The following is a 124,420-nucleotide window of genomic DNA, read 5'->3' as shown; positions in this document are numbered from 1 at the left end:
AACATGGATTCATGAAGGGCAAGTCATGCCTGACCAACCTGATTGCCTTCTATAATGAGATGACTGGTTCTGTGGATGCAGGAGACCAGTGGATGTGGTGTACTTTGACTTTAGCAAGGCTTTTGATACAGTCTTCCACTGTATTCCCTCAGGCAAGCTAAGGAAGTCCAGGCTGGATGAATGGGCTGTAAGGTGGATAGAAAACTGGCTGGAGCACTGCACTCAGAGGGTAATAATCAATGGCTCGATGTCTAGTTGGCAGCCAGTATCAAGTGGAGTGCCCCAGGGGTTGGTCCTGGGGCTGGTTTTGTTCAATGTCTTCATCAACGACCTGGAAGATGGCAGAGTGCATCCTCAGCAAGTTTGCAGATGACACCACGCTAGGGGGAGTAGCAGATATGCTGGAGAGTAGGGCTAAGATTCAGAGTGACCCTGACAAAATGGAAGATTGGGCCAAAAGGAATCAGATGAGGTTCAACAAGGACACATGCAAGTCCTGCACTGAGGATGGAACAGTCCCATGCACAGGTGCAAGTTGGGGTGACAGGCTGGGCAGCAGCTCTGCAGAAAAGGACCCGGGGCTAACAGGGGACAAGAAGATGGATATGAGCCAGCGGTGTTCCCTTGTTGCCAGGAAGGCGACCGGTATATGGTGCTGCAGTGGTAGGAGCGTTGCCAATAGGTCAAGGGCAGTGATTATTCCCCTGTATTCAGGACTGGTGAAGCCACATCTGGAGTCCTGTGTCCAGTTTTGGGCCCTGCATTACAAAAAGGTTGGGGACACACTGGAGAGAGTCCAGTGGAGGGCAGCAAAAATGGTGAGGGGGCTGTGGGACATGTCCGTGTAGAGTGTATGGATTAAACTCATCTCTGCTGGGACAGGGACAGGCCCTTACTGTGGCTCTGTGCAGCCTCTGGCACAACAGATTCCCAATCGCACTTGGTTCTGAGTCTTAAAGTATCCCCCCTTTCTTCACCTGCCAGTGCTTTCAAGAATCCAAGGATCCTTGCCCCCCTGCAGGGGCTTCCAGCACTGTGATTTTAAGATAGCAAATAGGTCTGCAATCAGTGAGAGGTGGAGCAAAGCAAAGCAAAGCAATGGAGGGAATGGAAAGACAGGAGCCCCAGGCCAGCAATAATGGCTGCATGAGAGGGAACGCTGGGCAGAGCTCCAGAAAGATTGTGACTGCAGGTCAGGGAGGCAGGCTGGTCATTAGGCTAAGGAGAAGTCCCCATGCATGGGTGGGAACCCTGTGACTGGAAGGGGAGGTGCCAGGGGGACATAAGCCCAGCTCCTGAGCCAGGACAGCCAGCTTAGCTCCAATCTTAAAAGGAAAGGAGCTCCTCTCAGCACAGGTTGCTGGGGGAATCTGTGGGGCTAGGAAAGGCACTGTGAGGACCCACACTGCATTAACCTAAGTTGCACCCTCCCACTCTGCAAAATCACATACCAGGGAGTTTCTCCAAGGTGAAACTTCCCTTCCCCCCACACTTTATTAAGTCAACAGGTTAAAACTTCCACCACTTTTTTTTGCTTGAAACTGTCAGGATAAAAAATATATACATATAAAAATGCAAAAACCAGGTCCCTTCAGCCCTGCAGCTACGCACGGGATCCAGGGTGCTGTTGGCACCCTCCCAGCGTCTGCAGCTCTCAGCACATAATGCAGCTGCAAATGCAGGCAAACTCAAAACTTACGCAGCTCTGCTGCGAGGTGCCTGTGTTGCACCTTCAAGGCCTGGTAAAGCCAGTCCTTCACCCCCTGTCCCAGCTGGGCACCAGGTCATACAGCCTGTGCATTTTCTCCTGGCAGGTGGCTCCAGCCCTGATTCCCTGGTACTGCTCCTCATACAAAAGGAGCCTGTGCGGTTTGTCCAGGAGAGCATTCACCACCGTGATGCGTGGATCAGCTGCTCCTAGTGTTTGTCAATGACATGTGGGTCTGCAGAGGAATGGGGAGGCGGGGGCACATGTGGAAATGCAGAGGGTTTGTTACCAAAATGTATCTGCTTACATTTCCCTGGGGACAGGGCTTCTTTAGATCTCCCGGGAATAGCAAACCCCTCTTGACAACTGTACTCTGCTCCCTGCCCTATCTGCTGCTGTGCACTGTGTCCCCTCCCTCGTCTCCCACGTTCCAGGCCCAGAGGCTGACTGTGATTGTGGCATCCCTGAACTATGAGGTGGCGATGCCCCGTTAGCCCCTACTGACCTGCTTGTTCCTTGGGTGACAATCGGGTTTGCTGAATGTCCTCTGGAAACGAGCAGAGATGGCGGGAGGGTCAGAGCACAGGCAGGGGCTGTTCGATGCACATCGAGGCTTTCAAGGCCCATAAAAGGAGCACTTTCCCCCATCTGTGGCATCATTCTGATGCGGACTAAAGAGCCTCTTGCTGAAGGTATGAGAGCCCTGATTGGGCCACGTCCATTACCGTAACGTGGGGTAGACGAGAAGGCCATGTGTCCCAGGCACTGCCTGAGGAGAGCAGTCAAAAGTAGGGGCAAGAGTGACTCACCCCAGAAGGGGAGGGCCACTGCCTAGCTCACTGCTGTCTGCTTTCTGCTCCCTGCCCTATGACCCCTGCTCAGCTCTTTGCTTCCTGCCCTGTACCTCTGCTCCATCATCTGCTTTGCTTTCTGTTTCCTGTCCTGTGCTCCCTGCCCCATCTGTTGCACTGTCTGATCCCTGCCTCTTCTCTCTGCCTCATCAGCTGCTCTCCTTTCTGCTCCACAACCCATCTGCTATGGGGTGCCGACTCCTTCATTGATCTGCCTCGTGCCACACGTAGAAGTGGCCTGTGGCACTGGTGATGTGTGCGTCATGGGTTGGCCATCCCTGATTTAGATGATAGAAGATGGTTACAGGAGTATCATCCCTGGGACCTGGGAACAGCACAGAAACCTCTGGTTCGCTCCTCTCCTCATTGCTCACTGTGATGTTTGTAGGAGTAAATTTAGTCGGGCTTCTGGGCTACTTGACAAGAAAAACAGACAGAGACCAAAAGTGCTGATACTGCTTATTTCAGTTATATGTCTTGAGATAAAAAATCCTGCATGTCTTATTACTCTGTGCACAGATATCCAATTAAGTAAACTTGTTTTAGTTTCTCCAAGGTCTTTTTTTTTTCTCTCTTTATCTGTCTTAGGTATAAAAATGCTTGAAAACTTAGAGAGGAGGGGGATTCATTTGAAACAGACAAGTGGGTGATTCCCCTTGCTGTATGAAATCCTCCCTGTGATCACAGTATAGCCCTAAATAAAGAAAAGCTGGCTCTGTCAGTTCTGATTCAACCACAACACGAAGTTTGATTTCTTCCACATGTTAAAAGCCCAGCCTTGCCCAGTTGCTGGTGAAAGAAGAGCATCCCACAGTGTCTACCTACTCTTACCATGGCCTTCCAGAGAATTTTGGCAGAAGAAATGTCTGTGTTATGCAGCCTGATGCCCATCTCCATGTCCCTGTATAGATTTCAGTGAAGGGCTGCTGCTCTTGGCTTGGATAAGAGAACTTGAGTTTCTTAGGCAAAGACAAGAGCAGACTGAGAGAGAGCAGAAGCAGCCTGGGTGGTCTGGAAGCTCAATGAGGTCCTAAAAGCAGTGACTGCAATCTCTTGCCTACTGCACGCCTCCAAGAAAAAAAATTGCAAAAGTATTTACTCCTCTCTCTCTCTCTCTCTCTCTAGATATATATATATCACTCCAAGAAAAATACATGCCCAGTTTTAGAAGGCAGTACGTGGTAAAAAAGATAAATAAGGCCGCCTGTAGGACACAGAGTAAGACCTCCTGAAAACGTAAGGCTGTCCAGGAAGCATGGCATTCCAGGAAACACTTTGGGTGATGCAGAAGGAGCTTTCTGGAGGGAATTTTTGGTTTGATCACAGTGTTTCGGTCCCTGAAGGGTGATGAGACCCAATGGGGAGATGGGCTTTTCTTTTTGGCCACAGGGACAGGACTAGGAGCAACAGTCTCAAGCTGCAGCAGAGGGAGTTGAGGTTGGCAATGAGGAGGGCCTTTCTGCCCATGGGGCTGGTCCAACAGTTGAAATGGGCTACCCAGAGCAGCTATGGAGTCTCCATCCCTGGAAATTTCCAAGAGCAGACTGGACAGATGCTTGGCTGGGGTGGTTTAGCAGGGATAATCCTGCCTTGAACAGGGGACTGGAATGGATATGACCCTATGAGGTCTCTTCCAGCCTGACTTTCCTATGATCTTGCCATCCCAAATGGCACAAGGATCTCAGCCCCCTCCCTGGAGTCCACCTGCCCTTCCTCACCCTCCAAAGCCCTGCCCAAGGCAAGTGAAGGCTTAGCAACCTCTGTAGCAGTAAAGCGTGCTGCTCACCTCAGGTAGTAGCTCTGCATTTAGAGAGCTGGCTGGCCAAGGCGTAATTCCTGTCCATGTACAGGGGTTCGTCCATCTGAGGAGGCTTATGTAGGAGAAATGTGTCATGCTTCACCTCATGTTCTTCTGTGGCTGGTGAAGAGGTTTCCAGGTTCCACCACTTCTGTTAGATCAGTGGATCTGAACCTTTTCAGACTCCAGCTCCTCTCCAAAAATGTCAGCTCTTAGTTTTCGCTCATTTTTTCACTGCCGAAAAATACCGGAGCAATTCTGCTGTTGCAAAAAACTCAGAAAGACCCCAGAAGTGCAGGATACTTTTAATACTGTGGATTCCTCTTTGAAAACTCTGAGTTACTCTTGTGAATCATGTCTGCAGACCTAACCATGCTCATGTCGCGTGACACCTTGTATAGCCTTGAGAGGATTTCAAGGCACCCAAGCATGCTATGTCATCCTGGCTGAGACTCACTGTGTCAGACACGGTACCCATTCATCCTCATTTCTCTCCACTGTCCCTTCTCTTGCCCCACAAGGGTCTACCTTCTTTCCTTTGTTTTTACCTGCGTTGTTTGGAGTTTTGAGTTAGTGGAACATTTTCCACTATCACTTTATAACAAATGGAAAACTGGGTTTTCCTCCAGAAATGGAAGATTTAGTACAAAGTATTATCTTTCTTTAGGAGAAAAAATATCTATCTATTGATGGCCCCATGCCCAGAGGCCAGGCTTGTATGTCCCAAGCCTGGCCTATCTTCTGGTTATGTGACTCAGTGGTAGGGCCAAGGCTGCAGGATGCCTTTGATATTGGGCTTCCCTTTTGCAGTGCCTTACATTTGAGAGGAGGCTGATCACTATCAAGCAGGGGCCTTTTGCTGTTTCTGCCCTCAAGCCTGATGACTGGCAAGCCAAGGCTAGGAACCATATTTTCTAGTATAGACACAGAGCCCAATTTTGGAAGGCTAATTCTTTGGAGGAAACGTGTGCAGTGAGTGGATCAATATGGTAGCCCTTTTCTCAACCCCAGAGTGCACATCCCAACCGTGCAGGGTCCCCTCTGAACATGTCTGTCACCATTTGCCCTTTCCTGTGCTGGGGAGCTCGTCCTCCTGCTCAATGCAAATAATTATGATGTCATAGGGATAACGGAGACCTGGTGGGACTCCACCCATGACTGGACCTCGGGTATAGATGGCTGTACCCTGTACAGGAGAGATCTAGTGGACAAAAGGGGCAGGGGTGTAGGTCTTGATGTCAAGGAAAGCTACGCATCCCTGCAAGCTGATAATGGGGACCAGGGTGGATGACTGGAGACCCTCTGGGTTAAAATCCATGGGGAACATGGCACAGGGGACACGACGGTGGGAGTCTGCTACAGACCTCCCACCCAAAGTCCTGAGCTTGACCAGGAGTTCGCCCGGGAGCTGGCTGAGGCCGCATGCTCCAGGACCACGGTGGTCATGGGTGACTTCACTTACCTGGACATCTTGTGGGAGGATCTCTCAGCAAAATCCGATCGGTTGCAAAGCTTCCTCTCGTGCGTGGATGACCTCTACCTGACTCAAGAAGTCTATGGGCCAACGAGAGGCAAAGCGCTGTTTGACCTGGTTCTGGCTACAGGGGATGACCAAATCAGTGACCTAGTGATCAATGGGAAGCTGGGTGACAGTGACCACGAGCTCATCACCTTCACCAGCCGCCGTAAAGCTGGTAAGTCAGTCAGCAGCATGGAAGTCCTTGACTTCAGGAAAGCCGACTTTGACAAGATCAGGAGGCTGGTCAGTGAGGCCCTAAGGGACCATGACCCCAGGGAGAGGGGAGTTCAAGATGAGTGGTTGTTCCTCAAGGGAGCGATCCTCAATGCACAAGCTAAGTCTATTCTATCTCGGAGGAAAGGCAGCAAGAAGGCACAGCAGCCCCTCTGGCTCTCCAGGGACCTAGCGGATCTCCTGAGGCTAAAAAGAAAGGCCTACAAAGGATGGAGGACAGGATTCACCTCCAAGGAGGATTATTCTGCTCTGGTCTGGTCCTGCAGGGAGCAAACCAGGAAAGCCATGGCTGCAACTGAACTCCAACTAGCTTCGAGCATCAAGGACAATAAAAAGTCCTTATTCAGATATGTGGGGAGCCAGAGGAAAAGCAAGGGCAACATTGGACCCCTGCTGAACCAGATGGGGCAACTGACAACTGACGCCCAGGAAAAAGCCAACCTATTAAATGGGCACTTTGCGTTGGTCTTTCATCAGTCCCATGGGACGCCCATGCCCACTACGGGACAGGGAGGTCCGGGTGGGGGAGATCCCCTGCCCTCCATTGAAGCTGACCTCGTGAAGGAACAGCTTGAGAGGCTGGACACCTTCAAGTCAGCCGGCCCTGACACTCTGCACCCCAGGGTACTCAAGGAGCTGGCGAGCATCATAGCCCAGCCCCTGGCATGGATCTCTGAGAGCTCCTGGTGCTCTGGTGAAGTGCCCGAAAACTGGAAGAAGGCCAATGTGGTCCTGATCTTCAAGAAAGGGAGGAAAGTGGATCTGGCTAACTATAGGCCCATCAGCCTGACTTCTACCCCTGGGAAGATCATAGAGAAGTTTATTAAAGAGGCCATCCTTAATGGACTGGCTGACGCCAACATCCTGAGGGATACCCAGCATGGGTTTGTTGCGGGTAGGTCTTGCTTGACCAATCTCATTTCCTTCTACGACCAGGTGACCTATCACCTGGGCAAGGGGGAAGAGATTGATGTCATATATCTTGACTTCGGAAGAGCCTTCAATCTGGTATCCCATGATCACCTTTTGGCAAAATTGGCCAATTGTGGCCTTGGGTCCACCACGATCTGCTGGCTGGGAAATTGGCTCCGTGGTTGGACCCAGAGGGTTGAAATTGATGGTAGTCAATCATCATGGTGCCCTGTGACCAGTGGGGTCCCCCAAGGCTCTGTGCTTGGACCCATATTGTTCAACATCTTCATTAATTATGTGGACATTGGAGTCAGGAGTGGACTGGCCAAGTTTGCCAATGACACCAAACTTTGGAGCAAAGCATCCATGTCTGAGGACAGGAGGGTGATCCGGGCTGACCTGGACAGGTTCACCAGATGGGTGGATGAGAACCTGATGGTGTTTAACACCGAAAAATGCAAGGTTCTCCACCTTGGGAGGAAAAACCTGCAGCATCCTTATAGGCTTGGCAGTGCTACATTGGCTAGCGCTACGGAAGAAAGAGACTTGGGGTCATCATTGACCACAAGATGAACATGAGCCTGCAATGCGATGCTGCGGCTAGTAAAGCGACCAAAATGCTGGCGTGCATCCATAGATGCTTCTCAAGCAAGTCCCAGGACGTCATTCTCCCCTTGTACTTGGCCTTGGTGAGGCCGCAGCTGGAGTACTGCGTCCAGTTTTGGGCCCCACAATTCAAAAAGGATGTGGAGAAGCTTGAGAGAGTTCAGAGAAGAGCCACGTGCATGATCAGAGGTCAGGAAAACAGACCTTACGACTACAGGCTGAGAGCCATGGGGCTCTTTAGGCTGGAAATGCTGAGGCTCAGGGGTGGTCTGGTGGCCACCTATAAGATTATCAGGGGTGCTCAGCAGGACCTGGGGGAACGATTGTTCACCAGAGCGCCCCAAGGGATGATGAGGTCGAACAGTCACAAATTCCTGCAAGACCATTTCAGGCTGGACATAAGGAAGAATTTCTTTACTGTCCGAGCCCCCAAGGTTGGAACAGCCTGCCATCGGAGGTGGTTCAAGCACCTACAGTGAACACCTTCAAGAGCAAATTGGATGCTTATCTTGCTGGGATCCTATGACCCCGGCTGACTTCCTGCTCTTCAGGCGGGGGGCTGGACTCGATGATCTCCTGAAGTCCCTTCCAGCCCTAATGTCTATGAAATCTATGAAGTCTTTTCACCTTTCTCACTCTGAAATCTCCATCCCTATCTGCACCACAGTCACTGAAAGACCTGGTCTCCAGCTTCCCCCAGGCATGTGGTGCTTTGAATTCTTCTTTACCTTTTCTAGTGAATGATCAGGTAGATGTGGCAGGTTGTGGGCGCATACTTGGCAGCATGATACAGCAGCACTTTGGAGTGGACTGGAATATGCCTAAATAAATATCTGAAAATAGGGCCCAGGCAGGAAAAGCTGAATGGCTTCACTTTTGTTGGCTTCGCCAGGGTCACCTCCCCATTAACAATATGAACAATGTGCACGAGGGAATTGTCAACCTCTCCACCTGTCTGGATTCAGATAATGGTCAGAAGAACCTTTAGCCAGCATGACCGCTACCTGCAGTGCATGAGGACATGGGCAGGACAAACTGGATCATGGATTACCATACCTTCCAACATACAGCATACCCCAGAATGTAACATACACTTTATTTTTGAAACACAGAATAAAGAAAAAAATATGTCTCCAGGGTTATGACTGCATAGGGCAGGGAGAGAGCCCGATCTTCAATGCACTCACTCCCCTTTCCTGCTTAACTAAAGCTGGAAATGCTAGCTGCTGCTACTGCAGGGTCTCCAGGCGTGGAGCTATTTGTGTCTTTCACAAGAGTTAAAGAGTCATCTCATCAGGGCTCTGAAATATGAGAAGAAAGACCAGAAGCAGCTAGCAGTAAGCAACATTGCCCACGGAAAGGTTACCTTAACTATGATGACCATTATCCCAGGCAGAAAATCAGGTTCCTTACTTAACACATGCACCCCAATTTTGGGGAAAAGGTGTGTTTTGTATGTGAGAATATATGATAACACATAAAAGATCTTGTCTTACATATATACAATCCTGTATGTCGGGGGTTGGTTGGCAGGCCAGATCTGGGCACTGGATCTGGCCTGTGAATTCTGGCAGCATCCCATGGCCCTGCACAGAGATTTGACCGGCATGGGGGCCATGGCCAGTGGTGGGAGGCTGTGCCTATGGCTACACCAGGGCTGGGTCACATCTGTGCCAGGAGAGGAACAGAGCAAGGCCATCAGGTCAGAGCAGTGATCCTGCCTCAAACCCCAGCTGAGTGGTTCCAATCCATGGCTCATAAACCTTGCCAACCTCTGCCTTAAACCATGGCTGTAGCAAACAGTCTTTGTGGGAGGTATACAAGAACAGGACCCTTGTGCCCCACACGGCTCTGATGACTTCCCCTATCTTCCAACTGTACCTTTAAGGCATGTGACGTGCAGGAGGAGAATGGCTGCTATGGCCCCACATGGGTCCACCTGGACATTGAACAAGGGGCCGGCAACCATCCATCCCTGCAGCTGATGTGGCTTCAAGTGCTGGTCCTATTTGTACTAAAGGGTCACCAATGCCCTCACCTCGAAGCCAGAGCTGTTTCAGAGCACCAGGGCAAGCCTGCCCTGGAGAAATTAATCCTGAAGAGAAAGGGAGAAAGGGGAACTGGGTCAAGCAGTGCTGCTGGGAACCGTCTCAACTCCCACTGTTACCCAGGTGAGGAGACCTCATGCGGGTTCATCCTAGACCTCAAAAACACATGTCTACCGCACTGTCTGTCATACACCACATGCTGCTTCTCCTCAGGATCAGCCCTTGTGCTTTGGCCTGCTCTTTGAATCCCCAAGTAAGAAGTGTCTGGTGCCCTGGTGGCAAGGGCGCATCCGTGGGGGTGCGGTGGAGCCGTCGCAACCCCCTCTTTCCACAGTGCAGGGCACATGCTGGTGGATCCATCTTCTGTTGCCCCAAGGGCTGGGTTCCCTGTTATGTGAGGGGAGCAGGTGAGAAAGGGAGGACCCACCTTCTGCTTTCCCCAGACAGTGTGAAGGTGGGGAAAGCCTTAGGATGTCTCCTGCCCACCTCCAGCTCAGGGCTGCGGGCAGCGCTTCCAGAGGGCCCCAGGTCCCTCCTCCCCACCCACCTCTCCCATCCTGGCCAACTCTGTGGACATCCAGGGGTGGGACAGGAGGTAGGAGTGGCTGGTAGCGTGAGTATCACGCACTGAGTAAATATGGTTATACCACTTTTTATCTGTCTCTCTTCTGATTGTATCAGTCCTGTGTGGGGTTACACACTCAGTGCAGCAGGGACCCCAGTGTCACCTGTACATACACCGATACCTCTTTGGACCTGGAACAATCTCTGGCCTCACTTCTTCTAAAAGATCCTGAAAGACAGACAAGCATTAACTTGGCCCCACAGGAGTGTGGGAATTCGGCATGGGCAGAAGTCAGTGGAAAAACAGAGGAGGGGTTTTGGGAAGCATGGACAGATAGAATGGATGCAGAGAGATGAATGATGACCAGACAGAGAGGGGGCATGTGGAGACTGATGGGTAAAAAAATACAGTCCTCAACCTCCTCTGTCTGACAAAATTGGCACACATGTTTCCTCCTCTGGTCTGTAGTGGAAACTGCTCCAGCCCTATCCTTTTGTCTCACTGCAGAGAGAACAAGATATTGATATTGTGTAACATAGCCCAAGGGGAACTATTTCTTCTCCTGTGTCATTGCTCTTTGTGCTGGGGAAAAGGGATGGCTGTAGACTTGTGGGAAATGTGGGGTGTCTGAAACTTCAGATTACCATACGTCCTTGCATAAATCACACTTTTTCTCTCAAAGCCAGCGCCTGAAATTTTAGCGTGTAAGAAACATGTTACGACCACTTTCTGCCTGTGATGGGGAAATGTGAAAATCAAATCTGCACGGGACTCACAAGGGCCAAAACAATAAGCAGGCACAGCTCCCTCACTGCTCAGGTACTTATTGCAAGGAAATATATATTTTTTCATTCAGCATTTCAAAAACAAGGTCTGTATCATATTTCAGTTCATTCTGTACGTGAGAAAATATGGTACTCCCAACCTGGCTTTTCACAGCTCACCTGAATCTTCGTAGGAGCCGGGAGTGGAAATCAGCTCTCAGGCACTCAGACCTAGGGGAGGTGCAAAATAACGGCTGGAAGGAGAAGCAAAGAAAAGGGTGTGAAAAAGACAGGAATGCAGACTCCTTAGACTCCACAGTTCTCATTCAGGGAGGAACCACAGCACCATGGAGCACAGTGAGATCCCTGCAAGGGTGATGCAAGGTGCCACGCTATGGTAGTACTCTTATGAGTGCAAACATAATTCACGAAAAAACACCATGAGACTTTCAGATGACAAACCTCCATCTCTGGCCTCCTAGTCATCATCCACCAAGGGAGCCTGCACTGGCTGACTTGTGAAGGGGAGCCCTCGGTATTTCAGAAGCTGCCTGGTCCTGTAAAATAGCACATGTCCCTTCCCATGTGGAAGCCAGTGACGGGGCAGGGCCAGCAAATGCCAGGTTCCAGGACCATCCCTTTGAAAAGCAGGTCGGGACACCTTAATTACCCCTGCCCCCACCATCTGGTGGGTTACTAGTAACATTGGAGGGAGTTAGGGCCAGGTATGTCCATGTGGGACACCTGAGCCCAATGGGGCGCAAGGCCCAAAGTAGGTAGTGAGGCCAGGCATGTCCATGTGGAGCACCTAATCCCATTTGGGGTGCAAGGCCCCAGTAAGAAGGAGATGGGGGCCAGGCATGCCCATGGGTGGCACCTGAGCCCTTTAGGGTGTAAGACCCTGGGGACAGAAGGAGAGTTGTAGGCCAGGCACACCAACGAGGGGCACCTGAGCCCAAGAGGGTGTTCGGCCCCAGAGGAAGGGGGCAGAGTATGTGCCTCAGGCGAGGCGAAGGTGCAGAGTTGGGTACAGAGAGGCACCTGAAGGGCCGCAGCTGAGTAATTGAACAGTTGAGGCCCTGCGAGTAGGGGGCATGAGTTGAGGTCCTGTTAACTTGGGGGACTGAATTTGATCCAGCTAAGGCTTTGGATACCACAGGTGGGCCTCAGGATGACTGGAGGGTGCAGAGGAGATGTCATGGAGAAATGAGGGGGCGAGTCAACAGTCCTGCATGGAGAGCAGCTAGGAGAGTTACCCAGCTATGAGACAGGCAGAGTCTGCACAGTGTTTTGCGAACTGCCTAATGTTCACTCAGACGAGGGCAGTGGGAGATGCCCAAAAGGCCGCATGCTTGCTAGCTGGGGAGTAAAAGGAATCAAGCCCAAGGACCCTTTGGGATAGGGTAGGGTGAGTGTGGCCCTGGGGAAAAGGAGGGGCAGTATGAGTGAGACCGTGCGAGATGGTGGAGTGTGAGAGGGAGGCGGTATGAATGTGTCCTGTAACAGGGCAGGTTGTGAGAGGCCGAATACTGTAATGAGTTGGGCCTGGCCTCATGCTAGAGCTTTACACAGTGTCTAGAAACACCTGTGAGGCATGGGACATGGAAAGGGGAGGTAGGAGCGTGTACTCAAGGCCCTAGACATCAGGAGCCAGGAATGGCAACCTCCTGATGCAAAAATTGTGGTTCGTTTCTTTTGGAGGCTTGCAAATAATAATTTCTCAGGCACACACTATTAGCAGCACAAAAGGTGTATTTGCAAATAGGGTCAGAGCAGAGACAGAAAATCTCAGAGTACTCTGCCGCAGAGAAAACCCGCAGCCGGTACTATATACCCTCCCTCCTGGGCATGTGTGCAGAAACAGGAACTCTTACAGCTCATTTCCGGTTCATACAAACATACATGTAATTACGTCACATCATCTGTCGCATGTGCATTATAATTAACTACTTAAGTATGCGGGGCGGATAGGCATATATGCATCAGCTAATTACGCACGCTCAGAAAGCTCTCTAGGTCACCAAGAGTTGAAATCCCCCCCCCTTTCAAGGACACAGTCAGTTCAATTCCAGCTTCTGTAATCTGCATGTGAATTGTCAGTGGGAGAAGAAAAGAGAGTGATTTAGTATAAGAATAAGATAGTAAATTGGCCAAGGGGGGGAGAAATGTCCTTGGTGGTGTTTCTGCTTATCAGGTACGAGATGCAAACTGTGCAGTTCTAACAACACTCTATTCATTATGCGTTTCTAATAATATTTCTAACACTCCTGTGTCATTAAGATCATAATTACTTAACAGCAAGGCATGGCAGGAAAGATAAGCAGGCGGTGTGCCCAGAGGTAATGCGAAACCAGCACGGTGGCTGGTTGTGGAGCTCCCACTTCACCACAATGAGGTAGTGGTACCGCTGGTGTGGCACAGCCGCCCAGTGGACAGCACCACCATGGGCTAAATGATGCCACACAGGATCTCCAGGGCCTCCATGTTCACCGTTAGCTCCCTGCTGGCACCGTTCCCTACCAGGCACAGGGGCGGCTCCCTGGGCATCTTCAAGGCCATTGTTTCTCACCCAAATGCACCTGGCACAGCACGGAGGCAGAGCTGCTCTGGGTCTTCAGCGTTTCCATCCTGCCCTTTGCCCTGAGCAGCCCCCTGCCCATTACGGGTCCAGGCTCGGTGCTGACCTGGTGGGGCTCCCTGCACCTCCTGTGGCTGGGCCATGCCCGGGCTTTGCTCCCACCCAGGCTCCTGGGGACTTTGCGGCCAATTCTGGCCCAGTTGGGCACAAGCCATGCCAGAAGAAAAAATCCCAAGATTTGGGAGTTCTGTTACGAGATCATGAGTCAGACTTAATGTTACTTACAAATCACAACTCTTGTGATAAGCTCATGAGAGTTGGTGCATCTAACTCTTCCTAGCATACAGGATAGGAGCCCTAACTCCCAGCCACCTGCTCAAATTGCTTCACAACCCAGGCCGCCTCACTTCTCAGCACAGAAAAACAATCCCAGAGACACTGAATTTCCTTTCTCTGTGATGCGGGCAAAAGCATCCTACCTTCCTAGACAATGTAGAAGCAAGGGGTTAATTCTCCCTGCCCCTTCCCTTCTAGTTTCATCTAGGACAGTACACGGCAGCTCCTCCAAAACCAGCTGGCTACCTCCAGAGAGCAGCAACTTGCACCTCTCAGAGCTCCTGCTCCTCTCAGAGCCTGACTCACACCAAAGTTTCTCTCAGCAGAGAAACATGAAAGTCATTATGGTTTTGTTCCTCTTCCTCTCTCTGTTGCTTGCTTTCTGCAATCCAGTAAATAATACTCAAGGGGAAAGTGAAAGAAGATGGGGATCTTTTGCTTGGGAAAGGTTTACAGGAAGTTCCTGCCAGCTGTTTCCATCCCAGGTGCTGAACTAATGAGCCCTTCCCTGCATGTCTGTACCCCTGACATGGTTTGTCGTGCCAGAACTGGGCATTGCCTTAGGTTCTTGTCACTTTCTACCCAAGCGGCAGTTAGCCAATGCCGCATAGCTCAGACTATCAGCGGGTGCTTCCACGGGCAGAGAACAGAGAAAAATCGTCCTGTCCCCTGCTCATCTCAGTGCTGCAGCCAGAGGATACCAGCAGCAACTACCCTGTTGATGGTAAACACTGGGATGGAGGCACTTGGGTGCGTACAAGGCTGCTTATTGGCTCTGAGTGAAGCAAGATGCAGGCCACGTGCAGCACACAGGGGTACAAAGGCTGCCATGCACATTACTGAATGCTGGCAGGTCCCACTCCAGGTGCCACAGGTCCACACAGCTCCTCCTCAGGGCCACAGAGAGAAACCAGAGGTCCCCAAGGCCCTCCTTTGCCCCCTCCACTAAATCCACCAGATCCCACTCCCCTCCCAGAGCCAGAATATAGAGATCTTCTGGTTTCTTTCTTTCATCAGTACAGCATCCTGGGGAAGTAGCTCACTGCTTATCATTCATGCTTTCTTGAGGCTTGCACAGCTCAGCAAAATCTACAGTTATGCCTTGGCTGCCTCCATCTTACGGATTTCAGGGCGAACATATTCTCCAAGTACTGATCCTCCATCACTGGCTGCCCGTTGATTATCAGCTGCAGGGTGAAATCCCGCACAGCCCAGATGAAGCTGGAAAAGGAGCGGACAAAGTCTGTGTTGTCACACACACCACCTCCTTCCTGGGTCTTGACTTTGATGTGGTCCATCAGCTCGGACACGAAGCTGGTCAGCAGATGCAGTTAAGGAGTCTAATGCAACCGCTAGGAATGGACGAGGGGGGACCCAGCTTCATGCCCCCCAAAGCTCCCCTGCATGGAAAGGATACTGGAGCTGCTCCATGGTATAGTGGTCAATAGTACAGTGCCTTTGCTGTTGTAGACTAACAGGCTGCTGAGAAGCATGGCCAGTGTGAAGACCCGGTCCAGCTCCTCTCACCCACCTTCTCCACGTCGCCCAGCCCCCCCATGTCCAGCAGCACCAGAACGTGGTCAGACCAGCAGGGGTGGGGCACGCACCACATCCAGATGCCCTTGGTGTGTGACTGCACCGTGGAGCCCAGGGAGAAGCCTGGCAGGAGAGTGGATGACATGAGAGTCCTCACTGTTTTGTTCCTCTCTCTCTGCATCTCTCTGTTGCTTGCTTTCTTTCGTATAGTAAATACTGTTTCTACACATTCACACCCATACCGTGCAGTAAATATGGCAACTTATTCCGACTTTAGCATAAATTTGTTGCCTGCATCATACATAGTAATAGACATGTAGATGCCTTACTTCGCAGTAACAAGGCACACACAGCGTTTATGTGCTTTAATGCTTGCATGTGTAGATACCGGCCTATTCCCGCTTACTGCACAGTAAATTTAAGCCGGTGTTAATGCACGTATAGACATGCCCATTATGTCTATACCCCTGACACGGTCTGTCAGTGCTGAACCTAGCATTCCCTGCATCCCTCTCTCATCCAAGGGGACTGTGCCAGGCCCAAGGTCCCTCGCTTTGTGCCTACTTGGGGAGTGTCTGAGGGCTATCCACAGTGCACAGAGTGCTTCATCATGCAGCCAAGGAGTAACAGCCGCCATCTGCTCCTGCTTTACCCTCATCAACCCCAGAAATGAGGGTACCTGCCTTTACACTTCAGTCCTGAGCACACCAGAAACCCAGGCCTTGAGCATGGTGCCAGAAGCATCTCCCTTCACATCCTCATTTCCAGAGCTGATGCATTCCCACTTGGCCTCCAAAGGCTAACTTACATCTGCAGCCAGAGCAGCATCACATTTGGCCATTGAGCATATGCCCAATGTGTCAGCTGGGTATGCAGAGCTCGTGCTCATGCAGCTCCCCACTCTCGGTACCAGAGCTGGCTAGCGATACCTGCCAGTGGGCACAGTCTTGAGGTAGCTGGGAAGCAAGTAAGGGCTTCTCTGAACAAGGCTCATCCCTGCAGCAGCCTCTGCTGAGTCTTTCCTGGTGAAGAAGCATAAGAACCATCACAGCAGCAACCCGCTTTGCCCAGCTGTGGACCCAGAGGAAGGTCTAGCAGCTCATTAGGAACTAAGTGTAGATTCACAGCTTTCAGAGTAGGAAAAGTCACACAGTGGTATGCATTTCTCTCTCCTGTAATGGCTGATGTCAGTGTTGATCCTCAAGGGTGAATCTGTCTCAGCAAAATCATCTGTTTCTGAATAAAAGCCCCAGATGCTGGATGAATTCGTGCATGTGTATTTGGTTATGCAACTAACTTAGCAAAATGGTGATTTTTTCATAATGTTTCACAATGTGCATGTAGAAAAACACGTAATGTGTACAAGCACCCTTCTCCTTCAAAATGATACTGCCTTAAGCCCGAAGGAACTGCAGAGGAAGAGCCAGAGGATCTCAGCACCTTGTATAACTGGTCCCCAAGAGCAGACGTTAATGCTTAGAGCTGGAATCATGGCAGCCGCTAGATGTAAGGTTTGGCCTTTCTGTTTTAACACCTGCTCTTTCCCCATTCTCCATTACTGGCACTTTCACATGTTGGGCTGAAATAGTTTCATAGTAGCTAGGTCAGAAGGGACCTGAACAGATCATCTCGCCTGGCCCCCTGCCACAGGCAGGAATGAACGCTGGGTGCACAAGACCCCCGACAGGAAATCGTCCAACCTCCTCTTGAATTTGCCCCAGTAGGGGCGAGGACCTCAGTGTCGGGGACTCTAACCCAGACTTCCCAGGTCCATTGTCTGACCGCAAGAGACAGGCAACACCAGCAACGTCTTATCTCAAAGCTCTTTATTGAAGCGTGCACACAACACCAAAGAGCAGCCCGTCTCCTCCAAGAACCAGCCCCGCTTTTGGTGACAAGTAAGTAAGTTTATATAGACAGTTTCGTGTCACAGATTCTCCACTTAATTGACTCAACCCCCATGCTTTGAGCAGTTCTTATGCGTAAGCGTCTTCCTTATCATCAAGCACGCAACTTTTCTTTTCAGCACTGTTACTTATGCTAGTGAGTTCAAGGCAGGTTCAGTCTGTACCATCCCTGTTTATCAGCTCACATTCCAGTTGTCACACAGCATACAGAGAGCTCATGATTATCTTGTTTGTGGCCTCTCAGCAGTATTTTTCCATTTCAAATCTATATGGTGGTTTACCAGCACACAGGCAGAGAGCTCAGCCCATCTTGTGGGCCTTTGGACCCCCTCTCAAACATCCTATCTATCAATCCCCCCTTTGTCCCTAGAAGACCCGAAGAGGGGACTTTTGGGACACATATCCATTCATGTATCGAGGGTTCATTACATGATAGGGCCTTTTAACTTTGGGGGCCTTTTTACATAGTCAAGTGCCTACACAGCATCCACACCTGATGATTACATAAAGCAACAAAGGTTCACAAATAATAACAACAGCACTTTTAAGCAAAGTATGTAGCCACCCACCTATATTAGGCAACCAGCTGAATAAATCACTCCCCCAAGAGCTCCAGTTCGATCGCCTCCCTGCATGATCCTTTGCAATCTCTTTAAGGTGCTTTGCTCTTTCCCAAGTGGCATTATAAACATCAGGAATATATATGCAACATTTTTGTCCTATTATGGCACATGTTCCTCCTTGCGAGGCCAGCAAGATGTCTAGGGCCATTCTGTTTTGAAGAACCATTTGCCTTAGTTGCTTTTGCTCAGTAGCTAGATCTATGAGGCCTTCAGCAGTGGTATTAGCCATCAGTTCTAACACTCCCTGTATTCTCATCACACCCTCTCCTATGCGGTAAGTGGCCCCTCCGCAAGCAAAAAAGAGGGCGGCACAAGTTTTAGTCCAATCATTAAGCACTTTCCAAGTAAGGGATCGAGACCGGTCAACATCTTCTTTGGCGTCTCGCACGTTTCTTAAACGTCCAGAAAGAAGGTGGTCTCGATACAATACAGGAGGCTCTAACCAGGCTAAGTAGCAAGATCTACTTCACGAAACAGGCAAACTTAGGTATGCCTTCTCTCCACACACTCAATATACTCCAAACAAGGGAGGTTTAGTAGATGAATTTGCACGGTGGGACTCTTGTGACATGTTAGTCTCTGTGTACCAACCGGTCCAGGCAGGGAGTTTTTTAAAGCTAGGGAGGGTGGAATTGTCAGAGCAGAGGCAGACCGCATGCTGCCCTTCCGAACTGTTGGCTGTAGCAGAATGGATCTCTGTGCAGTGTATAGCCCGTGTCTCTACATTTCCGGGATCACTATTATTATGTAAATACTAAACTTTTCCATCAGTAGGGCAATGGTCTTTACCAGGATGGATATACAAATATGACTTGGACCTTTTTTGACTATCTTCTAAAGATATCCCTGTTTTCCTCGTGCTCCCAAACTGGGTCCCATTAAAGTAGGCTTTACACTCACTGATTTCCAATGACACATTTGTCTATCTCCAGAAAGCACCATTCACCAGGTCTTTTCCACACCATGAGGCACCTGCTAACCTGGATTCCAGCATCAGCCCAGGTTATATTATGGTTACCTGTGGGGTCCTTTCAGGATGGGGTCCAGGTCATGTTCATAGGGCTAAGGGGAATGGGAATCATGGGAAGACCGCTCTGGCTATCTACTGGCATTAAGGAACATACCCAACATGAAATGTTGTTTCAAGCTGGCATATGGGCTTTCATCTCATGAGCAAAGCGAATAAAGGCATTATATTTGTATCTCCTAATTATTCCAACCACTAAAAAAGTGAAGCAATAAGCAATACACAGATGAGTCCACTGACTCCCCAGGCAACTTTCTGTGGCCATCCTTTGGGGAGTGGGCACCAGTCTAGGTTTTCCTGAGTTTGAGCTTCAGGCCATTCAAAGGGGTAGCAGTCCATTTGCTCTGGACACAAAGGTCATCTGCTTCTGGCTCACCCGGTTTGTGGTGGGGTGAATATGCGTGGCTCCCTCGAAGTCCGATGCCATCTGCTTCTGGGGAACCCTTTACCAGGTCGGGTTCCCTAGCGAGGTTCCTTTTGACTCTGGTATGATGAACCCAAGTGGGAAGTTCCTTGACCCAAATAGCAGTGGGGCTCACCAGGATGGTCTCAAACAGTCCTAGCCACTGAGGTTGAAGTGGGGTCTTTTGGTAGGTTTTGATCCACACCGGGTCACCTGGCGAAATAGAATGAACAAGTTCCCACAATGGTAAAGATTGAGACTACGCTGAGTACTGTTGTAATGTTGCTAAATGCTGTTGCAAGGCTTTTACGTAAGCCTCTGTTTCACAAGTCAGATCAGTGTCACTAGGTATTGAAATCAAAGAAGTAAAGGAAGGGGGTACATGTCCAAAAAGTATTTCAGAGGGCACTAACCTAGTCCTGGAGTTCGGAGTGGTCCGAACAATATACAAAGCCAAAGGAAGAACTTGAGTCCATTTCATCCTGAGTTCCTTACACAGCTTAGTCAGGGTGGCTTTTAGAGGTCCGTTCATACGCTCCACCTGGCCTGAGCTCTGAGGGTGCCGGGGGCATGAAAAACCCATTTTGACCCAACTGCCTCAGTAAGTGCTTTACAAATTTTTGCTGTAAAATGCATTCCCTGGTCAGAATCAATTTTTTCGGGAGGGCCAAATCTTGGCATGATCTCATTAAGAAGCACTTTGCAAATTACTTTAGCAGTGGCTTGGGCAGTAGGAAAGGCTTCTACCCATCCCAAAAATTGATCTACAATTACCAACAAATGTTTTTTTCCTTCTGAGGGGAGTAAATCAGTGAAATCAATTTGATGTGCTGCATGCGCCTATGAGCCCATCTGCGCCCACCAGGTGGCGCCTGTTGGCTTGGCCCTTTAGGATTACACTGCTAACACAGAATACAACTTTTCACCACTCTCCTGGCCATTTCACTTAATCCAGGGGACACAAACTGCTTAAGAACGACTTGAACTATTTTATTTGCTCCCAGACGGGTGTTATTGTGAACCTTTTGTAGCACCTCACGCTGATTGCTTCTAGGTAGGATAGGACGACCATCACACTCCCAGATTCCGACAGGATTAGATTGTGCTCCCCACTTTTCCTATGTTGCCTTTTCAGTATCTAAAGTTTGTAGTTGCCACTGAGCTAGGGGGGAAATTAAGTCTAGCTGAGCTCCTTGCAGGGCTGCCGCCTTGGCTGCCCTGTCGGCCAAGCTATTTCCTATTGTGACAGGGTCAGTTTGCCTGGTATGAGCTTTGCGGTGTATCACTGCAATCTCCTTAGGAGCCTGAATAGCTTGAAGCAGCTCGGCAATTTCCTTTCCATGGGTGATCTGAGCTTCAGACGAGGTAATGAAACCCTGTTCCTTCCAAATTGCACCCATGGCGTGGCACACTCCAAAAGCATATTTTGAATCCGTATAAATATTGACTCTCTTTCCTTTAGCACAGAGGCAGGCTGCAGTCAGGGCTTTCAACTCTGCTGCTTGGGCACTCGCTCCGGGTGAGAGAGCCTCTCCTATTAATACTGTCTCGCTATTAGTAACTGCGTATCCAGAGTGTCTGATTCCTTCACGGACAAAGGCAGAGCCATCCACAAACAACTCCATTTCGGGGTTTTGGAGGGGAACATCAGTAAGATCAGGGCGAGGGGTGGAAATTAAGTCTAAAACCTGCAGACAATCATGCACATATCCACTACTTTCCTCCTGGAGCATCAAAGAGGCCGGGTGTGTTTTTGGTGTGCCTCCTAACCATGTTTCAAGAGGACCGGCTGGTGTTCTTAAAGGTGAGGGAACACTTTCTCCAGCTGCCCCCCTTCTCTTCTTTCCCTACTCTTTCCCTGTCCTGTTTCTCACTCTGCCAGACAGGTGGGAGCACGGGAACAAATTCGTCTTCCTCCCTGTGCGGCTCTCAGGCATAGGGCGGGGGATTTTTATATGAGTCTTCCATACAGACAGCTTCAAAAGCCACTCGTCCCTCCATTGGTTTATAATTATACTACACAAACAAATAATTCATTTGTCCTGGTCTGAGATAGACCAAAATATCTCGTAAGAAATTCATTCTCTCTGGGGAAAAGGCTCCACACTCCGGCCAGTCTCTAGTTGGGAACAAATGAGAAGTAAATGACGGCCATTGGATCCAACACAAATTTCTCATCTTAGCCTTGGACAATCCGGCCATCCCGGATATATCCTTTCAATCCCTTAGGATGAGAGACAACGGGGCGTCCCCCAGGCATTTACTGCCGCCTTGTCTCATTTCCTTGTACTGAGCACTCACTTACCTAGTTCCAACCAGGTCCTGCTCAAAGGGCAGGCTGATGTTGCTGGATTTCTACAGGCTTCGGCTGGTTCATGGGACAGCGCCTTATCGCCAACACAGGATCCAGCCGCCGGGCAAGGCTCCTCAAAGTCTGAGGATGCGCGCTGCATTGCTTCGGAGTCCAATCCCACACCGGAGAGTCAGATGTGCCAAAATTGTCGGGGACTCTAACCCAGACTTCCCAGGTCCGTTGTCTGACTGCAAGAGACAGGCAACACCAGCAACGTCTTATCTCAAAGCTCTTTATTGAAGCGTTGCACACAACAACAAAGAGCAGCCCGTCTCCTCCAAGAACCAGCCCCCCTTTTGGTGACAAGTAAGTAAGTTTATATAGACAGTTTCATGTCACAGATTCTCCACTTAATTGACTCAACCCCCATGGTTAGTTAGAAACTTCTAATGCGCACGCCAGCTACACAATAAGAGGCTTTGAGCAGTTCTTACGCGTAAGCGTCTTCCTTATCATCAAGCACGCAACTTTTCTTTTCAGCACTGTTACTTATGCTAGTGAGTTCAAGGTAGGTTCAGTTTGTACCATCCCTGTTTATCAGCTCACATTCCAGTTGTCACACAGCATACAGAGAGCTCATGATTATCTTGTTTGTGGCCTCTCAGCAGTATTTTTCCATTTCAAATCTATATGGTGGTTTACTAGCACACAGGCAGCGAGCTCAGCCCATCTTGTGGGCCTTTGGACCCCCTCTCAAACATCCTATCTATCATCAGGATCACGATTTCTGGGAAAGTTGGAGTAAAACTAGTTTTGGATAATTAAAACCAAAGCTGCTCTTTAAATAATAATAATAATAATAATAATAAAAGAAAAATCCTATTTTGTTATGCCATCATATTTTGTTCTGGCACCACAAAGAAAAGGTGGAAGAAGGAGAAGATACTACACTTTATGGAGGAGATCTTTCAGGGAAAGTGGGCTGCAGTCTCGCCAGATGGTAAGGATTTGAAAAAGCCCAGTTTGCAAACAAGCAGCAGCTTCCCTGACAGCATGTGCCCTGTGCAGAGACCCTTTTCTCACATTATGGCACTGCACTTGCAAACAAGAAGTTTCTTCCCATAAACTGTCTGTGAGGCTCATACCGGCTATTATTCCTCTTTCCAGAGGCTCCGTGTGGGGAAGGGACTTCCCCCCAGAATCCCACAGCTGTTCTGCAGACAACTTCCCTACAATTAGTCTGTTTCTACTCACAAATAAAACCAAGTTGTTCAGATTTCCCCATCTTGGATTTCCTCATTTTCTTGTGAGATGATGGCAACTGAGCTGTATTTTCCTGCAAAAACCGACCTCCAGCTCAGACGAGAGCCGGTGAAAATGGCATCACACTACTCCATAAATAAGGAACCAACCCAGCTCACATCTCTTCAGCTGACAGATAACAAATAGGCTATTCTGGATTTCTAGCCTGGCAAACTTGCCTTGAGATCAGAGCATCAAGCTGATTTTTATTTTTATTTTTTGGTGTTGCCCAATCACCTACAAAGAAACTGTCACTAGCCCCTATGTAACAGAACAATCCCAGCTGCTCTGCAATCACCAAGTTGTTTCTGCAGCTTTCAGAGGGTTAAAAAGCTGGGTTTCTTTTCTTAAAAGCCACCTGTGCATCAGCAAAATTGGTAGATGTGAGTTATAATTTCCACCCATGTGATTCTATCACTTCAGATAAGGGTCTTGCTTTGGTAAGCACTGTTAAATGGCAAAATAATTAAAATAAAAGTATATTATTTCTGAATAGAAATGCCTCACCACAAGCAAACTTCATACTTGCTGGACAGGAATGCCCAACTCTTGATCTCTCCCTACTGCAGCGCTACCACCGTGACTCAGTATTCCTAGGAAACCATTTCCTTTTGTCCAGCCGGAGACAGCAGGCATCTCATGCTCCTAACGGCGGAAAAGTCTGTCCCAGTGAGTACGTGAAGAAATGCAGGGGGCTTTGTCTTTCTGTTTGCAAAGAGGTTTTTTTTCCCTGAGAAACTGCTCCAACTCTGAAAATGCTAGTAACCACTGTGGTCACTCCAGTGCACCTCTACACACCTTCCCTCCTCATTGCCCATCAATCACAGAGTCCTAGCAGGGATATTATTAGTATGAATGAAATAACCTCCAGAGTATGTCAGGTGCTGCAAAACACAAATTAACACACAAACCCTGCCTTTTTTTACACTGGGGGAGGAAGAGGGAGGAGGAAGGCCATCTTGCCACAGCTTTCTTCGTTATGCAGCCCACATGGCTAGATTTATCTCTATGCCTTCTAAGTCCTCAGTCAGCCTTGCCTGCATCTCCCCCACACATCCCGTGTTCCTGTTTCTAGGCCCCTGCATTCTTGTGCCCTTCCCCTCTGTGGCAAAGTGGGAACTCCCTGACCAGCCACAGTGCTGGTTTCCCCACCTGCCTCTGGGCACCCCGCCCTCCTGTCTTTCCTGCCATGCCTTGTTATAATTAATCATGTTAATTAAGGTGGGAGGCTGCCCATTTCTTTCCCCAATGCCAGGGGGTGCTATATGCAGCTCCGTTCCTCCCCTACACTGCAGCCCAAGCCTCCCAGATGGCATCCAGATGACAATGCTCCCGGCTTACAGCCGGACCAAGCTTAGCCCTTGTTGTCAGGCCTCAGAAGCACACACATTCATATCGCTCACACACATTCATATCGCTCTCCTCTCACTAGGGCCTCTCACACTCCACCCTCTCTCACAGGGTCTCTTTTATGCCTCAACAACTTGTACTGCCTTGCTCCCTCTTGGGCAGGCCCCTTAGACCATAGGCTTTATGTAGCTTGCACCCTTGGGTGGCAGACATACCACCTTTTGGGCCCCTCCTGCAACCCTCACCAGGGTAGGGGCCAACCAATTAGACCGGGTCTAAGCTTGCCCTGGCCCCTTCCAGGGCAACTCTATATGTTCATACATACTGGGCTCCCAGCCCTCTGGGTTTCCCCTCACTGGGGCTCCTCATCTCCACCCCCTCACTGGGGTTACAGGGCTTCCCTCCCCGGTGGGGGTCAGGTGGCCATAGCCGTGCCTGGCCCCTTCTGGGTCTTGTACCCTCCCTGGGCTCAGGTGGCTTCAGCTGTGCCTGGCCCCCAGCTACCTGCAGTGATAAATGACCCACCCAAAGGTGAGGGCTGGGGTTAAGGTTCCCTGAAAGGTGTTTCACCAGGGTGATAACTGGCCTGGTATTTCCTGGGGGCTCCTGCACCACTGAGGGCCCCACCAGGCCACCCCTGCAGGGGGCAGTTTTAGGTCATGCCCAGGATCAAGAGCCTCCAAACCATCCCCTACAGCTCCTGCCCTTCCCTCCAGGACGTTGCATACAGGCTTGCAGGCAGGTGATGTTTTTGCCTCACCTGCCAGCAGTGAACTGCTTGTTTATATATGTGGCCAGAGATCTAAAATGGCCGCCGCAATCACGCACCTGCTGGCTGCTCAGCTCCGCTCTTAAAGTGGCAGCACCCACAATGCCCTGCCACACACCTCCCCTCTCAATATAGTTCCTGGGGGAGGTTTCCCCTACTGCTCCGCCAAAGCAGGCTCCCCTCAAAGCCTGTGAAAACCCTCGAGTGGCGAGCACCCCCAAAGGTGCTCCACCACACCCTCCCCATTGCTCATGCTTCCCACCCAGGTGCAGATCTGGTCCCCAAAAATAGAGCAGTAAATAGTGGTTGGGGGTGGAACTTGCAACTGGGAAAAAAAGAAGAGATCTGCTCGTGGACAGTCAAAGTATTCATGATTTTCTTGTCAACTTAAATGTACAAGTTGTGAGGAGTCCAGCAGATGGATTAGGTTTAGTACAACGTCTGTCCTCAGAAAAGTCTCTCTTGATGAATATCATCTCGGGAATTATCTTTCTGTCTGCAGCTCCCCATTTGTGGCGAAGTTTGCAGTGAACCAGCTCTAGCAGTACCTGAGATGAAGGAAATGTTTGTGGACACCTCTCCTGCCTCCATGCTAGATGGGGAAGTTGATAGCCAAGATAAGGGAAGGGATAGGTGGTAGTTGCTGGCGGCAGCTCAATCAGATAATAGAAAGCTTGTGCTCTATAAAATAGCGATCACGGTATAAACATGCCAGGTCATGACACTGATGCCCGAAGCTGACATTCAAGAATACAAAGCGTGGTTGCCTAGAACCAGTTGTGGCTGTTACACTCCTCTTGAGTGCAGCTCTTAGTACAGGTGATGCTGGTAAGTGGTGGGACAAGAGGAAAGTGCAGGGCACTGGCAGGTGGCCGACCCCTTGCTGGAGCGTTCCTGCCTTTCGATATTTGGTTAGCAACCCTGCCAGATCCTCAGCTGCTCCTGGGTTTCCAGAAAGCGGCAGAGGCCAAACCACTGATTTCCACCTTCAATGCGGCAGGTCTCCAGATTCTCTGTCAGCCCCAGGCCTCTGTCATCTCACATAACCTCTGATATTACACCCAAAACCCACTCAAACTTCAGGTGTCTGTCTCACCGCGCGGGCTGGTGAGAACCCAAGCCCTGAGGATGGGAATTCCTACCTGCTTCCCCTGGCTTTTCTGGGAGAACGGCTGCAGCGTGGCAGTGGAGCCCCGAAATGGTTGTGATGAGGATTTGCCACTGATTAGTACTTCTTCATCAGACTCTCTCTCCACTTTTGGATATGCCTTTAAAGGTGATCACGGGCCTATTTTATTTTGAGGGTTAGACACCTGGACAGAGAGTGCAACTTCCCAGAGCTTCTCTCACTGTTTTCAACCAGAGTTAAATGCGCTGGTGCTTTGGAAAACGCCCCCTCCGCCTCCCCCCGTCTTCCTAAGGACCATAAATCCGTTCAGAAACCCCTGTCCTGCCATTTGAAATATGACCACAGGCCGAGCATGCTTCTTGTGCCTCTCCTGTCCTGTGGTGTCACACGCTTCCCAGAAGTCAGGTCCCTGCAGCAAATTGGGCAATAGTCTAAGGTCCCCAGTGCCCCTATGCACCGCTGGAGGCAGCTGCTTCCCATGCCCTTCCTACCAGTCTGACACAAGCAGGGCACATTGGGGAGTCAGGGTTTATCGCTGGCTGAACTAAGGCAAAGTCTAAAATTCTGCCTTGTGTCCACAGCCCCTAGGCAGCAATGGTCAGGCCCGGGACACCGAGCAAACAGTGTTCTCCAGCTGGAGGGCACGCTAGGGATGTTAGGACAGGATAACGTGGCTGAAGAGGGGGGCTTAGTCTGGCACCTGGAGCAGACTTTTGTGGGGAGTGTGGGACATGTGTAAGAAGCACTGCATGCGACTCAGTTTACCCAATGGCTGGTAGAGGAGGATGCCAGCAGGGTGCTTCCACAGGCAGAGAAGAGAGAAAAGTTGTCCTGCCCCTTGCTCATCTCAGCACTGGGGCTGAAGGATACCAGCTGTGACTGCCTTATTGATAGCAAACACTGGGATGCGGGTGCTCGGGTGCATACAAGGCTGTTTAATGGCTCTGAGTGAAACAAGATGCGAGCCACGTGCAGCACATGGGGGTACAGGGCTGGAGCAGGTGCTGACATGCACGTCACCGAATGCAAGCAGGTGCTGCTTCAGGTGCCACAGGTCCACACAGCTCCTCCTTGCAGCCACTGAGGCAGGGCCACAGAGAGAAACCAGAGGTCCCCTCAGCCAAACCCACCAGATCCCACTGCCCTCCCAGAGCCAGAATCTAGGGATCTCGCATCACTGGGCTGGTATTTCACAGCTCGTGGATCACGCCGCCCTGGAGCTCGCATGGCTAAGCAGAAGCTTTGAGCTGCAGACACAGGCTGTTCCCTGAAGCGCCAGCAGGCAGGAAGCCGGCCTTCCCGAGCGGGGCGCAGCTACTTGTGTTTGGAGGTGCTCTTTGGCTGGGCCATCCGCCGGGATCTGGTAAGACTTGTGAGGCTATTGATGGCTCTCAGGCCTTCCCCGATGGTGGTGAAGATACCTGAGAGCAGGCCTGTCACATCTGTGGACTTCATCTCTTTCTTCAAGCTCTCAATCTCCTCCTGCATCAGCTCGGCTTGCTTAGTAAAGCCCTTATGCAGCATCGCCTCTTGCTCCTTCAGCTTGCACTCCAAGGCCTGTGCAGCCTCCTTCCTGGCTCTCTCTGCCTCGTCCTTCATCTTGGCTTCCAGCTGTTTCAGGTTCTCCTGGTAGCTGCGCTCTTGGTCTTTCATCAGCTGCTCCGTCTGCATCCTCTTCTCCTCCGCTGCCTTCCTCTGCTGCTCCAGCACCTCGGCTTTCTGCTTCTCATCTGGATAAAAGCAGTGGAGGGAGAGGAAATGCAGTCCCACTCCCTGCTCTGGAAAGAGGTGACCCAAGGGACCTGGCCCCTTCTACTCAATCAATTTATGTGATTGGGTCCCCAGATCCCAATAAAAGTTGGACTTTGGTGGTGTTTGGGAACTTCAGCCCTGGTCCAGGCTGGGAGTAGGGGTTGTATCTAGGTCAGTTCAGTCCGTGGCCTCACAGCACTGACCCACTGTAACACATTCAGGAGTTTTCCACCTGCTCACTTAAAACAGCCACATGGGAAATGAGCATCTGAGTGAGGTCAGGTGCTTCTCCACATCTTGTGCTGGTGGTGACCCAGGTCACGCTGTATCTAGGGATGCGGGTTAGAGGGGACACACAAAAGCCCTGGACCAGTGGGAGAGCCAGGAGCCTCCATCATGGGCCACAGACAGAGGTGTGAAAGACACCTTTGTGTTGCTCCCAACCTGCCAAAAGAAAGGGCAGAGGATGGCTCACGGGACGTACCTGCAATGTGCTTCTCTGCCTCAGTCAGCTTGGTGTCCGCCTTCAGCACTGCCGCCGCCTCTGGCTGCGTCTTTGTCAGGAACTGATCCAGGACCTCCTCCGCCTGGGGCGAGAAACCAGCCATCCCTGGTTATTCATGAGCTCTCACTAATATACTCACTAGATGTTGCTTCGTGCCACTTCGAACCATTCTCGGCGTGCTGTAACAGGACAGGGAATCTGACTCAGCCGCGGGGCTGCACGTGGCAGATCAGCTGGGATTCAAGAAGCCAGAGTAAATTCCAGCTCCCTCCTCCGGGTGCTGTGTTACCTCCTACGACAAGCCAGCCCCAGCGTGGAGCAGAACAGAGGGAGCGGGTCCCAAGCACCCACCTGGACCCCTTTGTTGGGTTTTCCCCGGTAACTCTCCACCACCTGGCTCAGGTCTGCCTTGTAGACCCCATAACCACCCGGTCGTGAGTAAACTCCATCACTGAGGTTCTTCTTCATGGGGGCTGAGAGCTCCTCCAGCAGGGCCAGGCAGGTCTCCTTGGAAACATCTTCATTTTGAGCCAGGATGTTTCCATACTGTTCGGCTATCCCGACCTGCACAACAAAAGGCTAGGGTTGGACTTCTGTCCCCTCTGGGCTCCTCTGCTTCAGGAACGGACCTGTGCACATCTGTGTGGCAAACTGGAAGGAGGGCACACCCGAATGGTCACTGGCCAACTGGAGGGACCGTGGATCCAGTAAACCACTGACAAGATAAAGGCTGTTGGCCAGAGCTCTTAAGGATGCAGCAGTTTCTATCAAACATCTGTGGTCAGCGAGGCCTCAAGACACCATCCCCCAGCAAATGAAGACTAGCCATGGTCTCCAAGGTTGGACCATGTACAGACAGGCTATAGGAGTGCAGACCCACACCAAGATGCCCCACCTACCATGAGCTGCTGCTGGTATTGCTGCTCACTGTCCTTGAAGGAGCGCTCCATGAAAAGCTTCAGGGCTCCCTCTTCGCATTTCCCATGGGCCTCCAACAGCTCTTCCAGCTCCACTGGCAACTGCAGCTCCCTCATCTCAGCCTCGTAATGAGCCAGGGCCGCCTTGATGGCAACCTCGTTCTCTATGGCAGCCAGGGCGATGACGGCATTGTCAATGCAGGGCACTTGCCCACTGCGGATGGTCTTCACGTAGTTTTGGACCAAGGAGCTGAACACTGGGAGTAGGAGGAAGAGTAAAGATCTTTCAGGGAGCAATACCACCCCATAACAAGCAGTTAGGATCTAGTGGGATGTTTCTAGGCCTCCTTGTAGCCACAGATGGCAAAACCCTCTGCCAGTGAGAGGGAGTCTCCTCCATCCTGTTGCTACAGGACAGAGGCCAGGGAGGCTGCACCTAAATCAGAGTAGCCCAGCGACCATCAGACTCGAAGCTCAAGGACAGAGCAGTCGAGAGCTTGAAGACTGGTTGCCCCTGGGGATCTCTCTGCAGAGTGGCTGTGGGGACCCCCCTGCACCTTCCACAACCCGCTCAAAACAATCCTCCCCTTGGAGGATGTGCTACAGCCCAGACAGCAAAACAGCATGCATGGACATCGGTGTCTTTCTGCAAGAGCGGCCGTGTGGTAGACGTACTTCGCCCATTGACACAGTGCCCTCCTTTGATTGTCTTGGCCTTGGCTTCTTGGAAGACGTAGTTGCAGAAGCAGCGGGTCTGCGCCAGGAACTGTGGGTCCAGGGAGCTCTCAGGCAGCAACTCGAGTTGGCTGATATCCTTTGAGGGGACCGGCTGGACAAAGATGAAGCACTTGCGGGTTGGGAAAAAGCTGCGGAGGCACTGGCGTGGCAAGTTGTACTCCATCACCCTCTTGCCACTGCCTGTGGGTCCAGGGAGAAGCAGAGTTACTGAAAGTCTGGTGGTACCTGCTGAGGATTGTTAGCACGGCCCTTCGGACATGCCAGTTGCAGGGCGTCACAAACCGGCCCAGCTCACACCAAGGTCTGGCTCGATGCTAACAGAGTTCAGTTTTGGAAACAGCCGATGAAGTTTCATAGGTGCTGCGGTTGTCAGAACAGCTCTGCTCACACCAGCCTCTCCACATCTTCCCCTTCCCTGTATCCATCTCTGCCCAACGAGGGCAGGTGAACAGGGCCCAGCGGACCCACCTACAGAGTTACCCATCAGCTGCCTCCCTCTTACCGGGCTTCAGGGCAAGCGCGTTCTCCAAGTACTGATCCTCTGTCACTGGCTGCCCATCGATTATCAGCTGCAGGGTGAAATCCCGCACAGCCCAGATGAATCCGGGAAAGAAGCGGACGAACTCTGTGTCATCACCCTCACCATCCCCTTCCTGGGCCTTGACCTTGATGTGGTCCGTCAGCTCGGACACAAAGCTGGTCGGCGGGTGCAGCTAAGGAGTCTAGCGCAACCGCTAGGGACAGGCTGAGGGGCCCAGCTCCACGCCCCTGCATGGAAAGGATACTAGAGCTGCTCCATGGCATACTGGTCGATGATGCCTTTGCTGTTGTAGACCAACAGGCTGCTGAGAAGCACGGCCAGCGCGAAGATCCAGCAGTCATTCTTCGTGTTACCCTGGGGAGGGAGGACAAGGCACTGGGGTGGCTCAGCCAAGTGGAGGGACAGCAAAAGTCACCAATGATTTTGTCTGCTGAGGACAACACAGGTTGGAGAGCCCACCCCCACCTCCAGCATGCCAGTGGGGCTCTAGCCCACACTGTTCCACCCCACCAAAGTGCTGGGAGGAGCAGTGTCACCCAAGGACACCCAAAGACCCGGTCCAGCTCCTCTCGCCCACCTTCTCCACGTCGCCCAGCCCCTCCGTGTCCAGCAGCACCAGGACTTGGTCAGACCGGCAGGGGTGGGGCAAGCACCACATCCAGATGCCCTTGGTGTGCGACTGCACCGTGGAGCCCAGGGAGAAGCCTGCAGGCAGAGGGATGCAGGAGCTGCACACACACAGCAGTGAACCCGGGAGTCCTGGCTCCCCTGCACCTGGCTCTAACCCGCTACCCCCACTCTCCTTCCTGGACTGGGGACACAACCCAGGCATCCAGGATGTCAGTCCTCTCTGCCCTGAGCGCTGGATTCAAGCCCTTCCCAGAGGTGTGGACACGAACCCACAGGACAGCTGGGAGGTGGATGACGGATGTACCAGGGGGCCAGACATCTCCCTGGGGGCTCCCTGGGGGGACAGGAGACCACGTCACAACCATCTTACCTATCCTCTTTCCGGCCAGCTGGTTCATGAGGTAGGACTTGCCGGTGCGGTACAGCCCAGCGATGGTCACCACCACCACGGGCTGGGTGATGCCACGCAGGATCTCCAGGGCCGCCGGGTTCACCGTTAGGTCCCCGCTGGTGTCGTTCCCCACCAAGCACAGGGGCTGCTCCATGGGCATGTTTGAGGCCATTGCTGGGAGCTGGATGACAGCAAAGCGACTGTCCTGTGCAGGTCCCACGGGCCTGTCCAGAGCCCCGGGTCCCTCAGTCGGTCCCCAAAATCCTCGGGGCACCCCTCCTTTATGAAACGAATGGACGTGGCTCAAGCAGATGGGGCTGGGAGCCAGGACTCCTGGGCTCCACCCCGGCTCTGAGAGGAGAGTGGCTGCGGGCCAGCAGTCCTCTTTTCTTTTAACCAGACTGTGGCAGGGCAGGCTTGTGCCCCCCCAGGACAGGCCCCCCATACCTGCCACCAGGGTCAAGGCTGAGGGCTTGGATGGGGAGAGTCACTCACCGGTGCCCAAAGCCCGCGCTGCAGCACAGGCCTCGAGTGTTGCTGCCTCTGGGAGGCAGGACCACAGCTCCCAAAAGTGAAAGGGAAAGAAGCAGAGGATGCTTTCTCCCCCTCACCCGGGACCCCCCCGGCAGCCCGTCCTGGCCTGGCAAGCTCTGCCTTGGGCTGGGACGTCTCAGTCAGTGTCTCAGGGCAGGCAGGTTGGAGGGGCTGGAAGGCAGCCAGGAGGCACAAGGTGGGGGCGAGCCACTGCCCTTCCTGCCAGGCAGCCGATTCTGGGAAATCAGCAGAGCCCAGCCTGCACTGAGTGTGCACGCATCAGCCCGGGGCAGGGCAGGCCGGGAAACTGCACGAGCATGAGCACGAGCACGAGCACGTTCACGGAACCACAAAAAAAAAAAAAAAAAAGTGTTCTGGCACAGGGACCTCGTACAAGCAGCTGTCGGGCGGGGGGGATGGGCTGAGCGAGTGCTCAGCATCACGTGGGACTAGTGCAATTTGGCAAAGCGTTGCTGTCTCAGCTGTGGCCAAAGCTCAGCCCCCGCCACCCACACTTGGTGCCACCTCACACGGTGCCTCTGCCCCCACGCGCCTTCCCCCTCCTTCTCCGTCCCTCAGTGCACAGGATGGCCTGGGCCGGCAAGTCCTGTATCTCCTCCGGCCGAGGCAGGTCCTGCCCGCGGGCCGGCTGCTTGAACACGAAGCACTTGCGGGTGGGGAAGAAGCGGCATACTGCCGCAGACCCCCCAGCCATCAGTGAGAGCCTCCCTGCCCCAGGCCAGCCCTAGGTACTTGGGAGGATGCCTTCACCCGGGTGCAGCCTCCCCTGGCACCCACCCCGCCTCAGCCTCAGCCTCAGCCTCAGCGCGTGCGCCACGTCCTGGTCTGCCGTGATGTCCCGCCTGTCCAGATGCAAGTGCAGCCTGAAGTCCCGCGCGGCCCACGCAAAGGCCAGGAAGAAGGGCACGAACTTGGCCCCATCCTCCCCAGCCACCGGACCCGCCCTGGGCACCGCCTTGGCCCGGATGTGCTCCGTCAGCTCCTAAGGAAACATGGACACTGGTGTCCCTGAGATGGGTATGGGCCCCACGGCCCAGGGACCCACCACTTCCCCCCAGCTGGCAGCAGCAGCGGGTTATTAACCAGCCCCGGGGCCAAGGATACTGAAGCTGGTCCAAGGCGCTGGTCAATGATGCCCAAGCTGTTTTAGACCAGGGTGCTGGGGAGCAGCATGGCCAGTGTGAAGATCCATGTGTCGCTCTTGGTGTTGCGCCGTGGGACCATTCCAGGCTCCCACCTGCCCAGCGCTGCTCCAGGAGGCCAGGAGTACGAGCCACACCATGGGGAAACCGAGGCACGGGGAGGGACTCTGCACATCTCAGCTGGCTGAGGCTTGAACCCAGGTGTCCTGCGCGCCGGCCCTCGCAGGAGTGAAAACCTGGAGATGGAGGAACCAGCCCCAACTTGCCTTGCCCGCCTGGCATCGGACACCTCTGGTCAGCCCCTGGAGCACTCCGCCCTTTCCCAGCATGCTTTGCCAAACCCCAGACCACACCGCTAGCCGGCCCCAGGGCCCGTTACTTTGCCCTGTGTCCGGCTGGCACAGCCGGGAGGGCAGCCTTGGATGGAAAACAAAGCAAAAGCCAGAGCCAGTGCAAAGCCCAGGGTGGGTGGGGCTCGAACGGGGGTGGTGAGGGAGGGAATCTCGCACACACACACGCACACGTGCATACACATGGGCAGGATTGTCACAGCCATCCACAATGCGACTCGCGTAGTCTCGCACATGCCTCACTACATTCAGCTGTCACCTGCAGTGTGGCTGGTTCCACGCCTGGAGATGCAGGTTTCACACACATGTGCACAGTTGTCACATGACTGGTGCCACTTCGGCGTGTTGACAACACACACGTGCAGACATGTGACACATGGAAGTCCAGTTCAGCTATGCCCATATATGCCATCACCTCAGCTCTCGTGTGCACACTCACATAGGGGTCTCACATGCCACCTCCCATACCTGTGTGTCACACCATGCATATGCCTGTGTCACACAGGTCCCCAAGGCCAGCCACCCGCCAAAGCCCCAGCCCCACAGACATTGCCCACAGGACCCCTCCCCACAGTGCCCTGGCAGTCCCTGGGCCCCACACAAGGCAGAGCAGACCGGGGCATCTTCAAAGCGTTCTTTATTGCAGCAGGGCAGCAGGATCCCGACAGCAGCATGGCCCCGCTCTGTCTCCGCAGGCCCGGATCTCGTCCTGCCGCAGCTTGACCTGGTGCTGGAAGCCCTGCTGCATCAGCAACTACAGAGTCAGCCAGACCCGGGCGCCTGGGAACCCAGCTTCCCGAGCCAGGAGAGAACCCAGGTGTCCGGGCTTCACCCAGCCCCCGGTACCCGCAGTTTGTGGTCCAGTGCCTGCCGGTGCTTGTCCAGCAGCTGCTGGTGCTCAGCCTTGACCTGGGCCTTCAGCTGCCGCATGTGCTGCTCATGGCTGTGCTCAGCCCTGGGCCGCTCTGCTTGGCCACCTCCTGTGCTGCCCGCTCCGCTGCCGCCTCGCACTCCGCTGCCTCCGCCCGTGCCCGCTACCTTGGGGGCACCGTGTGCTGTGTCGGGGCCAGGCTGGGGTGCGGAGCAGGTGGGGCGAGGGTGCCGGGGCGCGGTCTCATCTGAAAGCTCCTTGTCGCGCTTGCTGAGGCCCTGATCTGCCTGCAGGGTGGTGTTGGCCACAGCATCCTGGGACCGCAGGAACTTCTGCAGGATGCTCACCGCCTGCATGGCATGGCCCATGGTGAGCCACGGCCGTGCCCAGCCCCAACCGCCACACCAGGGATGTCATCAGCCCCAGCACAGAGCCAGAGCTGGAGACAACCTAGGTGTCCGGGCCCCCAGCTCCCAACCCCCTCCCAGGGCTGGACAGAATCCAGATGTCCAGGCCCCCAGCCTGCTCCGGCCATGAGTCATGAGCCCCTTGCTTGGCATCTTCTGGTACTGCTCCATGTCCTGCCGGCATTCATCCAGGTAGCCACCAACACCGTGTAGGTGCTGCTGTGGATGTGGGCATCCAGGTCCCTGGACAGCTCCTGCAACGTGGCCTGGCACTGGTTCTGGGACTCCAGCTCATTGGCGGCGCACAGCGCGCTCGGCTCCATGTCCCGCGGGTTCTGCAGGGACACAGTAGGTTGAAGCTGGTGGAGCTGCACTCCCACCCGCACCCAGGGTGCGACCCAAACTCGGGCTGCCCTGCACAGGACCTTGAGGTGGCCCTTGTCGCAGAAGGCATGCGCCATGAACACCCGCAAAGCCTCGCACTTGGCCTCTGCATGCAGCGCCAGCAGCTCCGGCAGCGCCTCTGTGGGCAGTGCTGACCGTGGCCTCAGCACCGCCCTGCACCAGGCCACAGCCTCTTCCACCGCTGCCGAGCTTTCCACCTGTGCCAGGGCTAGCATGGCGCTTTCCAAGCGGGGTATTGCCCTGCTGTGGATGCTGCCCACATCGGTCACTGCCAGGTCCCCCAGCACTGAGGACAGCACAGCTCAGAGGCAGGTTCCCAGACCCCCTCCAGAATAGATGCGGGGCCAGTACCAGGGCCTCTTTCCTCCACACGTGGGCACCCGAGTTGGCAGAGACGTTCTGCAGTTACACCTTTGCCCTGGGACAGTTGCAGCCACACAGGAGAGCTGTCCTGGGAGAAACTGCTCTGCTCTGGTGCTGCTTCCCTTCTGCAATGGACTGCATGAGCTCAGCCTGGTCTGCTCATGATGCCACCCTGAACCCCTCAGGGTTTCCGGGGCCTCTCAACCTGCTCACCCAGGACTGGGCACAGACCCGCCACTGTCCCTGGGGCGCTCGTGCTTTCCTGTTAGAAGGTGGGCTTTTAGCCTTTTAGAAAACCTCCAGGAAGACATCGAGCGCTGGACGCCAACAAGCTACCCTTATCCAGACTGTTTTTAGTTGATGTCTTCTGGGGCTGATCGTCCCTCGCCGCAGCGACACACCGACCGATGACGATGACCAGCGGGACCCTCCTGCCCTCATACCCTTTGGGGGTGGTTTTAACATCAGTTCCCTCCCTGCACCCCTGATAGGGTGCGGGGTGCATGTTCACTGCCGGCCGCCATCCGCAGGTGACCCATAGAGACTGGCGGTAAATGCCGCAACATTGTGAGGACATCAAATAGTCCTGTCAGAAGGTGGCCGCCTGGCAGAGCCTTGGCCTGAGCTGTGCCTCAGATGTGTGTGCAGAAGTGGGCCGCCTGCTCACAGCAGCCAGGCTCCAGCTGGTTGTCGTGCAGCTCCTCCAGCCGGTGCAGGTCGCACCAAGGGGTGCTCCAGCATGGGAAGCAGGACACCAAACGCTGGAGCCAGAGTGGGGTCTGGGGGGTAGAGCCAGGCACAGGGAGCCTGACACCTGGGTTCACACCCAGCCCCCAGAGCCATGCCCTGCAGCTCTCCTCGCTCGGAGCTGCGCTTCTGTGGGGCTGCAGGAACAGGAGGGGGCTGGAACTGGCAGCCAGCATCCCCAGACAGGATCCTGGCAGTGGGGCCCTGGGGCTGAGACTGAGCCAAGCACAGTACAATGAGCAGGCTGGGGGAGGTGGGGGCCACGCCACAACTCTTCCTGCCAAGCAGCTGATTCCAGGAAACTAGCAGGGTTTGCACAGTGATACGTGTGCACGCATCAGCCAAGGGCAGGGCAAGCTGGGGGACTGTATGTGCTCGCACAGGGACCTCGAGCAACTGACCCTCTCCCTGCGCAGGGCTGAGGCTCTGGGCATCTTGTTCCTCAGCTGTTCCCAGCAGGTGCTCAGCATCACACAGGACCAGCGGGATTCAGTAAAGGGTTTATTGGAAGCATTGCTGTTGCATTTATTGGAAGCATTGCTGTTGCAGCTGGTGCCAAGCTCAGCCCCCTCCACCCACACGTGTCCCGGGGCAGGCACTGCCCTGTGCTCTGCTGTGGGTGTGGAGCAGGGGGCCAAGGCTTGGCTTGGGGCAGACTCTCGTCTGGGCTGCCTGTTCCCCCTGCGCTCATTCCCCAGCCCTGACTCCCCTCCGGGAGCTGGGTACAAGCCCAGGGTCCCGGAGGAACCCCTTTGCCCCAGGCCCATCCAGCCTGGCATCCTGCCCCCTCCCGCACCCCAGCCCACACAGTGGCAGCAGGGACGAAGCAGCCCCCATGCCAGGCAGCGCGGCTTCCCGCTGCCCTTATAAGAACCGCCCAAGGAGCCGGGTGCCCAAGCCCACGACCTTGCCCATAAAGCATGGGAGCACGAGGGAGGCTACATCGCCCAGCAGGGTCAGCGCAGCACTGATCCAGGATGGCTGGCTTATGGCACTGCTCTCCTCCCTCAGCCGGCGCAGCTCTTCCCCCATGCGGGCAGACTCCTTCCGGAAGCCCTCACACAGCAGCGCCTCCTGCTCCTGCAGGGATATGCACGTCAGCCCCCATCCAGCCCTGGGGCACCGTGTGGATGCCCTCCTGCCCTCATACCTGCAGCTTCTGTGCCACCGTCCGGTCCAGCTCCTCCAGCAGCGCCTTCTGCTCCCACTGCAGTGTCTCCTCCAGCTGCCGCACATGCTCCTCGTGGCTGCGCCTCTGCTCCTCCAGCTTCTGCTGCAGCTCAGCCTGCTCCTGCTGCAGCAGCTCCTGCTCCCGCTCCGCGGCCTCTGCCCGGGTGCGCTGCGCTGGGGGTGGTGTGGAGGCTGCGTTATTGCACCTGCTGCCCCTGGCATTGCGTCCCATCCAGTCCCTGCCCCTTGGCATTGCCTCTGCCCCACGCACCTTCCACCTCCTTCTCTGTCTCCGTCAGGGCCCTGTCAACACGCAGGATGGCCTGGGCCATCGGTTCCCTGGAGGCGAGGAAGTCCTGAAGGGTTGCGTTGGCCTGGGTGAGAGGCAACGAGCCAGGGCATTATCCAGCGAGTGCTGGGCAGGCCAGGGGCCTTCCCCTCTGGATCCAGTCACTGCCCAGGTGCCCGCCCAGCTGCTCACATCATTCCCAGGCACGAGGGCAGTGGGTGCCCAGGACAGGTATAGGATCCCCAGGAAGGCCCTGGCAGAACAGGGGGCTCAGCTGGGTCCTACCTTTATCCCCTTGCCTGGCACCTGCTGGTAGCGCTCCACCACCTCCTGCCGGTCACCAAGGAAGCGCCGATAGCCGCCAGGCACTGCATAAAACCCGTCGCGGATGCAGGCATCCAGGTCTCGTGAAACCTCTGCAAGCACAGCCTGGCAGCGCTCCAAGGATACCCGCTCGTTGCGCTGGCAGAGCTCCTCCTTCTGCTGCTCCAGCCGGCGCTGTGGGACAGACGGACGTGCGGGACAGGCATGAAGGGAACATCCCAGCAGCGAGGCTGGGCCAGGGCACCTCCCGGGCCATGGGGCATACCATGAGCTCGGTCTGGAACTGGCGCGTGTCGTCCTTGAAGGCGCGTGCCATGAATGTCCGCAGGGCCTCGCGCTCAGCTTGCGCGTGCAGCGCCAGCAGCTCCAGCAGCGTCTCTGTGGGCAACGCCAGCTTCGGCCCCAGTGCCGCCGAGTACCGGGCCATGGCTGCCTCCACCGCCGCCGAGTTCTCCACCTGCGCCAGGGCCAGCACGGCGCTCTCCAGGCAGGGCACCACCCCGCTGCGGATGGCGTCCACGTAGGTCACCACCAGGTCCCCCAGCACTGCAGGTGGCATGTCTCAGAGGCGGCTTCCCAGATCTCGTCCGGGATGGACATTGGGGCCAGTACTGGGGCCTCTGCCCTCCCCCCGGAGTTGACAGAGATGTCCTGGAGGAACCTCTGTGCCCCAGGACTGCCACGGCCACGCGGCAGAGTTGTCCTGGGGGAGTCAGCCCTGCCCTGGTACTGCTTCTGGGGCAGGGGGACTCCATGGGGTTGGGTCCCTTCCTGTCTGCCCTGGGCCATGTATGCTCAGCCTTACCTGGTCTCATAATGTCTCCCTGAGTCCCTCAGTGCTTTCTGGGGCTGTTCCTCCACCCGCTCCCCCTGTGCTGGGCACACAGCCCCTCCCGCAGCTTGCCCAGGTTGGGCCGGGCTGGCCCCATCCTGCAAAGACACTCACTCTTTCCTGTCACTACGTGGCTGCCTGGCAGGGCCTTGGCCTGTGCCGTGGCCCAGATGTGTGCGCAGAAGCGGGCTGCCTGCTCGCGGAAGCCAAGGTTCAGCTGGTCGTCGTGCAGCTCCTCCAGCCGGTGCAGGTCCTGCCCGCGGGCTGGCTGCTCAAATACGAAGCACTTGCGAGTGGGGAAGAAGTGGCGCAGGCATTGCCGTGGCAGGTTGTAGGTCTGGGCCACCCGGCCACTTTCTGGGGTGACAGGTCAGCAAGAGCTGAAAGATGGCTGCTCTGGGGCTGTGGCAGGCCCCCGAAAACAGGTCCCCTGCCCCAGGCCAGCCCTAGGTATCAGGGGAGGATGCTTTCACCCCAGTGCAGCCTCCCCCAGGCACCCACCTGGCTTCAGCCTCAGCGTGTGCTCCAGGTACTCGTCTGCCGTGATGTCCCGCCCGTCCAGCCGCAGCTGCAGCGTAAAGTCCCGCACGGACCACACAAAGGCTGGGAAGAAGCGCACGAACTGGGCCCCGTCCTCCTCTGCCGCCGGGCTGGCCCCAGGCGCCGCCTTGGCCTGGATGTGCTCCGTCAGCTCCGTCACGTAGCTGGGGCCAGCTAAGGAAGCACAGATGCTGGCATGCCTAAAACGGAGACGAACCCACGGCCCATGGACCCGCCACTTCTCCCCCAGCTGGCAGCAGCACCAGGTTGTTACCCAGCCTTGGGGTCAAGGATACTGCAGCTGGTCCATGGCATGCTGATCAATCACGCCCAGGCTGTTGTAGATCAGGGTGCTGGAGAGCAGCACGGCCAGAGCAAAGATCCACGTGTCGTTCTTGGCATCACCCTGTGGGACCCACCCATGAACCCCATCAAATCCGGGCTGGGGAAAACTGAGGCAGTCCCGAACCCCCAGCACCCGGAGCCCTGTGAGCCTCCGCCCAGGGGGCTCCCTGGAGAAAGACCCCAGGTGACACCCCAGGCCCTGCATTACTGCTCCTTCATAGCCGCCCCATCCCAGCATCCCTTGCCAGACCACGCTCCCAGCAGCCCCACTGGGCCATGCCCCACTCACCTTCTCCACGTCGCCCAGCCCCTCAGTGTCCAGCAGCACCAGTGTGTGGCCGGGCTGGCGCGGGTGGGGCACGCACCACATCCAGATGCCTTTGGTGTGTGACTGGATGGTGGAGCCCAGGGAGAAGCCTGGCAGGAGAGTGGTGCCAGGGCTGTCAACAGCAACAGGACCCAGGCATCCGGAAACCCCAGCTCCACCCTGCTGCAATCCCCAGCCCCCACTCCCCTCCCCAGGCTGGGTGTGCAACCCGGGTGCCTGGGCACTCACCTGTCCTTTTGCTAGCTAGCCGGTTCATGAGATAGGATTTGCCAGTGCGGTACAGCCCCACGATGGCCACCACCACCACGGGCTGGCTCCCGGCCTGCAGCTGCGCCAGCGCCTCCCGGTTCACTTGCAGCCCCCCTGCAGGGCTGTTCTCGATCAGGCAGACGGGGGCTGGCATGGGGGTCTGCAATGCCATGGCTGTGGGGTAGACAGCCTGCAGAAGGGCTGCTGGAGCTGGGCAGGGGGGCTGGGGTGAGAAGGGAAGTGTTAGGCTCTGGGGTGCAGCCATGTGGGTTTGGGGGCCAGGCTGAGGGTCACAGGGGCTCCAGGCATACAGGAAAGGGCTCAAAGGATGTCCAGACTAAGAAGCCCAGGGGATTAGGACTCAGCCCCCACCCCATCTCCCAAACTAGCCCAGCCTGTGCCAGGACTGGGATCCACCAGTTTACAGGCACCAGAGTAGATGTGGGCATCTGGCTCTTACCTGCCCCTGGGGCACAGATGCATGGGCTACCTGTCCTGTTACTGTGCTGCGCATCCGTGCCTCTGCCCGGCAGCACTGCAGAGCAGAGCCAGGACGGAAGACTCAGTTGGAAAGCGAAAGCAAAAGCTGGAGCCAGGGCGGGTCAGAGGCAATCTGGCGCGCGCGCGCATGCACACGCACGCACGCACGCACACACACACAGAGTCAGGGTTATGTCACAAGTACCCGCAACCCAGCTCACAGAGTCTCACACATGCCCTGCTATGTGCAGTTGTCACCCACAGTGTGGCTTGTCCCCCTCCTGAACATGGTTTTACACACTCATGCATGGTTGTCACATGACTGCTGTTACTTTGGTGTGTAGACAACACACCCGTGCAGGCATGTGATACATGGAGGTCCAGTTCAACTCATCTCATAAATGCCATCACCCCAGCTCTCGCACAAGCGCCCACACAGGCGCACCAACACGTTCCAGATGCTTACACCAACGCCCACCCTGACCTGCCACCCATGCAAGGAGTCTCACATGCCTGCCTCCATATCTGTGTGACATGCAAGTCCCCAAGGCTGCCCACCCTGCAGAGCCCCAGTCCCACAGACATCACCTTGAGGATCCCCTCCCCACAGTGCCCCCAGCAGTTCCCAGCACCCCCAAGGCAGAGGAGACCAGGGTATTTCTAAACCATTCTTTATTGCAGCAGGGCAGAGGGACCCTAACAGTAGCACGGGGCCCCACTGAATCCAGCCCCCCCAGGCCTCTGGGTCCTCCAGGGGCAGGGGAAGCAAATCCAGGGGCAGAGGGAGTGAGTCCAGCTGGGGTATGTCCCCCTCTCCTAGGAGGGGCAGCGGGTCCAAAACATGTGTGCCTGGGCAGCCCCTCAGAAGAGCATGCAGGTTGGGCGTCGGGACTGGCTCATCTGGCTCTGCAAGCCCCGGATCTCGGCCTGCAGCTGCTCAGCCTTGTCCTGGAAACCCTGGTGCAACAGCCGCTCCTGCTCCTGGGTGGGGGCAGAGAGTCAGCAAGACTCAGGCATCTGGGTGCTCAGCTCCCTGAGCTGGGAGAAAACCCAGGTGTCTGGCCACTACCCAGCCCCTGGTACCTTCAGCTTGTGGTCCAGCGCCCGCTGGTACTCAGCCAGCAGCTGCTGGCGCTCAGTCTCAAGCCGGGCCTCCAGCTGCTGCATGTGCTCAGCATGGCTGCGCTTGGCCTCCTGCTGCCTCTGCTCGGCCGCCTTGTGCGCCATCCGCTGCACCGCTGCCTCGTGCTCCGCCGCCTCTGCCCGTGCCCGCTGCCCTGGGGGGGTACCATGTGCTGTGTCAGAGAGGGTGGGGGGGTGCGCCCTGGGGTGCTGGGGTGGGGTCTCACCTGCAAGCTCCCTGTCATGCTCACTGAGGCTCTGGTCTGCCTGCCGGATGGTGTCAGCCACAGCATCCTGGGACAGCAGGAACTCCTGCAGGGCACTCATGGCCTGCACGGCATGGTCCCTGGTAAGCCACTGCCATGGCCACACCTAGCCCCCAGCCACTGTGCCAGGGATGTCACCTGCCCTGGGAGGGCATGACAGAGCTGGAGTGAACCCAAACAACCGGGCCCCCAAGCCCCTGACCATACTCACCATGAGCCCCTTGCACGACACCTGCTGGTACTGGTCCACCACTCGCTGACGCTCATCCAGGTAGCGCTGGTAGCCACCTGGCACCGCATAGGTGCCACTGCTGATGTGGGCTTCCAGGTCCCCAGAAAGCTCCAGCAGCGCAGCCTGGCACCGGTCATGGGATGCCTGCTCGTTGGCGGCACACAGCTTGCTCAGCTCCACATCTAGCTGCTCCTGCAGGGACACGGCTCTTGGAGCTGCACTTCTCCCCGTCCCCCACCTGCCCCAACATTGGGCCAAACCAGGGCTGAACCCACACTCTACCTTGAGGCTGCGCTGGAAGAGATGATCCTCGTCTTTGAAGGCGCGTGCCATGAACACCTCCAGGGCATCGTGCTCAGCCTGTGCGTGCAGCGCTAGCAGCTCCTGCAACGTCTCTGTGGGCAGCACCGACCACGGCACACGCACTGTCTGGTACCGGGCCATGGCCTCCTCCACCGCCGCTGAGTTCTCCACCTGTGCCAGGGCCAGCACAGCATTCTCCAGGCAGGGCACCACCCCACTGCGGATGGCATCTACATAGGTCACCACCAGGTCCCCCAGCACTGTGGAGGGCACGGCTCAGAGGTGGGTCCCCGGACCTTCTCCAGGACAGCAGAGACATCCCGGAGGAACCCCTTTGCCCCAAAACTGGTGCAGGTACATGGGAGAGTTGTCCCAGAGGAGTCTGCTCCACCCTCGCTCTGCTTCCTGTCTGCCCTGGGCTGCATGCACTCAGCTCCATCTGCTCACGATGCCTCCCTGAGCCCCCTGGGTTTTCTACGGCCTTTCCTTGAACCCCTTCCCCAGCACTGGGCACAGACACCCCTGCTGCTTCCAACACCACCCGCAGGGCACTCACACTTTCCTGTCACTATGTGGCCACCCGGCAAGGCCTTGGCCTGCGCTGTGGCCCAGATGTGTGCGCAGAAGCGGGCCACCTGCTCGCGGAAGCCAAGGTTCAGCTGGTCATCGTGCAGCTCCTCTAGCTGGTGCAGGTCCTGCCCATGGGCTGGCTGCTCAAACACGAAGCACTTGCGAGTGGGGAAGAAGTGGCGCAGGCATTGCCGTGGCAGGTTGTAGGCCTGGGCGCACTGGTCATCACCTGGGGGTGAGGTGGGGAGAGGTGATGGCTGAAGACATGGACAGCTCTGGAGTCCCCAAGCCTCACTCCCTCACCACGGCCTCAGGCTTCACCTGGCTTCAGCCTCAGCGTGTGCTCAAGGTACTCATCTGCTGTGATGTCCCGCCCGTCCAGCCGCAGCTGCAGTGTGAAGTCCCGCACGGCCCACACGAAGGCTGGGAAGAAGCGCACGAAGTCGGCCCCGTCCCCTGTTGCTGCCAGGCCAGCCCCAGGTGCTGCCTTGGCCTGGATGTGCTCCGTCAGCTCTGTCACATAGCTGGGGCCAGCTAAGGAAATGTGGATGCCGGTGCCCCTGAAATGGAGACAACCCCCCCCACAACCCGTAGACCCACCACATCCCCCTCAGCTGGCAGCAGCAGCGAGTTATTAACCAGTTTTGGGGCCAAAGATACTGCAGCCGGTCCATGGCACCTTGGTCAATGATGCCCAGGCTGTTGTAGACCAGGGTGCTGGAGAGCAGGACGGCCAATGTGAAGATCCACGTGTCGTTCTTGGTGTTGCCCTGTGGGACCCACCCATGAGCTCTGTCTGACCTGGGCTGGGGGAAACTGAGGCAGCCCCAAATCCCCAGTGCCCAGAATCCTGTGATCCTCCGCCCAGGAGAGGGAGACCCCAAATAACACCCCAGCCCTTGCACTGTTCATAGTCACCCCCTCCCAGCATGCCTTGCTAGACCCCAAACCATGCTCCTGGCAACCCTGGGGGCCGCATCCTGCTCACCTTCTCCACATCGCCCAGCCCTTCCGTATCCAGCAGCACCAGCGTGTGGCTGGGCCGGCGCGGGTGGGGCACGCACCACATCCAGATGCCTTTGGTGTGTGATTGGATGGTGGAGCCCAGGGAGAAGCCTGGCAGGAGAGCGGTGCCAGGGGTTTCAACAGCAACAGGACCCAGGCTTCCAGGCTCAAAGCCCATGTTCCCCTCCCAGAGCAGGGAGAGAACTCAGGCGTCCGGGCACTCACCTGTCTTCTTGCCAGCCAGCCGGTTCATGAGATAGGATTTGCCAGTGCGGTACAGCCCAGCAATGGCCACCACCACCACAGGCTGGCTCCTGGCCTGCAGCTGCACCAGCGCCTCCCGGTTTACCTTCAGCCCGTGGCTTGGCACATTCTCCACCAGGCAGATGGGCCCTGTAGCAGAGGTGGCCTGGGCTGGGTCCCACAGTGACACCTGGGCACTGGCTCCCCCGGTGCCACCCTTGTCAGAAGCTGCAGATGCCTGCAGGATGACAACAGCCTCCACCTGTGGGGAGAGGGGTGGGCTGAGCTCTGGGTCCCCCCTGCCCTCAGCTCTCGCCTCAGGGCTGACACCTCTCCTCTACCTTGGGATCGGGCCTGAGGGGCTGCGTGGCACTGGCTGCTCCTCTGCTCTCCAGGACTGGCCCTGAGGGGCTGGGGGTCCTGCAGCCTTCAACCTCATGCTGGGGAGGAAGGAGAGAGATGGAGTCACCGGCTGCAACCCCTGCGCACCAGCAGTGCCCCCCCGCAGCCCTGCCTGTACCGGTATTGTCGCCTCCAGCAGCTCTTTGCACACTTCCTGCAACAGGATGGCCTCATCCCGGCCCAGCAGCTCCACGATGCGCTCCAGCATCCCAGCCAGGACTGGGGGGGAGGCTGGGGTGGGTATGGGGGCAGGTACCTGTCTGCCCTGCCCCTCACCAACTCTCTGACCACATTAGGGGCCACCTGAGCTCATCCTCTCAGCCCCTGCACTTACACGTCCCGTCTACAAGGTGCTTCCCCAGGGTACCCTTGGGCTCGCAGCTCAGAACGTACTGCTGGAAGTGCTCCAGCTGCCTCTGGAAGGTGGGGTGCAGCGGGCCAAGGGGAGCAGGAAGTGTCCCCCACTCCCCATCCAGGCCAGGGGGGCAGAAGCGGAAGAGTTTGCGGCAGGAGAAGGTGCTCTGGATGCAGCGAGTCGGGGAGTGGTCTGCGCCTGTGGGGAAACAGGGCCCGGCCCCAGAGTACCTTGTGGGCAGCTGGAACTGGGCTGGGTATACAAGCACTCCGAGATGCAGCTGGTTCTGGGGTGGGCGTTACCACTAGCCTCCCCAGCCCACCTGGTGCAGCACTGACAGTGGAGTCCAGGTTATGTTGCTCCTCTTCCAGCTCCCAGTCAAGCTGGGGGTCAGGCGCCACGTCCCGCAGGCACCACACAAAAGCAGGCAGTACGGTGCTTAGCAGCACGCCACTGTCCCAGGGCTCGCAGCACTCAGGCAGCACACGCACTCGCCGTGGCAGCTCCCGCACGTAGCTGTGGCACCAGTGAAGGAAAAGTGAAGCACGGGCAGGGTGTGGGGCAAGGAAGGGGCTAGGGGCTGGTGGTGCGAGGGCGTGCGGAGGATACGTGAGGCGCTCAAGCTGGGCCTGGGGGTCACCGTCGCCACAGCTGTTGTAGACAAAGACGCTGCTGAGCAGCACGTTCAGCACGAAGAGCCGGGAAAAGGCATCCTTGTCGTCCTGCGCACACTGCATGTCAGCTGGGCCCCGCAGTGAACCCAAGCATCCGGGCTCCCAGCCCCCTGCTGTCACCCCACTGCTCTTCCAGAGCTGTGGGGACCCAGGCATCTGGGCTCCCAGCTCCCCCTCCTCTCACCCCACAGACCTCACTGTGTCCCCTCCTGCCCAGGCACCTGCTCGTGGTCGGGGAAGCCCTCGGTGTCCAGCAGCACCAGGCTGTGCTGGGCCCGGGTGGGGTGAGACAGGCACCGCATCCAGATTCCGCGCTGGGGCCCAGAGCCTGGGGGGGGGCAGGGGTAAGTGTGGGGGTCATGGGGCCGGCAGGAGGGAGCGTACGGGGGGGGCACTCACCTGCCGCAGCCCCTGCCAGCTGGTCCAGCAGGAAGGACTTGCCAGTGCGGCGTGGCCCGAACACGGCCAGAACGTGCAGGGGCTGAGCGAGCATGCGGAGCTGGCGCAGGGCACTGGGGTTCACCCGCAGCATGCCTGATGTGGGCACCCGCTCCACCAGGCACACAGGCTCCATGGGTGCAGGAGCCTCAGCAGGGGGGAGGAAGCGGGGCCCCCTAGGCATCCCCAGCCTCCACTCTGAATCACTAGAGCCCACTCCTCTCCCACCTCCCTGGGCAGCAACGCGGACGTGTGCGCCGGGGCGGACGCATCACGGGCTGAGCTGACGGCTGTGCTTTCGCTTTCGTTAGCTGCCTGCTTGGCAGGTGCCACACTTCGTTGCTGCCACCTGCAGGAAGCAGGAAATTATGACGGCCCGTCCCCAGCCCTGGTGGCACTCAGCTCTAAGCTGCGTGGCATGCTGGGAGCCACGCTTGCTTTGGGTACACGACACGCTGGGAGCCACGCTGTCCTGGGCGCACGGCATGCTGGGAGCCACGCTTACTTTGGGTACACGACATGCTGGGAACCACGCTCCCCTGGGCGCACGGCATGCTGGGAGCCCTAAGAGAACGCCCCCTTGGCCGCGCTGGCGCAGGGCATGCTGGGAGAACATTCCCTCCACCGCTCTGCCGTTCAGAAGGCAGATCCCCCTCAGTTTACCATGGTTCATCCTAACGGCTCCACCTCTCCTGCTCCCGAATGGTTCAGCCCATGCCGCGCGCGCTCCGACCCGCCCCCGCCCTCCCGAGCGATTCTGAGGCACTGATTGGCTCATTCCCAGTTACCGCGTGAGGGGGAAAGGAGGAGCGGCTTCTCCCCCCCTCCCTGAGGGAAAGACAAAGCTGATTGGCTGCCCGACGGCGGGAAAAAGCCGGGCGCTTCGGATTGGGCGCCGCCCTGGTGTCACATGAAAACAGAGCCGCGATTGGTCCTTAATGTTAAGAGGCCGGTAAAAGGGGCGCTGTGATTGGCTCGGCGGCTGCAGGGCGGAGGCAGAGGGGGCTCGGGTCAGTTGGCGGGGCCAGCCCCGCCCCGCCCCGCCCCGCACGTGGCCCCGCCGCCCCGAGCCTTACCCCCACAGCGGCAGCCCCCGCCCCACCCCAGCAGATGCCTTGGGCCCCGCACATCCTGCGGCCTCCTGGGCGAGGGCTCCACAGTGTGGCCCCGGGAGGGCACCAGGCGCCATCTTGCATCCCCTGAGTGCAGGCCCCAGGCTTGGCCCCCATCACCAAGGCCGGGTGGGGGAAGGGGCCTTGCGGTTGCCAAGGAAGCTGGTGCTGCTCCCCTCAGGGACCATGGAGGATGGCGGGGATGCCCCAGGCCCAGCAACGCCCCGCACGCGGAGCTGCCCGTCGGACTCCACCACGGGCGAGACCAGCGCGCCAGACCTTACCCCGGCGGCCCTGACCCGCTCCCCGACATGCGCCCGCTGCCGCAACCACGGCGTCAAGGCCCTGCTCAAGGGCCACAAGAAATGCTGCCAGTTCCAGGGCTGCCAGTGCCACAAGTGCATCCTCATCCTGTATGGAGGCACGGGTGGGGGTGGGGGGTCATGTCCACACTGTGGGGAGCACTGGGGGAGGGGCGGGGGGTCAATATAGCGCTTGAGGGCAGGTCGGAGCCAGGGGTTTGGCACATCTTTTTTTTTCCTCCACGGTCTGTCTCTCCCTGCTCCCGGCAGGCAGCGGCGCCGCGTCATGGCAGCCCAGGTGGCCCTGCGCCGGCAGCAGGAGACGGAGCTGCGCCGGCAGCTGGCCGGGGGTCTGATGCAGCTCAGGGACGGCTCTGCCGCGAGAGGGGAGCCATGCGACGGGAGCCGGCGGCGGAAGGCCGCAGGTGGAGGTGTGTACGTGCCCCCACAGCCCTGTGGTGTGGGGTGACACCGGCCCCATGACCTGCCCAGCCCCTTCCTCCTTGTTGCAGAGGAGAAGGAGAACGTGGAGCCGGCCAACGGGGAAGCAGGGAGTGATGCCGCGGCACCTGCCGCCCTCCAGAGACATCCGCTTGCCAAGAAGGTGAGGAGGGAGAAAGGCATAGCTGGCGGCCACTGCCCTTGGGCAGTTCCTTGCTTGTCCTTCCAGCAGCCTCTCTTGTGTCCCCTTGTAGAACAGCTCCTGGGTGCCTCTCCCCCACTGGCCAAACGCGCCGGAGCTGCCCTGGGCCTTTGGGGAGTACCAGCCAGCCCCTGCCCCTTGGTTCATGCCACCTCTCCCCCGGCCACCGCCCCTCTGCTGCCAGGTGCTGCCTCACCTGCAAACTCACCCAGGTGCGTAGCCCCATCACCATCAAGCTGATTGTCCATTCCAGGATGGCCAGGCACTCTGCGGGCTGCTCCCCTCAGTGGGACGGGAATGTGTCACCCTTTCAAACAGCGCCACAGCCCAGCTTCTCACATCACCTCCTATTATCTGGCAGGGTGCGATGGCAGCAAGATGGCGTGCGCCCCACCTGGCCTCCTGGCAGTCCCTGGGCAGCTGTTCCCACCACCGCTGGGGCCCATGTGGTACCCAGCAGCGTGCTCTGACCTGCCTGGGTAGGTATCTGGGCTGGCTGGCAATGGGAAGGGCTTATTTTGGGTGTGCTCCACACATGGCATCTGCCAGAACTGAACCAGCGCCATGGCGGGCTTTCCCTTGCACCTGGGGAGGACGAGACGGGTTAGGCTGGAACAGCTCGGGCATCAAACCACCAGGGCTAGGAGGTAAGTGGGTTCCCAAACACTGTGCACCTCTGATGCCCACTCTGTGTTGTTGCAGCCGCCTGGTGCTAGGCCCCCGGGACAGGAACGCGGGCTCCAGCACCCTCCGGGAGCCGATGCCACTGGGCACCCAGGTACAGAGTGCTCAGATCCATCCTGCTCATAGCCAGATGCTGGCACGGGGCGAGGGGGTGCCTTAACTGCCCCCAACTGCTCTCTTGCAGGTGTCCTCCGCCTTGGCTCCTCTGCCTCTCTGGTCACCTCAGGGCCTCGTCTTCTCCCCCATCTCTGAAGAGCAGCTGCAGAAGGAGGCCGCTGAGGCCTTGATGGTGCTGAGAAATGCCCCCAAGCCAGCCCCTGCTGCTGCCATGCCCACATTCCTGCCCCCTTGCCCCACCTGGCCACCATTTCCCAGTTTCCCTGCCCCGCCCTGCGATGCCAGCCTCCTGATGGCATCAGACTCCACTCAGATGCGGGTCCTGATGGGCTCCAGAGACAGGGCAGCACCTGCAGGGCTGACACCGCTACGGGCAGCCCTGCACCGACACGCCCGTGCCCCTGCCCCGGAGCACCGGGGCTCCCACCTGGTCTCACCAGGATCACCCTGGCGTCCACCAGTGGTTTCCAGCGCCCAGGGCTCCAGAGCCAGCTCCAGCAGGGCTCCCCACAGCAGCCTCCGCTACCCCCCAGATCCACCCTCTGTGGCCCACATGCTGCTTCCTGCACATGCTACCCTTGACAGCCCCTACCCATTGCTGCCTCTGTGCCCCGAGATGCCTTTTTCCTCTCTGCCCCTGCCGAGCACCCCCATCATGATGGAAGTGCATGTACTCCCCATGCTCAGCCCTGAGCCTTATGGCAAGGCCCAGCCACCCCCCGCAGACCCCGTGCCCCCTGCAGGACCCACGTTGCAGCAGGGCAGCAGCAATCTGGTGCCAGGTGAGAGCAGCAGCAAGGCACCAGGAAGCCCAGGAGCAGCAGGTACCATGGAGCCCGCCCCACCGCCATACCCCTGCCCCAAGCCTCGTGGGCATGCCCCCACCCAGCCTGGCAAGCCATGTGGCGTCCAGGTGGGATGGGGCATGGCGGAAACACAGTGGGCATTGCAGGGGCGTGATGCCAGCCTGTGCGTTCATTCCCCTTAGATTCTGCCAGCGCAGTGCCTGATTGCCAGGGCCCACACTGCCCCGCGCCCAGCACTTCTCCCTCTGTCTCGCTCAACCTCCACCAGCTGGGTTCCATCTCCCTGCCCAGCTAGGGCTGCACTGTGCAGAGCCTACCCCTGCTTGTGCTGGTGGCTGGTTTGGAAGAGGCTGGGGACGCATTTTAATTGTTTTTTAATTGTCCATGTTGTCTACGGGCAGGCCGCGCCAATAAAATCTGGTTTGGACATGGTGCCTGTCCTGAGTGAAGTCATTGTGGGTCTATCCCCTGTCTTCTCCCATGGCTGTGCAGGACAGGGCAGGGTGTGATCAGCGAGGAAGGAAAGCATGACTTCTGCCTGCGGGGCAACCCTGTACCCTAGAGGGCTGGCAATCAACTGCCTTTGAGCTGCTGGGGCAGGAAGGAGCCCAAGGAGGGAGATATCTTAGCTCCCTGCAGTGGCTGCAACCCATGGGAGATAGGGTGCAAAGACTGAGGGGGGAATTTTGGTGCAGACACACCCCTGGGGAGGAAATGAGGGGGCAAGAGCAGGCCTATAACCCCCAAAAGGGCCAGAGGGCTGATGGAAGGGTCTAGAAGCATTCGGCCCCTCCCCACCACCTTGGGGGCCATATGCAGAGCACCAGGGCCACAGTCGCAAAGGGCCCGGGCCCATGAGGGGGAGCCCCCCACCATGGGGGCCGAGCCGCGCAGCAGAGCCCCAGGAGGGTTGTGCACTTCCCATGCAGCCCGCACGGGGCGCTGGCAGGGAGCGCCTGCCGGCACTGCGGGGGACAAGCCAGCCCCAGCTGGGGGACTCGATTAGGCCCTTCCACCTCACCCTGGACAACCTCCCAGGAGAGCCCAGCGCCCTGGCAGAGGCAGTGGCCACGAGGAGACTGTACTCATTACCCAGCCGCTGCGTCTCCGGACCTCACGTGCCCTTTCTGCTGGACAGGTGGGCCCGAAGATGGTGCTGATGGGCAGGCCCCCACCTCACCAAGCACGTAGGGAAGGTGGCCTGTGTACTGGGAGGGCACATGCTTGAACAGGTCACTCCAGCTGTTCCTGGGTTTTTGGGTGTCCTGGTCAGGCCTGATCCCACAGGGACATTGGGAACCCAGGGGCTGGGGGGCCGGCTTGCCAGACACCCAAGATGCAGCTGCTTTGGGGGGGCAGGACCAAGCTGGTTCAGGGGAACAAGGCTGGGTGGGGCAGTTGGGACAGGAAGTGCACAGGAAACATGCCAGGCCTGGCCTCTGGGCAGTAGCCCCCTCCCCCTGGCCAAACAGCTAAAACAGCTGCATGGGGGGGTGTGAAGGGAACAGCCAGCACCAGCGGGGGTGGGGGGGTATGAACCAGCCAGCACCAGCGGGGGGGAGGGGGCGGGTAAAGGGACCAGCCAGCACCAGCGGCGGGGGGGAGAGTAACGGGAACAGCCAGCACAGGCGGGGTGGGGGTGAAGGGAACAGCCAGCGCCAGGGGAAGCGGAGGTGAAGGGAACAGCCAATGCCAGCGCGGAGGGGGTTAAAAAGAGAACAGCCAGCACCAGCGGGGAAGGGCGAGCAGCGGCTGGAGCCGGAGGGGGGGGGGGCGAGGTGGAGGGAAGAGCCCCGCTGAACTGGGGGTGGCGGAGCAATGCCCGGAACAAGTCCCGCGCAGCAGCGGGAGGGGCATGGAACATCAGGACAGGCTACTGCGGCCCGCATCATCTCCACGCTGCGCGGGGGGCAACTACAGCTTCCCCCCGCTCAGGGCAGTGGAACCGCCCGCGCGCAGTGGGCCCGACCATTCTACCCCGGGAGGGGTGCAACCTATCTCCGTTCCCGCCCGATGGACCAAACTACTATCCCCGCTGGGTGGGGGCGGAACTTATCCCTCACGTTGCTCCTGGGCGCTACCCCAGCCAGGACAGCGAGGCGGGGGGCAGCGCAGCCACACGCAACTGCTTGGTAGCTCCCGCGGGCGGGGGGTTGGGAAACTGACCACTACCTCCTTTCTTCCCCTCTGCAATAGTTCCCCTCCTCCCGCGGGAATGGTATCCCCCACCCCTCCAAAGGAAGGGGAGGGGACGGGTCCAACCATTGCAAGGGGGGAGCTGAACTATTTCTCTATACAGGCACCCCCAGCAGTACCTCGAAGGCTGGGGTAGCTGCCATGGCCACAGGGCCCAGACCTCCCTCCACGCCGCCATTGCTGCAGAGCGGGGCAGCTCCTGTCCCCATCTAGGCAGCCACAGGACCTATGCGGCACTGACAACGTGGAGTCCCTGGGGGCAGGGGGCCACAGCAGGGGCAGATACACACGCAGGGCCTGGTGGCTTGTTCAAGAGCTTTAATAGCGAGGCAGGGAGTGGAGACCCCCCATGATCCACATGTGCTGGTGGTAGGGGGGCACCCCCCAAAAGGGGCTGCCTGCAGCACCCCACGCGGGCCACGCTGGAGCCCTCCACCCATGGGGTACAGCCACAGCCAATCAGAGCGGCCACAAAAGTTGAGCCAATCCTGCAGCCGGAGCATAAGTGCCGACTGGTCAAGACAGCTGAGCCCTGCCCCCTCCCGTGGCAGGGATGGGTGACACAGAGGCAACGAGCACGTCGGGTCTCAAAATATTTAACGTTATGAAAAGAGTCGGTCACTTTACAGGTGTCCGTGGCCCTCGCGCCCAGCCCCGCCCTCCCCACGGCGACAGGGGCAGGGCCTGCGTCCTGGAATGGTCGATGCAGCAGTGCCCCACAAGCCCATGGCAGGCGGGGGCGGAGGCGGGCAACACAGGCTTGAAGCTCCCACAGTGGTTTATGACCAGCAGACACAGGTGGGGTTCTTCATCTGCTGCTGCTGCCAGCGCCTCCTGGTGGCGAGGGCTGCGTGCTGTCCCAGGCAGCCCCGCTTGGCCCCTCTGCCCCAGAGCCTGAGTCCTGGCCCACGGCTGGCTCCGAGGGCTGGCCCTCAGGGCCACCAGCGCTGCTGCCTGCCGGGGCCACGGGGCCACCCGGCTCAGGCGTGGAGGGGGCCTGCTCAGCTGGCGTGGCTGCCTGCATGATCTTCTGGCGTACCTCACGGATCTTCAGCTGCAGGCACACTTTGGTGGGGAAGATGTCAGCATAGCGGGCCTGGAAGGCGGCTGTGGCCTGAGCTACGGAGGGACAAGACATGTCAACAGGACTGCGTGGCATGTTGGGGCTCGGCCCATAAGGATCCCCCTGGCAGGTGCCGACATGCTGACTGGGTGTCACAGGCTTGGGATGCAGCTGGGGTGGGCATCAGGGCTGGTATCACACCCTGGCATGCAGCAGGCTCTAGGGTGAGCATTGGGGCAGGTATCACACCCTGAGGTGCAGCTGGCTCTGGGGCAGGCAAGCCAGGAAGTTCCTGCCATGCTGCCTAGCCATTTGGGACAGGAAGTGGGGAAGAAGAGGAAGCTGGGCCAGAAGGGCCTGAGGAGCCCCTGCGCTGCACCCTGGGGAAAGCCCCCCACACTACCACCCCAGGCGCAGACCTGAGGGGAAGAAGCCATGATCCTGGAAGAGCTGCATGACGAGGGCGCGGCGCTGGTCCAGGGTGCGGCGCAGCGACGAGTATGGCACCTTCTCATACTCCAGCTCACCCAGCACGTCATCTGCCTCTGAGCCTGCACAGCACCGGCATGCATCAGCCCCGCCCTGCACCCCCACACCTCCCACACCCAGCCCGGCCCCACCTCACCCGTCTTCTCGAACGTGAAGATGTCCCCCTCGCACTTGGCGCTCTTGGGTGTGTTGGGCTCTGAACTGCAGCTTGAGCGACGCCGCATCTTCCGCTTGGGCGAGATGGGGTCCTCGGTGGATGAGTCCAGGTCTGGGGGGCAGTGGGGAGGGGGGTCAGAGGTGCTCGCTGGCCCCCCCAGAGTGCCCCCACTCCACCCGCCCTGCCCCCACTGACCGGTGGAATTCTTGCGCTTCTTGCGGTAGCTGCCCAGGATAGCGCGGGGTGAGGTGGCGAGCGACTGCAATGTGGGTGAGGGCAGCACCTCCTCAGGCTTGAACTCAGGCAGCTCCGCGAACCGCTCCTCAAAGTCCACCTCTGACAGGACCCTGCTGGGGGGCGGCAGTGCGGGGGGGCGAGGGAGGGGTCACAGGGAGGACCTCCCGGACACCTCGGTCCCGTGACAAGACCCCCCCACCCCAAGATCACTCACTTGTCCACTGAGTCGAAGGTTTTTTTTCAGGGGGGGCGGCCGCACCTTGGCCTTCTTGGTGCCGCCCTCCTTACGCTCCGGGCCCTCGGTGGGGGGTGGCGCGGGGGCCGGCACAGTGCCTCGGGGCCCCTCGCCAGAGCCAGGGCTGGCGGTGGCTGAGGAGGCTGAAGCTGAGGGGCCGGAAGGAGGAGCCGGAGCGTCGGGGCGGCTCTCGGGCGCTGGGATGCGCCAGTCGGAGGATGCAGGGAACTTGGCAGCCTGCAGGGGAGTGGGGGGCAGGGGTCAACTGGCATGGGTCAGAAGGGGGGAAATTGGGGTGGGGTGGGGGAGCACTCACCATCTCAGGGCCTTTGGCAGGTTGGAGGGCTGCTGGCGCCAGCCTGTCCTCGCAGGGTCCCGGTGCAGAGTCTCGCTGGCTCCAGCCCTCAGCGGCCAGCGTCTCGGGCAGTGGGTGCTGGGGGGGCACAGGTGAGGAGGAGGAGGGCGGAGGGGCGCCTCCATCCCAGACCTCGCGCTCTGGCTCAGGGCCAGGGCCAGCCTCAGCACCCCGGGGGGGCGGCGAGGGGGTGGGCGGCGAGGGGTCATGGTGGTGTCGGGGTGTGCCCCCAGGCTCAGGCGGCTGCGGCGTCCCTGGGTGGGTGCGGGTGGTGCCGGGCGAGGGGGCCGACTCATAGGAGCCCACAGGGATGCTGGCGATGGTGGCCTTCACCTTCTGGGGGGGCTTCGGCAGGGGCCGCGGGGGCCGGGCTGGTGCAGGTGCAGGTGGGAAGCCCAGAGGCCCTGTGGGAGGAGGTGCAGTCAGCCCTGTCTATGCTCCCTGGCTCCACCCACTCTGGACCTACTAGTCTGAATGCCTGCCACAGGCTTTTGGCTCTGTCTAAATAGTGCTATGCAAATAAGGTGGGCGGGGCTGCCAACAGCACTGTTGTGCCTTATATTTGCCTAGCCATGCCCCTTAAAGCCCCACTGTCATTTGCATGCCCCACCCCATTCTACATCCCTCCTTTGCATAGCCCCACCTCTCCCCCACATACCAGCGTGCCCGGGGGCGATGGGGCCCTGCCCAGCAGCCATGCTGCCCACCCCCTTGGGCAGGATGGCGGTGGGGACAGCGGGCGTGGAGCTGGCCACACTGTAGACCAGCCCAGGTGCAGGCGGTGGTGCGGGGCCAGGGTAGATGGCCGTGATCACCTGCCCACTGCAGGCTGGAGGCAATGATGGGCCGGGCAGCGCCGGTGCCCCCACCTGCCCTGGCGCCAGCAGGGAGCTCTGGCCTGCGGGAGAGATGCGCAGTTAGACGCTGCTGCTTGCCCCGCACCACCCCCCCACCCCTTGCCCAGGCCTTACCGGACAATAGGGGCTGGACGATGGCCTGGCCGTTAGGCCCGATGGCAGTAAAGCCCAGCGCCATGGGGGTGGCCCCCACAGGTGCCTGCACGTAGGCGGGGGCGGGCGCAGGGCTGGGCTGGGCTGGTGGGGCCGAGCTAACCAGGGGCAGGGGGTGTGCGGGTGCTGACTGCACGTAGGTGATCCTGTGGGGGGAGGTGGGGGGAGACAGGGAGGTCAGGGGTCGAGCCCAATATTCCTAGACCGACCGCCCTCCCAGGCTCGGCAGCCCTACCGGGTGGAGGAGGGCAGCAAGACCTTCTGAGGCTGGCTGGGTGCCCCCACCACTGCCGCAGGGCTGAGCGGGGGCACCAGTGCGGCACTGCTGGGCACTGCGGATGGCGGCTGTACCACAGGCACCGGCGTCAGCTGGATGATCTGCAGGGGTGAGAGAAGGATGTGAGGCACAGGCATGTGGAACCCAGGTGTCCAGGACAAGCAGACATGTCACATGGGGAACATGAGCATCTGGGATACAGCCCCAGGCACACACACGCAGAACACAAATATTGCGCGCGCGCACACACACACACACACACACACACACACGACCAAGACCTCTTGCACACATACAGAACCCAGGCACTGGGAACCTGCACACAGAATCCGATGTCTGACACAAATGCATATGGTACATATATGCATGCATGCACACACCCACATATACGCACACATACACGCAAGACCCAGGCACCCAGAACATACACACACGACTGCGGTATCTTGCACACACAGAATGTAGACATCCAGAATTTGCACACACGTGCACCCAGAATCCAGGCATCCAGGGCACACGTGCATGTGTAGCACCAAGGCATCTGGAACACACACACACACACACACACACACGCACGCACTGGGGCTGGTGCACTGACCTTGCTGGTGGGCTGGGCACCATTCTGCACAGGGAAGGGTGGGGCCACCTGGGACAGGGGGCCGGCAGTGCTGCTGGGCCGCACTGTCACCTGGGGGGCCGCCATGGGCACTAGCACCTTGCCCTGCACCAGGTGGGCTGCGGCCCCTGTGCCTGGTGCTTGCACCGGTGATGCCGCCTGAGCTGTGGAGACAGCGACAGCTCATGGGGAGTGAGCGTCACACCTCCCACCACCGAATCCCCACCCCTGGATTGGGGCCCCTTACCTTTGGGGGCAGTGGAGACAACAGTAACGGTGCTGCTGGGCACACCAGGCGTGGGTTGCAGCAGGGGCAGCCCTGGGGGAGCACCAGCAGGCGCGGCCAGGACCTTGCCGTTGGCAGGCGGCAGGGCGAAGTGGATGCTGGGAGCGCCCGGCCCAGCCCCCGGCCCCTTGCCTGGCCCAGCCACCTGCAGGGGCTGCGGCAGTGTGGGCAGGATGTACTGCACTTGAGTGATGCTGCCCGCCTTGCTCGGTGGCTGCAGGATGCCCAGTGGCACAGCCCCGTTGGGCCCCCCCGCACCTGCTGGGCCCTGCGTGATGAACTGCACGGCAGGTGGCTGCGCCAGGGCTGCGCTGGGCAGCACAGCCACCGGGGCGCCCCCAGTTGGGCCTGCTCCCGCCCCCCCAGGCTGCCCATAACCGGGTGCGCCCACCAGCAGGCTGGTGACCACAGTGCCAGCAGCTGGAGAGGCCTTACCCATGGACCCTGGGGGCTTTTTGTCAGTGCCGAGCAGCCCTGCACGCCCCAGCACTGCCGCCTCTGCTTTGGGGGGTCCTGGGCCCAGCAGGGCCAGTGAGGGATTGGGGGGCTCAGGGCTGCAGGGCGGCTTGCTGGCGATGGGCACCGGGGTGCTGCTCACAGGCCGCACCACGTTGGTCACCACAGTAGAGGCTGCCCGGGCACTCCCCCCATAGCGTGCTCCCCCCTCAGGCAGCACCAGCGCCTGCAACACCCCCCCGGCGCCCGGCGCCAGCACCGAGGGGGGGGCCGCCTCAGGGCCCCCTGCACTACGTCGACGGTACGGGGGGGCAGATGCTGGCTCAAAGCGGGCCTCGGGACGCTTGGCTGGGGGCAGTGCGAGGGGCCGGGCACCCACCCGCCCCTCCTGAGCCTTGAAGGGGCTAGGAAAGGTTGCTGTGGCAGGTGAGGAAGTAGGTGGTGGGGCAGTGGCAGGGGCTGCAGGGGCACCAAAGGTTTTGGCAAGGGTCTGGGGGTCGGGCGTCTCAGGCTCCAGGGAGGGAGGGGGCCGGCAGGGGGCGAAGGTGCCCGGCAGCGATGGCGACCGGATGACAGGTGAGAAGAGCTTCCGGGCAAAGCCCTGCGGGGGAGATGGGGGTCAGTGCCGTGCCAGGCACCACCCCGCCAGCATGCCCCCCACCCCCGACTCAGCGTGGCATGGCCCCACCTTGGCATCGGGCTCGTCGCCCGAGGATGCATCACTCTCGCTGTCCGTCACCCGCTCCTTGCATTTGAGGTCAATGTCGGCCAGGCTGAACCCATCATCTGCTGTGAGGAACAAGGGGTGGGGTGGGGTGAGTGACGTCCCTGAGGGGGCAGCTCAGGGGGGCGCAGAGGTTGGGGGGTCCCTCACCGATGACATCATCATCGCCCTCCTCTTCACAGATCACCATGCGCTCCTCATCGCTGGTCATCTCTTCGCTGGCTGGGCGGGGGGCACAGGGGCCACGGGCTGGTGGGGGCAGCAGCGGGGGCCGCGCCGCCTCACCCGGGGGGGCTGCAAACCCCCCGAAGGGTCCCTTGGTGGCCACTGCACCATAGGGCGCCTGCCCTGTGCACATCTGCAGCAGGGATGGGGCGGCGTGAGCAGGGGTGGCCATACCACGACCCGCCCCTGGAGCCCGCCCTGGTACCTGGGTGAGGTCCTGCAGTGCCTGGGCATCGCGGGGCCCCGCGTCTAGGCCATGCACCCCGCTGTGCGAGAAAGCACGGGGCCGCGGGTGCTGCACGCTGGCACCCCCTGCTGGCGCCAGGGGCAGTGCAGCCCCACCTCCTGCCCCCGCCTTGGTGTCCGGCAGCTCTGCTGAGGCTGTGGAGCGCAGAGCAGAGGATGAGCGGGCATGGGCAGGTAGGGGGCACCCTGGGGTGGGGAGGGCTCACCTGCAGCAGCTGCCGTCTCCGACATGCTACGCTCCCGCGGCTCCTTAAGGCCCCCCCCAGGACCTGGCCCTGGCGCCTTGGCCTCTGAGCTCGACTTCTTGCGATCCTTGTTGCACCACTTCCAGTCGGGGTGTGCCTTGAAGTGTGCCTCTTTGACCTACATGGTGGCACGGCACCAGGGGAGTAGGGTCAGGCCAGGGTGCCCCCCCCAGCCCTGCCCCCACACCACACCATCCCCACCCTGCGGCACCTGGAAGGCAAGGTCGTGGTATTTCTGTTTCTCCTTGGGGCCCAGCGCGTACCACCACTCGCCCAGGATCTTACTGACGGTGCGGTTGTCCTGGTTGGGGTGCCGTTGGTGCACCAGCGCCCGGTGTCGCTTGCTGAAGATCATGAAGGCATTCATGGGCCGCCGGATGTGGTCCTTCTCCCGCTGCCATGCACAGGGACAACATCAGTATGCAAATGAGCCATGCCCCACTCCTTCCCCTGTGGCTGGGGACCCTTGGGGGCCTCATGGAATGGGCTGTGTGGAGGGCAAGGGGACCCCAGCGAACTCCTGGTACATGCCATGCAGAGGGGCTGGAGACCCCCATGATCCTCATGGTACATGCCATGCAGAGAGGATGGGGGTCCTTGTGGTACGTGCCATGTGGGTAGATACACCTGCATGGGTCATACCACTTGTGAACAAGGCGTGGGGTGCACAGACCCACTTGGAATATACCAGGTCGGGGTGAAAGGGAGGGGTGTGCTAATTCCTATGGAATGTGCCACGTAGGGGAGAAAGGGGAACAGCCCATGGAACACGGATGGGCAAAATGCGGCTCACGGGCCAAATGCAGCCCACCAGGGCATTCTATCCAGCCCGTGGGGCCCTTAAAAAATTAATATTTATCTGCCCTGGCTGCCTGTCATGTGGCCCTCAATGGCTTGCCGAAACTCAGTAAGCGGCCTTGTGCCCAAAATAATTGCCTGCCTCTGCCATGGAATCTCCTAGTTCTGGAGGGGAATATGGAACATGCCATGTGGGATGTGGGGGCAGCATGCCCTCAAACCTTCTGATGGACTTCCACTGGGGGAAACTTGGGAGGAGGTTACATGAGGTCTTGGAGTGTTCCATGCAGGTGGGGCAGGTGTTTCCCTAGGAGCGGCCCACTGGAGGTGGGGGGCTTGTTGCTCCAGGGTGGTCTACTGCAGGGGGCCCTGGGGGGGTTGCTCACCTTGTTGGGGCTGCGCCCATCCTTGTCTGAGTCACGGTCCTTGGGCAGGGCACTCAGTGACTGCGTCCGACGCTTCCCTGGCGCCAGTGGCAGCTGCATCTCAGGGGACACGGTAGACAGGAACCTGGTGGGGGCAGGGCGTGAGCACGTCCCAAATACACCCTCCTCCTCCCTGAGACCCTGGCCCTGCACTCACGCGTCATCATGGTCACTCTCTGTCTCGCTGTCCAGGCGCAGGGGCCCCGGGGCCTCATCCTCATGTGGGGGGGCAGCGCCCGCAGGGGCCTGGGGGGCAGTGGGGGCAGGGTCGTCCGAGCATGATGCCCCCAGCCGCCCTGGCTCTGCCCCCAGCGCACCCGAGAGGTCAGGGGCCACGGCCGCCGACTCCGGGGGCTCTGGGTGGGGATATGCCATGCTGGTAGGTGGCGGGAAGCACCAGCCCCGCTCCCCTCCCCCATTTCTGTGGGTTCCACCAAAACCCAGGAAAGGCATTTCTGTGCACCCCACCAATCCCAAAAGGGCCTCTCTGTGCCCCTGGCTCCTCGCCACCCCCAACACCATGGGTACGTGGCTGCTATTTTGGGGGGCCCCGGGGCCTCTCACCTTTGCTGTGGGCGGTGATGGTGGGGTGGCCAACAGGCTGCTGTCCCTCGGTGGGCTGCACAGAGCAGTCGGGCTGGCTCGGCGCCAGGAAGGGCACAAGTGAGTGCCACGGGAACACAGCCACAGAGCGCGGCTCCACATTGGTCCACACTGAGGAGCCAAGGGCAGGCATCGGGTGAGGACACACAGCGCCTGAATGCCGGGGTTCTCTGGCAGGGGGAGCCTGGACGCCTGGGTTTCATGGGAAGGGCACGTGAAGCCCATGGATGCAGGCTGGCGGTGGGGGCAGAGTACCACCCCGGCATGGGACCTGCCTGCTACAGGCCCTGCCTGCTTCCTGCCTGTCCCTATCAGGGCAAGGAGGACTTCCGGGGGCGGGGGGAAGGCAGAAACAATGGTGCGCATGCGCACACGCGCGCACACACACACACACACACCCCACACTTTAACAATGGCCTGGATCCTGGCCAGCATCACTCTGTGCACACAGAGCAGAATACGCCTGCCCGTGCAAGGCAGCACACACAGCCCGTGCCCCCTGCCTGTGTGCAAGATGACAATGCAGACACTTGTGCAAAGCACGTGCATGCCAAGGACATGTACAGCCAGGCTGAGGCAACTCACAACCTACCCCTCATGCTCACGTGCGCATGTGCAAAGTAGTGACCTGCCACACGCACGCGCAGGGCACAGAGAGGCGCGATGCCGGGCACAGTCCATGCTGCACACGTGTCTGCACACACACAGCAGCAACTGACCATGACCCAGTGCTTGCCTTGCCTGTACATGTACACATGCCATGGTGTGATGCACCATTACAGCCCCATGCACAAGCCCTGCCCCAGGGAAAACATGCCTGTCGCATGCCACTGACACCACCACAGGCCTCTCCCTACTGCAGAGGGGTGGGCTGGAGCAGGGGGGGCTCTGGAGCCAAGATGCCTGGGTTCTGTCCTTGCTGGTGGGGTGGGGGGGGTTGTTAGATCAGGGGGCTCTGGGGCCCGGATGCCTGGGCTCCCTCCCTGCTCCGGAAGGGGTGGGAGAGGAGGCAGCCGCTGCGACTCCTCCGGCTCTAAGTGCCTGGCGGTCACTGCCGGGAAGCGCCGGCTCCACGGCTTCCTCTCCTCCGGCCGAGACCGCAGAGGGAGGGCACTGCAGCAGGACCCCTCTCCGCTCTCCAGTGTGTGTGGGGGGGGGCTGCCACGCCCCTGCCACTGGCTGGGATTTGGGGGAGTAGCTCTGCCCACCCCAGCCATCTGGGACCCACAGGGGAAACTGAGGCAGCCGGGGCATAGGAGGACTCGCCCAGCCCCTTCCCCCCAGGCCTCACTGCCCTACACGACCTGCAGAGCGTCCCGGCTCCTGGCCCCCCCACTCTCACCCCCGACATCCTCCCAGAGAACCCAGGTGTCTTGGCCCCCCCCAGTCACCCCCCAAATCCCACTGCCCTCCCCAAGCAGGAAGGGAACCCCAGGCATCCTGCAGATAGACAGACTTTGTTTTCACCCCCCACCCCACTGCCCAAGCTGCAGACCCCAGGCATCTGGGCCCCCAGCTCTCACCTCCCAGACCCAGTCCCTTCCAAAGAACCCAGGCCCCCCTTTATCACCCCTCACCCCCCCCCAGAGAACCCAGGCGTCTGGGCCCCGGCCCCCCCACACGCCCTGCACTGACCGAACATGCCGAGGCCGCGGCGGGGCGCCAGGGGGGGCAAGGCGGCTGGGGGCCCTCGCTCCGCTGAGAACATGGCGGGGGCTGGTTGTCACGGCGACGGTGCTGCCCCCCCCCCCGCCTGTCAGCGGGGCCCTGCCCCGGGAGGGGGCGCCCCCATGTGGCGGGGCGGGCGAGCGTGTGTGCGAGCGCACGTGCGTGGGGGTCCCAGGGGCCACGGGGTTGCCGGGGGTCCCCGGGGGTGTCGTCGCCGGGGTAACCCCGCACCATCCGGGGCCGCTGCCTCCTCCCGAACAAGGGCAGCCCCCCCAACCCCCCAACCCCACCCCCGCCCCGCCTCACGCATGCCCAATTAGGCCCTGCCGCCCCATTGGCTGCCACAGCCTCCAGGTCATTCACATGCAAATGAAGCCCGGTCACACACGCTGCCTTCCCATTGGCTGCCAGGGCAGAGGGGAGGGGAGGGTCGGGCCCTGATTGGCTGGCGGCAGGGAGCAGAGAGGGGGAAGCAGAGTGTGGGGGGGTTGCAGACAGCTGATTGGCTAGGCTGGATTCCCCCCTCCCCTGGCTCCGCATCACTGGGTGGGGGGGTGCAGGGCCACGCCCGGGGTGAGGGGGCTCAGCTTGCAGAGAGGGGCATGCTGGGCCCATGGACACACCCGCTGCATGCTAACGGGGCCCACGCACCGACACACCACCAGGGTCAGCTTGGGGTCACGCACACTCACTGCCACACCTGACTGACCTGCTACCAATACACTTGGCCAACACCACTGCCACGCAGAGCCGACATGCCAAGAAGGTCACCAGACTGCACGTGCCTGGCCAATGTGCCACCGACATGCTCACCATCATGCTTGGTCAACATGCTAACCTTCACACACTCAGCTACTGCCATGCTACCTGCATCACGCTCAGCCAACACGCTTCCTACATGGCTCACACATTTACTCATGTGCAAATGTGCTCAGCCAACATCTGTAGATAACATCCTAACATGCTTATGATGTGTGGACCTGGTCCCAAGCCCAGTGCCCACCTCGGCCAACATGCTCGGGCCATGCCTGTCCAGTTTCTGCACCTAAACACGTTGCACCTGGCATGTGGTGACACAGACACGTTCCATAAACGTGTGATGGCATCAATACGCCACAGCGCACCCACGTGTGACCTCAGCACGGGGCAATGCACATACACCGTGACCACACCAATGAGTGCTGCACCTGCACACTTGCACCCTACCATGCACACATGCATGAGGCACATACAGGAGCATCCACACATGTGTTTTTGCACTCACGCACACGCAGCACACTACAAGGGCAGGTGCTGAGGCACACAGGCAGGCACTGGGGTGCTTATGCACATGTGTGTGTTCACACACAGCATCACATGGACATGGCAGCACTCTGCTGTGCAGGTGCATGTCGGGCTGGCCTGCGCACACACCCGTACTCCCTCGCACGCGTGTGCCCCGCCCCACGCCAGCTCAGCCTGGCCCGCCTGGGGATTATGAGCTTGCAGTGCAGACGCATTCCTGAGATAATCCCATGCGGGGGAGGGGAGGGACTGCCTTCATGTGGCTCTGTGACTCATCCCCACCCCTGCACACACCAGGCTCCACAGCCTGACTCACCTGCCACCCGTGGCCTGGTGGGGTGCACCCGCCTCCCAAAAACAGCACGCACATGCCTGCAGCATGAAACTGCAAGCACAGCCCAGCCCTCGAGGGCCTCCAGGAGGTGCGCTGCACCTTGCACATGCATTGCAAGGAGCCGGAGGCATGCCAGGACATGCCTGGAGGTGTGCAATGTGGCTGACACACTACTGCACCTGTGCACAAGTGCCCACACACAGCCTCTCCCCCACTGGAAAGTCACATACAGCCACATGCGAGTGCAAAAAGGAGCCGCAGGCAAGCACGTTGCCATCTATGCAAGTGTGGGAGAGGGTGCCCCCACACATGTGTGAGGAGCTGGGTATGCATGTGGGCTTGCACGCGTGCCAGTATAAATAGCGTAGGGGCCGGGATTGTGGGGAGTCAGGGAGACGGTCGTCGTGGTGATGGGTTGCCGAGCAACAGCAGGCAGCATCCCCTAGGCTGCAGGGAGAGGAGGATCCTGGGGCAGACGCCTGGCGAACCCTGGGTTGGCTTCTACAACAGCCCAGCTGTGCGCCAATCATGCAAAAGCTGTGTGGAACACCAGTGTACACACAGCATGGGTCACAGGCAAAAGCCCCCTAGATGCCACCTGCACAAGCGTGCAAAGCAAAGCCTGAGCATGCAAGCCTGCAGGTTGTGTAAAGGAGGAAGGGAATCAATCCCTGGAGCCATCTGGCTCACACAGAGCAAGTGTGCAAGACTGTGCAAGCACCAGGACCCACACACGTGCAAGAGCAGCAGAGCAAGGGGCAGTGAGTGTGCAAGCAGTGTTGCACAGCCGCTCTGGTGTCAAGCTCGCGCAGGCGACAGGGTGGGAGTGAGGGTTGGCACGCAGAGGCGGGAGCCCAGCAGGAAGTGTGGGAACATGGAGATGCCCACGTGTTACACAAGCGCCTCGGTGCATGTATCACTGCCTGCACATATGTGTACATGGTCTCAGGTGCAGCTGTACACAGAAGTGCACAGGAAGTGATCCCCCAGCACACGCCACGTCTCACGCAGCCACGTGACCTGAGCACATGCCCGCCTGGGGCCTGCAGCCACCAGAGCCCCCAACTCCCAGATGGCTGGGGCCTCCTCCCTGAACACCAACACACAGAGCCATGGCCACGGACAGCCACACCCAGGCAACAACCATGCTACCACAAGTATGGTACAGCTGGCTCTGGGATGGGTGTCAGGATGGGTATCACAGGGTCCCCATTTAGTGCTCAGCTACATTCTGAGTGGCCTCCCCTCCTCCCCCCCTGTGCAGCAGGTACTTACCGGTACCAGGGCGGCCCATGATGATGTCCTTGCGGGGGGCCGGGGGGCCGACGTAGTCGCCTGGCACGATGACGGGCAGCAGGGCAGCAGGCGAGGGGTGGAAGGCAACGGGCTGGAAGGGTGAGGAGACGCCGAAGACGGGCACGGGTGGCTCGGGTGCAGGGGGGGCCCCACTGGGTGGGCAGGCTGGCAGCCCCCGCCCAGCGTTGATGGGCACAGGCGCCTGCAATGGGGCCTTGGGCGCATCATGAGGGCCAGGAGGGCCACGGCGGGGGCTGCCGGGGCGCTCGGGCAGCTTCTCGGCAAAGGCGGCTGGTAGTGGCACATCAGGGTTGCGCACGATGACAGGCGAGTCTCGCTGCACAGCTGGCACCCGCCGCACAGCAGGATGTGGCTCCGTCTGCAGCAGCAGTGGCGAGGCCTGGCGGGAGCGCCCAAAGGCGCCTGGCGCAGCCGGCGATACAACACGGAATCCACCGGTGCTGGACTCCTCAGGGCCCCCCACACCCTCTGGCTTGTGAGGCTCGGCCCCAGGCACCGGGGGCTCAGGCCGGCGCTTGCCGGGGCTGACGGGCACGGTGAAGGTGAGGCTGGTCTGGAAGGAGGGCAGTAGGCCTGAGGGGTGGCGCTCGCGGGCACCAGGTGGAAGCAGCTCGGGGCTTAGCACAGCACCCTTGGGCGTGCTAGCGCTGACGTGGCGGCTGCGGGCAGCTGCACGCTGGATGACAGGTGAGGCTGTGATAGGGCTGAAGCTGGCGGGGCGCAGGCCAAAGAGCGGTGAGGGCGAGGGTGAGGGCGCAGGCGAGAAGGGTGACTGGTTGGAGCCGGGTGAGAAGGAGGGGGTGCCTGAGCGTGAGCTGCCCAGTGACACCAGCATAACGGCTGCCTCACACTCGTCCAGCTCGAAGCGCGACAGGTCAGTGGGCGCCAGGCGAGGCCGTGAGTCGCCCCGTGCACTGCTGGCCTCACTGTCCCGCGACGTCTCATCCCAGTCGAACTCAGCGCTGCCCTCACGCACGCCACTGCCACGCCCACCACCCTCCAGCCCCTCCAGCTCCTTCGTGCGCATGGAGAGGTGGCGCGAACAGTATCCACGTCGCTGTGACTCCTTCATGCAGCCCTCACGTGAGCACAGACGCCGCCACTGCTTCCCATTGAACTTCTTGCGGATGCCGTTGGGCGTGCACACCACGTCGCCCTTTTTGTATTTCTGCTGCGCTGCTGTCAGTGGTGTGCGGCGCCCTGGGCCTGGCCCTGGTGGCCCTGGTGCGGCACCCTTCTCCCCAGACAGCCCGCTGCTGCTGCGGCTGCCACCTGCCTCAGTACCACTGGGTGGCGACGGCGCCTCAGGCAGGCGGGGCAGCCCTGGTGACTTGGGGGGCGAGAGCGGGCGCAGGACAGGGGCTGGTGGCTCACCTGCACCTGCGCTGATCTTGGAGACCTCGGCGTCCTCAGGCTGCTTGGCCTCGGGGCCGGGCGCCTCGTCTTCCTCCTCGCCCGCTGGCTTTTCAGGCTCAGCACAGGCCCAGGGTGGGTGCAGCAGGCGGAGACCAGAGCGTGGGACCCAGGCTGAGTCGCGGCGTGGGCCAGGGCCGGGGCCAGGCGATGACCCGAACCGCACCTTGTAGGAGGCTGGCTTGACGCTCACCTCCACCACAGTGCCCTCGCGATACGCTGTCTCACCTGGGTCCACACAAGCACACACAGGTGTGCCCACGACCACTGCACCTGGTGGGGGTGTGGCGTCCAGGACCACATCTGGGGCCCCGGCACTCAGTGCCCCCTCGTAGTAGGTAACAGCCCGGTCACCGCCAAACTGCACACCCAGGTCCTGCCCACGCCGGATCTGCTTGACCACAGCAGGCTGGAAGAGCCCATCGCGCCGGGCCAGCACCCGCTGGGAGCGTAGCTGGTGCAGATCATAGGGTGCAGGTGTGGGTGCTGGGCCCCAGGGCTGGGCCACTGGCCCCACCTTGGCCTCCTCGTCGGCTGAGTGCTCACTGGCCGTGTCCGTGCTGGACGAGGGGCACTGGCCCCCGGGCTCGTCCTCTGGGGGGGCAGCTGAGCCCTCGCTGCCACTCCAGTCCTCGCCAGGCCCCACCAACTTGCGCCGTGGTGTGCGGGCCTTGAATGCAGCCGTCTTGCGGTTGGGGGAGGGCTCCCCATCGGGCCCTGGTGCCCCCTCTGCCTCGGGGGCCTCTGTAGGCAGGGCAGGTTCCATGGTGCAGTGGGCTCCGGGGAAGATGGGTGGCTGGTCGGGAGTGTCCTCACTGCCCTCGCCCTCCTCTTCCTCCTTCAGCCTTGGGCCCCCCTCAGCCGGGCGGCGCCGCTGGGCCTTAGCGCGGGTGGAAGGGGGAGAGCGGCCACCACTGCCTGTGCTGGATGCAGGTGAGGAGCTGGCAGTCTTCCTTGCCGCGGGTTTCATCTTCCTCTCACCAGGCCAGGCAGAGACTGGGGACCTGTGGGGAGCAGGGATTAGATTTCCGGGCACCCCCTCCATCCCGCCAGTGCCCCTCACTCCCAGCCTGTAGCCGCCATCCGCTCAAGGCCCCCCCAGCCCAGCCCCAGCCCTTGTTCTCCATCCCCAAAGCCATCCACAGCCAAGGACCGGCCACCCACAGCCAAGCCATCCACAGTCCCCAAGGACTGACCCCCACCCCATCAACACCCTGGGACACAGCAATGCCCCCATCCCATAATACACTCCCCTTCCAGGCATCACCTCCCCACTGCATGCACTCCTGGTAGGGCCCAAGGCCTGCTCCACACCAAACACTTCACTTGGCACCTGCGTACCCCCACCCAACCCCACTCTGGGGTGGTTGCTACCGCCCACCTCTCACCCCATATCTGGCAGAGTGGACTCTCCTGGCCCGCCAACTTTGGGAGACAAGACCTCTCTGTTTCCCCCCGCCCTGGGAGCAGTGGCACCTCCCAGCATACCCACTGTGGGGGTGATGGTAGCTCCCACTCTTGTGGGGGGTGACAGGATTTCCCCCCCAACCTTTCCGGGCGAAATGGTAAGGCCGACCCCCGAGCTGTGGCACGACCCGGCGTGGGGGCGCCCCGCCGTTACCTGCCCCCCCGGCACAGGGGATGGTGCGGCCCAGCCCCCCCTGCCCGCGGGATGGTGCGGCCCAGCCCCGCTCGGCCGCCCCGAGCCCCTTTTACTCCAGCAGACAAAATGGTGAATGAATCCGGACCAGCTGGACTCACTGGCCAATGGGCGCCCACAACCGCCTAACGGGCGGCGGTGCTGCCCAATAGAAGCCGGGCCTGGCCGTGCAAGCCCCGCCTCCCGCAACTGACAGCCACGCAGGCCAATGGGCGCCGGGGAGGGGACGGACGCTGAGCGGGGCCGGTTCTCCCAGCCCCGACAGGCGCTTACAGTAGCCAGTGAACTCGTGGGGAGCCCGGCGCCGGGGCGGGGCCAGGCTTACAGTAGCCAATTGTGGCGCAGTGGAGGCGGGGCCCAGCGGGACCCGGCCTTGTTTACCTGGCGCTGCCCGAGGCGGAAGCGCGCGACCCGCGCGGGACCTGCCGGGAACTGAAGTCTGGTCAAGGGGGCTCCCGGCACGCCCCGCGCGCAAAGCCTCACGGGATTTGTATTTCCCCCCCCCCACGGCCGGGGCTGAAACTCTAAGTAGAAGCCGCTCGCCCCCGCGGCGCCCTCATTGGCATGCGATTTACATGTTATTAGCATATGTATGAGCTCACCCCCCCCGGCAGCCGCGGCCGGTCCCGCGTCGGCCCGCGCGGCCCCTCGCGCTTCCCCTCAGCAACAGCGGAGCCGCCACGGCCAATCAGCGCCCGGGCCCGCCCCCCCGGCGCGCGCCCCACGTGGGGGCCCTGGGCGTGGCCCGCCGCGGCCAATGGGGCCCCGGGGCGACCGAGGGATGAGGTCACCGCTCCGCGCGCCCATTGGCTGGAGCAGTCGGCCAATCAGGGCGGGACCGGAACGGGGTGGGGGGAGGGGGGACACGCTGGAGCCCCGCAGCACGCCCCCTGCCCTGGCCCCACCTCTGCCTTGGCCCCGCCCCCTGCCCCCATGCTGTGAGCTCCCCCAGCAGTGCCCTGTGGTGACCTCAATGCTGCGACGTTACCCATGCTGTGAACTTATGTCAGCTGTGGCCTGCGCTGTGTCCTGTACCTGGGGACCACCCCCACCCATGCCGGGAGTTTGCCTGCAGCAGTGCCTGGAGCCCAGGCAAGTGGGCAGCCTGCTGCCTGCTGTGAGGACCTGACTCTGGCCTGCCCCTCGCCAGGCCCAGGCCCTGGGTGCCTTCCTGCCCCCGAGCCTGCCCTGCCCTGTGACCAGGGATTGGCTGGTGCAAGAAGGCAGTGCCCGGGTGGGACCTGCGGAGATTTTGCAGCTGATTTTAGCACTGGTGGCTAATTTTGGTCAGGTCCGGGCCTCCCCTCCCACCTCCAAGTGGCTGTAGGGGGGCCCTGGACACCTGGTTCTCTCCTGCCTGGCAGGGAAGTGGGGTGAAGACACCTGGGTCCTCTCTGCTTCCTGGGAGAATGAGAGCAGGGGGTGCTGGGAGCCCAGATGCCTGGGTTCTCTAGGGCCTGGAGGGTGAGAGCAGGTGGTTTGGGAGCTGAGATGCTTGGGCTGTCGGGGGGGAGCCGGTCACCCGGGTTCTCTCCAGCTCTGGGAGAGGAATGAGAGTGGGGCCCAGACATTGTGGCTCTAGTCTGCAGCCCCCCCCCCCACCACCACCTCAGTTTCCCTGTGTGGAACCAGGACCCTGCAGCTTCCCTGTGGCTTTGCCCCCAGTGCGGCAAGCTTCCCCACAGTGGTGCCCTGCTGAGTCCAGGGCCCCCAGGGCCTGGGGCCCAGGGGGTGGGGGTCGCTAATGCATCCTACCCGCCACAAACTTCCCGCCGATAATTATAGCAGATCACGCTGCATTATTTATAAGGCTCCTATTTATAGCAGGGCCCAGAACTGGCGGCACCAGCCCTGCCCCCACCTCACCCCAGGCACAGGGAAGGGGGGAGCACCCCAGTGGGGGGGTGATGTCACCCCTTCACTCACCCCCCTTCTCCCCCCAGGTAGGATGTTCAGTCGGGACTTGTCCCCAGGGAGCTGGCATGTTGGGATGGCCTGGAGGCCACCAGGTGAGAGCCACGGGCATGCAAGGGCAGGCGCGGGTGCAAAGGGCCATGTGGGCATGCAGTGCCAGGACTGCACCTGGATCAGGGACCCATGCATCTGGGTCCTAGCCCCCCTCCCCCTCACTCCCAAACCTGGAGAGAACCCAGACATCCAAGCCCCCGGCACTCCTTGCTCTGCCCGGCCTGCTCTTGCATCAGATGGGTGCACATATGCACACACGCATGTGAGAAGCATTAGCAGTTTGTGGCTAAATGAGGCATCATAAACAAACACCTAATTACTACCCCAGGGCCCAGAGTGTGTGTGTGGGGGGGTCCCTAGGGCACGATGCGCAGCATGGTGGAGAGGGGCTCAGCCCCACATGCGTGCATGCATGTGCAGGAGATACAGGTCTGAAGATGTGTGGGGTGCCGTACTGTGTACATGCATATGTACCCAAGCCTGGAGACCGGGTGCGTGCACACGGGGGAGATGTGTACTGTGCTGTGCCCCCTGGGGCACACACAGGGCCTGGACACTGTCCCAGGGATGTGCAAAGAGGCACGGGATCGCAGGCATGACACATGCTCGCAGCACGTGCAGTGGATGGAGAGACCGACCTGGGTCTGGCAACATGCACATAGTGCCCAGAACAGGCAAATACATGTGAAGACCCAGGTGTGCACACACACATGCACAGAACCCAGGTCGCCGGGACAGACAGACACATGCACACGTGCAACCCATGTGTCTATGACATGCACAGAACCGAGGTATCTGGGCACAGATGCACACAAGAGCATTTCATAGGACTCAGGTATCTGGGGCACACCAGCATACACCCACACGTGCAGAACTCAGGTACCCAGGGCACATGTCCATATAGAACCCAGGAATCCAGGACATGCATGAAGACGTGAGCCAGGCATGCAGGATGCTCGCACGTGAGTGTTAGGGATGTGCTTGTGTGCTTGCACACACAGAACCCAGGCACCTAGGATGTCCCTCTGCAAATCTCCGAACACAGGGCTGTGTCTGTGTGCTTGCATTTGTGTGTTGGCACAACCATTCTGAGCATGCGGGTGCCCTTGCACATAGGCCATGGCAGCTCCACACATGACGACACAGGCATTTTGGTACAACACAATCACATGCATGGGGACATGGCACCAGGGTGCGGTCATGAAATGCTCATGCATGTTGCCTGCCCCCTCACACTTGGCATGTTGCACATGTCTGTGCCCTGGCCCCGTGAGCCCCCCCAGGCCTGGAAGGCCTCATGGTGGTGACACAGGCCTCGCACAGTCGTGGCTTCGCAGGCATGGCTGTGCATGCTTCCTGGAGCCCACCCCACTGGCCACGATCCTGGGCCTGGCTGAGGGCGGGAACCCGGACCTGCTCCCTGCCCCCTCTCCACAGGCCCCTGCACCATCCCAGCCTAGACCTGCCACATTCCTGCGGCCTGTCTGCACCTGCCTGCCCCCGGGCGCCTGCATGGTGCCCCTGCAGGAGCCTCTCGCTCCCGACCTGATGCCCCTGGTGCCCCCCACCCCGACCTGCATCCCTCTCTACTCCCTACCCCGCCCAGGGCCCCTCACTCCCGACCCACCCCCCCAGCGCAGCGCCCCCTGTCGGCTGCCCCCGCTCCCCGCGCGGGCCCTTTAAGCCGCCCTCCCCCCACAGCGCGGGCGGGGCCGGGGCGGGGCGGGGCCGGGGCGGGGCCGTGGGGGGCGGGCCCAGTGTCCATGGCGACGCGGCGGTGACGTGAGCGGGGGGGCGTGGGCGGCCCGGTGCATATGAGCGCGGGGCGGGGGGGTGGGGGGGGGGGCTGAGCCCGCGGCGGCGGCAGCGCAGGAGCTATGAAGACCCCTGCGGACGCAGGTGCGGACTGCCGGGGGGCACGTGGGGGCGGAAGTTTTTTTTGGGCGGGGGGGGAAGACTTGTTGCTTCCCTCCAAGTCCTTGCCGAGGGGGCTGCCACGTTGCCGGGGGGAGCTTCTCTCTCCCTCTCTTCCTTTGGGGGGGGTTCGCGGGGGGGCACTTGAGGGTCCAAGAGCAACTTTTTGTTCTCGACCCACGCGGCGCCTTTAAGGGGGGGACTCCGTACCCCCACCACGGGGCCACGTGACACGCGGGGGGGGGCTGGAGTGGGGAACCATTGTGTGCTGGGGGGGTGCACCCCCCCCCGGCGCCAGCGATTGTATGCGGGATCCGGGCGCTTGGGAGTGTCCCGCCCCCCCCCGCACAGCCCCCCCCAACAAACTTTTTTCCCAACTCCGGGACGGGGCAAGAAAATGGCAGGGGGGGGCCACGGCCCGCCGGGAGGGGGGGCGTGGGTGCACACATACAAAGGGGACTCAGGCATCCGGGGCATGCACACTCTTTAATGCCCCCCACCTCCCCCGCACTGTCCCTGGGGGTCTCGGCCCCCCCATCAACTCCTGTCTCTTTAAGAGGGGGTGTGTGCCCCCCACTCACTTGTGCCCCCCATTTCCCTGGGTGTTCTCCACCCCCAACTTCTGTGTGTTTAAGTGGCGGTGTGAGAAGCTGGGTGTGTGTGTGTGTGTCACTGTTTTTCATATGCAGTCTTTTAAGACTTGGGGGAAGGGGGGTGTGCACGTGCATGGGGCCACACACTCGCACACTCTTCAGTGCCCTCCCCTGCAGTTTCCCTAGGGGGTCTCATCCTCCCCTCCAGCTTCTGTTTCTAAGTGTGCATGAGGGGCATGGATACACTTTTGTGCCCCCAGCTTTACTTTTCCTGGGGTGTCCTTCCCCCAGCTCCTGTCTCTGTGTGTGTGTGTGGGGGGGGGGCACTGAAGGCACATGCCTACACACACACACACACACACACACACACACACACACACACACACAGTTGTGTGCCCCCCCCCGCCCACGCTTTCCTTGGAGTGTCTCAACCCCCCTCTATTGTGTCTGTGTGTCCTGGGGCCCACATGCTAACACACACACACACCTCTGTGAGCCCCCACATTTTCTCTAGTATGTCTTGGCTTTCCTTTTACAACTCTTGCTTCTTTTAAGAGCTTGTGTGTGTTTCTAGGGGGGGGCCACACGTGTGTGTGTGTGTGTGTGTGTGCATGCATGTGTGCACGCTCACACACGCGTGTGGCCCCCTACACTTTTCCTAGGATGTCCGAGCCCCCCCCGCTCTTGTCTTTAAGAGTGTGTATGGATACCTACGTACACACAGGCACAAGTGTGCAGTTCCCCCCCACAGTTTCCCTGGGGAGTCTCAACCCCCCCCAGCTTTTGTCTTTAAGAGCATGTGTGAGTGTCTAGGAGGGCCACATGCATGCACGCACACATACACTTATCCCCCCCACACTCTTTCCCTGGAGTGTCTCAACCCCACCCCCAACACCTCTTGTCTTTTAAGAGTGTGGGGGGGCCCTGTACCCCATGTCTTTTAAGAGCTGGGGGCCTGTGTGTGTGCACGCATGTGCAAGGGGAGCCCACACCCACACTGCTCCCCCACCCCCCAGTTGTGGTTTCCCGGGGTGGGGGCAATCACCTGTGTCTTTAAGGGGGGGGTGTATGCGCGTGTGCGCGCGCACTTGCCTGCTCACACACAAGGGGGGGATGATGTAATACCGTCCCCCCCAGGCTGGAATTCAATCCCAGGCCTTTTAGCTGCTGGCTCCAGGGATTAGTCACAGGCCCGTGCGGTTTGGGGGGGGCTGGAGGGGGCATTAAAGAGACACGGGCCCCTTTCCCACTCCCTCCCCCCCAAACTTTCCCCCCAGCCGGGGAGCTGGGGGGGGGGCGCCAGGCTGGGAGGGGGTGCCCAGACGGGGTGGGGGGGCTGGTGCAGAGTAGAGACGTTGGGAAGGAAACTTGGAAGGAGCCTGGCCAGGAACAGGCAGTGCATTGTGTGCATGCGTGAGTACATGTGCACACGTGTGTGTGTGTGAGGGGGTGAGGGGCTGGCTCCTGTCCCCCCCTTTCTCTCCCATGTGCTTGTGTGTGTGTGTGTGTGCTCCCCACGCCTGGCACACAGGAGTGGGAGGTGGGGGGGGTGAGTCACTGGCTGAGCTGTCCCTGTGTGTAACCCCCCTCCCCCCCATCAGGGCCTGCTGGGAGCTGGCGGGGGGGCTACCCCCATCCCCTCTTCAGGGTGGGAGATTGAATAGGGGTGGGTCATGAGGGTGCCCCCCCATGCACCAGGGAGGCCTCAATTGTGCGGTGTAGGGGGGTGTTCCCGCGTGTCTGGCAGCGCCAGGCCAGGAACAGTGGCCCATTCAAGGCCGGTGTTGGGCCCCTCCTCAGTAGTGAGAACAGGCCCCTGTGTGTGTGTGTGGGCCCCAGGCTGGGGCGGGGGGGAGAGCTGCAGCTGGATCTGGGGGGGCTCTGAGCTCCAGTCCGCCCCTCCAAGATTGCCTGGGGGGTCCCCACTGCTGGGATGTGCACCCACCTCTGGGACATTCCTGGGTGGGCATCCCCGGGTGGGCCTTGGCTTCCCACGACTGCAGAGTGGGTCCCTGGGTGGGTGTTCGGGACAGGAAGTGACCCATTACCTAGGGAGGTCTCTTCAGGAGTGGGGTGTACTAGACTTCCATGTCCTGGGGTGGGGGCCCAGCCCCCCCTCCCTTCCCAGCAGGTTATTTTTAGTGCGCTCTTGCGCTCTCTGTTCCCCGTTGCTTGGAGACTGGTACGCGGTGGCGGTGGGGGGGGGGTGGCAGCATGTGCACCCAGGCACTGCTTGTTGGGGGGGGTTCAGCAGGAAGCAGCACTGTCCTCCCCCCACGGCTTTCAGAGCCCCTGTATCCCAGCTTAGTTGCACCCCAGGCCCCCAGATCATGAGTCTCATGCCCCCTCCCGTCCCTCTCCCACAAATCACAGCCCTGTTGTGCCCCCCCCCCCCGTTCTGTGTCAAAGCCTGGTGTCCTCCGCAACCTCCTGGATCAGATCCTGCTCCCTGCTTTAGCAGGCCAGGCCCTGTCTTGGCCCCCCCTGTCTCTTTTCCACCCCCCCGCCCACTGGAGCTGGGCCAGGGAGGGGGGGGCAGCCCCCCAGGGGGCTGAGCTCATGCCGCCAGCTCCGTCTGCGGCCGCCGCGCTCCCGGCCTCCATTACCAGCCCTGAATTATTGATGGGCTGTGAGCGCCGGGGGTTCGGGAAATAGGAAACAGCCCCCACTCACCCCCCACCTTCCCAGCACCTGGGGCTGGTCTGGGGGTGCTCTGGAACTGATGGAGTTAAAGGGGGGGGGTCAGAGCTGCCTGGGGGTGATGGCACTTGTCCCCACTGTACCCTCCTGACATAGGGGGCATCAGGCTCCAAGGGGGGGGTCCAAGGGACTCCAAGGTGGGGCATGAAGATGGGTCAGGAGAGGCAAAGTTAGGTGGCTGATTGGCCTTTTGGAAAATGGTAGCTTCCTGGGGATGGGGGAGGGGGATGGGTGCCCCAAAACTTGGGGTGGCTGCAGAGACATGCCCATGGGGTGGGGGGGACTCCGACGGGGATCCCAGGGGTCTGTGAGCTTTGGTAGGGGGGTCCCAGCCTGCAGGCTGGGCCCAGCCCCTCTCCCCCCACCTCCCCCCACAGGAATGTGGCCGGGGTTGGGCGGGCGCCTGGCGCAGAGAAAAGGCTCCTTGTCTGGGAGGCAGTGACCTCAGCCGGCAACCATCCCGCCTGCTCCCCCTGCCTGCCCCCACCGCTAGCAGGGTTGGGGACCCATGGGGGGGTGCGCCTTGGGTCTGTGGGCACTGTGGGTCAGGAGGGGGGCACTGCGAGTTGGGAGTGAGGGGCACCAATGGGACTGTAGGGCAGGGACAAGAGGTACCAGCTCTTTTTGGGGGAGCTGTGGGTTAGGAGTGAGGGGCACCAGTTCAGTCTGGGGGGGCTGGGGGTCAGGAGTGAGGGACACCAGCTCTTCTGTGGGTGGGTGGGGGTGGCTTGGTCCTGGGCTTGGGCTCAGTTAAACCAGTTTCCTGATGCCCCCCAGGTAGGGGTGACTTGCGCACACCTTGTAGGGGTCTGGGGGTGGTTAACCCCTCAGTGCCCATGCAGAAGTCTGCCCCTGTGGGATGACTTCGACCTCTCCGGGAACAGCCCTTAAAGGGTTGGCAGCCTCCACCTGACCCCCACTGCCCCCCAGGCTTCGCCTTCCCAGACTGGGCCTACAAGCCGGAGTCGAGCCCGGGCTCGCGGCAGATCCAGCTGTGGCACTTCATCCTGGAGCTGCTGCGCAAGGAGGAGTACCACGATGTCATCGCCTGGCAGGGTGACTACGGAGAGTTCGTCATCAAGGACCCGGACGAGGTGGCACGGCTGTGGGGCGTGCGCAAGTGCAAGCCTCAGATGAACTACGACAAGCTCAGCCGGGCGCTGCGGTGAGTGGGGGGAGAGCCCAGGTGTCCTGGCTCCCTGGGATCCCTGTGCTGTAGCCCCCCAGCCCCCACAGCTGTCTCGGAGAACCCAGGCATCCCATGTGCCCCAACCCACGGAGCTGGCTGAGGTCCCTGGGGGTTGTGAGGGGTTGCGGTGCTGACCCCTGGCCTTCTCCCAGGTACTACTACAACAAGCGCATCCTGCACAAGACCAAGGGCAAACGCTTCACCTACAAGTTCAACTTCAACAAGCTGGTGCTGGTCAACTACCCCTTCATCGACATGGGCATGGCCGGTGAGTGGGGGGCCAAAGGGGTGCAGGGGGTCGGTGGGCTGGACAGAGCACGAGGGGTGGGAGCAGGGGGGTTGCAGGTCAGGAGTGAGGGGGGCAAAGGGCTGCAAGTGGGAAGTGCACTGGAGGGGAACGGGATGCTGGGTTGGGACTGAGGAGCACTAGGGCAGCAGGTCGGAACTGGGGGGCACTAGAGCTGTGGGGCAGGAGTGAAGGGCACTGAGCCGGGGAGCAGGCGGCAGCGGGGCAGGAGTGAGGGGTTGTGCCCTAGCTGACTGCAGCTGTGTATCCGCAGGTGGGCCTGTGCCACAGAGCGCGCCGCCGGTGCCATCAGGCGCCTCGCACTTCCGGTTCCCACCAGCCACGCCAGGCGAAGTGCTGTCGCCAGGTCCCGAAGCCCCGCGCTCACCGGGTGTCTTTGCGGCCGTGGCGCGGCGCCTGGCCCGTGGCTCAGTTAGTGATTGCAGTGATGCCGCCTCGGCTGCCTCGGAGCTGGAGGAGCCTCTGGGCGAGGACCCACGCCGCCCGCCTGGCCCCGACCCCTTCCGTGGGGGTCCCCCACTGCCTACCCACCCCCGGCTGGCGCCTGAGGGGCTGTTCCGTGTGTACCCCCGCCCCCCCCCACGTGCTCCCGAGCCCCTCAGCCCCTTCCCTGTGTCGCCATTGGCTGGGCCAGGCACCCTACTGCCCCCACAGCTCTCGCCTGCCCTGCCCCTGACGCCTGGGCACGTGCCGTTCACACCCTCGCCCACCCTCAGCCCCATGTTCCCCAGTGGGTCCCACTTCTCCTTCAGCCCTGAGGACATGAAGCGCTACCTGCAGGCGCACACGCAGAGCGTGTACAACTACCACCTCAGCCCCCGCGCCTTCCTGCACTACCCTGGCTTGGTGGTGCCCCAGCCCCAGCGCCCTGAAAAGCCCCCAGATGAGCCTCCCAGCGCTGCCCCCTTCAAGTTCAAGCTGCAGCCACCACCCCCTGGGCGCCGCAAGGCTTCTGCTGCTCCTTCCGAGCCTGTCCCGGCACCAGCGCAGCCACCGCCACGCATCAAGGTGGAGCCAGTGTCTGAGGGTGACTCGGAGGAGGAGACAGTGGAGGTGACGGACCTGAGTGAGGATGACGAAGAGGTGTTCAAGGCGCCGCCCGCCCCAGAGGCACCAGCCCCACCACCCCCCTCCACACCTGCCGCCGCTGCACCCCCCAAGCTACGCTTCAAGCGGCGCTGGAGCGAGGACCGGCGCCTCGAGGCCTCTGCACCCAACGCTGATGACAAGAAGGCCAAGGCTGAGCCAGGTCCCGAGCTGCAGCTTGCCACGGCCCAGCTCTCCCTGGAGAACCGGGACTGCTAGACCGCCTCCTCACTGCCTTATTGTGCCCCCCCTGTGCTGGGGGGGAGCCTTTATACCCCCCTCACCATTACTGGGGGGGGTTGCTGGGGGGGTGGGGGGGCACATCGGGGACCTCTATGCCTATACATATATAAATACCTATAGATATCTCCTATTTTTCAGCCCCCCCCTCGCATGGGGATTGCCCCCCCCTTGTTTATAGTGAACTTGCTGCCTTGTTTTGGGGGGGCCTGGGCCCCCCCCCAGGCCTTTTTTTGAAGCACAAGAAGCAGATTTCCTCCTCCTTCCTCCAGCCCCTTTTCTGCAGGGGGGGGCCATGTGCCCCTCTCAGGTCCACAAGGCCTGGGGGGTTGTGGGCTGGGCTCCACCCCCTTTTATATCCCCCCACTATTGATCTCGGGGTTCCCTGCTGGAAACCAAAAATCTGCCCCTGGGGCCGGGCTGTGGCCCCCCTACCCCCCGGGGCTTTCAGGGCTGTTGCAAGTGCCTGTGCTGTGCTGGGTCCAGGGGGCTGTGCCACCCCCCCCAGTGGGGGGGACCTGAAGTGACTTCTTCCCTTACCCCCCTCCCATCCTGCCCCCCTAGGAACAGAGAAGCCATTGACACCCCCCCGGGTTCTCCCGCCCGGCGTGGAGATCCCCCCCTCATCTGGGGGGCAGCGGGGACCCCCCACCTTAGTGACCTTGTTGTACAGAACCGGCCTAGGCTTCTTTTACGAATGTATAAAACCCGCGAAAAATAACCAATAAACTGATTTGGAGACTTCCCAGTCGGGTGGTGCTGGGGCGGGGGGTGCGCCCAGCCTGGGGCGGAGTCCAGCTGCATTAACCTCCTACTGCCTGGTGGGGCCCCAGCTCGGCAGCCCTCCAGGGAAGTGAGGCTGCAGTTGGGCCCGGGCTGTGGGGGCGGCTCTGACCACCAGTCCTTACTGCCCTGATGCCCTAAGGAGGAGCCAGGTGTGTCCCGCGCTAGTCGAACGGGCCCCAGGTGTGAGGGCCCCCCCGGCTCTGGCACCGCCCCCAGGCAGAGCATCCGCGGCCCGCCCTGCCCCACCACATCCTCCCTGCAGGGAAGTCGAGGACGGGCCCGGGGCAGGAAGCCGTGGTAGGTGTTCCCCCCGCCGGTGCCCCTCACTCCCACCCCACTTTGCGGGTGGGCACGGAGGCGGGAAGAAAAACGGCACGCCCGGGGAACGGGCCGGGCAAGGGAGGACGCCTAGCGTTGCTCCCTCCTCGCGCAAAGCCTCTTGGGAGCCGTAGTCAGCCCCCCCCAACAGCCAAAACTACATTTCCCTTGCTGCACGATGAGTGCTAGGAGCTGCAGCCCCCTTCGGACTCCCCTTCCCGCCACCCCTTGCAGCTCTCGCGCGGTGCATGCTAGGGGCCGCTCCATTTTGCCTCCTCGCTTTCCCGTCGGCCCCCGCGCCAGTGCGTGACGTCATTGGCAGCCCACGAGGGCTCACGCGCAGACACCCTCTTTCCCAGTCTCCATTTCCCGTCAGCCCTTGCGGACGTTTACATAACTCCCCACGCTCCCAGACTCCATTTACCGGCGTCCCTTGTGGCGTGCCCACCTCGGTTTCCGGTCACACCCCTTGAGCGCATGCACAGACCTCCAAAACTTCCGCAGCCCATTTTCCCGCCTCCTCAGAGGCGTGCATGCAATCTCCCCCTCCGACCTGCGGGACTCCATTTCCCAGCGTCCCCCGGCATCACTCCGCCATCACGCCCCTCTGACACATGTGCACGCCTCCTCCTTTTCCATCTGCCGAACTCCATTTCCCGTCATGCCTCCCACGCATGCACAGATGCTCCCTACTGCTATCTACGCGAGTCCATTTCCTGGAGCCCCCTGCCTCATTATCCCATCACTGCCCTCGCGAGCATGCGCAGATGCTGTCTTCCCCCGGGACTTCCATTTTCCGGCCGGCCCCGCGCGCCCCTGCGCATATTGTTGCCCCGCCTTTTCCCGCCGGCACTTCCGGGGCCGGGTGGACTCGCCTTCCCGGCGGCCCCCACGCGGGGCGGGGCGGGGCCGGGCCGGCGGCTGGAGGCGCCGCAGTCGCTCCGGCCTCGCCATGAGCAGCGGCAGCGCCGGCCCGTCCCGCCCGCGCGCCGGCTCCTTCGCCGATGCTGCCCCGGCCCCCGCGGCCCCGATCCCCGCCCCGATCCCGGCCGCCGCGGGGGGGGGCAAGGCCGGGCCCGGGCCGGGGGGGGGCGGGGGCGCCTTCCCCGCGGCGGTCAAGCTGGGCCGTGAGTGTTGGCGGGCTTCCATAGGGCTGGGGGGGTCCTTATGGAGCCGGGGTGGGTGGGGCAGGGTTGGGGGGGTCCTGGGACTTGGGGGGCGCGTGGGTTCCCCATGGATTTTGGGGACTGAGGGAGGGGGGTGATTCTCCTAGGCCCCGGGGAGGGCGCCAGGGGGTTGTTAGGGGCCTGGCTGGGGGGGTTCCCTAGATCATGGAGGCTCCGGGTGGGGGGCTGGGTCCGTAGACCTGGGGGAGGGGGTGGAACGGTTCCTATGGGTTTGGGGGGTTAGGGAGGCAGGAAGGTCAGGGCTGGGGGGTCCCCATGGGTTAGGGGTTTCGGGGCTGGGAGGGAGGGGTTCTTTGGGGGAGGAGCCCAGGGCCTTGGGTTGGGGGAATGCCCCCTGGGGGGGCTTCCAGAGCGATTTGAAAAGGGTGCTCCATGAGCAGCAGGTCCTGGGGGGGTCCCCCCCTGCACTGGATCAGGGTTAAGGGGCTCCGTGTTCCCAGGGTTTTGGGTTTCTGGTTTAAAGGTGCTCAGTTGCTTTGGAGGGTTCTCCAGTGTCCTTGTTGGGGCGGGGGGATGCGGCTGGCTGGGAAGACGGGATAGAGTTTTATGGGGGAGCAGCAGCATGTGCTCCCATTTGGGGTTCACACCCACCTGGGGGGGGGGGTCTCAGCCCTTGCACCCCTGACCCTGTGTCTGCCTGCACAGGGGACAGCGGGAAGCTGAGCACAGTAGTGGCAACGCCGGGGCAGGGCCCTGACCGTCCTCAGGAGGTCTCCTACTCTGACATCAAGGTGATCGGCAACGGGTCCTTCGGCGTCGTGTACCAGGCACGCCTAGCCGGCTCAGGAGAGCTTGTCGCCATCAAGAAAGTGCTGCAGGACAAGCGCTTCAAGGTTAGGCAGGGGGCATGGAGCAGGGGACTCCCCTCCCGGCACCCCAGGGATCCCCACTCACCTTGGCTCCCTGCCCCCCACCCCCAGAACCGGGAGCTGCAGATCATGCGGAAGCTGGACCACTGCAACATTGTGCGGCTGCGCTATTTCTTCTACTCCAGCGGGGAGAAGGTGGGGGTGTTTGGGGGAGGGCAGCCTGGGGAGGGAGGGGCGGGCAGGAGCAGCAATTTAGAGTAGGGTGGGTTGGGACTGTGGTAGGTCCTGGAGCAGTTTGGGGTGGGGCTGGGACTGTCATGGGCTGGGGAGGGCACATTTTGAGACTTGTTATCAGGTGGGGCAGTTTGGGCTACAGTGGGTCAGGACTGTTGGGGCAGGGTGAGCCATGACTGTCAGGGGAGTGGGGGGCTGTGGAGGAGACCTGGGGTCCTTGGAGGGCTCTGGGGAGCCATGTTCCTCTGCTAGGGATGCGCCTGGGGGGGGGCATCCCGGGAGTCTCACCCCCTGTCCTCCTAGAAGGATGAGGTTTACTTGAACCTGGTGCTGGATTTTGTGCCGGAGACGGTGTACCGCGTGGCCCGGCACTTCTCTAAGGCCAAGCAGACCATCCCGGTCATCTACGTCAAGGTAAGGGGGGTCAGGGGATGTGGTGGGGACACTCCCTGCACCCCCTTGCTCTGCTAACCCTCCCATCCCCTGGTGCCTACAGGTCTACATGTACCAGCTGTTCCGCAGTCTGGCCTACATTCACTCACAGGGTGTCTGCCACCGTGACATCAAGCCCCAGAACCTGCTGGTTGACCCTGACACAGCTGTGCTGAAGCTCTGCGACTTCGGCAGGTGACGCTGAGCCCCTTGTGCGAGGGTTCCTCCTCCTCCCCCCCCCCCCACCCAAGCACTTGTGCCCAGCCTCTTGTGCAAGGGTTCCTCACCTCTTATGTCAGAGGCAGCATGAGGGCCAGGCCAGTGGGTCACTGCCTGCTGCTCCCCATGGCTGGGCCCCTGTGCAACGCTGGCTGGGCCCTTGTGCTCTGGCTCATGGCCCTGATTCTCCTACAGTGCCAAGCAGTTGGTGCGGGGTGAGCCCAACGTCTCGTACATCTGCTCCCGCTACTACCGGGCCCCTGAGCTCATCTTTGGTGCCACTGACTATACATCCAACATAGGTTAGAGCACCCCCATCCTGCCCCCACCCACAGGGCTGGGAATCTGGGAATCCTGACACACTGCATTGCCCTGCCCACAGATATCTGGTCAGCAGGCTGCGTGCTGGCTGAGCTGCTGCTGGGGCAGCCCATCTTCCCTGGGGACAGCGGTGTGGACCAGCTGGTGGAGATCATCAAGGTAGGTGGAGAACTGAGGTATCCGGGTCCTGTTCCACTGCCGGAACGCAGGCGTCCAGGCTTCCAGGTGCTTGTCCTTCCAAGCCCATTTCTTTTCAAGAGCAGAAAGAAACCATGTGTCTTGCTCCCCATTCCCCTCCCAGAACCCAGGAATCCAGGCCCAGCTTCCCATTCTGGACCCTGTTCCTTTCCAAGAGCAAAAAGAGAACCCAGGTGTCTGGGTTGCTGTTCCCCTCCTGGATTCCAGAAGTCTGGGCTCCCAGCTGCCTGTTCTGGACCCCGCTTCTTTCAAAAAGCAAAGAAAAAATCCAAATGTCCGGGGTTTTAGTTGCCCATCCTTTCAAAAGAATAGGCTTCTTCTCCAAGAACAGAAAGAGAGCCCAGAAGTCCAGGTCCCCATTTCTCTCCCAGAACCCAGGTATCTGGGATGCCAACCTGGACCCTGTTCCTTTCCAAGAGCAGAGTGAGAACCCAGGCATCCAGATCCCTGGAACCCAGGCATTCAGGCTTCTAGCTGCCTGTTATCCTAGACCCTATTCCTTTCTACGAGCAGAAAGAGAACTCAGGTGTCCGGGTCCCCGTTCCCCTCCTGGAACCCAGGTGCCCGGGCTCCCAACTGCCCATACTGCTGAACCCCATTCCTTTCCAAGGGCAGAGAGAGAACCCAGGTGTCTGGATCCTTGGCATCTGGGCTTTTATCTGCCTATGTTCTTGTTTAAGAGCAGAGAGAGAACCCAGCTGCCCATCTTGCTGGGCCCTGTTCCTTTCAAAAAGCAGAAAGAACCCAGGTCCCTGTTCCCATCCTGGAACTCGGGCATCCAGGCTCTCAGCTGCCCGTCTCTTGGACCCCATTCATTTCCGAGAGCAGAGAGAGAACCCAGGCATCTGGGTGGAGGTGGGGGTTCGTGTGACAGGTCCCCCCTCTCTACACCAGGTGCTGGGGACGCCCACACGGGAGCAGATCCGGGAGATGAACCCCAACTACACAGAGTTCAAGTTCCCCCAGATTAAGGCCCACCCCTGGGCCAAGGTAGGTAGGGGGAAGGGTATGGGGGGGGGGTCCAGTGCCCCCACCCTGATCCCCCATGCTCCCCCAGGTGTTTAAGCCACGCACACCAGGTGAGGCGGTGGCACTGTGTGCCCGCCTGCTAGAGTACACACCAGCCACGCGCCTCTCGCCCCTGGCGGCCTGTGCTGATCCCTTCTTTGATGAGCTGCGTGAGCCAGGTGCCCGCCTGCCCAGCGGCCGTGACCTGCCCCCCCTCTTCAACTTCAGCCCTGTGGGTGAGTGTAAGGGGGGAGGAGGGGGCTGGCCTCCCAGAACCCCCCCACCCTGACCCCCACCATGTTTTTCTGTAGAGCTAGCCATCCAGCCTGTGCTCAATGCCACCCTGGTGCCCCCCCATGCCCGGGTGCTGGGGGGATGTGTGGCCCCCCAAGGTGAGTGGCCAGCTGTGTTGGGTATTTAGGGGGGCAAGAGTCCCTGAGTGCCCCCTGACCCTGCCTCCACCCCCAGGTGAGGGACGCCTGAGCGGCGACAGAAACCAGCTGGGTGACGGCGCGGGACCCATTGCCAGCACCTCCTGAGGGGCTCTGGGATCGCTCCCCCCCCCTCCGACTGAACTGTGAAGGGGGCGAGGGTCCCGCGTCCCTTCCAACGACCCCTCAGCCCAGCTGCTGCCTTGTTGGGGGGGGGGGGGGGGAAGGTCTCTGTCTCCCCCCATTTTAAAGTCCCTTTCAGTTTTAAGCCTCTCCCCCAGGTTGCCCCGGAGCTGATGGGGGGGTTGCTATGGCTGTGCCCCCGCCAACCCAGGGGGGCCCCTCATGCTCTGGACCCCAATGGGAGTTTTATGTCCCTGCCCCTTTTGTAAATATACCCCTGCCCCCCCTTTTATGGATCGCTGTGTAAATAGTTGATTTTTTTTCGTATTACGCCCCCTCCCCCCAGTGCCCCCAGATGAGCCGAAGGGGGGACGGCCTGTGGCCCCCCGTTAGACCTTTTCTTAGACTCGGCTGTGTACAGACCCCTTCAATAAATTATTGGCATGACCCGAGGCAGCCTGTGCTGGGAGACTTATAGGGGACAGCTGGTTTTTGAGGGGGAGTGAGAGGCAGTCTGGGCCCTGTCCAGCTGCAAAGAGAGAGGTTGGGTGAGGTGCAGCCCTGCCCTCGCTTCCTGGGGTAAGGAGAGAGCAACAGCATGCCCTGCCTTATTTTGCAGTAGCATAGGATGCTTGGGTCCTACTGGGTAGCAGAGGAGGGGCTGCAGGATAGGGTAGGACTTGTGGGGGATCCCTACCCCTTATGTCACGATGGGCTCTGGTGCCGCTACTCCTTGGTCCTTGGGAGCCCCTGCCACCCGTTCAAGGGGCACAGATACCCCGACCCCAGCACAAGGGGCTCAAACCAGAACCTTTATTTACAATGCAGGGCAAGGTGCAGGGGGAAAGGGAGAGCCCCCCCCCCGCCCGGCCCTATACAAAGGCATTGACCTGCAGAGCGTCCAGCTGGAGGTTGCCCTCGAAGGCGGCCTGGTAGATCTCGATGGTCTCAGCCAGTGGCAGTGGCTCGGCCGTCTCAATGATGGCGATGGCCTCCCCAAACTCAGTGCACATGATGGTCTGGGTGGGTGGTGCAGTGGCAGGTGCGGGGGTGGTGGGCACTGTGGTGTGGGTGCGGCGGTGGCTGCGCAGGTTGGATAGCGTCTTGAAGGCCTTGGGGCAGACTGGGCAGCGGTGTGGGCGCTCGCCTGTGTGTGTGCGCCGGTGCTCAGCGAGGTGCATGGCCTGCACAAAGGCCTTAGGGCAGACTGGGCAGCGGTAGGGGCGCTCACCCGTGTGCAGGCGCCGGTGCTCCTGCAGGTGTGTGGCCTGGCGGAAGGCCTTGGGGCAGTCAGGGCAGGGGAAGGGGCGCTCACCTGTGTGTGTGCGCTGGTGCAGCCGCAGCCCTGAGGCTGCCCCAAAGCTCTTGGTGCAGAGCGGGCACTGGTGTGGCCGGAGTCCCGCGTGGCAGCGCTGGTGCCGGCTCAACCCGCTCCAGTTGGCAAAGGCCTTGCTGCACAGCACACAGGCCAGGCGGCGCTGCCCCCCCCGTGCCCGCTGCACTGCTCCTGCTGCCGCATCCCGGCGGCACCGCTCGCGTGGGCCATGCAGGCGCCGGTGCTGCTGAAGGTTGGAGGACTGTGTGAATCGCTTGTGGCACACGTCACACTGGTAGGGCCGCTCGCCAGTGTGCGTCAGGTGGTGGCGTGCCAGATTGGCCTGTGAGGCAAAGGTCTTGCCGCACTCGCAGCACTGGAAAGGGCGCTCACCTGTGTGTGTGCGTAGGTGGTTGCGCACGTGTACCAGCTTCTTGAAGGGCTTCCCACATGTGGGGCAGGGGTGCTTGCGTTCCAGCATGTGCACTAGGCGCCGGTGCCGTACCAAGCGTGGATGGCTGGAGAAAGCCTTGCCACACTGCGGGCACGGGAAGGTGCCCAGTGTGGTGGCGGGCAGTGGTGCTGGTGTGGGGTCTGGCGGGTGTGGGCGGGCTGGCGGCGAGCCACTCTTGCCGGCGTGGGTGCGGCGGTGGTAGAGGAACTTGGTCATGTTACTGAAGGCCTTGCCGCAGGCACAGCGGTGCAGTGGGTTGGCTGTATGGCTGCGCCGGTGGCCCACTAGCGTCATTTCGGTGCCAAAGCCCAGGCCGCAGTCGACACAGAGATAGCGGGCCTCGCCCGTGTGCAGCCGCAGGTGCTGCTCCAGTGATGCTGCCTTCTTAAAGACCTTGCTGCAGCGGGGACACTCATGTGTGCCATCAATGTGGGCCCGCTGGTGTGCTACCAGCCGGTTGGCTGTACTGAAGACCCGTGGGCACTCAGCACAGGTGAACTCTTCCCCTGCTGCAGCCAGCACTAGTGCGTCTGGGGGTTCGGGTGGCGCTGGTGCTGGGCTGGCTGGCTCAGGCTTGGAGGCCTCGGGGGCGGCTGGCTCGCTGCTCTCCTTCTCAGTCTCAGCGAAGTGCTCGCCCTGGTGCTCCAGGAGCTCCTCAGGGGTGGGGAAGAGCCTGGCACACTCAGAGCACTCGTAGGGGTGCACAGGTGGCATGGGTGTGTGGCTCTGGCGGTGCGCAAGCCACAGCTCAGGTGAGGGGAAGAGCTCTTGGCACTCGCTGCACTGGTAGCGGATCTGGCTGGGGGCAGGGGTGGGCGTAGGCTGGTGGGCTGTCGCAGGGCGTGGGTGCTGGCTCTGGTGGGCCAGGAGCTCGTCCGGGGACAGCAGGACGTGGCCGCAGTCCAAGCACTGGTAGTGGGGGTCAGGTGGGGGGGCAGGGACGGGATCGCCCAGGTGGCTCTGCTGGTGCAGCACTACCTCCTCCAGCGTGTTGTAGAGCAGACCACACTCAGAGCACATGTACTGGTGCTGGAAGAATAGCCCCGGGGCCAGCTCCTCTGCCATGCTGCTGCCTGCAGGGCGGGAAGGCAGCCATCAGTAGAGGGTGAGGGTGGGGTACCCTCCCCTTAACCACAATTTGAAGGGAAAATGGGCACAGGGAGGACTAACTAGATCAGAGGCGTAACTGCAAGCAGGGGCCGGGGAGCCTCAGGGAGCTATTGCTGGCTGGCAGCTGAGTCATAACAGGGTGGGGGTAGAAAGCAGGTGGGGGGAGCTGGTTCATGAAGTGCATGGGGAGCTATTGCAAGCTGGGGCGAAAGGCTTATGCCCCGGGTACAGTATTACCGGGGGGGGGGATGGTTGAAGCCAGGCCTGGGGCGTGTGGTCTACGGCAGCCCAGGAGCTGGTTTATGGGATGGGGGGGCTCATCCTAGAAGAGGCTGTTACAAGCCCGGCGGGGGGGGGCGCCTGACCCGGGGGGGAGGGGTCAGGAGCTGGCTCATGCTCAGGGGACGGCGGGTGGTCCTGATCCTGGCAGGGGCCATTACTGCCCGGGGGGACTACTGCCCTGGGTGGTGATACAGGCTGGAGGTCACGACCCTGGCCATGGGGCCGCCACGCCACGCCACTCACCCCGGCCACCGTCGCCGCTGCAGCCCGCTCCGGTCTCCTCGCGCCCAGACCCCGCTACACGGCGCGCGGCGATTGGCCCCCACCGCGCCGCAGCCTACAGCCAATCCGCGCGCGCGGTGCTGAGGGGGCGGTTCGGGCGGCTAGGGGACGGGACTGGGCCCGCGCCCCGAGCCAATGACTAGCCGGGCGCCGCCCGCCCCCGCCCCTCGCTCCAGTACAGCCAATGGTGTAACTGAGCCTGGCCTGCCACCTAGCAACGTTATTGACGTTAGCCGGCGCGCTGAGCGCCAGCGCAGGGCGACATCGCCCTTCGTAGGTCACGAGGACAGGGACCGGGAATCCACGTGCCCGGGGGGGGGGGGGGGGGGGAAGATGAGGCCAGCGCAGGCGCAGAAGGGTGTTGTTTGTGCCTGGGCGGTGCAGGCGCTGGGGGCGGTGCATGCGTCCTGGGGCGGAGCCGGGCGCAGCGCGTGCGCGGTGGGCGGGGCCGGGGGCGGTCGTGCACGGCCACTGGGTTAGCTCATGCGCAGAAGCATCGAAGGTGCCAGAAGGAGTTGAGCAGCGGAGGCTGCTGCTGCGAGAGCTGGTGAGGGTGGGCGAGACTATGTCAGTCGGGGGGACAGCTACATCAACCCGTTGGTGATAGAGAAGAGAGCGTGTTGTCCAGTTCGGGGGGAGACCTCGGGGGGCTGGGGGCAGTAGAATGAGGCCCCTTGACTGGAGGATGGTGCTGGGGGGGGCGAGATCATTCTGGTCCGCGGGGGGCAGTTTGAGGGAAGAAAGCATGTTCCGGGGGGGTTGTTAGGGGCGACGGAGGAGACCATATTGCAGGGGGCAGGCTTAGGTGCTGGGGCCAGTGACACCCCAAGGGTCTGGGGAACGCTTCAAACAGGCTGGGGTAACAGGGCAGGGCGAAACCTTGCTCTCTCGGGATATGTGGGGCCTGGGCCACCTATCTGGACCAGGCCTGGGGCCCGGAGCGGGTGCGGGAAGGGGCTACAGGCAAACAACATGGCTTCCGGGGAGGGGGGGCAGATGTTGGAGAAGGAGGTGAGGCTGTATCCGGGGCGGGGCGAGAATATGGCGACCGTGAGCTGAGCTTCATGAGGGAATCCTGGCTGGGGGTGGGGGCGTCCTGGACAGGGGACATGAGAAGGTGGCTGGGGGGAGGGGGCTGAAAACATGGCTGCCAGGGGGGCTGGAAAGAACCACAGCTGCCAGGTGGGGGGGGCACAGGATGGAACTATGGGGGTGGGAAGCCAGGAGGGATGAGGTTGGGGGGGGAAGCACAGCCCCTGGCTGCTGGGTGGGGCAGTGCTGCTGGCTGGGTGTGGTCCGACTCCCCTCCCCACCTGTCATGTGCCTTGGAGGGGTGAGTCACACCCACTGCTGCCCCGTGTGGAGCCTGGTGCGCTCTGTCCGAGCTGCCATGAAGCAGCGCTGTGCTGCACTGGACCCCTGGCTTCTCGGGGGGGGGGGGGCACATTTGAGCAGGCAGGTAGGGCGGCAGAACACCTGGGTTCCATGCCTTTTGCAGGCCTGATGAGTTTGGGGACTCCCATCCACAGACTAGAGCCCCAGGACCCTGCGCTCAGAGCCGGCCTGTCCCTGCCACGGCACCTAGGCATCCTGATCCCACCCGTGCCAAGGCTTCTACGGCACTGAGTCTTGCCTGTGCTGAGGTCCTTGTAGCACTATGGCGGTACGGCGCCGGGCAGCACAGCCCTGGGAGGAGGAGGAATGCCTGGAGTATTATGGGATGCTGTCTCTGCACCGCCTCTTTGAGGTCGTGGGCTCGCAGCTGAGCGCAGCTGATGTGACTGTGCTGGCCTTCCTGCTGGATGAGACCAAGCCCCGCCCGCCCTCGTCACCTACCAGCCCCAAGACAGTTCCTCCAGAGGTGCTGGCACCACGTCGCACCCCCCGCAACGGCGTAGAGCTGCTGCTGGAGCTGGAGCACCGTGGGCTTTGCCATGAGGGCAACTTCCGGCACCTGCTGGAGCTGCTGCGGGTGCTCACGCGCCATGACTTGCTGCCCTATGTCGCCCTCAAGAGGCCGCGCACTGGTATGGGGCCAAGAGAAGGGATTGGGAAGGATCCTGGACTCCTGGGTTCTCTGGGAGGGGCTGGGCAATGGTAACGTGTGGTTACAGGGCCGGGAGGAAGGGTTGGGGGGGAGGGGGAGCCTGGGTTCGCTGGGGGGGACTGGGTGGTGATGACAGTGTTTTTCCCCCGTTCAGTGTCCCCAGAGCGGTACACGTATGGGCCAGCTGTGTCGCCTGCCGAGCACCCAGTGGGCAGCTGCCTCGATGCGGCCTCTGCTGACCCCCGGCAGGACCCTTGGGAGACAGGTGAGCCAGTGGGGCTGGGTGCGACAGGGTTGGGGGGACTGAAATCATCAGGTATTGATCTTCCTCGTCTCTTCCCTGCCAGGCTCTGTGTCTGGGAAGCGGAAACGTGCCAGCAGAGGCCGCACACTGGCACGGCGCCGGGCGGGGTCCAAGCAGCCAGCTACCCCCCTGCAGGATCCGCCAACCCCCACCAAGGTGACCTGTGGTAGGTGTCCTGGCCTGGCCCCCTCCCCGTCCACGCTGGCGGGGGGGGATGCCCCCTGGGACCCTGTGCCTTGCTCACTCCACGCAGCCAGGGCCACGCCGCCCCCTGTCCCGGCTTGCGCGCCGGTCTCTGAGCCCCTCATCCCACGGGGCGGCTCCCCCCGACCAGCGCACAACCCGCGCAGGCCCCAGTGCACAGGCGTCGCCACCACCGCAGCTGCTTCACAGATCTAAGCCTCTCCAGCATCACCCATGGGTCTGGTCTGTGCCCCCCTGTGTCCCCCTTGCTTCCCCGCGCTGGGGGGTGCGTGTTGCTGCTCCGCGGTTGCTGCCGTTGCTCTCTCAACCCCCCGTTTGACTTCCAGGTCATTAAGCAAAAGTTGCCTGCTCAAGAGACGCTGCGTCTCTTGTGTGCTCTGCCGGGCCCTGGCTCGCCAAGGTAACCGCCTCCCTGTGTTGCCATCACTTGTTTGGGGGCACCCGGGGCTCCATTCCCCCTTTGCGTGCAGACACACACACAAACACACGCATGCTCACACACATGCACGTCCGGCCGGAGAGCTCCAGTGGCCCCCAGCCGGGGCGGGGGGCTGGTGGGGAAAGATCAGGTCTTGGTGCGGGCCGACCCCTGCTGTGATGTCGTGCCCGTTTACAGTGTGCTGAAAGTTTGAACCGTGTTTCTCTCAGTCCGCAGTTCCTCTGACTTCTGGAAAAGCAAAAAGTATCGGCCCTGGCCAGCGGCCGGTACAGAGTGTGGTAAAAAAAAAGAAAGAAAAAAAAAAGCCCAAAAACTGTGCAAGGACCCACAGAGAGCCTTGAAACCTGGCCTGGCGCTGCCCCCTCAACTGCCCCCCCCACGCCCTGTCCAGTAGGGCTGGGGGGGTCCCCAGCGCCAGGCCCCCAGGGGGGTGGGGGTGTTGGGGGTCCCAGGAATATGGTGTGTGCGGACACACAGCCGTATGTCCATGGGGGGGGGGCGAGAGCAGTTCTGGGTCACCTGAATATGCCCCCATTGTGCCATGCCTTAACCGTGCTGGTTTGTCTCTCTCTGTTCCTCCCCTGTGTCTTTTCCCATGTCCCCTTGTCCCCTCTACCCCTCTCTGTCCGTGGGTGCGTGTGTGGGCCGGGCAGACATTCGGCTGCGGGTGCGTGCCGAGTACTGTGAACATGAGGCGGTGCTGCAGCAGAATGTGGCCTCAGCACGGCAGCACCAGCTGGAGCGGGCACTGGATGTCTTCAGCCAGGCCAGCACGGTGTTAAAGGCACGGGACCTGGGTTCCATCATCTGCGACATCAAGTTCTCGGAGCTGTCCTACCTGGACGCCTTCTGGAGCGATTACATGAGTGGAGCTCTGCTGGAGGCCCTCAAGGGCGTCTTCCTCACTGAGTCGCTGCGCGAGGCTGTGGGCCGCGAGGCCATCCGCCTGCTGGTCAGCGTGGATGAGGACGACTACGATGCCGGGCGGCGCCTGCTGCTGCAGGGCCTGGTGCCCCAGTGACCCTGGCCCCGGTACGTCCCTATGCCAGCCCTTCTGGGGACCCCAGGCCCGGTACAACAACCCCCCCCCCCACACACACACACACCTGACCCCTGCCCTAGTACGTGCTTCTGTTGGCCCCTGTGAGCACTCCTGCCTTGGTATGACCCTTCCTGCACTTAACCCCTAGTACAATTTCTTGCACATGTATACGAGTACCCTCTGGTGACCCCGATCCTGGTATGTGCCTCTACCAGCCCCTCTTGAGACCCCAGCTCCAGTATGATCCATTGCACACCTGACTTCTATCCCAGTGTGACCCCTTGCATGCCTGTACGAATCCTCTGTAGTGACACTGGCACATGCCCCTGCACCCCTCTGCTAGTCACTCTGAGGACCGTGGGCCCAGTATGACCCCCACCCCAGTACAACCTCTTGCATACTTTCACAAGTTCCCTTGAGTGACCTCAGCCCTGGTACCTCCCCTGTCTGCTTTTGCCAGCCGCTTCTGGTGATCCTGACCCCAGTATGACTCGCTGCACACCAATATGAGCTCTCTAGTGCCCTTAGTCCTGGTATGTGCCCCCTGCACACCTGTACAAGTTGCCTCTGGTGACCCTGGCCCTGGTATGACTCCTGTACACTTGTACCAGCCCCAGTATGTGCCCCTGCACCCCTCTGCCAGCCTCCTGTGGTGACCCTGGTAAGACTCCCTGCATACCTCCAGCCCATGTATGTGTCCCCTGCGTGCCTGTACAAGTCACGTCAAGTGACCTTGGTCCCAGTACATGCCCCCACATACCTGAATCTTTTCTGATGACCTTGGCTTCCGTACATCTCTCCCACACATCTGTATGAGTCCCCTCTAGTGACCCTCAGCCCTGGTATGTTCCCCTCCCAGCCTGTATGTTACCTTTTTAGTGTCCCCACATACCTGTAACAGCTCCCTCTAGTGACCCCATCTTCAGTGTTTACTACTGGAGGTCACTGTGCTGGGGGAGAGGGGGAGGAGTTGTGGGGGCAAGGCCTGTGCATAACCACCACCCTGTCCCCTTCTGTAGGTGCTCCCAGCTCTGCCATACCCTCCCGGAGCCCAGTGCCAGCTGGAGCCACGCAGGACTGGACCAGATGGGACCCAGCACCATCCCCCACCCCCCCAGGATTGCACTGGGCCCCTGGGGCCAACAGAATCCTTCCCTGCCCCCACACATGGAGCTAGGGCCCCAGTGCCTGTGGGGCAGTGGGGGCTTTTTATAAGATGATTCCCCTGTGGGATGATTCGCTATTTGTACATAGTATAAATATGGGGAGGGGTGGGAGAGTGTATTTTTCTACAAAACACAAAAGCCAAAAAAGAGAGACCCCAACCCCCTGATTTTTGGATGTCTTGTACGTGCCATGCGGCAGCCAATAAACACAAGGCTTTGGTAGAGGCGGCTCTGCAGTGTCACTGGGGGGGGCCAAGACGGACCCAGGCATCTGGCCTATCACTCCTTGAAGCTCAGTCCTTCCTCAGAACCCACTATCCCCTGAAGCAGGAGAGAACCCAGGTGTCTGGGCTCCTTCCCCCCCTCCCCTCCGGAGTTGGAAAACCCAGGTGTTCCCCTGGACCCCTTTAAGGTACGCTTGCCCCGCAGGGGGCCAGTCTACGTCCCCTGCTGGGCACAGGTGCAGTGCCTGGCCTGACTAACAAGGGGTGCAGGTGCTGTTCTCCCAGTGGTCACCAGGTGGCACTTGTGAGCCACCAAGAGACCCCAGGCGCAGCCCCCCCTGCTCATCTCCCCAGAATGCCCTGGACCCCAGGTGACTGGGCCCAGGTGTTCTAGACATGTGTGCACATGTGTGTGCATACCCACCCTGGCCCTTCCCCCACCCAACTGAACTGAGGTTTCTGAGCCAGGCCCTTAATCTAAATCAGACCCTGTGACCTTTGCCCTGGGGTAAATCTGGCCTGGCCTGGCTGGTCTATGCTCAGCTGGAGTTAACTCATACCGGGGGTAAGAGAGAAAGAATGGGAGGTTAATCTTCATTAACTACCATCCCATCCTGGGAGGTAGCAGTTGTGTGCGCAGAAGTTAATTTAGATTAAGTGTGTGCGTGTGTGTGTGTGATTGGGGTGGGTCTTCATCCGGATTAACTGATCGCATTCTGGGGCTAGCATAGGTGCGCGTGTGTGTATGTTGGACATCTGTGTTCTCTGTGAATGGGGTGGGGAATTGCATCCTGGGAGGTAGCAGGTGTGTGTGTCAGACACGTGTGTTCTGCATGTGTGTTGGGGGGTGCAGGCAAGAGGGCATTAATTTGGATTAGCTGCAATCCTTCCCTGCCTGTGTATGAATGGGGAGGGTGTTAACCTGGATTGCATCCTGGGGGTAGCAGAGGTGTGTGTGTCCAGAGGCCTGGGTTTTCTGTGTGAATGGGGGGGGTCACATCCAGGGAGGGGGGGTGTGCACGTGCATCTCTGGGGGGGCGTTCATTAGCATTCCAGCCCCCTCAGCACCCTGGATCTGCCAAGCCTATTTGCATAAAACCCCGGGGGCTTTTTTTTTTTTGCGGGGGTGGGGGGTTGCGGAGAACCCAGGCATCCATGCCCCCTCCCTTCCCCCCACGGGGGTCTCTGCCCCTCCCCCCTCCCTGCTCGGCTGCTGCCGCGGCTGCATCCCGCGTTGCCCGAGCAACCACGGCTGGGGCCGAAGGGATGGAGGAGGGTGTGGGGGGGCGATGATGATGATGGTGGAGCGGGGCCAGCCCCTCCCCCCGCCCCGCCCCGCCCGGCCGCATGGAGCCGCCGGCGGGCGCCGCCGATGGAAGCCGCGGTAGGTGCAAGCTCCGGGCCCCCCTCCCCCCTCATTTGCATTCACATTTGCATATTAATGGTACCCCCCTCCGCGTGCGCCGGGGCTTTTTTGCATCGCGGGATGAGATTGATTGGGGCGGGCACACGCGCGCACATACACGCACACACACAGAGAGCCCAGGCATCTGACACACACACACACACACACGGAATCCAGGCGTCCCAAGATACACATGCACAAACCCCCACACGCAACCCCCCATGTACACCCAGCCATATACACACACTCATGCACACACAGAGGGAACCCAGGCATCCGGGACACACACCCACGGGCACACAAAGCCCTGTGACAGCCCCTTCCATGCTGTGCACACATGCACAACACCCCCTGGCTGTCCCCACGCATGCATAGTCCTGCAGGCATGCACACACACACACTCCTACACACACATCCTCCCAGGCCCCCCCTGCTTATACACAACCCCTTATCCTCCCTCCCCAGGCACGCACCACCCCCTCCACACACACACCCACACCCCACCTGGCATACATGCCACTGCACCCCCCCACACACACATCCTTCTCAGGCGCACACACCTCTGCACACAACCCCCCTGCACACACACATGCACACCCTCGCCCCATGCCCCCCCGCTTAGACATGTGTTACCCAGGAGATGTTCAGCCTGGGTGCAGGGGACTCTGGCTGTAGTAGTGGCAGGTGCGGGGGGGGGGAGGCCTGGCCTGATGCTGCTGCAGGGACCCCTGGGGCTGGCGGGGCAAGCTGTGACACCTCTTTATTGTCCACCCAGTGGGGGTGGGCAGGGGGCTCCGGACCCCAGCTGTCCCACCCCCCCTGCCCAGCTCAGCGCCCCATGGTGTGTAGGGGTTGGGGGCACTGCCGGGGGAAGCTCGCAGTGCCACGGTGCAGGGCGGGGCCGGGGGCTGCGGCAGGGAGCGGGGGGGGATGCTGGACAGGCAGACGCGGGTGGGTGACTGCTGGACACACGGACACATTCCCCCCCACAGGCCAGAGGTAGGAGCCAGAACCCCCTCCACACCCACTCACAGGTCTGGGCCTGGATGCCTGGGTCCTCTCCAGCAGAGGGGGCTGGGGGATGATAGCAGCTGGGGCTGAGAGTCCGAACGCCTGGGTTGTGGGGGGGGCGCTGGGGTGAGAGCAGGGGGCCAGGGGCCCCAGACACCTGGCTTGATGGCACGGGGGCACTGGGAGTGACAGTGGTGGGGGCTGGGAGCTCGGACACTTGGGTTCTTGGGGAGGGGAGCGGGGAGGGGGGGGCTGGGAGCTCGGAGGTCTGGGTTCTCTGTGGGGGGGAACCGAGGGCGAGACACCTGGGTTCTCTGTCAGCTTGGTCCATTGCTTCACTTTGCCGCATCCTGGAGGTAGCAGGTGTGTGTGTGTGTGTGTGTGTGTGTGTGTGTGTGTGCGTGTGTGTGTGTGTGTGTGTGTGTGTGTGTGTGTGTGTGTGTGTGTCAGATGCCTGGGGAGGTGGGATATGTGTGTGCATGTATGCGTACACCCCAGACGCCTGGGTTCTGTGTGTGTGTGCATACGTGTATGTATGTGTATGTGTCTCTCCACCAGTTCACAGCCCCCTGGGGTAGCAGCGCCTATGGGCGGCCAAGAATGTCTGTGTGCACCCATGCGTGCCGCCATGCGTGTCACTGTCCCTCACCGCCTGGCATGACATGGGTGGTGTGTGTGATGGCAGGTGTAGGGGGGGCTCATCTGAGCTGCATGCAAATGTGTCAAGACACGGGAGCACATGCAGCCCATGAACACGTGCACACGCAGCTCCCTAAGCCTGGGGGGTCCCCAGTCCTGTGTGGCCCCAGGGGGGTGGAGAGATGTTGACTGTCACAGGAGGGGAGGGAATGCCCCCCCCCCAGCAATATGGAGGGTGATACCCTCCCTGCCTCCCGCGCTGAGACAGGTACCAGGAAGGAGGGGATGGTGGGGGTTCCCAGGCTTGGGACAGGGGCTACGTCTGTCTGTCTGGCCAGTACCAGCCCAACGCCTGGCTCCGCCTGTCCCTAGGGAAACAAATCCACCTGTCTGGCCCATCTCCGTCCATCTGCCCCACCATCCCTCCTCTCCCTGTCCCTCTGTCCGTTTGTCTGCCTCTCCCTCCGTCCATCCACTTACCCACCTACCCATGTAGTCTGTCTGTCAGTCCATCCCCATACAGGCCTTCTTCTGTTCTACATATATCCATCCATCCCTCCATTCTGTCTATCCCTCCCACCATTCATCCATCTGTCTGTCTGTCCGTCTCTCCATCCATCCCTCCATCCTTTTGTCTGTCTATCCCTACATCTCTTTATTCCCCTATCCATTCATCTGTCCATCTGTCTGTTCATCTGTCTGTCCCCATAAGTGTCTGTCCCTCCATTCATCCCTCTGTCTGTTTATCCATCTATTCCTCCCTTCCTCCCTCTACCTACCTGTCTGTCTGTCCATCCATCCATCTGTCTTTTTCTCTATCCCTCCATCTCTCCATCCATCCATCCATCCCTTTGTCTGTCCATCACTCCATCCATCTTCTTGCCTCGTCCATCTGTCCACCTCTCCATCCATCCATCCATCTGTTTATCTATCTTTCTATCATCTGTCTATCCATCTCTTCCACTATCCATCCCCCTGTCTGTCCACCTAACCCTCTATCCCCCCATCTATCCATCCATCCGTCTGCCTGCTCATCCATTCCTCTATCCCACCATTCCTCTCTAACCCTCTACCTGTCCCTCCATCCCTCTGTCTGTCCATCTCTGGAGCTCCCTAGCCCCACAGGCCAGCCCCGTCCATCCGTTCCTGCCCCGGCAGCCGCTGGCGTCTCCACTCTGGAGCCCGTCGATACCGTGCTATAAATAGCACCGGAAGGGAGTCCCGGGATCCAGCTATAAATAGTCTGGCTCATTTGCATATCGGGAAAACATGCTGGCCCCCGCGCGCGTGTGCGGGGCTATAAATAGCGGCTCCGCCACCGAGCCATCGATGAGGCTATAAATAGCCCCAGCCCTTTGCATATCTGAAAATCCAACACCCGGCGTATAAATAGTTCCCTCCATTTGCATATCGGGAAATGTGCCTATAAATAGCGCAAGCTCCCTCTGTCCAGCCGTGCCTGTGCGCCCCCTTCTCTGGCTCCGTCTGTCTGTCTGCCCGGTGCATGTAGCACTGGCTCTGTAGGCCCTGGATCCAGGCTGCAGAGAGGCCATCGCTGCCACCTGGGGTGTTTGGGGCTGTACAGACTGCCCCCCCTGGCCAGGATCAGGGGTGCTCAGGGCTGTATGGACCTCTCAGGTCAGGATCAGGAGTGCTCAGGGCTGTACGAACCTGCCCCCCAGGAAGGTGCTTGAGACTGTACAGACCTCTCCAGCTGGGATCAGAGGTGCTTAGGGCTGTGCGGACCTCCCCAGCCAGAATTAGGGGTGCTCAGGGCTGTATGGGCCCCCCCCACCTGGGATTGGGTGTGCTTGGGGCTTTACGGACCCCCCAGGCTAGGATCAGAGGTCCTCGGGGCTGTATAGATCCCTGAGACTGAGATCAGGGGTGCTTGGGGCTGTATGGACCCCAGGCCAGGATTTTTGGTGCTCAGGGCTGTATGGACCCCCCTGGTAGGAATCAAAGGTGCTCAGGAATGTATTGACCCCCAAGGCCAAGACTGGGAGTGCTGAGGGCTGTATAGACCCCCCAGGCTGGCACTGGGGATGCTCAGGACTGTATGGACTCCCCAGCCAGAATTGGTGGCGCTCAGGGCTGTGCGGACCTCCTCGGCCAGGATCAAGGGTGCTCAGGGCTGTCCCTATCCCCCAGGCTGGGATCGGGGGTGCTTGGGGCTGTACAGATCCCCCCCCAGGCCAGGACTGGGGCCACACTGGGTGCTGTCCAGCCCTGCGTGGTCTTAGCCTGGCTGGCGCAGAAGGCGCTGGCCTGTGGGGTGGGGGCAGGGAGCCATCATGGCCTGAGCTGGGCCCTGGCTATGCAGAGGCGGCTGGGGCCCGGCGCGACTGCGCAGCGCTGCAGAGATGCGCTGGACGCCCCCCCCTCCTCTACCAGTGCTGGGGGGGGGGTTAGAACCCAGGCATCCTGGCTCCCCCTCTCCTCCCCTTCCCCCCCTCCGAGCAGCCAGACTTTAACTGGATTCGTCTAACCGGATTTCTGCACCAGCTTCTCGCAGGTTCAGCAATGCCCGACGCAGATCTCTGCAGGCATGTCCATGTGCATGCGTGTCTGCATGCACACAGGTGTGTGTTGCTCGCATTGGAGTTCTGCTGCCTGACACAGAGAGAGGAGGGAACAGGGCCCGATATTGCTGTGTCCCACCCCTTGGTTCAAAATCCCAGGGGATGGGGTGAAAACAAGGCACATGCTCATGTACATGCACATGCGTGCACACGTGGATGCGTGGTGCCTGTGCCTGGATGCCGGCTGGCCTGCTGGGAGGCTCACAAAGCATTGCATGCTTGCAGCTGCGTGTGTGGAAATACAGGTGCACACCAGCGCAACAGAAGTGCGTGGGTGCGCATGTGTTTGGGGCAGTAGCGGTGGAGAAGGTTGTAGTGTGAGCTGAGCTTCCAGACCCTCAAAGCAAGCAGTTGTGTGTGGGTGGGTTTGTGAACATGCATGTGTGCACTGGGGGGGATTATGTATGGCTGTGTCCTTTCCCACACCCTTCACATGGCCTGGCCCCCATGGCTTGTGTGTCTGCATGTGTGTCACTGGTCTCAGGGATGTTATGCCACACCCATTCCCGTGTCCCTGTGTGTGTGCTGTGTGTGCCTCTGCCTGATGTTTGTGTGTGCCATGTGTGTGACTCAGGCGGGTGGTGTGTGAGTGTATGCATGTGCACGTGTGTCCTTTTCCATGCACTTTTCATGGTCTTGTGTGTATCCCTTCGGCTTGTGCCACATGGGACTTTTCTGGTGTGTAGTAGAGTGCCCACTCCCATGTACTTTCGCGTATGCTGTGTGTACCTCTGCTTGTGGCTGTGTGTGTTGCATGTCTTTTGGGGTGTCCATGTGTGCCTGCATGCTCCTGCCTCAGTGGGGTATCTGTGTATGTCTGTGCATACATGTGTCCCTTTTGGGGTGTTGTGTATTTGCCTGTGTGCTTGTTCCTCAGTGAGGTGTGAATACCTGTGTCTGTGTGTGGACGTGTGTCCCTCCGTGTCTGTGTGTACACACGTGTCCCTTTTGGTGTGTCCGTGTGTGTCTGCATGCTTGTGCCTCAGTGGGGAGTGAATACCTGTGTCTCTGTGTGCACACGTGTCCCTTTCAGGATGTCCCCATGTGTGCCTGCATGCTCGTGCCTCATTGGGGTATGAATACCTGTGTCTGTGTATACATACGTCTCCCTCTATGTTTCTGTGCACACGTGTCCCTCCCTGTCTATGTGTGCGCATGCACATCCTGTGTGCCCTGGACATTGTGGCAGGTCTGTGGCACCGTCCTCTGCACCCCTGCACTGTGTGTTTGTGTGTGCCCCTCCTATGCCATGCCACTTTATTGTGTGTGCACACCAGCCAGGCACATGCCCTTTGCTCCCCTGCATGCGTGTGTCTGTTGTATCGCGGTGTGTGCGCCCCCCCTCCCCCCCCGTGCGACAGGGACCGGAGCATCCCCCTCCCCCACCATGACCTTTACCACGGCTGTTCCCAATCCATATTTATAGGCCTGCGACCGACGTGGGGGCTGGGCGGCCGCAGACCCAGGCATCTGGGAGATTAACCTGAACACAATGCGTGCCCCCTGTCCCTCCCTGGGCACACACACGCATGCTACATGCGCATACACGCACCTGACGTGCACACCGGCAGGTGTGGCATGGCCCTGAGTGCAGTACAGGAAGCTGGGGGCTGTTAGGGGATAGTTATGGGGGGCTCTTTCTCCAGGTGTATCTGGGGGCGCTACTGGGGTTGACGTGTCGTTTGGGTGTGATCACAGCCCCCACAGTGTATCCAGGGGTCTCTTCTGGGGGGCTCTGAGACCTATTTGGGCATCATTGGGGTATAGGGGATGGTTGGGGGGCAGGCCGACACCTGTATCCAGGGGTCTTGGGGGGGGGGCGTGGAGGGGAGTTTGGCCGCCTGTATCTTTAGGGCTATGTTTGAGGCCTGCCTCGAGGTGGAGCTGGGGCTTGTATTTTAGGCCTGCATCGAGGTCTGTGTCCAGGGGCAATTCCCAGGCCGTGGGGGCGGTTGGGCTGTCCCTGGGACCTGTATCCGGGTGTATCTGAAGGGGGGATTTGGGTAGGTTGTGGGGTGGGGGGATTCACAGGCCCGTATCCAGGGGGTTGCTAAGGGCAGGCTCAAGGGTGTGGGCGGCCTATTTCCGGGTGTCTCTGAGACCTGGGTCCAGGGGTTGCCAGGGCCTGGATCTTGGTGTAGTCGCGCAGGGCTGGAGGGTCTCATGGGCCGTGTCTGGGTGTTTCTGAGGGAACGCTTTGGAAGGTCTCGGGGGCCTGTGTCTGGATGTAGCTGAGGACAGATTTGGGGGGTATTTGAGTGGGGTGTCCCTGGCGCCTGTACCTGGGTGTGTCTGAGGGCAGATTTGGGGTGTATCTGAGCAGGGTTTGGGGTATCCTTGGCGCCTGTATCCAGGTGCAGCTGAAGATAATTTTGGGGTGTAGCTGGGCAGGGTGTGTCTGTATCTGGGTGTATCTAAGGGTAGATTTGGGGTGTATCTGAGTGGGGTGTGGGCTGTCCCCACTGCCTATATCCAGGTGTGTCTAAGGGTAGATTTGGGGTGTATCTGAGTAGGGTGCGGAGTGTTTCTGGGGTCTGTACCCAGGTGTATCTGAGGGCAGATTTGGGGTGTACTTGAGCAGAATCTAGGGTGTCCCTTGTGCCAATGTCTGGGTTTATCAAAGGAGAGGTTGGGGGTGTCCCTGGCACCTGTACCCAAGTGTATCTGAGGGCAGCTTTGGGGTGTAGCTGAGCGGTGTGGGGGAAGTCCCTGGCCCCTGTACCCGGCTGTACATGTGGGCCACGTGGGAGTCTTGGATCTTGACTGGGGGGTATTTGGAAGGGGGCCTGAGAGCAGCCCCAGGGTTCCACACCATCCCCCAGCCCCGTGGCCCCAGCATTGTCCCGTAGCCCTCGCCCCCGCGGCCCCAGCCGGGGCTGTGCCAAGCCCCCCCCTGGCCCCGGGGCTCCCCCGCCTGTCGATAGGTTAAGTGCTGGGGTCAGGGTATTGACGGGTTGATTAGAGCCTTGTCAGCTTTGGCCCTGCAGCGCTCGGCGCATGGCTGGGGGACGCCAGCCCATCGATTTTTCGGGGGATTTCCCAGCGCCAGCGCTTCTATCTGGCTCCCACCCGGCTCAGTCCCTGCCCCTCCCTCTGTGGTGCGGATCAGGCCCTGCCAGCGCCCACATGGAGAACCCAGGAGTCCAGGGATCCAGCCCTACCAGCTTGAACCCACTAGGCCCCACTCTCCTCCCAGAGCCTGGGGAGGACCCAGGTGCCAGGTTCCCAGCCTCTCCCACTCCAACCCACTAGGCCCCACTCTTCTGCCAGAGCTGGGAGAAAACTCAGGCATGTGCCCCAGGACACTGCCTCAAAGAAGCCCGCAGCCTCCCTCCCCACTGTGACCCCCATTTCCGTCCGCCATCCCCCCCACTTCCTGCCCATCCTGCCCCAGGGACCTCCCCCAGATTCGGGGACCCCTCAAGGGTCCCAAATCCACATCGAGGCCCCTCCAGATCCACACCAAACTTCCCTAAATCCAGATCAATCTCACCCCACCCAGCAAATCCAGGGCAAAGCCAGCCCCCTCCTGGCCCTGGCTCTGAGGAGGGGGGACTCCTAGCACCCCTGTAGCCATGTTCCCCCCCCCACCATTAGGGAAGCCCCCGCAGTCCCCCGCCCCCCGCCCCCTGGGCGCCGGCGGCTGTCGAACACGGGCCGCGCTAATTGTTGTGACGGGGGATCGGCAGGCCGATTAAACGCCATCGATTTTCTCATACTCGCCGCATCGATTTTTAAATTTCCTATTGATTCCTGCCCTAAATCTCCTTAAGCAAAGACTGCGCTGTGCAGATGACATCTCTGATTAGCACCCGCCAGCCGTGGGGGGGGCAGACACACCGGACGCCTGAGTTCTGTCCCGGGACTGTGGGGCCTGGTGGGGGCGCCGGCATCCCCTGAGGTCCAGGGGTGTGAGCAGGGGGGCCTGGGGCCCAGGCACCTGGGTTCTCTGAGGACAGTTGGGTCAGAGGGGTGAGAACAGGGACACCTGGAGCCCGAATGCCCGGGGTCTCCCACCAGTGTAGCGTTGGGCGAAGGCAACGAGGCCCGGTTCATCAGAGCCAGAGCGAGGGGCCGGGATGCCTGGGTTCTCTCCAGCCCTGGGAGAAGAATGAAGGCTGCGGAAGGGCTGGGAGCCCGGATGCCTGGGTTGTGGGGGATGCAGGTTGAGAGTCAGGGCCTCAGGCACCTGGGTTTGCTCAGGGCCGTAAGAGTGGTGGTATGACCAGTCTCCTCTTCCCACAGGGTCTGGACTGCTCTGGACTGGATGTTTTACCGTGGCCACTTCTGCCTGAGAGGTGAGCCTGGTTCACGGGAGTCTGGGGGGGCCTGGTGCTTGCGGGGGGGGGGGGGGGGGGGGGGGGGGGGGGGGGGGGGGGGGAGAGGCAGGGGGGCCGGGCCACAACGTCTGGGGGCATCCACTGGAGCCTGGACCCAGGAACTGGCTTCCCTGGGCCCAGATGCCTGGCTTCTCTCCCCACGCTGCGAGCTGAGCTGGGGTCTTGTGGGCTAGAGCGTGAGGGCCTCGACTGCCTGGGTTCTCTCCACGATCTGGGAAGCAGGGTCACAGACGCCTGGGTCCTCTTCCTGCTCTGGGAGGAGGGAGCCCAGACTCCCGGACTCTCTCCCTGCACAGGGAGCTGAATGGGGGTCTCATGGGCTAGAGCATGAGGGCCTGGCCACCTGGGTGCTCTCCCTGCTCTGGGGAGCGGGGTCTCAGACACCTGGGCTCTCTCTCTCCCTGCTCTGGCAGATGAGCAGAGTCTGGTGGGCTGCAAACTGAGGGCCCGGATGCCTGGGCACTCTCCCTGCTCTGGGCTCAGACACCTGGTTTCCTCGCTAGCACCAGGCAGGGCTGAACCACAGCCTCCCACCCTGCATGTGCTGCGCCAGGGGTAGGTGGTGTCCATCTGTCCATGAAACCAGCTCCTGTCTCCTCTGCAGCCCCCTGCCCCCTCTCACTCCCCAGGGCCTGGTCCAGCCATTCCTGCATCCCTCCATCCTCCATCCATCCACCTCCCCCGCCCCCCCTTCCAGTGACCAAGCTCAGGCTGCTTTCCTTTTCCTGCCTTTATTCATTTTTCACTGTGTGCCCCCCACCCCCCATACACATCCAGGCCTGGGCCTGTGCCTCAGTTTCACTCTGAACTGGCGACCACCTTCCCTGTCCTCTTCTGAATCCTCCTCTTAGGCCTGGGATGCATCGTCTTGTGTTTGGTACTGTGGGAGGGAAGGGGGGTGGGGGTTTACAGCAGCACACACGTGTGAGTGTGCATGTGGGTGTGCAAGGGTGGCTCCCGCCCCTCTCATGCAGCAAGTCCTCCTGGAAGGAGAGAGGAAGAGTTGGGTTGAAGGGGAGAGGAGAGAGAGGGGCCCGGCTGTGCCCATGCGTGTGCACCCAGTGCTGGCACGCGCGACAGCCCCACTCAGTGTGCAGGACCGGGGAGGGGGTGGGGGGATTTCTGTGGATGGGTGTCTCCAGCAGGGTCTGTCTGGGGGGACACTGCTGGGGGGGCTGGGGTGGTGTTGTGGGGGTCAATGCTAGGGAGGTGTATGGGGGGTTGGAAGGGTCTGTTGGGGGGGGTCAATGCTGGGGAGTCACAAGGGAGGGTTGGGGTCTCCAGGAGTCTGTCCAGGGGGTCAAGGCTGGGGGGGCTCTCTTGGGGGTCTGTACAGGTGGGGTTGATGCTGGTGGGCTGGGTAGTATCTGGGGGTCTGTCAGGGGGGTCAATGCTGGGAGGTGTCTCTGGGTTGGGGGTTTCTGGGGTTCTGTCCAGTAGGGTTGACCCTGAGGGGGGTTTTGGGGGGCTGAGGAGGAGGGTCTGCTGGAGGGATGTCTGGGGGGGGCCAATGCTCAGGGGTCTGCCCTGGGGGGGATGTTATAGGGGTCTGCTGAGGGGTCTCTGGCGGGGGGTGGATGTGAAGAGTCCATGGGGGTGGAAGCCAGGGGTGCCGGGGGGGGGTCTGCCCCAGGGTCTCTCGAGGGAGCCTGGGGGATGAGGATGGGAGGCTCCCAGGGGGTGCTCTGGGGGCCAGAGGGGGATGCTGGGGGTCTTGAGGAGCAGGCTGGCCTGGGAGTCTCCCAGCAGGGGGTGGATATTGGAGTCTCTGGGGGGGCTGGGGGCGCTTAGCCCGGGGTGTCTGGGTGGGGGGCCGCGGGGGGCTCAGCCAGGGGGTGTTGGTGAAGTGGTCCCGGGAGGGTGGATGCTGGTGGTGTCCGGGGGGGGCACCCGGGGATCTCTGGGGTGGGGGAGATTGATGTTGGGGGGGGCGCCCGCGCCGCGGGGATAATTGCTTTTGTCTGGGCGGCCGCGGGGGGGGCGCGGGGGGGCCGCGAGGGACGCGGGTCGCTGCTGCCAGCGGGGGGGGGGGGGCAGACAATGCTGGGCGGGGGGGAGGGGGGGCCGGGCCGTGCGCAGGTGCCGCGGGGCGGGGGCGGGGGGGGCAGCACCTGCATCCCCCCCGCCCGGTGCATTGTGCGGGCCCCGGGGCGCGCCGCGCACGTGCCGCCGCCCCCCGCCCCCCCCGGCCGGTCCCCCCCCCCCCGATGCAGCTCGTCACTCCCGGCTCCGCGACATGTTCGTCCCGCGGCCGCTGCCGGGGAGACGCGGATGGAGCCTTACGCCGGCGGCCGGTAAGAGCCCCCGGGTCCCCCCATGCACCGGCTCCCCCAGATCCTCTGTGCACCGGCTCCCCCCTGCACCAGGTCCCCCGCTGCATCGGGTCCCCCAGATCCCCTGTGCACCGGCTCCTCCGTGCACCGGGTCCCTCATGCACCAGCCCCCCCGTTGCATCGGGTCCCTCGATCCCCCGTGCCCCGGGTCCCCCGGCTCCCCACGTACCGGGCGGGCAAGCGCGGAGCCGGCAGCGGCCGCCGGAGCCGGAGCCGGAGCCGGGAGCTGGGCGGGCTCGGCGCAGCCGGGACTTTTATTCACGCCGGTATTGATCCGGACTGTCACCGCCCGATCGAACCGCGGCGCCGGCTCCTGCGGTCGATACGGGCGGGGGGGGAGCCGGGCCGGGAGAGGGGAGGGGACGGGGCTGCCAGCTGCGGGTGGGGGTCCGGCTCGGGGGGCCCGGACGCCTGGCCTCCCTGGGAGGGGTCGGGGCACCTGGGTGGGAGCTGGGGGGCCGGACGCCTGGCTCCGCTCCAGCCCTGGGTGGGCAGCGGGTGCCGGGGGGCTGCACCAGGGGGGCCCAGGCCTGACAGTGCATACACGCGCGCACACACGGGGGGGGGCCGTCGTGCAAGTCCCACCTCTCCCCCCCGCCTCCCGGCCCTCATGCCACGTCCCTCGCACGAGGGAGCGCCCGTGCGAGGCTGTACCTACCAGGGGCGTTGTATGTGTGCATTTCACACACGTGTGCATTTCACACACGTGTGCAAGAGCCCCCCATTGCCCTAGGAGTGTGGCGGTGCTGGAGCGGGGGGGTCGCGGCCCACTCCCCCTGCAGTGGGGTCTCGGGGGTGTCCCGGCCCCCTCCCCCATGTGCCCGTCCACGGAGCCCCCCTCCCCCGCCCCTGAAATCATAACCGTAAAGGTCAGTGGCGCTGGGCGCTGCCATTGGCCGAGCCCCGGCCCTTTGTTCCAGCGCCGCGGCCACCCCCCAGCCACCGGGGGTCTGCAACCCCCTCCCCCGCCCAGCCCTGGGTCCAGCGTGCCCCCTTTACCTCTGCCTCGCCCCCCCATCCATTCACCTCCCTCCGGGGCCTAGACCCCACCCCCACGTCTGTCTGTCTGTGGCCATGCGTGTCCCACGAGGATGCGCGGGGGTGGGGGGCACGAGCACGTGCCGGGCCTCGTGTGGCATGAGGGTGGCCAGGTGCTGTCAGTGAGCAGGGAGGTGGAACACGGGTAGGGTAGGTCTCTTCATGAAGCCTAGCGGGGGCTTTTGTGGCCGGGACCCAGTTGTCCGGGTGCTGGCAGGTGACACGAGTAGGCCAGGCCTCAGCCACCCCTGTGCCCTAGGGGCAGGGGTTTCACACTGTGACCTCTGCCCCCCACCCCAGGGCAGCACAGGCCCCAGCAGGCAGGTGGAGATGGGGTGAGTGATGGAGAGCTCCACCGATCACTCAAATACTGGCGGGGCGGCCTGGACACCTGGGTTCCCTCCGTGTGCGTGAATTTGGGGTGTGTTTTGGGGGGGGTTGGTTCCCTGCAGAGTGGCATGGTCTATGCAGCCCCATCCATCTGGAGCTGTTCCCCCCCCCACAACATGCATGGGGATGCGCGCACACATGTGCACAGAACTCAGGCATTCAGGACATGGATACACACGCACACACACATACCCGCACCCATGCACACACACAAACTTGCTCCCAGGTGTCCAGGACGTGCACATACACCTGCCCCCCCCCCGACAGAACACAGGCATTTGGGATACACACACACACACACACACACACACGCACAGAGAAGGAACCCAGGCATCTGGGACATGTGCGCGTGTGCACACGTGCCCCCATCCCCCAGTCTTGATGCATGTGTAACCACACACAGAGCTTGTGCTTCCATCCCTCAGCACAGACCCGCCACACCCCCGGGCTGACACCTGCACTGCACACACAGGCGCTGCCTTGGGCACATCCACACCCTTACATGACACACCCAGACTTGCATGTCATGGATGCAGGGCCGTGGGGGCAAAACACAAACATGGGCTGACACACTCAGGTCAAAGGCATGCATGGGTGCAGTACACATATACACACACATGCACACAACTCAGGTAAGCGTCCAGAACATACACACATATGCACCCAACACCAGGTGCACACTCAACCACACATGCACATGGACTGACTCATGCACATGCGTGTGCTACAACCCCACCCCTTCCCTCCAATTCATGTACAACACAGCCTCATTACAGACCCCCACAGTGCACAGCATTGTCCTGGCATTGTGGGGGGCAGTGAGTGTGCAAACGTGTGCAAAAGCAGGATGTGTGTGTGAAGGCAGCGGCACTGACTAGCCAAGCACACAACCCTCTTCTCCCCTCCCCCCGGTTCCCCAGACCCCACCATCCACCCGTCTGAGTGTGTGCATGTGCACACATGCATGTGTGTGAGGTTGCGTGCCCTGGGGGATGGCCTGGTGCACACTTGGGCCCTGTTCCCTCATATGTTCATGCCATCTTCTGTCTGCGGTTGTGTGCAATTGTGTTATGTCAGGCGGTTGTGTTGTGCTGGGCAGTTGTGCAGTGACAGGTGGCTCTTCTGGGCCCTCTGGCTGTGCCATGTTGGGCAGTTGTGCAGGGCTGGGCAGCTGGGCATGTCATGCAATGGTGTCACGGCTGCATCGTGTTGTGTTGTGCTGCTGGGCCATGTTGTGCTGCTCTTCTGTGTTGTGCAGCTGTGTCACTGTGCAGGTTTGCGGTCGTGTCATATTGTGCGGTTGTGTCGTGTTGTGTGGCTGTGCCATGTTGCAGGGCTGTGCTGTATTGTACAGCTCTTAGGTGTTGTGCAGCTGTGCCATGTTGTGTTGCGTGGCTCTTCCATGTTGTGCAGTCGTGTCATGTTGTACAGTTATTCTGTGCCGTGCCGCTTTGCTGTGTTGTGCAGTCATGTTGTGTTGTGCGGCTGTGCCATGTCACAGGGCTGATCCATGTTGTGCGGCTGTGCGGTTCTGTGGTTATGTCATGCTGTGCAGCCGTGCCATGTTGTGTGGCCATGCTGTGTTCTGCAGCGTTGTGCAGTTATGTTGTGTGGCCAGGCCCTGTTGTGCCTGTCCCAAGCGTGTGGTGTGGGTGTGAAGCCGTCAAAGGCTTGTGCTGCCCCCTGGTGGACACAAGGGGCAGATCAGGCCCCGGCCCGAGACCTCCATGTGCATCCCGTGCAAGGAGGACACACTCGTGTGCAAGCCAGGTGGACTTGTGACACACACTCCCATGTGTCTGCACAAGGCTGCATCCTGGCCCTCTTGTGCGTGCCCCAGGCCCATTCTCCAACACACGTGTGCTTGCAGGCCACACATGTGTGTGCATATGTGTTCACCTTCACGCACGTACCAGCCCAGCCCCAGGTGCATACATGTGCATGCGCGTGAGTATGTGTGCGGGTACCAGCACTTTGCATGTCCCGCTTGCCTCCATGAACACACCTCTTGTGCGCGCCAGCTTGCGCGTGCGCCACTCGCACACACGTGTGTCTCCACCCCCCGCTTCCTCCCAGCTGCTTCCTGCTCCTGCTTTGAGGGGGGATGGGGGCCGGGAACTCCCCCCAGCCCCTCCCCTGGCCCTGCACCAGGGCCCGTCATGGTGAACCCCGGCATGTGGCCTGCAGGTACTGGGGCCAAGGGGGTGGGGTCCCCGTCTGTAGCATCACCAGGAGCTGGGGGGGAGGCTGGCCCAGCAGGGGGTGCCATGGGCTGTGAGGGGGTCTGGGCTACTTCTACCTCAGCAGGGTGTGTTGGGGGGTGCCAGGACCTGGAGGGAGGGGCTAAGATGGTTGGGACAGGCTGTGTGTCTGGTGGGGGATCTGGAGAGGGTTCAGAAGGGCCCAGGGGGGTCTTGGAAAAGGTTTGGGAGGGATTGGGGCAGTCTGGGAGGTCCCAGGGGAGTCAGGGACATCTGGGAGGGTACACATTTGGGAGGGATTGGGGCAGTCTGGGAGTTGGCAGGGGGTGTCTGACAGGATCTGGGAGGTCCAGGAGGGCCCATGGGGGTCTTGGAGGAGATCTGGGGGGTCTGGGAGGGCCCATGAGGGTCTGGGGGGGGTTAAGAGAGCCCAAATGGGTCTGGGGGGAGGTCAGGGGAGTCTGCGAGGGCCCAGGGGGGTCTGGAAGGAGATTTAGGTGGAGGTCAGAGAGGGCCCATGGAGTTTTGTGGGGGGTCCAGGAGGGCCCACAGGGGTTTGGGCAGGCCTGGGAGGTCCTGGGGGGGTCTTGGATGGTTTGGGAGGGCTTGGGTGGGTCTGGGGGAGCCCAGAGGGTCTGGGGACTGCAAGCTGCTATTTTGGGGTCAGTGTCGGTAACTTACGGCTGTTTTTAACCCGGAGAAACTCAAAGGGGAAGCGGGTTGGGGAAGTGAAAGTGTGTATGGAGGGGGGGCTGGTCCGCCCCCACCCCCCGCCCCTGCCCCCACCCCCCATGGACACAGGACACGCGCACACCTAGCCAGGGGCACAAGCAGACACGCATCCCAATACCCACAGACACACAGGCAGACAGACACACACATGGACACGGACACACACAGACACATAGACACATATGCACACAGGCAGACACATGGACACTGATACACAGACATGCATGCAGGGACACACATGGACACAGACACACATGGACAAGGACATGCAGACACACATGCACACATGTAAGTACTGACATGCGGGCACATGGACACACACAGACACATATGGACATAGAAACACAGACAGACACATGCCCACACACACACACACACACACACACACACACTCATCCACACACACTGGGTCATACGGATACCCCGAGACATACACACACAAACACACATGCACCCAAAGCCGCAGGCTTGCATGGACAGGGACAGGCAGGGGCACACACATGCACACATACACACACACACACAGATGCATGCGCCCACCCATGGACCCAGGCACACCAGGACCCATAGGCACGTGTGCGCGCGCGCACACACACACACACACACACAGAGGATCCAGTGCACACACACACATTTGCACACGCCTCATCTCCCACAGCCAGGCAAAGCCAGGTGCACCCTTCCTGCACACTCCTAGCCGCTTGCACGCCCCTTGCATGTCCCCACTTGTGCAAAGGCCTCCATGCCCCCGTCTCCAGGACCCCCCCCCCCCCCCGCTTTCGGGGTGACTCAGAGCTCCATGCAAATTAAGCTGGGCCCAGCCGGCGCCTCAGCCCCGCAGGGCCCAAACCAAGCGGCGCTGGCTCTGGGGGCAGGACGGGTGTGGGTAGGGCCTGGCTGGGGGTGGCTGGGAGCCCGGATGCCTGGGTTCTGTGCAGGGGGGCAGGGAGGGCTAGGGGGCAAGAGTAGGGGGCCTGTCGGAAGCCCAGACACCTGGGTTCTCAGGGCATGAGCAGGGGCTGGGAGCCCAGATGTCTGGGTGCTCTCCAGCTCTGGGCGAGGGCCGGGGGGTGAGTGCAGGGGTGCTGGGAACCTGGGTTCTCTCCCCCACCACCATTGCCTGGTTGCCTGGGTTCTCTCCTGGCTCTGCAGTGGGGTGTGGGGGAGTGGGGTCTGGGAGGCTGGAGGCCTGGTTTTTCTCTCCCACCTCTGTGGGTGGTGGGGGAGTGTGCAAGGGGCTGGTGGGGGTGACAACAGCTGCCTGGACCCTGGGGTTCTCTCCAGCTCTGGGAGGGGGCTGGGAGCCTGGACACCTGGGTTCATTGGGGCCTGAGGGGGGAGAATGGGGCTGGGAGCCTAGACCCCTGAGTTCCCTGGGTACTGAGGGGTGGGGAGGGAGAACAGGGGACTTGGACGCCTGTTTTCTCTGGGCACCGGGGGGGTGAGGGGGGGGAAAGCAGGCGCCTGGATGCCTGGGCTCACCTCTGCACATCTCTCTCCCATAGAAATAAGAATGTCTAAGCCCCTGGAACTGGAGAAGTCGCGATTGGACCTGCCCGGCGAGCACACGGGTACCTGGGTGTAGGGGCGTCTGGGGGGGTACTCACTGCCAGGAGGGTATCTGGGAGGTGCCAAGGAGGGTACACAATGCCAGGAGGGGGTCTGGGGGTACTTGGTGCCAGGAGGGTATCTGAGGGGTCAGGGGGGTCTGAGGGTTCATCGTCTCTCTTGTTCCAGACCCTGAACGGAATGGCCCCGACACAAACCACCAGGTATGGGGGGGTCCAGTGTGGGGAGGCTTGGCGGGGGGGCATCCCCTGCTGATTCAGGTGTCGTCCCCCCATTGTCTCTCTCAGGCCCAGCAGAACAAGCCCCTGCCCTTCACTGGCCCCGGCACCAAGGTAGGACCCCCCCATGCCCATCTGGACCCCACCCATTATCCCCAGCCTGCCCCCCCACACCCAACCTGAGCCCCCCTTGTATTCTCCCTACCCCGCTGCACCCTGCACCCAGCACCGACCCCCACCCACCCGCCTCTTGGCTGTGTGCCCACCCAGGGACGCCCAGTCCAGCTTTGCCCTGCCCCAGGAGTCCAGTGGGGGATACGCAGCCCGGCCCTGCTCCTGCCGGCCCCCTAGGGGGGTCCCCCCCGTTCCTGTTTTCGGCGCTGACTCAGGGGGTGCAGGGGGAAGTCCCGGCCCCGGGGATGCGGCGAAAACAGGAAGTGCCGCGGGCGGGAGCGAGAAAACGACGGGGCGGGGGCCCTGCCCTCCCCTCCCCCTGCTCCGCCTCATCCTGCCCCCCACCAAAAGGCATTCGAGACCTGCCCCCAATCCCTCAGCACTGAAAGGGGGGCATCTCTGAGCTTTTACCCCACAAAACCCTTCCATGATCCTTCTGTTGTGACCCCCTCACAACCCCTCTACAACCCCTGCAACCCTTCAATGACTTCTGTGACGACCTGCAACCCCTCTGTGATCCCCCACGACTCCTGAAACCCTGCCATTACCCCTCAATGACCCCCCTGAAGGATCCCCCAGACCACCTCCCTGCCACATGCACCCTGCTGGGGCCATGATCCTAACCCGGGCAAGGGTGGGCATGACCCCTCACCCCCTGGCTCTGACTCCACTTCTCTCCCCAGGTCAAGGCAGAGGATGCTCCAGAAATGCCTCCAGCTCCAGCCCCAGCCCCTGCCCCGGTGCCCCCGCCTCCCCCCCACCTGCCCCAAGCTCAGCTCATGCTGGCTGGCAGCCAGCTGGCAGGAGTAAGTGCCCCCAGCCTCAGGGGAAGGGGGGACAATACGGGAGGAGGTCAAGGGTCATGGCCCTGGTGCAGTGGGAGGGCTCCACTGCTGCTGCAATAACTGGGGGGGGGCTTTGCCGCTGGCTGGGGGGGTGGCTTTCGGCACTAACGCCCCCCTTGCCCCTCCAGCTGACGGCGCTGATGCCGGCACAGCAGCAGCTCCTCCTGCAGCAGGCCCAGGCCCAGCTCTTGGCGGCTGCCGCCAGCGCCGCCGCTGCCGCTGCCCCTGGCCCCGATGCCCCCCCTGGCCCTGGCCCTGGCCCCGGCCCCCCTGCCCCCACAGCACCCTCCCTTGCCCTCTCCCAGCCTATCCAGCTCACCGCACAGGTAAGGCCCCCGCCCTGATGTGTTGCACAGCGTTGCATGGCATCGCACTACATCACATGGTGTCGCACCATATTGCACGGCATCACACTGCATTGCTTGACATCACACTGCATGCCACCCCACTTCTCCCTCATGCCCCCCCTGCCCATCCAGATCACTGCACAGACTGAACCACCACCTCACTGCATCCATTTCTCTGCACTGCGTTGCAGTGTACCACCCCCCACCTGTGGGTCTGCATGTCAACCCACTGGGTTGCATGGCCCTCCCCCAGCCTGTGCAGTTGATGGTCTATGTAAGGCTACACCAATTTCATTGTACTCCCTCACTGCACCCCCGGGACTGCAGTAGTGTGTCCCGTTCTGCTGCCCCTGCCAGGCCCAGTCAGCTCACTGCATGCATACCCCCAGCCTTACCTCACTTCTCACTGTATGTCACTGTACTGGCGGGACCCTGGACTGCATCTCAGTACACTGGGTGGGGGCTGGCACTGCGCTGTGCTGCATGGGGGCCTCGCACTGCGCCTTCCCGCACTGCGTCGGGGCTCTGCAGTGTGCCCAGGGCCTTAGCACTGCGTTGACCCCCCACCCACACACACCCACCGCCCTCTGCCCCCCCAGGACATCCAGCAACTGCTGCAGCTCCAGCAACTCGTGCTTGTGCCTGGGCACCACCTCCAGCCGCCCGCCCAGTTCCTGCTGCCACAGGCCCAGCAAGGACAGCAAGGTGAGGGGGGGACTCTTCTGGACCCCAACACCCCCCCAGAGCCAGCCATGTCCTATGCCTGTGCTACCTGTGCACTGACACCCACCCAGAGCCAGCCACATCCCAGGCCTGTGATACCTGCCCCGATGCCCACCCCAGAGCCAGCCACTTGGCAGGGGGTGTGCCAGGCACTGACGACTCATTTCTTCCCCAGGGCTGCTTCCGACACCAAATCTCTTTCAGCTACCTCAGCAAAGCCCCGGGGCCCTGCTGCCCAGCCAGCCCCGTCCAGGGCTGCCCGCACAGGTGAGCGGGGCTGGGGGGGGGCGCGCCTGCCCCAACAGGGGTCCCGGACGCCTGGGTTCCACCTGAGCCTGACAGGTCAGGGCAGGGGGTCCGGGAGGGGCTGGGGGGGGCGGGTGGCCGCCCCCAGTGACCCCCGCGCCTTCCCAGCCAGCGCCGCGGCCGGGCCTGCCCGAGCCCCAGCTGGCCCACGCCCCCCCCCAAAAATGCCTGGAGCCCCCGTCGCACTCGGAGGAACCCAGTGACCTGGAGGAGCTGGAGCAGTTCGCCCGCACCTTCAAGCAGCGCCGCATCAAGCTGGGCTTCACCCAGGTGCGGGGCCTGGACGGCTGGGTTCTCTGGGCAATGGGATACTAGGGGGTGAGGATAGATGGGGCCGGAGCCCAGATGCCTGGGTTCTCCGGACATTGGGGGTCTAGGGGCTGAGAGCAGGGGTGGGGGGAGCCTGGATGCCTGGGTTCTCTGGGCACTGGGGGTCTAGGGGGTGAGGATGCGGGGCTGGGAGCTCAGATGCCTGGGTTCTGCTCTGGGTCCAATGAGTCAGACTGGGGACGGACAGGGCCCCCAGATGCCTGGGTCCTGTGGGGCTGACAGCACCTCCCGCAGGGTGATGTGGGGCTAGCCATGGGCAAGCTGTATGGCAACGACTTCAGCCAAACGACGATCTCGCGCTTTGAGGCCCTCAACCTCAGCTTCAAGAACATGTGCAAGCTCAAGCCCCTGCTCGAGAAGTGGCTCAATGACGCCGGTGAGCACCAGGGCAGGGAGGGGGTACCGGGGGACCTGGGGGGTCCCAGGGCAGGGGGTGATGGTGTCTCTATCCCTGCAGAGACCATGTCAGTGGATGCGACACTGCCCAGCCCCAACACCCTGAGCAGCCCCAGCCTGGGCTTTGACGGGCTGCCCGGGCGCCGCCGCAAAAAGAGGACCAGCATTGAGACCAATGTGCGCTTCGCCCTGGAGAAGAGCTTTCTCGCGGTGAGACCCCCAAGCCTGGGCACCCATGACCCTACGTGACCCCACCATGACAGTCCCACAACCCCTCCAGGACCCCTGGAGCCTCCTGTGGCTCCCCCCCCGACCCTGTGTCACCCCATTATGACAGTCCCATGACCCTCTTTGTGACCCCCCCCCTTCAGGACCCCTGGGACCTTCTGTGACCCTCCTGACCCTGTGTGACCCTCCTATGACAGTTCCACGACCCCTGCCGTGACCCCCATGACCCTCTAGGATCTCTAGGACCTCCTGTGCCCTCTCTGAACCTGTGGCCCTCCTATGACAGTCTCATGCCCCCTCCAGGACCCCTGGGACCTCCTGTGACCCCCCCAACCCTGTATGACACCCCATGACATCCCCGTGACCCCCTATGACAGTCCTGTGATCATCTATCACACTCTTATGAACCCCTCTGAAACCCCTAGGACCCCTCCAAAACCCCTGGGACCTCCCACAGCCCTCCCATGACCCCCTCTGATCCTGTCTGACCCCCCATGACACCTCTGTGACCCCCTCTGATGGTCCCATGCTCTTCTCTGTGACCCCACAACCCCCAACTCTTCCTCTGACCCTGTGTGACCCCCAATGACACCCCCATTTCCCCGAGATCACCTATCACACTCCTGTGAACCACTGGTGATGCGCAGGTGGTGCACACAGGTGCGGTGCACTCCCTGAGTGTGGCAGTGTACCCCCTGTGAAAAAGTGCCTCTGGCATTCTCGGCAGTGCCTGCAGGCGGTTACTGCTTGCCACCCCCACCCACTGGTTGGTGCTCGCCATGGTCCCTGCCCCGCCGCCAACAGTGTCGCCAGCGGGAGCTCCTCGCGTGCCATCGCCACACTCCCATTGCCAACAGTGCCACCACCACCCATTGGAGTTTGCTGTGTCCCACTGTCCTCTGGGGGCACACAGCATTCATGCTGTGAACCCCTCTGTGAATCCTTCTATGACCCCTCCCAGACCCCAGGACCTCCCATCACCCTCCTGTGACCCCCCCCATGACACCCCTGTAACTTCCTCTGTGATCCCCCCACCCTGCCATGATCTCCCACGACCATGTGCAGTCCCCTTTGATACTCCAGTGACCCTTCCATGATCCCCTGCAAACCATCCTCTATCCCCTGTGACCTTCCATGACCCCCATAACCCACCCAAGACCACCCTTTGACCCCCCACAACCCCTCTGTGACCCTTCTGTGATTCCCATGACTTTCCTGTGACCCCTGCAACCCCTCTATGACTCCCATGAGCCCCCCACATCCCCTACACGGCTTCCCTTCAGGATGCCTCCCTGCTGGGGCCATGAACCTTTCCTGGGGACCCCTGGGAGCCCCCTCCCCCCCACAGCAATGCCCTGGTGACCCCGCGCCATGGCCCCCCAGAACCAGAAGCCTACCTCAGAGGAGATCCTACTGATCGCAGAGCAACTGAACATGGAGAAGGAGGTGATCCGCGTCTGGTTCTGCAACCGGCGCCAGAAGGAGAAGCGCATCAACCCCTGCAGCAGCAGCCCCATGCTGCCCGCCCAGGGCAAGCCCCCCCCAACCTACAGCCCTCACATGGTACGTGCCTTCGAACCCCCCCACCCCCGCCTGCAGCCCCAACGTGGTACATCCCTTATAACCCCCGCACCAACACCCCCACATGGTACGTGCCCTATAACGCCTCCTGCCTGTAGGCTGCATGTGGTATGTCCCCTAAACGCCCCCACATACACCCCCCATATGGTACATCCTTTCTAATTCCCCCCCCACCTATACCCCCCCTGACATGGTACATCCCTTATAAACCCAACCCACCTATACCCCCAACTTGGTACATCCCCTATGAACCTGCCTCACATGGTAAATCTAGCCACCTATACTGCCAGCATGGTACATCATTTTTAACGCCCTCAAATACAACCCCCTACCTGGCACGGTCCCTATAATCCCCACACCTACCCCACATGGCACATTGCCTCTAACCCCCCGCACCTACACTCCACCCACATGGTACATCCGCTATAATCCCCTCACCTACAGCCCCCACAATACATCCCTTATAACCCCCACATAGTACGTCCCCCATACTCCCCCACTTACCCCACATGGTATATTCTCCCCCACACCTCTCTCCCATGACACCTGCCCTGGCCCCCGCCAGCCCGTATGCTCACCCCCGTGTCCGCAGGTGACCAGCCCTGGCCCCGGAGTGAGCCTCCCACTCTCCCAGGCATCCTCCAGCCTGAGCACAACAGGTCTGTTCACGCAGGGCTTACGGTGGGGGAGTGCGCACAGGAGGTGCGCTCTGTTTACATAGGGTCTCTCCCAACATGGTGGGGGTCACTCTTCTATGTAGGACCTACAGAAAGGGCACCCAGCCCTGGGGGGGGGGGCATGTTTATGTAAGTCCCACCCCATGTAGGCCAGGGTAGGGTGTGTTTATGTAGGTCTTACCCCATTTGGGCTAAGGAGGGTATGTGTGTTTATGTAGGTCCTACCCCATCTAGGCAAGGTGGGGCATGTGTTTATGTAGGCCCTACGCATTGACATGCCCTCATCCCCTGCAGTGACTACCTTGTCGGCGGCACTGCCCCCAGGCCGGCCGGGTGCAGGGGGGGGGGCCCCGGCTCTCAGCCCTCCCCCGCCGCCCCCCAGCAACAGCACAACCCCCAGCCCCCAGGGCAGCGGCAGCCACTCGGCCCTCGGCTTGTCAGGCCTGACCCCCACCTCGGGGTAAGTATTGGGGAGGCTGGGGGTGGGGCAGGGTGAGGGGGGCGCGTCATTGGGGGGCGTTAATGAGCCACGTCTGGTTTCACTTGCAGAAGCTCGGTGCTGGGGGTCAACACGGGGTTAAACCCGGCCCTCATGGCCACCAACCCGCTGGCCACCATCCAAGGTGCGTGTGCACAGGCTCATCTCTGCCACCCCCCTGGCCTGGCCTTGCACAGAGAGTGAGCGAGTGGGGATGGGGAGTGATTGTGTGGGGAAGCATAAGTGAGCGTGCGAAGACGTGTGAGCAGATGAGTGAATGAATGTGCAAGTAAGCAAGAGCATGCATGTGGAGAAGTGAGAGTGAGCTTGCAAGGAAGTGAACAGGTGTGCAAGGGGGTGAGCAAGCCTATGGCAAAGTGGGAGTGTGTGGGGAAGTACGAGTGAGCATGCACAGGACAGGGAGCAAGAAACTGAGGAAGCATGAGTGTGCAAGGAAGTGGGAGCAGAAGCGTGAATGAGTGTGAAAGTAAGTGTGAGTATGTGCAGGGAAGTGGGAGCAAACATGCAAGAAAGTAAGCAAATCTATGGGGAAGTGTGAGCAAGCAGGTGGGGATAGTAAGTGTGCAAGAAAATGTGAGCAAGTGTGAGGGGAAGCATAAGCAAGCATACAAGCAAGTGAACAAGTGTGCAAGGAAGTGAACAAGCCTATGGGGAAGTATGAGCAAACATGTGGGGAAGTGTAAGTATGCTAGGAAGTGAGCAAACTTTTGGGGAAGTGTGAGCAAGTGTGCCCGGAAGTATGAGTGAGCATGTCAGGAAGTGTGAGCACAAGTGTAAGGAAGTTTAGCATGTGAGGAAGTGTGAATAAATGTGCAAAGAAGTGAGCAAACCTATGGGGAAGTATGAACAAGTTTATGAAGAAGTGGAAGTGTGCAAGGAAGTGTAAGCAAGTGCAAGCAAGTGTGCAAGGAAGTGGGAGTTTGCACGCCAGAAAGTGTGAGCAACCATGCAGGAAAGTGAGCACACATGCAAAGGAGAGCAAGCCAGCATGTGACTGAGTGTGAATGCCAGAGAGTGAGAGTGAGAGTGCGAGGGGGGGAGCATGAGCGAACTGGTGAGAAAGTATGAATGGGCGTGTGTGCGTGGGGATGGGGGAGCGCACACCTGTGGGTGTGGAAGGAAATGCATATGGGCACAAGGAGGCATGCGAACAAGCGAGTGTGCAAGGGGCTCTTGAGTGTGTGAGGGCCCGGCCGGCCAATGCCCCCCAGACGCCCCTGTTCATCCCCGTCTGGGCCCCCCCATCGCATCTGTGGCCTCATGTGACGCGTCTGTCACCAGTGTTCATCACACACTCATTGCACGCTCACTCCCCCATGTGTCTGTTCTGTGTCATGTGTGGAGGCCCCGATCTGGGCCCAGTCCTGGGGTATCAGTAGGGGTAAGGGGGTCCTGATCCGGGCCTGATTCTGGGGTATTGGCAGTGGGGTAGAGGGGTCCCAATCTGGGCCCGATTCTGGGGTACTTGCAGGGGTAGAGGAGCCCCAATCTGGGCCTGATCTGGGGGTACCTGTGGGGGGGTAGAAGGGCTCTGATCTGGGCCTGATCCTGGGGTACTGGCAGAGGGGAGTATGGCCCCGATCCGGGCCTGATTCTCAGGTACCTGTAGGGGATGGGCCCTAATCTGGGCCCAGTCCTGGGATGTCTGTAGTAGGTAGAGGTTAGGCTGGGGGTGCGGCCTGATTTCGGCCTGATCCTGGGGTACAAGGAGGGGGTAGGGGGCCCCTGATCCCAGCCTGATCCTGGGGTACCCCATAGGGGTGGAGGATGGACTGGGAGGGCATTGAATCTGGGCCTGATCCTGGAGTATAAGCAGTAGACGGGCCCTGATGTGGGCCTGATCCTGGGGTACGCTATAGAGGGTGGAGGATGGATGAGGGGGGGAGCCTCAATCCAGGCCCAATCCTGGGGTACCAGCAGGGGCCCCAATCTGGGCCCGATCCTGGGGTACCCCATAGAGAGTGGGAGAAGGGGTTGGGGGGGGGGCCAGCAGGGGTAGGGAGGCCCCAATCAGGGCCTGATCCTGGCTCCCTCTCCCCCCTCTCCCCCCACTCTCTCCTCTCCAGCCTTGGCCACTGGTGGAAGCCTGTCGCTTAGCAGCCTGGAGGGGGGCGGGACGCTGGTGCTGGGCACGGGGGGCAGCTCGGCCCTGGGGCCAGCCCCCCTGTTCCTGAACCATGCGGGGCTGCCGCTGCTGGCCCCGCCGCCGGGCGGTGTGGGGCTGGTGCCGGCACCTCCTGGCCCCCCTGGCCTGCTGGGCAAGTCCCCCGGGCACCCGTCCTCCTCCTCTTCCTCCTCCTCCTCCTCCTCTTCCTCCTCCTCGTCCTGCTCGTCCTGCGACACCGGCCATGACCCCGACCCAGATGCCCCCATGGAGTGAGCGGCTGGGGGGTGGGGCGCCCCAGACGGACACGCGGACGCCCAGACACCGACCAAAAAGAAACACGCAACCAAAAAGAAACAAAAAGACAAACAAAAAAAACAGACCCAAAGGAGGGACACGGAGCCGACAAGGAGCCAACACGGGGCCCTGAGCCTGTGGTAGGGACCGGGACCCTCAACGTGAAGCCAACATGGGGTCCCGACCCCCCGACATGGAGCTGACACGGAGCCCCAAGCCTGTGGTAGGGACCAGAGCCCCCAACCTGGAGCCCTGAGCCCCCAACCTGGAGCCCTGAGCTGACGACAGTGGGCAGAGCCCCTCCCGGAAGAAGGTCAGGGTCAGGGTCAGGGGTCAAGCTTAGGCTCCACCTTCCCCCCTCCTCCTCCCACAGCTGCACCCAAAGGTTTTGTACAGACTTCTCTGCCTAGCTCCATGGCCCCGATCCTGCCAGAGGGGGACGGTCTAGTCTGGGTTAGCATGTGGCAGGGGGTCCGATCCATGCACTGTGCAGAGGCCGGGGAGAGGATTTAGGAACCCTTTTTGACTCCCCCTGCATGCAGCCAGGGGCTGACCTCCTCCTCCAAGCTCTGGGCTCCAGGCTCTGGCTCCAGGCCCCTCCATGCCCCCCAGGACCGGGGGGACCCTCAAACCAAAAAGACCCCCAAGAATAAGGAACAAAGGACCATGGGAGCCGGAGGCTGGGCGCCAGGGGGGTGCGTTGTGGCGCCCGCGCTCTCTCTGTCTTGCCAAATATACCTCATGGAGGGGCCGAGACCGCTGCCACCTCCACTGGAAACCAAATGGACCCCACGCCGGGGGGGGTGTGTGTGCAGGGGCTGATGGACCCAGGCGTCCGGGCCCTTCCTCCCCCAACCTCAGAGCTTTAAACCTCCTTCCCGGCGCTTGGAGACCCCGGACTCATGCCCCACCCTCATCTCTCCTCCCCATGGCTGACCAAAGTCCAGCCATGAGGTGCCATGGGGGGGGCGTTGACCTTGACCTCTCCTGGACCCTTTTCTAACACTCCTCCCCCCATGGGCCCCTAAACTGCCCTTTTTGGACACAAAACAGGGGCCAGGGGGAGCACAGGCCACGTTCCCTCCCTTGAATGTATTTCTTGGAGCGACTGGCTTTTCCTTTCTGGTTTTGGGGTTGTTTTCGGGGTGGGGGGAGGGGGGTGGGGATAATGGGGGAGTGTGTGGGGGGTGTTTCTAGCTGGACCGCGTCCCCCGCGGCTTCTTGCTTCTTACTGTATAAAAAGGGGGGAGGGGGGCAAAAAGTCTTTGAGACAAAAAAGGGGATGATAAAAAGGGGCAAAAAAGACCAAAAAAAGTTTAAAAATGAAAAAAAGATTTAAAAAAAGAACCCATCCCCCCAGAAAACCAAAAAAAAAAACAAAAACAAAAACAAAAAAAACAAAAAAAAACAGATTCTAGACCAAAAATGACCCTATCTCCAGGTATGGGGCACGGTGGGGGTCCAGGAGCCTGGATGCCTGGGTTCTCTCCTGCAGCCGTGGGCCCCCACCAGCCCTTCCCCCTCCCAGCCCGGGGCACCCGGGATCTGTGTAAAGAAATAAAACTGAGAGCTTTAAACTGCAAAACCAAATATTTTGCCCCATGCCAGGACCCCGCCAGGGGTCCGGAGGGGTGCGGGGGGGAGGGGAGGCCAAGCCACCCCCACCCCCACCGCTCAAGGAGATAGCTTGCCATATACCTCATATAAAGATAAACCAAATAGAAATGCTTTTATTAGGGTGTGTGCCAGCTCCGGGGGGGGGGGCCCTACGCCTCCCCACCCAAGCCCCCCTGGGTCCCTGCCCCCCCTTGGATCCCTTATTTGATGGTGTTTTGGGTTTGTTAGTCCTCCCCAGGCCCCTCCTGGGCCAGGGGGATGAGAGGGAGCGTCTCCCCGCCCTCCGGCCCACTCCAGACTCAGCCAAAGGTGGCCCCCCAGTTAATGACCTCCGTGTTTTAATTATGTTCCTTCCGGGGGGCCTTGCTGGCCTCATTAATTTATTCATTAGCCCTGGGGGCTGGGAGTGGGGGGCAACAGGGAGCTGCGTCTCCTTGTCCTTTCCCTTCCCCTCCACCCTGGGCCCTTCCTTCTTTTCTTAATTATTGCCGTTAATGATGAATGATCGTTATTTTTTTAATTAAAAAAAAAAATCTTGCAACCAAAGACGAGTGGAGAGAAGGGGGCGGGGTGGGGAGGTCCAGGGTGGAGATGGGTGGTGGTGGGGGGTGAGGGAGAGAGAGAGAGGGGCGGTTGCCCCCTGAGCCAGCCGTGTGCCAAACCTCGTCCTCCGGAAATACCTCTTGGCCCCGGGCTCGCTCGGCGCTCGCTCTCTCTTCCGTGTGACGATGGATTTTAGCCCTCACAGGACCTGTTCCTTCTTCCCTTTCCTCCCTGCCCCACACCAGAGCAGCTGGGGCAGTGTTCCAGGACCTGGGGAGTTATAAGTTGCCCTTTTGCGTCCAAGGTGCTTGTGGAGTTCTAGGTGGCTCTAGGCAATCTAGAGTGCCATTGGTGTTCTAGGTGCCTCAAGGCGCTCTAAGTTGCCACTGGCACTCTAGGTTGCCCTTGGCAATCTAGGTTGTTTTTGGTGTTCTAGGTGCCCCAAGATACTCTGGGTTGCCCTTGGTGATCTAGGTTGCCTGTGGCAGTTGACGTTGCCTCTTGGCTTCCTAGGCATCTCGTGGCATTCTAGGTGGCACTCAGTGTTCTAGCTTGCCCCTTGCTGTTCTAAGCACCTCTTAGTGGTCTAGGTGCCCTTGGTGTTAGAGATCTCCTTGTGGTGCTCTAGAGGTTCTGTGATGTTCTCTCGGTGCTCTAGACCACCTTGTGGTGCTCTAGGTGGCCCAGGTCACCTCTTAGAGTTCTAGATGGCCATTGGTGAGCTAGATCATATATTGGTGTTCTAGGTCACCATGTGGTGCTCTAGGCCCTTGGTGTTCTAGGTTATCCTTGGTGTTTTGGATCATCTCCTGGTGCTCTAGCTATCCCTTGATGTTCCAGGTCACCCCTTACAGTTCTAAATGGCCCATGGTTTTCTAGAAGGCCGGTGTGTTAGATCACCTCCTGGGATTCTAGATGACCTTTGGTGGTCCGGGTCACCTCATAGCTTCTAGCTGGCCCTTGGAGTTCTAGATCAAATATTGTGTTTCTAGACAAATCTTGGTGTTCTAGATCACATAGCAGGTTTCTAGATGGCCTTTGGTATTCTAGATCATCTCTTGGTGATCTAGAGAGCTTTTGGCGATCTGGATCACCTTTTGCATTCTAGATGGTTGTTGCTGTTCTAGACCACTGTGTGGCTTTCTAGATAGACTGTGGTGATTTAGGTCACCGCCTACCGTTCTAGAGTGACCCATGTTGTTCTAGAACATACAGCGGGTTTCTAGATGGCCCACAGTGTTCTAGATTACTTAGCAAGTTTCTAGATATCCCCGGTGTTCTAGATCACAGAGTGGGGTCTAGATGACATATGGGGTTCTAGAACATCTCTGTTCTAGATCATATTCTGGCAGTCTAGATGGCCCTTGGTTACCCAGGTCACCCCTTAGCATTCTAGATGGCTTTGATGTTCTAGATCACATTGTGGCTTTCTTGATGGCCCTTCGTGATTTAGGGCAACCCTTAGCATTCTAGGTGTCCCCAGATCATCTCCTGGTGTTCTACATTGCTGGTGGCTGTCTGGGCTGGGCTGGCTGCCCTGCCCCTGGGGCTGGATGTTGTTGTGCTCCTGGCCTGCCTATGAGGTCTCCTGGTGGTGGTGGTGGTGGTGGGGCAGGACCTGAGGCTGCACCAGCCACCTTG

General features: G+C 60.4%; 11 protein-coding genes across 22 annotated transcripts; 5 read left to right on the top strand and 6 right to left on the bottom strand.

The window, feature by feature from the left end:
* Window positions 1-17,285: 17,285 nt before the first annotated feature.
* Window positions 17,286-19,112, bottom strand: LOC149861751 (endogenous retrovirus group V member 2 Env polyprotein-like; the record flags this gene model as incomplete). The annotated part of the gene is made up of 2 exons (XM_090053806.1): window positions 17,286-18,446; window positions 19,027-19,112. Coding segments are annotated over 2 exons (702 nt in total), but the record flags the coding sequence as incomplete, so codon positions are not given.
* Window positions 19,113-25,516: 6,404 nt separating this feature from the next.
* On the bottom strand, window positions 25,517-33,189 carry LOC149861750 (guanylate-binding protein 3-like). Of its 3 annotated transcripts, none has more exons than XM_090055299.1 (10): window positions 33,065-33,189; window positions 31,712-31,913; window positions 31,289-31,416; window positions 30,956-31,065; window positions 30,673-30,866; window positions 30,108-30,350; window positions 29,415-29,689; window positions 28,867-29,079; window positions 28,495-28,597; window positions 25,517-27,988 (listed from the first exon to the last, which is right to left on the bottom strand). In XM_090055299.1, the coding sequence occupies exons 2-10, from the start codon at window positions 31,902-31,904 to the stop codon at window positions 27,573-27,575; spliced, it is 1,875 nt and encodes a 624-aa protein (XP_089911425.1). In that variant the 5' UTR covers window positions 31,905-31,913; window positions 33,065-33,189; the 3' UTR covers window positions 25,517-27,572. The 3 variants fall into 3 exon arrangements, with proteins under 3 accessions (XP_089911425.1, XP_089911424.1, XP_089911423.1); XM_090055298.1 differs by lacking the exon at window positions 33,065-33,189 and adding an exon at window positions 32,228-32,558 and having other exon boundaries at window positions 31,712-32,011; XM_090055297.1 differs by lacking the exon at window positions 33,065-33,189 and adding an exon at window positions 32,228-32,558.
* Window positions 33,190-33,923: 734 nt separating this feature from the next.
* LOC149861749 (guanylate-binding protein 2-like) lies at window positions 33,924-41,624 on the bottom strand. Of its 2 annotated transcripts, XM_090055292.1 has the most exons (11): window positions 41,110-41,624; window positions 40,629-40,872; window positions 40,362-40,489; window positions 40,024-40,133; window positions 39,689-39,891; window positions 39,302-39,544; window positions 38,621-38,901; window positions 38,317-38,529; window positions 38,014-38,116; window positions 37,723-37,916; window positions 33,924-37,652 (listed from the first exon to the last, which is right to left on the bottom strand). In XM_090055292.1, the coding sequence occupies exons 1-11, from the start codon at window positions 41,161-41,163 to the stop codon at window positions 37,437-37,439; spliced, it is 1,989 nt and encodes a 662-aa protein (XP_089911418.1). In that variant the 5' UTR covers window positions 41,164-41,624; the 3' UTR covers window positions 33,924-37,436. The 2 variants fall into 2 exon arrangements, with proteins under 2 accessions (XP_089911418.1, XP_089911419.1); XM_090055293.1 differs by lacking the exon at window positions 33,924-37,652 and having other exon boundaries at window positions 37,728-37,911.
* A 171-nt stretch (window positions 41,625-41,795) lies between these two features.
* On the bottom strand, window positions 41,796-47,476 carry LOC149861748 (guanylate-binding protein 1-like). The gene is made up of 18 exons (XM_090055291.1): window positions 47,403-47,476; window positions 46,701-47,088; window positions 46,523-46,629; window positions 46,237-46,349; window positions 45,950-46,143; window positions 45,607-45,825; window positions 45,391-45,491; window positions 45,212-45,310; window positions 44,853-45,132; window positions 44,611-44,738; window positions 44,283-44,392; window positions 43,944-44,146; window positions 43,609-43,851; window positions 43,032-43,312; window positions 42,729-42,941; window positions 42,479-42,581; window positions 42,213-42,406; window positions 41,796-42,110 (listed from the first exon to the last, which is right to left on the bottom strand). Exons 2-18 carry the CDS (start codon window positions 46,921-46,923, stop codon window positions 41,991-41,993), a joined length of 2,931 nt encoding a protein of 976 aa, XP_089911417.1. The 5' UTR covers window positions 46,924-47,088; window positions 47,403-47,476; the 3' UTR covers window positions 41,796-41,990.
* Window positions 47,477-47,571: 95 nt separating this feature from the next.
* Window positions 47,572-50,848, top strand: DMRTC2 (DMRT like family C2). 4 transcript variants are annotated; one of them, XM_090055303.1, is made up of 7 exons: window positions 47,572-48,264; window positions 48,424-48,584; window positions 48,666-48,757; window positions 48,849-49,008; window positions 49,158-49,275; window positions 49,499-49,574; window positions 49,665-50,725. In XM_090055303.1, exons 1-7 carry the CDS (start codon window positions 48,038-48,040, stop codon window positions 50,583-50,585), a joined length of 1,755 nt encoding a protein of 584 aa, XP_089911429.1. In that variant the 5' UTR covers window positions 47,572-48,037; the 3' UTR covers window positions 50,586-50,725. The 4 variants fall into 4 exon arrangements, with proteins under 4 accessions (XP_089911429.1, XP_089911428.1, XP_089911427.1 ...); XM_090055302.1 differs by lacking the exon at window positions 48,849-49,008 and having other exon boundaries at window positions 49,158-49,574; window positions 49,665-50,421; window positions 50,586-50,848; XM_090055301.1 differs by lacking the exon at window positions 48,849-49,008 and having other exon boundaries at window positions 47,572-48,249; window positions 49,158-49,574.
* A 2,055-nt stretch (window positions 50,849-52,903) lies between these two features.
* Window positions 52,904-68,581, bottom strand: CIC (capicua transcriptional repressor). The gene is given in 22 exon segments (XM_090051929.1): window positions 52,904-53,718; window positions 54,082-54,213; window positions 54,288-54,419; window positions 54,504-54,658; window positions 54,760-54,785; window positions 54,787-55,017; window positions 55,097-55,539; window positions 55,794-56,033; window positions 56,107-56,291; window positions 56,381-56,523; window positions 57,021-57,202; window positions 57,286-58,381; window positions 58,469-58,569; window positions 58,655-58,862; window positions 58,935-59,110; window positions 59,182-59,338; window positions 59,432-59,614; window positions 60,405-60,528; window positions 60,601-60,799; window positions 61,008-61,157; window positions 65,608-68,066; window positions 68,451-68,581. Coding segments are annotated over 22 exon segments (7,131 nt in total). The 5' UTR covers window positions 68,549-68,581; the 3' UTR covers window positions 52,904-53,407.
* A 3,928-nt stretch (window positions 68,582-72,509) lies between these two features.
* Window positions 72,510-79,463, top strand: ERF (ETS2 repressor factor). Its single transcript, XM_090050713.1, has 4 exons — window positions 72,510-72,589; window positions 76,828-77,062; window positions 77,239-77,354; window positions 77,647-79,463. The coding sequence occupies exons 1-4, from the start codon at window positions 72,568-72,570 to the stop codon at window positions 78,696-78,698; spliced, it is 1,425 nt and encodes a 474-aa protein (XP_089906839.1). The 5' UTR covers window positions 72,510-72,567; the 3' UTR covers window positions 78,699-79,463.
* Window positions 79,464-80,469: 1,006 nt separating this feature from the next.
* Window positions 80,470-85,237, top strand: GSK3A (glycogen synthase kinase 3 alpha). Its single transcript, XM_090050712.1, has 11 exons — window positions 80,470-80,950; window positions 81,656-81,843; window positions 81,931-82,014; window positions 82,357-82,467; window positions 82,550-82,680; window positions 82,900-83,006; window positions 83,087-83,184; window positions 84,118-84,213; window positions 84,281-84,467; window positions 84,543-84,623; window positions 84,700-85,237. Exons 1-11 carry the CDS (start codon window positions 80,485-80,487, stop codon window positions 84,768-84,770), a joined length of 1,620 nt encoding a protein of 539 aa, XP_089906838.1. The 5' UTR covers window positions 80,470-80,484; the 3' UTR covers window positions 84,771-85,237.
* A 148-nt stretch (window positions 85,238-85,385) lies between these two features.
* Window positions 85,386-88,558, bottom strand: ZNF526 (zinc finger protein 526). The gene is made up of 2 exons (XM_090050711.1): window positions 88,190-88,558; window positions 85,386-87,627 (listed from the first exon to the last, which is right to left on the bottom strand). The coding sequence occupies exon 2, from the start codon at window positions 87,617-87,619 to the stop codon at window positions 85,658-85,660; it is 1,962 nt and encodes a 653-aa protein (XP_089906837.1). The 5' UTR covers window positions 87,620-87,627; window positions 88,190-88,558; the 3' UTR covers window positions 85,386-85,657.
* Window positions 88,559-88,627: 69 nt separating this feature from the next.
* On the top strand, window positions 88,628-93,652 carry DEDD2 (death effector domain containing 2). 3 transcript variants are annotated; one of them, XM_090050715.1, is made up of 6 exons: window positions 88,628-88,775; window positions 89,758-90,255; window positions 90,430-90,540; window positions 90,623-90,745; window positions 91,876-92,254; window positions 93,284-93,652. In XM_090050715.1, the coding sequence occupies exons 2-5, from the start codon at window positions 89,886-89,888 to the stop codon at window positions 92,241-92,243; spliced, it is 972 nt and encodes a 323-aa protein (XP_089906841.1). In that variant the 5' UTR covers window positions 88,628-88,775; window positions 89,758-89,885; the 3' UTR covers window positions 92,244-92,254; window positions 93,284-93,652. The 3 variants fall into 3 exon arrangements, 2 of the variants coding, with proteins under 2 accessions (XP_089906841.1, XP_089906840.1); XM_090050714.1 differs by having other exon boundaries at window positions 88,631-88,775; window positions 89,727-90,255; XR_016442868.1 differs by lacking the exons at window positions 91,876-92,254; window positions 93,284-93,652 and adding an exon at window positions 91,432-91,592 and having other exon boundaries at window positions 88,631-88,775; window positions 89,727-90,255; window positions 90,623-91,183.
* Window positions 93,653-95,010: 1,358 nt separating this feature from the next.
* Window positions 95,011-121,756, top strand: POU2F2 (POU class 2 homeobox 2). 4 transcript variants are annotated; one of them, XM_090053223.1, is made up of 17 exons: window positions 95,011-95,038; window positions 103,537-103,589; window positions 111,831-111,896; window positions 112,063-112,097; window positions 112,182-112,226; window positions 112,970-113,092; window positions 113,260-113,457; window positions 114,078-114,183; window positions 114,377-114,468; window positions 114,616-114,777; window positions 115,072-115,213; window positions 115,295-115,443; window positions 116,845-117,024; window positions 117,635-117,701; window positions 118,014-118,179; window positions 118,269-118,342; window positions 120,285-121,756. In XM_090053223.1, the coding sequence occupies exons 2-17, from the start codon at window positions 103,559-103,561 to the stop codon at window positions 120,596-120,598; spliced, it is 1,950 nt and encodes a 649-aa protein (XP_089909349.1). In that variant the 5' UTR covers window positions 95,011-95,038; window positions 103,537-103,558; the 3' UTR covers window positions 120,599-121,756. The 4 variants fall into 4 exon arrangements, with proteins under 4 accessions (XP_089909349.1, XP_089909348.1, XP_089909350.1 ...); XM_090053222.1 differs by lacking the exons at window positions 95,011-95,038; window positions 103,537-103,589 and adding an exon at window positions 105,839-105,925; XM_090053224.1 differs by lacking the exons at window positions 95,011-95,038; window positions 103,537-103,589; window positions 113,260-113,457 and adding an exon at window positions 105,839-105,925.
* Window positions 121,757-124,420: the final 2,664 nt, after the last annotated feature.

This window comes from Crocodylus siamensis, chromosome 6 (assembly GCF_052110815.1).
Source record: "Crocodylus siamensis isolate JL-2025a chromosome 6, ASM5211081v1, whole genome shotgun sequence".
Classification (NCBI taxonomy): Eukaryota; Metazoa; Chordata; order Crocodylia; family Crocodylidae; genus Crocodylus; species Crocodylus siamensis.
The sequence above is the reverse complement of the archived record's forward strand: the minus strand, read 5'-3'. Positions and strand labels throughout refer to the sequence as shown.

Excerpts from the sequence above, each read along its gene's own strand:
- ZNF526 (XM_090050711.1), bottom strand. The coding sequence starts at position 87,619 with ATGGCAGAGGAGCTGGCCCCGGGGCTATTCTTCCAGCACCAGTACATG.
- LOC149861749 (XM_090055292.1), bottom strand. The coding sequence starts at position 41,163 with ATGCGCAGCACAGTAACAGGACAGGTAGCCCATGCATCTGTGCCCCAG. Across the intron at positions 38,902-39,301 it reads CCACGTAGTGACAGGAAAGA|TGCTGGGGGACCTGGTGGTG; the intron begins GTGAGTGTCTTT and ends TGCCACCTGCAG. Across the intron at positions 38,530-38,620 it reads AGTTCCAGACCGAGCTCATG|CGCCGGCTGGAGCAGCAGAA; the intron begins GTATGCCCCATG and ends TCTGTCCCACAG.
- POU2F2 (XM_090053222.1), top strand. The coding sequence starts at position 105,868 with ATGTTCGTCCCGCGGCCGCTGCCGGGGAGACGCGGATGGAGCCTTACG. Across the intron at positions 105,926-111,830 it reads GAGCCTTACGCCGGCGGCCG|AAATAAGAATGTCTAAGCCC; the intron begins GTAAGAGCCCCC and ends TCTCTCCCATAG. Across the intron at positions 113,093-113,259 it reads CTGGCAGCCAGCTGGCAGGA|CTGACGGCGCTGATGCCGGC; the intron begins GTAAGTGCCCCC and ends TTGCCCCTCCAG.
- LOC149861748 (XM_090055291.1), bottom strand. The coding sequence starts at position 46,923 with ATGCCTAGGGGGCCCCGCTTCCTCCCCCCTGCTGAGGCTCCTGCACCC. Across the intron at positions 45,826-45,949 it reads CACTGTCAGTGCTGCACCAG|GCGCAGACCACTCCCCGACT; the intron begins GTGGGCTGGGGA and ends GTTTCCCCACAG. Across the intron at positions 42,942-43,031 it reads TCTTCCAGCGCAGCCTCAAG|GAGCAGCTAGATGTGGAGCT; the intron begins GTAGAGTGTGGG and ends GTGTCCCTGCAG.
- ERF (XM_090050713.1), top strand. The coding sequence starts at position 72,568 with ATGAAGACCCCTGCGGACGCAG. Across the intron at positions 77,063-77,238 it reads AAGCTCAGCCGGGCGCTGCG|GTACTACTACAACAAGCGCA; the intron begins GTGAGTGGGGGG and ends GCCTTCTCCCAG. Across the intron at positions 77,355-77,646 it reads CATCGACATGGGCATGGCCG|GTGGGCCTGTGCCACAGAGC; the intron begins GTGAGTGGGGGG and ends GTGTATCCGCAG.
- DEDD2 (XM_090050715.1), top strand. The coding sequence starts at position 89,886 with ATGGCGGTACGGCGCCGGGCAGCACAGCCCTGGGAGGAGGAGGAATGC. Across the intron at positions 90,541-90,622 it reads GCAGGACCCTTGGGAGACAG|GCTCTGTGTCTGGGAAGCGG; the intron begins GTGAGCCAGTGG and ends CTTCCCTGCCAG. Across the intron at positions 90,746-91,875 it reads CCCCACCAAGGTGACCTGTG|ACATTCGGCTGCGGGTGCGT; the intron begins GTAGGTGTCCTG and ends TGGGCCGGGCAG.
- GSK3A (XM_090050712.1), top strand. The coding sequence starts at position 80,485 with ATGCCTCCCACGCATGCACAGATGCTCCCTACTGCTATCTACGCGAGT. Across the intron at positions 81,844-81,930 it reads TGCAGGACAAGCGCTTCAAG|AACCGGGAGCTGCAGATCAT; the intron begins GTTAGGCAGGGG and ends CCCCACCCCCAG. Across the intron at positions 84,624-84,699 it reads GGGATGTGTGGCCCCCCAAG|GTGAGGGACGCCTGAGCGGC; the intron begins GTGAGTGGCCAG and ends CTCCACCCCCAG.
- DMRTC2 (XM_090055300.1), top strand. The coding sequence starts at position 48,038 with ATGGAGGATGGCGGGGATGCCCCAGGCCCAGCAACGCCCCGCACGCGG. Across the intron at positions 48,758-49,157 it reads GACATCCGCTTGCCAAGAAG|GGTGCGATGGCAGCAAGATG; the intron begins GTGAGGAGGGAG and ends ATTATCTGGCAG. Across the intron at positions 49,575-49,664 it reads CGATGCCACTGGGCACCCAG|GTGTCCTCCGCCTTGGCTCC; the intron begins GTACAGAGTGCT and ends GCTCTCTTGCAG.
- LOC149861750 (XM_090055299.1), bottom strand. The coding sequence starts at position 31,904 with ATGGCCTCAAACATGCCCATGGAGCAGCCCCTGTGCTTGGTGGGGAAC. Across the intron at positions 30,867-30,955 it reads TATGCCATGGAGCAGCTCTA|CTTTGTGTCCGAGCTGACGG; the intron begins GTATCCTTTCCA and ends CCCGCCGACCAG. Across the intron at positions 29,080-29,414 it reads AATACCAGCAGCAGCTCATG|GTCGGGATAGCCGAACAGTA; the intron begins GTAGGTGGGGCA and ends TTTGTTGTGCAG.